This window comes from Coffea arabica, chromosome 5c (assembly GCF_036785885.1).
Source record: "Coffea arabica cultivar ET-39 chromosome 5c, Coffea Arabica ET-39 HiFi, whole genome shotgun sequence".
Classification (NCBI taxonomy): Eukaryota; Viridiplantae; Streptophyta; class Magnoliopsida; order Gentianales; family Rubiaceae; genus Coffea; species Coffea arabica.
Genome location: NC_092319.1, coordinates 43,736,021 through 43,857,419, shown reverse-complemented (window position 1 = coordinate 43,857,419; position 121,399 = coordinate 43,736,021). Strand labels below are relative to the sequence as shown.

The 121,399-nt window shown below is 36.5% G+C and overlaps 20 protein-coding genes and 2 pseudogenes across 34 annotated transcripts; 10 read left to right on the top strand and 12 right to left on the bottom strand.

Annotated features, from left to right (window-relative positions):
• Positions 1-770: 770 nt before the first annotated feature.
• Positions 771-2,829, top strand: LOC113689490 (nifU-like protein 3, chloroplastic). 2 transcript variants are annotated; one of them, XM_027207260.2, is made up of 4 exons: positions 771-1,117; positions 1,247-1,364; positions 1,461-1,759; positions 2,459-2,690. In XM_027207260.2, exons 1-4 carry the CDS (start codon positions 998-1,000, stop codon positions 2,474-2,476), a joined length of 555 nt encoding a protein of 184 aa, XP_027063061.2. In that variant the 5' UTR covers positions 771-997; the 3' UTR covers positions 2,477-2,690. The 2 variants fall into 2 exon arrangements, with proteins under 2 accessions (XP_027063061.2, XP_071907158.1); XM_072051057.1 differs by having other exon boundaries at positions 774-1,117; positions 2,536-2,829.
• Positions 2,830-4,554: 1,725 nt separating this feature from the next.
• LOC113690226 (ATP-dependent zinc metalloprotease FTSH 2, chloroplastic) lies at positions 4,555-9,378 on the top strand. The gene is made up of 5 exons (XM_027208059.2): positions 4,555-4,694; positions 5,840-7,018; positions 7,113-7,426; positions 8,270-8,510; positions 8,901-9,378. Exons 2-5 carry the CDS (start codon positions 5,840-5,842, stop codon positions 9,240-9,242), a joined length of 2,076 nt encoding a protein of 691 aa, XP_027063860.2. The 5' UTR covers positions 4,555-4,694; the 3' UTR covers positions 9,243-9,378.
• Positions 9,379-9,950: 572 nt separating this feature from the next.
• On the top strand, positions 9,951-12,260 carry LOC113690913 (pentatricopeptide repeat-containing protein At2g41080-like). 2 transcript variants are annotated; one of them, XM_072051056.1, is made up of 2 exons: positions 9,951-11,017; positions 11,102-12,260. In XM_072051056.1, exons 1-2 carry the CDS (start codon positions 10,058-10,060, stop codon positions 12,050-12,052), a joined length of 1,911 nt encoding a protein of 636 aa, XP_071907157.1. In that variant the 5' UTR covers positions 9,951-10,057; the 3' UTR covers positions 12,053-12,260. The 2 variants fall into 2 exon arrangements, with proteins under 2 accessions (XP_071907157.1, XP_027064841.1); XM_027209040.2 differs by having other exon boundaries at positions 9,952-12,260.
• Positions 12,261-12,835: 575 nt separating this feature from the next.
• Positions 12,836-20,660, bottom strand: LOC140007780 (probable alpha,alpha-trehalose-phosphate synthase [UDP-forming] 7). 3 transcript variants are annotated; one of them, XM_072051055.1, is made up of 5 exons: positions 20,485-20,660; positions 18,097-20,215; positions 17,031-17,304; positions 15,763-16,087; positions 12,836-14,624 (listed from the first exon to the last, which is right to left on the bottom strand). In XM_072051055.1, exons 2-4 carry the CDS (start codon positions 20,082-20,084, stop codon positions 15,776-15,778), a joined length of 2,574 nt encoding a protein of 857 aa, XP_071907156.1. In that variant the 5' UTR covers positions 20,085-20,215; positions 20,485-20,660; the 3' UTR covers positions 12,836-14,624; positions 15,763-15,775. The 3 variants fall into 3 exon arrangements, with proteins under 3 accessions (XP_071907156.1, XP_071907154.1, XP_071907155.1); XM_072051053.1 differs by lacking the exon at positions 12,836-14,624 and adding an exon at positions 15,075-15,233 and having other exon boundaries at positions 20,485-20,622; XM_072051054.1 differs by lacking the exon at positions 12,836-14,624 and having other exon boundaries at positions 15,563-16,087; positions 18,097-20,195; positions 20,485-20,621.
• LOC140007781 (G-type lectin S-receptor-like serine/threonine-protein kinase SD2-5) lies at positions 13,197-13,868 on the top strand (annotated as a pseudogene).
• A 3,501-nt stretch (positions 20,661-24,161) lies between the features above and the next one.
• On the top strand, positions 24,162-29,068 carry LOC113690853 (ras-related protein YPT3). Its single transcript, XM_027208940.2, has 2 exons — positions 24,162-24,576; positions 28,306-29,068. Exons 1-2 carry the CDS (start codon positions 24,356-24,358, stop codon positions 28,739-28,741), a joined length of 657 nt encoding a protein of 218 aa, XP_027064741.1. The 5' UTR covers positions 24,162-24,355; the 3' UTR covers positions 28,742-29,068.
• Positions 29,069-30,428: 1,360 nt separating this feature from the next.
• LOC113691101 (probable WRKY transcription factor 69) lies at positions 30,429-33,184 on the bottom strand. Its single transcript, XM_027209302.2, has 3 exons — positions 32,774-33,184; positions 32,459-32,602; positions 30,429-31,104 (listed from the first exon to the last, which is right to left on the bottom strand). The coding sequence occupies exons 1-3, from the start codon at positions 32,902-32,904 to the stop codon at positions 30,576-30,578; spliced, it is 804 nt and encodes a 267-aa protein (XP_027065103.1). The 5' UTR covers positions 32,905-33,184; the 3' UTR covers positions 30,429-30,575.
• A 7,333-nt stretch (positions 33,185-40,517) lies between these two features.
• Positions 40,518-41,587, top strand: LOC113689699 (uncharacterized). Its single transcript, XM_027207436.2, has one exon. The coding sequence runs from the start codon at positions 40,523-40,525 to the stop codon at positions 41,330-41,332; it is 810 nt and encodes a 269-aa protein (XP_027063237.1). The 5' UTR covers positions 40,518-40,522; the 3' UTR covers positions 41,333-41,587.
• Positions 41,588-44,604: 3,017 nt separating this feature from the next.
• LOC113691134 (xyloglucan endotransglucosylase protein 1) lies at positions 44,605-46,340 on the bottom strand. Its single transcript, XM_027209348.2, has 3 exons — positions 45,962-46,340; positions 45,626-45,819; positions 44,605-45,269 (listed from the first exon to the last, which is right to left on the bottom strand). The coding sequence occupies exons 1-3, from the start codon at positions 46,238-46,240 to the stop codon at positions 44,861-44,863; spliced, it is 882 nt and encodes a 293-aa protein (XP_027065149.1). The 5' UTR covers positions 46,241-46,340; the 3' UTR covers positions 44,605-44,860.
• Positions 46,341-48,155: 1,815 nt separating this feature from the next.
• LOC113689531 (uncharacterized) lies at positions 48,156-48,854 on the top strand. Its single transcript, XM_027207295.1, has one exon. The coding sequence runs from the start codon at positions 48,156-48,158 to the stop codon at positions 48,852-48,854; it is 699 nt and encodes a 232-aa protein (XP_027063096.1).
• A 1,360-nt stretch (positions 48,855-50,214) lies between these two features.
• On the bottom strand, positions 50,215-56,012 carry LOC113688846 (uncharacterized). The gene is made up of 9 exons (XM_027206652.2): positions 55,501-56,012; positions 54,246-54,374; positions 54,029-54,158; positions 53,246-53,366; positions 52,312-52,393; positions 51,671-51,724; positions 51,140-51,178; positions 50,937-51,036; positions 50,215-50,527 (listed from the first exon to the last, which is right to left on the bottom strand). Exons 1-9 carry the CDS (start codon positions 55,750-55,752, stop codon positions 50,397-50,399), a joined length of 1,038 nt encoding a protein of 345 aa, XP_027062453.1. The 5' UTR covers positions 55,753-56,012; the 3' UTR covers positions 50,215-50,396.
• A 2,659-nt stretch (positions 56,013-58,671) lies between these two features.
• LOC113690969 (large ribosomal subunit protein uL5) lies at positions 58,672-61,020 on the bottom strand. Its single transcript, XM_027209127.2, has 5 exons — positions 60,867-61,020; positions 60,668-60,775; positions 60,476-60,518; positions 59,605-59,800; positions 58,672-59,070 (listed from the first exon to the last, which is right to left on the bottom strand). Exons 1-5 carry the CDS (start codon positions 60,867-60,869, stop codon positions 58,869-58,871), a joined length of 552 nt encoding a protein of 183 aa, XP_027064928.1. The 5' UTR covers positions 60,870-61,020; the 3' UTR covers positions 58,672-58,868.
• A 2,220-nt stretch (positions 61,021-63,240) lies between these two features.
• Positions 63,241-68,503, top strand: LOC113689900 (uncharacterized). Of its 4 annotated transcripts, XR_011815209.1 has the most exons (6): positions 63,241-63,738; positions 64,138-65,975; positions 66,394-66,569; positions 67,162-67,597; positions 67,670-67,876; positions 67,959-68,503. XR_011815209.1 is itself a non-coding variant. In XM_027207704.2 (2 exons), exon 2 carries the CDS (start codon positions 64,173-64,175, stop codon positions 65,544-65,546), a length of 1,374 nt encoding a protein of 457 aa, XP_027063505.1. In that variant the 5' UTR covers positions 63,241-63,738; positions 64,138-64,172; the 3' UTR covers positions 65,547-65,976. The 4 variants fall into 4 exon arrangements, 1 of the variants encoding a protein (XP_027063505.1); XR_003448256.2 differs by having other exon boundaries at positions 67,162-67,876; XR_003448257.2 differs by lacking the exon at positions 64,138-65,975 and having other exon boundaries at positions 63,266-63,738; positions 67,162-67,876.
• Positions 67,612-68,466, bottom strand: LOC140007779 (uncharacterized). The gene is made up of 2 exons (XM_072051052.1): positions 68,051-68,466; positions 67,612-67,952 (listed from the first exon to the last, which is right to left on the bottom strand). Exons 1-2 carry the CDS (start codon positions 68,464-68,466, stop codon positions 67,733-67,735), a joined length of 636 nt encoding a protein of 211 aa, XP_071907153.1. The 3' UTR covers positions 67,612-67,732.
• A 1,224-nt stretch (positions 68,504-69,727) lies between the features above and the next one.
• Positions 69,728-75,062, top strand: LOC113690582 (aspartate aminotransferase, mitochondrial-like). 3 transcript variants are annotated; one of them, XR_011815208.1, is made up of 11 exons: positions 69,728-70,022; positions 70,450-70,535; positions 71,994-72,200; positions 72,349-72,454; positions 72,578-72,682; positions 72,768-72,940; positions 73,484-73,643; positions 74,204-74,299; positions 74,382-74,476; positions 74,574-74,699; positions 74,786-75,062. XR_011815208.1 is itself a non-coding variant. In XM_072051051.1 (10 exons), the coding sequence occupies exons 1-10, from the start codon at positions 69,861-69,863 to the stop codon at positions 74,644-74,646; spliced, it is 1,263 nt and encodes a 420-aa protein (XP_071907152.1). In that variant the 5' UTR covers positions 69,728-69,860; the 3' UTR covers positions 74,647-75,062. The 3 variants fall into 3 exon arrangements, 1 of the variants encoding a protein (XP_071907152.1); XR_011815207.1 differs by having other exon boundaries at positions 74,574-74,706; positions 74,786-75,018; XM_072051051.1 differs by having other exon boundaries at positions 74,574-75,062.
• A 2,368-nt stretch (positions 75,063-77,430) lies between these two features.
• Positions 77,431-83,035, bottom strand: LOC113688908 (shaggy-related protein kinase eta-like). The gene is made up of 12 exons (XM_027206735.2): positions 82,779-83,035; positions 81,604-81,696; positions 81,288-81,347; positions 80,927-81,202; positions 80,753-80,827; positions 80,620-80,676; positions 79,749-79,889; positions 79,586-79,636; positions 79,405-79,500; positions 79,220-79,303; positions 78,923-79,024; positions 77,431-77,944 (listed from the first exon to the last, which is right to left on the bottom strand). The coding sequence occupies exons 1-12, from the start codon at positions 82,950-82,952 to the stop codon at positions 77,849-77,851; spliced, it is 1,305 nt and encodes a 434-aa protein (XP_027062536.1). The 5' UTR covers positions 82,953-83,035; the 3' UTR covers positions 77,431-77,848.
• Positions 83,036-87,046: 4,011 nt separating this feature from the next.
• Positions 87,047-93,053, bottom strand: LOC113689530 (peroxidase 4-like; annotated as a pseudogene).
• A 194-nt stretch (positions 93,054-93,247) lies between these two features.
• LOC140007778 (peroxidase 4-like) lies at positions 93,248-95,821 on the bottom strand. Its single transcript, XM_072051050.1, has 3 exons — positions 95,471-95,821; positions 94,547-94,738; positions 93,248-94,016 (listed from the first exon to the last, which is right to left on the bottom strand). Exons 1-3 carry the CDS (start codon positions 95,675-95,677, stop codon positions 93,465-93,467), a joined length of 951 nt encoding a protein of 316 aa, XP_071907151.1. The 5' UTR covers positions 95,678-95,821; the 3' UTR covers positions 93,248-93,464.
• A 2,281-nt stretch (positions 95,822-98,102) lies between these two features.
• LOC113689747 (probable serine/threonine-protein kinase PBL7) lies at positions 98,103-102,224 on the bottom strand. Of its 2 annotated transcripts, XR_003448220.2 has the most exons (7): positions 101,689-102,224; positions 100,866-101,107; positions 100,392-100,527; positions 99,239-99,497; positions 98,983-99,115; positions 98,430-98,845; positions 98,103-98,239 (listed from the first exon to the last, which is right to left on the bottom strand). XR_003448220.2 is itself a non-coding variant. In XM_027207508.2 (6 exons), exons 1-6 carry the CDS (start codon positions 101,846-101,848, stop codon positions 98,594-98,596), a joined length of 1,182 nt encoding a protein of 393 aa, XP_027063309.2. In that variant the 5' UTR covers positions 101,849-102,224; the 3' UTR covers positions 98,241-98,593. The 2 variants fall into 2 exon arrangements, 1 of the variants encoding a protein (XP_027063309.2); XM_027207508.2 differs by lacking the exon at positions 98,103-98,239 and having other exon boundaries at positions 98,241-98,845.
• Positions 102,225-103,218: 994 nt separating this feature from the next.
• Positions 103,219-107,223, bottom strand: LOC113689702 (uncharacterized). Of its 2 annotated transcripts, XM_027207438.2 has the most exons (10): positions 106,481-107,222; positions 105,780-105,857; positions 105,533-105,574; positions 105,338-105,443; positions 104,800-104,864; positions 104,675-104,716; positions 104,486-104,593; positions 104,272-104,359; positions 103,764-103,810; positions 103,219-103,620 (listed from the first exon to the last, which is right to left on the bottom strand). In XM_027207438.2, exons 1-10 carry the CDS (start codon positions 107,078-107,080, stop codon positions 103,540-103,542), a joined length of 1,257 nt encoding a protein of 418 aa, XP_027063239.1. In that variant the 5' UTR covers positions 107,081-107,222; the 3' UTR covers positions 103,219-103,539. The 2 variants fall into 2 exon arrangements, with proteins under 2 accessions (XP_027063239.1, XP_071907150.1); XM_072051049.1 differs by lacking the exon at positions 105,780-105,857 and having other exon boundaries at positions 106,481-107,223.
• A 342-nt stretch (positions 107,224-107,565) lies between these two features.
• LOC113690409 (sec1 family domain-containing protein MIP3) lies at positions 107,566-114,643 on the bottom strand. Of its 4 annotated transcripts, none has more exons than XR_011815204.1 (8): positions 114,055-114,643; positions 113,276-113,419; positions 112,448-112,597; positions 110,788-111,297; positions 109,023-110,534; positions 108,847-108,915; positions 108,132-108,577; positions 107,566-107,999 (listed from the first exon to the last, which is right to left on the bottom strand). XR_011815204.1 is itself a non-coding variant. In XM_027208297.2 (8 exons), the coding sequence occupies exons 2-8, from the start codon at positions 114,094-114,096 to the stop codon at positions 108,449-108,451; spliced, it is 2,556 nt and encodes an 851-aa protein (XP_027064098.1). In that variant the 5' UTR covers positions 114,097-114,128; positions 114,234-114,643; the 3' UTR covers positions 107,566-108,448. The 4 variants fall into 4 exon arrangements, 3 of the variants coding, with proteins under 3 accessions (XP_027064098.1, XP_027064099.1, XP_027064100.1); XM_027208297.2 differs by having other exon boundaries at positions 107,566-108,577; positions 114,055-114,128; positions 114,234-114,643; XM_027208298.2 differs by having other exon boundaries at positions 107,566-108,577; positions 114,055-114,125; positions 114,234-114,643.
• Positions 114,644-116,714: 2,071 nt separating this feature from the next.
• On the top strand, positions 116,715-118,264 carry LOC113690956 (phospholipase A1-IIdelta-like). The gene has a single exon (XM_027209105.2). It carries the CDS (start codon positions 116,869-116,871, stop codon positions 118,111-118,113), a length of 1,245 nt encoding a protein of 414 aa, XP_027064906.2. The 5' UTR covers positions 116,715-116,868; the 3' UTR covers positions 118,114-118,264.
• Positions 118,265-121,399: the final 3,135 nt, after the last annotated feature.

The window sequence follows — 121,399 nt, the reverse complement described above, 5'->3', positions numbered from 1 at the left end:
ATTTTATAAAGGTTTTTCTTGACAATAAACAAAATATGAAAAATTCCACATCTTTAGTTTTTCTTCCTATTTCAATCATCAATTCCATTATTTATTTCTCCATTACTGCGAGTCACTTCATTTCTTTCTAATTTGACACATAATCTACTCCCTCTACTGATTTTGTAATTTCAATTTTCTAATATCCACAAAATTGAAAACAATAAAAAGAGATTATATTGACTAGAAAAAAGAAGAGTAAAAAATAGACAAGAGATAGGAAAATAGATTTTTTTTGGGATTTTGTAAATATATTAGCTTAAATTTAAAATTATCTACCAAGTGGATGGCATTATAAGTATTTACTATGTCTAGGGAGGTAAGTATAATTTTTTAAACCTAAAGGGAACCGAGTGAAATTGTTAAAAACATCAAGTGAGGTTTCTGAAATTATCCCTTCTTTTTTCTTTTCTATGAGAATGATAAGCACAAGGCAGTGCTTCAAGATCGGGATTTCATGCCAGTCGAAAGCTTGGGGCTGGTGGAAATTGGAATCGGCCCTCTGATCATTTTGAAACCCAAAATTTCCGAAGTTTGTCCATCTCTGTTTTTTCTTTTTGGGCTTTTGTAAATTTCCCTTTTTTTTTTTTTTTCCTTTTTTTGTCTTCTCCTAGATCTGTTTCACGTTTCAGTAAGTAAAATATCGACGTGGCTTTACATCGCCCCTAGATTAAAATCTTGACGTGGCTTCACATCGCCCCTAGATTAAGCTCAGATTCTATCCATACAAACTGGTGTGAGAATCTCGACTCTCAAAACGCTTCCCATCCGAAATTTTCTTCGATCTTTTTCCCTCATCAGCCAATCAAGATGTTCTCAATCACTTAGAAGATTCTTTCCCTAACGCACAAATGCCACTTCCTACTGAACTACTGTCAAAAGGGAGTATTTTGTTCTGTAAATCATCAAACAAACTAAAATGGGAGCTCTCATCTTTGCATTCTGAAAAGGATAGCACATGATGGATGCATTCTCTGGTGCCAACTCCCAAACCAATTTTCTCAAACCAATACCAACCTCATTAATAACACACCATTCATCACAGCATTCCTCTCCTGCCTGTTTATCCCTCCTCAAGGTATAAACTTTACTTCCATAATCAACCGTTTGGAATACGAACATGATCTTGCATATTCAGTTTCCTTGAAGTATCAAATTATGGCTTACTAATGTGATATTTTTCTGTTATTTCTTGGAAATTCTGAAGAATCCCTGCTCGGATAGCTGCTCAATTGCATCAAAACAATCTTCATTTCTAAGAGGGCAATTCAAAACTGGGCACTTGCTTGGTTTCAATTCAAATCAAAGACATAGAAAGCATGCAGGTAAATAAGAGATTCAAAAAATTATATTGTCCTTTGAACAACTTCGGCGAGGATGATCAAACTGTTCTATTAAGTCTTCGTTTACTGATGTTGAAGGGACTGTGGTTTCACCTAGTTGTGTACTGCCACTTACTGAGGAGAATGTTGAGAAGGTATTGGATGAAGTAAGGCCAGGCCTAATGGCTGACGGAGGAAACGTAGCCTTACATGAGATTGATGGTCTTGTGGTTGTATTAAAGCTGCAAGGAGCATGCGGGTCTTGTCCTAGTTCAACAATGACACTGAAGATGGGGATTGAAACTCGGCTTCGTGATAAGATTCCAGAAATACTAGAAGTGGAACAGATTGTTGATACGGAAACTGGCCTTGAATTGAATGGGGAGAACGTTGAGAAGGTAATTGACAATAAGCTAAGATAGAGCAACAAATTCACTGTGTGTTTCAATATTGTTCTGGACCTTCTTGTTTATGGACATCTATCCAATCACCTGCATTTTATATTCCCACCAAACAAAAGAAAAAAATAATTCTGTTGTCATAACTCACAGAAAATTTATTGCTGTTGCTAATGATATTCATATATGTTTGCGGTGGAGACCTGAAAGAATGAATGGATTTCACATCTGTTGGATATAAAGAAAAAATTGGCCTACTTGTAAAATTGTCTTTTTTCTTGTCAAACCAATACTGCAAAACTATGCCTTATTACTTGTCAGCCAATCAAGTTAGCTAGTTGGCTGCATTGCTGATAGTGTGCAGCTCTTTCATTTGAACCATTTCCTTGGTGAGAAATGTGATTTTCGTCTTTTTCCCCCATCATTATTCTCACATAGACAAATCTAAGCCTCCTAGCCTCCACATATGTAGTCTACTGCTCTCTTCTTAGGATTGCATTTGAGTTGATTGGTTGTGATTTTACACGAGTCTTTATGTTACTTTGGAACTGAATTCTGCCTAATCTTCATAGAAGCCGTATGAAATTCATCTGCTTTCAAGTTCCATGCATCTCAGGAACTCTGGAACATCACATATTGTGCAAATAACCTGATTAATGTTCGTTTTGAATGTTTTTATTTCTTTATTCCATCTCTTAGGTACTCTTGCGTCTGTGATTGATTAAAGGAGTCTTTAGTCATTGCTGCTAAGAGAGGTAGGCTTTGGAATTATGCAGGTTCTTTCAGAGATTAGACCCTATCTGGCTGGCACAGGTGGTGGAGAACTGGAGCTCGTTCAGATTAATGACTACGTGGTGAAAGTTCGGTTAAGTGGCCCTGCAGCAGGCGTAATGACAGTCCGAGTAGCTCTAACACAAAAGTTGAGAGAAAAGATACCTGCAATAGCTGCTGTTCAGTTGATAGAATGATTATCTTGTAAAAAAGACTACTAAAAATCAAGAAAACACAGTTTCAAGCACTTTGTTGCATTTTCCACAGTGAATGAGTTTCCGGTGAGTTTTGGGCTGCCATCTGATTTTATGCTTGTGCAACATAATTTTTACTGTATTTTTTGGTGGAAGCAACAGATCAAATTTAACCTCGTGGTGTGCTTTTCTTGGGATGGTGAATCCTATCCGCTTTCTTTCTGGATTGCCTAATGCTTGCGATGTGATTTCTTCCATATTTGCTTGTTTTGTCGAGTTACGATCACTGCACACATGATGAGTGTTCTAAAACTGAAAACTGAAACTAGGCATGCAACACCCCGATATTTCCATTAGGATGGGGATGGCTCTGTAACTATTTTCTTCCAAGGAGCTCTGCCTAGTGCTTCTTGATATAACCAGCCTGCAATAATTTGTCAGTTGAGAAATAATTGGCTATGCTAGAAGCTCCAAAAGATGCAACCAATCAACACTTTAATATTCCATTACAAAAATTAAGCAGTTCACTCTTTCCCATAATCATAGAAATGGTGTCATTTGCATCAGAAATCTGCAGCGGCCTGATGCTAGCTAGGATGCATTTACTTTTCCAGGCAAGACTAGGTAGAACTTGGATTGATTGACTAGAAAAGGATTAATTTCCCCTGTCCATTTTTCCTTGTGCTTCAGATTCTAGTCGAAGCTCTTTTCCAAATTTCTAAGATTCTTTAGTAGTATTTGAGTAGTGTCTCCATTTAGATGAAAATCAATTGAGACATAAGCTCTGCAAATTATACAGTTCAAAGATTGTTCCAGTTGAGTTCCAGAGAGTTGCACGAATCCCCTGGTTCAGAAAGAAAAACAAGCAGCTAGAGACACTTCTATAGCAAGTACCTCATATGTGACAGCATCTGGCCAATCCTTGAATACGATCAATGCAGATAGTTTACCAAAGAGCTAACAGAATTACCAGGACCAATCAGTCAGCAGTCACTGATGTTTCATTGTTTCTGAAAATCCCATCTGGAACAATGTGAAAATGCACTGGATTTTTTCACACATTCACATCTGCGGATCAAGAAATCCGATTCATCTGTCTAACTAACTGGAACTCAATGCTTGCACTTCTCTACATGTCAAAGGAAACAGGGGAGAACAGAAAACTAATTATTGATTGTGTTGCTTTGTTAGTTGGCAGAAAAGAAAAAAGGGATCCATTCACTTCTGGTGCTTAATTAGGATTTCGTAATCCAATCATGAACACACAAAAAAGATAAGCATCCAATTATTTGCTTAAGGTTCTGAAAGAACACTAAAACAACTGATAGTGGCAACTGCATGATACAATAATGTAAATACTAATACAACAAAAATAAACGCTAAAACAACGAATGTAGACATTAAAAAACATAGCAAATTTTTTTACTTGTTAAAATATGTGCCCAAAATTAATACCCACCAGTCAAATTTCAAACTTGTCCACCTCCCACCTTTAATTTTCTCTATAATCCAAATTGTGATAGTGGAGGAAATGGATCCCCGTGTCCAAAACAGGGCCCTGGACCTTAGAATTACCCTTATTTAGATTAATTTTTAAAAAAAAAACACGTCTTTGGTCCCAGATAGCTCTTTTTTCCAGCGTTATATCTTAAACTTCAGGACTGAAATAAAAAAGGGTTTGAACTTTGAAGTCAAGCATGGGGCAGGTATAAAGTCTTGAAGAAAATGCCAAACAAGGAAAAAAAATCTTTGCAAGGTGGAAATTGTAAACAAACTCCTTCAAAAAAAAAAAAAAAGAAAAAGAAATTGTAGACAAATCTATCAGCAACTGAAATAGTGCCACGTCTACGTTTTCCAAACCACATCCATTTCCTTTAAGTCCCTTCTTTAACGATTGCTTCCCTCTCTCGATAGTCAGTTTCTTTCCTCCTCCTACTACTCCGAAGTCCTACAGCCCATTTACCTGACTGGTATTTCAATCTTCTCAGAATTTCTTTGTTTTTATTTCTTGATTTTTTGCGCTTGCGGGTTATTGATTTGTGAAATTTAGCTCTGTTGTTTCTTGTTGGTTGGGATTACTAAAGTTTGAGTCTTGTTTCTTGCATCCTTCGATGTTTGTGCTAGAATTGTTGAGAATTAAGTGAAAGTAAAGAACTTTTCGATTGGTTAGTGGATTAGTGGCTTATTGACGCAGGCAACTCTTTATATAAGTGAGTATAGCACATGTGGATAGGCAAAGGAAATTGCTCTATCTATTGATTTTGCAAAATGGGCTTGTGAAGAAAAAGAGAAATTTTGGATTTAAATGTTGAGTTTTCCTATTTCAATATTTTTGTTTGTTGTCTTTGGGTACGGGAAGGAAAACTTCGTCGGATAATTTAGCATACTGCCGCTAGGATAATTCCGTTGGCTATGGTTTGAGCTTTTTTTTTTTTTTTGGTCAAGCTGGAATGTAGGAAGAACCAATGTAGAGTTCGTCTCTTTTTTTTTTTCAAGTCGCCTTAGTTTCATAAATAATAAGGAGTGAATATGTAAGCTTTTATTTGGTTGGTTAAATTCAGGGCTTTTCCTCAATTTTGGTATCCAGTCAATTGTTAGACTAAAGTTGTGGATATTGAAGATTTAGATGAATGGACTTATTTGGTGTGTGATATTCTAGCTTTTTTTAGTACCTTTTTAATTCAGTTCTGAAGAAAAAAAAAAAAATTTTTGTTTCGTTCCTTTCTAGTAATGTAAGCAATTAAATCGAGTGGCAACTCAACTTCTAAGTATTGCATATAGTACTACTGATGTGAGATTTTTCAATATTGCTAAAGCTTACCAAATGAAATGATACAGTGAGCGGAAGTTGATAATTGTACATGATAAGCTCAAGTATTGCATCGCTTTGCTTTAACGTCAGTAAGATCCATCATCTTGGAATCATAATTATATCAGTTGAACGAGCTTTTAAGGTGCAAATATTTCAATCCTCTAGCTGTAGTAACGGCAAACTGGGTGCCCTGCTGTGGATAATTCTGTTTTAGCAATATTAGTTCCACCTTCTTGTAATTAAATCAGTTTCTGGTGTATATACTTAGTAGTTTCTGTTTTCATTCCTATGCTTCTCTTACAGATGGCATCATCATCAGTATCTGTAGTGGGAAATGGTCTATCTTCCCATTCTGGTTTTAGCAAAGAAATATATGGCAGGCAGCTTTGCTTAGCCTCAAACCTCCCATCACTGAGTAGAAGATCTAAGGTCATCATAGTAAAATCATCCCTTGACCAGAGATCACATGAAGGGAGGAGAGGCTTCCTGAAACTGTTGCTGGGAAATGTAGGATTAGGTGGAGCAGCATTACTTAATGATGGAAAAGCTTATGCCGATGAGCAAGGGGTTTCTAATTCAAGGATGTCTTATTCTAGATTTTTGGAGTATTTGGACAAGGATAGAGTGAATAGAGTAGATCTGTATGAAAATGGAACTATTGCTATTGTTGAGGCAGTCTCCCCTGAGTTGGGTAACCGGGTGCAGAGAGTTCGTGTGCAACTTCCAGGACTTCCACAAGAGCTTCTTCAGAAATTTAGAGAAAAGAACATTGACTTTGCTGCTCACAATGCTCAAGAGGACTCTGGTTCTCTGTTGTTCAACTTGATTGGAAACTTGGCCTTCCCACTGATCTTGATTGGAGGTCTATTCCTACTTTCAAGGCGATCTTCTGGAGGGATGGGTGGTCCTGGTGGGCCCGGTTTTCCATTGGCCTTTGGTCAATCAAAAGCCAAGTTCCAAATGGAACCAAACACTGGTGTGACCTTTGATGATGTTGCAGGGGTGGATGAAGCAAAACAAGATTTTATGGAGGTTGTGGAGTTCTTGAAGAAGCCTGAAAGGTTTACTGCCGTGGGAGCTCGTATCCCTAAGGGGGTCCTTCTTGTTGGTCCTCCAGGTACTGGAAAGACCCTCCTGGCTAAAGCTATTGCTGGTGAAGCGGGTGTTCCATTTTTCTCGATTTCAGGTTCAGAGTTCGTAGAGATGTTTGTTGGTGTTGGTGCCTCTCGTGTCCGTGATCTTTTCAAGAAAGCGAAGGAGAACGCTCCATGCATTGTATTTGTTGATGAAATTGATGCTGTTGGGCGCCAAAGAGGAACTGGCATTGGAGGAGGCAACGATGAAAGAGAACAGACCCTCAACCAGCTTTTGACAGAAATGGATGGTTTTGAAGGAAACACTGGCATTATTGTAATTGCGGCTACTAACCGTGCTGACATTCTTGACTCTGCCCTGTTGAGACCAGGACGTTTTGATAGACAGGTATAGCTCCTTCAGTGATTCTCACTCCTCAAACTGAGGTTTAATGGAAAATACTTGTTTAATGCAATATATTTAATTTCATGCTCTTGCACAGGTAACCGTTGATGTGCCAGATATTCGGGGAAGAACAGAAATTCTGAAAGTTCATGCTAGCAATAAAAAATTTGATTCAGATGTGTCTCTTGAAGTGATAGCCATGAGAACACCTGGTTTTAGTGGAGCAGATCTTGCTAATCTCTTAAATGAGGCTGCTATCTTGGCTGGCCGACGTGGGAAGGCAGCAATCTCATCAAAAGAGATCGACGATTCAATTGATAGAATAGTTGCAGGAATGGAAGGGACAGTTATGACTGATGGCAAGAGCAAAAGTCTGGTTGCATACCATGAAGTTGGGCATGCTGTCTGTGGGTAAGTTTTGAGATTGTCAAGCTTGTCTTAATTAATTCGAGGTGTTTTATCCTGACAAGTCATCTTTGAAAAAAAAATAATAAATAAATAAATTAAGGCGAAAGCTTACATCCTCCCATGGTTATCAAGTCTACAGTCTGGTGGAATACAAACTTTGGCAAGTTGTTTTTTATATTAATTATCACTTTTCACCCTGCTGCCTCTTGTAATCGTTATTCAGCACCTGAACAATTAAGCCTTAAGTCAAACTTTATGGATTCTATGAAGTGAATGATTTTTCATTTTTTCTCATATTACTGGAAATGGGGGGACCTGCGTATGTTATTAGAGATTAAGACATTCCAGTGTTTTGAGCTTGCATCCCTGGTTTGGCACTTTCCTAAGATCTGTCCTTGATACTGAACTTTAGTCACTATTTCTATGTGATGATAGTCATGATAGTATTTATTGGAGCTTGACTTCTTCAGATTTTTGACAATCATTAGCTGATTTTCATGCTCAGTTCTGAATCTATGCATTTTGAGCTCATATCCTTGCTTCACTTCTGATTCACAAAGAAGCACACAAGTTGAACAATATAGGATAAAATTCTTTAGATCTAGTTGGTGGCTTGGTGTTAGTTTTACATGAGATTTCAAGTATGCAAATCAAGTCATTAGACATGAATGGATTAACTTAATGCTGTTGAGAGATGTGTGGATTAAGATCTAAGAAAATTGTGATCTTCCTGATATCTACCTGATTGGAGCCGATTCCTTTTTTTTTTTTTTTGGTAAGATCAAGTAGAATTGTTTATACAGACTCTAGAGTCTAGACTAATGTCTCAAGTTTGTTATTATCCAGAACTCTCACTCCAGGGCATGATGCTGTTCAGAAGGTCACCCTAGTCCCACGTGGTCAGGCTCGGGGTCTGACCTGGTTTATTCCTGCAGATGACCCAACCTTGATCTCCAAGCAGCAACTCTTTGCTAGAATTGTTGGGGGGCTTGGTGGAAGAGCTGCTGAGGAAGTGATCTTTGGCGAGCCTGAGGTGACAACAGGTGCTGCTGGTGATTTGTATCAGATTACTGGTTTGGCCAAACAGGTGTATCAGTCTTTCCTCTTTTCAAACATTTTTCTTTACTTATCATTCTATGGTGGCTAGACTTCTTTGAGGAATTCAACAATCATTTTGAATCCTTTCAAATCAGTCACAATGCTGCAAGTTCTGTAGCCAATTTCTATAATCTTTTAGTTTTGAGGGATTGAAAAGCACAGAGAATGGTCAAAGTCCTCTACCTAAACTTCCAAAGAACTGGATTAGGCAGCTCAAACCGCCTGTTGGAAGGATTTCTCCTAGAATACTTTTAAGTACTTCAGAATGATCTTAGAACAATCAATTGGCCACGTTCCTTTGTAGTTTTACATACATTATTTGTACATTGAACATTTCTACTTCTGTGGAAATAAATTAGGTGTTCAATCTTTTTTGCAGATGGTGGTCACCTTTGGCATGTCAGATATTGGCCCGTGGTCTTTGATGGACTCATCAGCTCAAAGTGGCGACGTCATTATGCGAATGATGGCTAGGAATTCAATGTCCGAGAAGCTTGCTGAAGACATTGATGCTGCTGTCAAGAGAATTTCAGATACTGCGTATGAGGTTGCTTTAATCCACATTAGGAATAACCGCGAAGCAATTGATAAAATTGTTGAAGTCCTCCTTGAGAAAGAGACGTTGACTGGAGATGAATTCCGAGCAATCCTCTCTGAGTTTGTCGAAATTCCAGCTGAGAACAGGGTTCCTCCTGCTGTACCAACACCAGTAGCTGTATAATTGCACCAAGTAGTACATAGTAGTTAAGCTTGATTATACATCTTCAGTTCATTGAGTGTACAATATTCCCAAATTTTGCATAATGTACGTGTAATTTGCTATTAATTGTAAGTAGAATGTGCAGAATTCAGATTCACCTTCCATTGTATGTCACCATCAAGATAGTAGTTTCATCTTCTCCTTGTGGGTATTGGCCTAACATCAATGTGCTGATGGCAAATGGTTAAGCAACATATATATCATACCCTTGTGAAGCATGAATTATGGTCAATACCTCTTCTAAAAGGAAAGTGAAAGCATGCATGTTCTTTGACCTGCTTCTCTGAAAATGATGCATTTAATGTCCAAATATTAACTCATCATCAGGCATGTGGTTCTTGAAAATCTCAGAGTCTATAACTACAAGTTACATAAGTTGAAAACTTCATTCTAGTTGAATTATGTTAAAGCTTCAATCCAATTGTATCTTGTTAAAATTATTCTAGACTCAAAAGTGTTGGATGTAAATTTGCTGGCACTTTCTTAATTGATACCTCGATGTTAAAATTAACGCAAATTTTTTAAAAGTAACGTTTAAAAGATTACTCTGCATTAACAGTAAAGTATAAACATAATTTGATCCAATAGTTTAATAATGTTTAGGAGTTGTCTTGCATGTACACGAAAGTAACCTGCCACAAACAATTAAGTTTTGGATCCAAAAGTAATTTGCTCATTTGCTATGGTAACCAGTTGCTTGTACTAACAAGGGAGAAAAACTTGCATCCAGTGACGCTGCCTCATGCAGCCAGTCTGCTTGGGTGTTGGACAATCCTATGAACCAACACAAATGCATGGGCCTTTTGACTTCAACAATTCGCCTTCCCCTCCATAATTTTACCTCCCATTCTTTCAGCACAAAATCATTAACAGCAGAGTTCAAAAACCTCTGCTCAAGAGGCCACATTGACGAAGCCTTCACCAACTTCACTTCTTTGATATGGTCATATCCGCCTCTCTTTTCTGACCTCCTAAAAGCATGCATCCAAACCCAATCTTTCTCCCTTGCCAAGCAACTCCATTCTCTCATCTTGACGGCTGGCTGCTTCAAGGAAAAGTTTGTAGTCAACCATCTCCTCAATGCGTACTCCAAATTAGGCCGTTTGGACGCCGCAGTCTCACTGTTCGAAAAAATGCCCAACAGAAATACTATGTCGTTTAACATTTTAATTGGAGGGTTCATTCAGCATGGTGATTTGGATAGTGCGTTTAAGCTGTTTGATGAAATGGGTGATAGGAATTTAGCCACTTGGAATGCGATGATCGTTGGTACGGTCCAGTTCGAGTTTAACGAAGATGGGTTGAGTTTGTTTTCCAGAATGCACAAGTTGGGATTTTTACCTGATGTATTCACTCTTGGGAGTGTTTTGAGAGGGTGTGCTGGGTTGAAGGACTTGAATAAGGGAAAGCAAGTTCATGGATATGTGGTTAAGTCAGGTTTCGAGATGAATTTGATTGTTGGAAGTTCGTTAGGTCATATGTATATGAGATCAGGGAGCTTAAAGGAAGGGGAGAAAGTTATTAGATTGATGCCGATGCATAGTGTGGCTGTTCTCAATACACTTATTGCAGGGAGGTCCCAAAATGGGTGTTCAGAGGGTGCCTTGGATATTTACAACATAATGAGAATGTCTGGGTTTAGGCCGGATAAGATCACATTTGTGAGCGTGATCAGTTCATGTTCTGAGCTGGCCACACTTGGGCAGGGCCAGCAGATTCATGCTGATGTCATCAAGGTTGGCGCCCTTTCTGTCGTTCCTGTTATTAGTTCATTAGTTAGCATGTACTCACGAAGTGGTTGTTTGGATGATGCTGTGAAGGTTTTTGAGGAAAGAGAGGGAGCTGATCTTGTTTTGTGGAGTTCTATAATTGCTGCTTATGGATTTCACGGAAGAGGAAAGGAAGCTGTGGAATTGTTTGATAGGATGGAGCACGAAGGTTTGGAGCCGAATGATGTCACTTTCTTGAGTTTACTATATGCTTGTAGTCATTGCGGAATGAAAGAAAAGGGACTTGAGTTATTCAAGGTGATGGTGGAAAAGTATGGACTGGAGCCTCAATTAGAGCATTATACATGTGTTGTGGATCTACTTGGTAGATCAGGCTGTTTAGACGAGGCAGAAGGCTATATTAGATCAATGCCAATCAAGGCAGATGCTGTTATATGGAAGACTTTGTTATCAGCCTGTAAGATTCATAAAGATTCAGATATGGCTAAAAGGATAGGTGAAGAAGTTTTGAAAATTGATCCTCGAGATTCTTCCGCCTATGTTCTCCTTGCAAATATTCAGGCCTCTACCAGAAGATGGAAGGATGTTTCAGAGTTGCGAAAAGCAATGAGAGATCAAAATGTGAAGAAGGAGCCAGGCATAAGCTGGTTGGAGATAAAGAACCAGATTTATCAGTTCATTATGGGTGATAAATCTCATCCGCTGGCACAGGAGATTGAGAATTACTTGAATGAACTGATGGAAGAAATAAGAATAGAAGGTTATGTGCCTGATATTGGCTCAGTGTTGCATGACATGGATGTGGAGGAAAAGGAGTACAACCTAGTGCACCACAGTGAGAAGCTGGCAATTGCTTTTGCTCTGATGAACACTCCAAAGGGCTTTCCGATCAGAGTGATGAAGAATTTGCGTGTATGCAGCGATTGTCATGTTGCTATCAAGTACATATCGAAGGTCAAAAACCGGGAAATTATTGTGCGAGATAATAGTAGGTTTCATCATTTCAAAAATGGATATTGTTCTTGTGGAGATTATTGGTGAGGGGAACAGGTGTAATCTTTATTCATTCTTACTAGTTAGCGGTTACTTCCATCATCATCATTTTTCTTCTCGGACAGTAACCATATTATTACAACTTACATTAGAAAAATCGAAAGTTTTGTGGATTTTAGTTACCATGAAGCCTTTTTTCTTCTCTGAATGTAGCAATATTCCTACAATAAAAAAGTCAACAATCTTAATTCATTCATTTTTGCGGAAAATTCTGTGAATCAACTTTGATCAATGTGGAAGACTTCAGTTCATATATTTCCTTGTGCAGGTAAATGATTGAGATATGAGTGACAAAGCCTCTCATCAATCTCCCCTCATGTCAGATGGGTCCCCTGAATGAACAGCTTTTTCTTAAACCCACAAAAAAATGAAAAAAAAAAAAAAAAGAAAAAAAAAAAGGTCTTCCCTCCCTGAACGAATCCGATGAAAGGCTAAAGAAGACGGATGAATATCCTCTAGAAGTCTGAGCACTTTGCTATTTCATGGTTTCACTAACATCGAAAGACATGACTTCTCCAAGTTCATCTTTACTCTCTCACTAGGTAATCTATTGGTTGCCTCTTGCCACTGACAACGAAATTTCTGAAAATTCCCAATTTCTAGTGTGAACCGGCATTGACTGGAAAATTGCAAATTATTTGTCCTTCAAGATGTAAACTTTTGGTTACAGTTTAGACATGCAATCTGGTCCACAAGGAAGAAGAAATCTTTACTTGCTAGTCGATGTTTGAAGAGTTGCTTGGCTATCAACACAAGGGCATACGTAAGAGAGACACAAAGAGTCAAGGATGACCTCGATTCACTTTGAGTCCAAATGGCAGATAGTTGGAAGCTTTATAGTGTGATAAACAATCACTATTCAGCTATGCATTCTTAGCAAGAACGTATAATTCCCTCTTTCAAGGGAAGACAAATTCTCAGATTTTTGTCAGGCAAAATAGTAAAAATTTCAGTCCTGCTTCTTCTCCCTGTGCCACAAGTTATAACATGCCAGCATCAATTCTACCCTCAGCACTTTCAGCGAAAAAGTTGCTTGTATTGCCTCCCGTTGATATTGGTGTTCTTCATTTCTTGTTGGCAGCTTTGCTGTTGCAGTGATCTTTAGGGGAATCCCTGTTTTAGTTGTAAGTGCATGTACTTTCATTGTTTGCTTGGCACAATCTACATGTTGATCTCAAGAAAGGAAGAAAAAGTAGAAGGCAGTATAAAACCTCCAAGACAGCCAGAAGGAGAGAAAGATAGTAGCGTACAAATGCCAGGGCTGCCAATGTGGTTTTTGTGCGAGGAACTCCGTGTGGCACCAAGCAATTTTGAGGAGAAGCTAGGTGGTGGAGGATTTGGGAGCGTGTTTAAGGGAAGGTTACAGGATGGAACCTCCGTTGCTGTTAAGCATTTGGAGAAACCAAGTCTGGATATGAAGGGATTCTTGGCTGAAGTAAAAACAATTGGAAGCATCCATCATTTCAATCTCGTGAAATTGATAGGACATTGCAAGGACAAATCTCACCAGCTTCTGGTATATGGATATGTGCCTAATGGATCACCGGACAAATGGATTTTCAGCAGAGACCCAAAGCATTAGCTGAATTGGCAGATCCGCAAGAGGATAGCAATTGATGTAGCAAAAGGATTAGCTTATTTACATGAAGAACGTTCCCAGAAAGTCATCCACCTTGATGTAAAACCACAAAAGGTCCTGCTGGATGAAAACTTCAACGGCAAAGTCTCTGATTTCGGGCTGTCTAAGGTCATAGACAGAGACAAGAGCCAAGTTGTCACAACCATCAGAGGAAATCCAGGATAGATTGCTCCAGAATGGCAATTCACGAAGATCACAGAAAAAGTCGATATCTACAGTTTTGGGATTGCCCTCCTTGAAATAATTAAGTGGAAGGAGAAATGTTGATAGTCACTCAGAATCTTGCTCGCATCCGTTGAATCTCTTGCAGTGGAAGTCTAAAGAAAACAAGTTACATGACATTGTGAGAAATTTTGACCAGGACATGAAGAATAATGCAGAGGAAGTGGAGAGGATGATAAGAATCGCAGCTTGGTGCCTGCAAGATGATCATACAAGAAGGCCTTGCATGTCCACAGCAGTGAATGTCTTGGAAGGAGTAATGGAAGTGGAGTTAAAACATCAGCTTCAACTTCATACATGCGTTGGCAGATCATGTTGTGAACATTGATGATGTTTTTGGGTAATGACTAACTTTACAATCACTGCAGAATCAGACACACGTATAACCGAGATGCAGAATATTATATTAGTGATGGTATAAACTCCGAGGATAAACTCTTTGACAGCAAATTGTTTAAACTTCAAAGTCGGAGAGCGAACAGAACAGCGTCCTCATTGCAGCAGATTGAAAATAACAAGATCTAGTCTTGAACAATGACAAAATGTTGGCCGCCAAGGTGTATTATCTTCCTTTTTTGGGTCCCAAAGTAGGCGGTGTGAATCTTCCGACGGGTAAAATGCTGGTGCACAGAAAGATGAAAAGGCGTGGTACGGTATTCGATGTTCAGCAAAATACACAGCATATCAAACATTTTGCCCCTGAGCAAACAGCATTTATGTTAAGCGAAGTAGTACAAAACTCCTCCTGTAACCCGGTACACTAAAACAACCCTTTGATCATACAACAATGAAACTGAAAGACCAACAGAAATAACTAGATATGACAAAACAAACAATCCGATTTATGGAACTGGGATGTTCAACTTCAAGAGGACAACAGCATGCCAGAATATGTACATGTATAAACAATATACCAATGTTTATTTCAAAAAGAATTCAAAAGGGTGACAAGCCAATGCTACAGTTAAGATCCAGGGTGAACTATGTCTGCCAAACAGAATTATTGTCATGATTATTCTAATTCTTGCATCCACATTACTTTCATTAGTACAAATATTGCCATCCAAAAGAACATTGCGGCCTCCTTCTCCAGTCAAGCAGGACAAATGCAGAAATACAAATCCCCTTGATCTAACAATTTAATACTGATTTTCTGGCTTCAGAACTTGGCAGACTTCATTCAGTAGGTAACCCTTCATGCATAGGTAATTTGCTCCTTTGGAGGCCATAAACAATCTCGGGTCTACAACGAGGGCATCAAGCCTCAACTCCCAAATGGTATCACAAGTGCCAAAGGATCCTTTTCATCTACGGCATGTGAAGTTCAAGCAGATAACATGTTATATTCTCAACAAGATGCCAAGGAATATTCAGAAATTCAAAATTATGTTGCTTCCATTAATTAAGAGGAATAGCGCCAAACTTCATCCATGTTAGTTACGACAGCCTCAATCTCTCTGATTACCAGATTCAGTAATGCACAATTATTGTCATTTACCACAAGAACACGCTTAAAATCCTGTCCAGAGTTACGCACTAAAATCTAACCTCACAAAATCACACCTTCCTGTCATTAAATTCATCACAAGATCCTAACTACTTCTAATAGATTCACCCCAAAAAGAATTCCGCACCAAACAAAACTTTGCCTTCTGCTCACTGGATTGGTATCTATCTTGGAAGGCACTGAAGAAATAGAGACAAGAGGTAAATAAATGCAAAGCAGAAAGGGAAGACTACTAGACTTGATTTCCTAAATCTCAAACCTAATGCCCTTCTAAGCATACATGCACCACCAAATCGGGAACTCCATGTGTAGAAGAAATCAATAAGAAACCTGATGATTTGTTTCAGGAAGAATCTTCTGTTTCATCTTCAGAGGTAACTGGAGTATGAGTGGCATCAGCAAGAGAGTCAAGCATGTTTATCACCTCAGATGGGTCATCCAAGTAGTATTTCGCTTTACTCGGTTTTTGTCCAACTGTGCAGGCAAATACTTCAGCTTTGTAAGAAAGAATATTTCTTGATATTGCAGCGCCTATAATTTCAAACATATCCTCATCAGATCTGTCATCACCAATGCAAAGCACAAAATCAGCCTGTTTCCCTTTCTCCACCATGGATGTAAATATTCTTTCTGCAACTGAGCCTTTGCTGACCCCCTGAAAGAACACAAGGATTAGACACTCCCAATTATGATGTTCAAAATTCAAAGCCAAATGTGTAAGTGTTGCACTATACTGCTGGAGACCCACAGTAACCAAGTTGGCTGAATTGTTTATTAGACATTTACTTCTCAAACTATGAGGCAAAATCAATCAGTTGTTTTAGATAACCAGTAGTCTAATTAGGTGTAACATATCCCAACCATTATCAGATTAGAATCACAATGCATATGTTAATGAAAAGCAATGGACACAGAAGAAATGAAAGCAAAAGGAACCCTATTTAATACAATAAAATAATATAAACAATCCATTGCAAAATGATCGAGTAAACATAATCAACTCCAGATTGCTAAATGATGTAGCTGCACTCAAAGGAAAATCATACTCCGCATCTACATGATTCCCAACCTATCAGGTAAATTATGAAGCTAGTATCCACCAATTCCTTCCGCACTCTATGCTCAACGAGATTAACATTCCAAGAAGGTTACAAGGAAAGAGAACCAAATGAAAGTGCAGCAACCAAGTAATCATACTGGGAAACAACACAACAAGAAAATAAATGACCTCACAATACAAAGACAACCCACTAAGGGTGACTACAAATGGTTAAACAGATCTTGATGAGTGTATAGGGCTGCGGATTTCATTTTCATTTATAGATTCATATAGTACATGAAGAATGGGACTGCATAAGCAAAGTTATAAAATTATTAGTAACTCTTATAATGCCAACACTATAAGTGCTGGGGACTTCACTGTCATTTATAAATTCATGAGGACTTCAACATCATTTATTATCATTCATAATTCTGCTGAGCTACAATAAAAATCAGGCCAGTCTGCTTGCAGAAGACAATCAAACAGGTAGACAAAACATAAGAACTAAAAGTAGAATAAAATAGTTAACATGCAAATCAAGAAGCAAACTACATGCCTGTGGCTTGACTTCTACGATATGCTGGCCACTCTTTACAGAAACAGGCTCATTTGCTAAAACGCTCTCAAGATGATCCAACATCTCCTTTGCCTGAGAATACCCAAAGTCTGGGTCTGCATCCCCATACTGCCAGACCAAAGCACTTTCTTTCTTCTCAATGCAAGAACCATCTGTTGCCTCAGTATACGATTTCATTACAGGTTCAGCAATTTGCATCCATCCAAATTCAGAATTCTGACCACAGGTCTCCCAGTCTTTATGTTGTGACCACCTGCCAATTTGCAGAATTAGTAATAGAGCAAAACAACAACAAAGGAAACGTGGTTTTTTTATTGGTTCTTTTTTGTTTTTTTTTTTTTTTTGTGTTGTTTATTGGTTCTGTGTATAGCATTTCCAGTACCAAATTGTCCAATCCCAATTAATTTCTTTCCACAAGAAACCCTTACCCGGAGTGCTCCATTAGCACCCATATCTAGATAATGGGCTCCTAGAAACCACCAAGTATCCTTAACTGCATTCCAACTTAAGCATTAACGTTTACAAAATATCTGGTCAAGAGAGAAAAAGAAATGAAGCTAAAACATTCACTACTCCAGCAAAATGAAGGTCCTCTATAAACTACTTGAGTAGTTACTGGGTATTTAGTTAACCACTGACCCCATCATTAGAGAAGCTGTACAGGTTGCGAATTAATGTGTAGGCTAACTATTTACCTAACCCCATTAAACCCTAAAGACACAAAGCTTAAAACCAGAAGCCCCTCAGAATCAATTTTGACCACATTTCTTCATTAACTTCATAAGTGCCTTCCAATTGGATTCCCAAAGAGAGTGAACAGTAAACCTACTTACCAGGACAAGTATAAAGAACAACAAATCGTCAATCAGAAGAATACTTCTATATATATTATTAGCAAAAATAGACGATAACTATGTGAAGTTTCAGTGTAAAACCATTTCAAGGCATCAAACCGGACACAAGACAGCACCACTGGAACATCTGAAGCCATAAAAGATGTCAATGAAAATTTGAAACCAGAAAAACACGTTCTAGGAAACCAAACCTTAAGAAGTAGCCATGTTCAGCTGCAAGTCCCAGCTGTTTGCAAGGCTCAAACCATCTGCTTAAGCTGTCCCTCCCCCTTCCGCTGACTATGAAGACCACATTATTTGGATCCCCACAGAGTGTGTTCAAGATAGAGAGCACTTCAGGGTTTGGAGTTTTGATGATGGAATTTTGAGGCATTACAGTCCCGTCATAGTCCAACAATATGGCCCTATGCTGAGCCTTAGTGTAAGCTGACACAATATCATCAATTGAAAGCTTTCTAAAGTTAGGATCCAGAGCTACAACTCTGAACCCGAATCCCAAACCTATGCCATAAGATCTCTTCCTAAAATGATCAGCACATGTCCTCTCCAAGTCTTGCAGGAAGCTTCTTGCCCAATATGCCACATCATGCGTACTTACATAACGATAATGCTTCTCATGTCGCAGTTCTTTCTCTTGGTCAGACATTGATATAGCCTCATTCAGTGCCTCAGAAGTTGCTTCAACATTCCATGGGTTGACTCGTATTGCCCCGCTAAGGGAAGGAGAACACCCAATGAATTCTGAAACAACCAGCATGCTCTTTTTGGTTCCACTCAAATCTGAGCCTGCTTCTGCACCAGGTATTCCCTGTCTACAAACAATGTATTCATATGGGGTCAGGTTCATCCCATCCCTTACTGCAGTTACCACAACACACTCAGCAATCCTGTAATAAGCCATTCTCTCTGAGATGGGCACAGGCCTGTCAATTAGAACAACAGGTTGATATCCAGGCTTTCCAAATTTCTCATTGATCCTGTTGCAGCTTTCCTGTATTTCAGCCTGTATTTGCTCCAAGTCCAACCCTCTTCCTCTAACAGGATTTAAAATCTGAAGCAGCACTGCCCTTCCTTGCCATTTCGAATGTTGCTTGAGCATATTCTCCATAGCTAGGATTTTCAAATTGATGCCTTTGAAGATATCCATATCATCGACCCCAAGCAACACGGTTTTCCCTTCAAATTGCTTCTTCAGCTCTTCATACCTCATCTCCTTATCAGCAAGTTTCATCACTGATTCAACATGGCCCATATGTATTCCAACGGGCATGATTTTAATACCAACGGTCCTACCAAAGTAATCCAACCCTATATAACCCCTTTTTGATAAATACTCCAAGCCCATCATGCGACTACAACAAGAGAGGAAGTGCCGGGCATAGTCAAAAGTATGAAAACCAATAAGATCGCAATTAAGTAAAGCCTTAAGAATCTCTTCTCTAACAGGAAGTGTCCTGTATATCTCTGATGAAGGAAATGGACTGTGGAGGAAGAACCCCATCCTCAATCGAGTAAAGCGCCTCCTCAAGAAAGTGGGCAACACCATTAAATGATAATCATGAATCCAAACAAAGTCATCCTCAGGATTTAGCACCTCAATCACTCTCTGCGAAAATATCTTGTTGGCCGACACGTATGCTTCCCACATGGAACGATCAAACCGCCCTCCATTATCAGCAGAAAATGGCAGCATGTAGTGAAAGAGCGGCCACAACTGCTTCTTGCAGAAACCGTTGTAATACTTCTCCACAATATTCGGCGGAAGAAAAGTCGGCACGCATTTAAATTTTTCCAAAAGATAATTGGCAACATCATCTTGTTCAATTGGATCAACATCAACGCACAGTGACCCAACGTATTGCACTTCCATATCTTCTGGCAAACCATCTTTAAGCCTCAGAAGCAATGAATCCTCATTCCAAGTAAAGCTCCATCCTTTATTATCAGGTCTTCGCTTAGCTTTCAATGGCAACTGATTTGACACAACTATCATCCTATCACCAGCTATTGAAGACGGATTATCCGACGCAACACTATGCGCCTGGTCATCATCTAGCTCACATATACTTCCGGGCACGGTCATGACCCTAGGAAACCTTCTCCTTTCCTTCTCTCTACCCATTACCGGAATATTCCCGGATGCCAAATCTAAGAGATTAGTATACGATCTTGACAACATTTTTCCAAGGTTCTGTATTATCTCCCCAAAAAATTCAGAACAAAAGTCGCCAACCTAAACCCCACAACTCAAAATTCTTCTTTTCCCCTCAAATTGATAGTTTTCAATTATCTGCACGAGCCCAAGAACACCTTTTTCACATAAAAGAATCAATTCAGAAACAATCTACACTAAATTACAACTAAAAATTCAACAAATGCAGTAGAAAATGAAGAAAGCAAGACATCAAGCCAATTAAAGAGAAACCCGTTTACTGTAATTGAATAAATTAGTGATCTAAGCAAAGCCCAACTGAGAAAAACGTGAACAAGAGAAAAACCAATTATCAAAAGCCCTAAATTTGCAAAACTCAAATTGAAAAAGGATGAAAGACATCCTGAAATTGAGAAGCGAAACTGACCTCTGTTATTAAATCAGGTGAATCTTTTGAATCTTTTCGGGGAGAAAGCTTTGATCTTTGGAGGTGTATTGGGGTCAAATTTGGGTCTATTTCAAAGAACTATAGAAAATAATTATGGACTTTGCATGAAATGTGTATATATATATATATAATATAAGTGATCTCCAGAAAGAGTGCAAAGTGGCCCTGGAAAATGAAGAATATTTCAGAGTAAAATAATTTATTTCATATTGAATTTTTTTTCTTTTTTGGAACAAAACGTGCAAAGAAATAAAAGAATCTCTGGTATCACACGACAGCACTCAACTAATGTCACAAGCCAATAAATGTGCATTCTGAATACTGATTTTCACGTTGTGAATGCTGTTTTACTGTAAATGTGCACTCTGGAATAAAGTTCATAATTGAAATATTTTGATAAAGATGATTAAAAAAAGTGAACGAAAAATGCATTTATAATACAGATAAATTATTTTTTTTTTTTCAAATGGTCCAAATACACTCTAAAACTTACCATGGGCATGAATTTTTGTCATTCCCATTACTATTTTGTTTGCAGTCATAACGGATTTTATTTTATGATGAAAATCTAATACTTGCATTACTATTAAATAGTTCATTCAATATTTTCCATAATTATTATATGTATCATTAATTTTAAGAGTTAAACTTCACTCTATTGTAATACGACATGTTTACGTGTCAAAAATTAAAGAATCGTTATAAAGTTACTTAATAAATTATTTTTTCAACTTTAATATCATTTATTATCCCCTCGTTCGTCTCATCATACAATATATTAATCAGCTAGGAGATTTTCTTGTTGTGTAGGGTAGAAGAGATTAGAGTATTCAATTACTGAGCCATCAATCTTGAAAATGATGGATGGCTGCTCCAAAAGCCAAAAAAAAAAAAAAAAAAAAGGACGTCCCTATTATATGCAAAAAGATATTATTAAGTTTAGATTAAGAGCTGGTTGGATGAAATCCGGGTGGATATATCACAGCTCCAAAAAGGAGGAGGATAAGGTTTAGCCAGCCGACTTAGAACTTAGAAGTCCGGACCAAAGCGCCAGCTGTGGGGAGCACGCGGTGAATGACCACGTGCGCTGCACGTTTGGGCTGGGCAATATGACACGTTTGGCATTTGATTTAAGTGGACTCGGCGTTTGTTTGTTGGGTCAACCCTCGGCCTGTGAGCGTACGGACGACAGCTTGGAAAGTTTTTTGAAACCACCCCTTGGGATGCGTGTTTTGATTTAACTTTGCCAGCTGGCTGTCCATCTCACCTTGACACGTGGCGCATTTTCAAAGACAGGTTTCCGGACTTGCAGGATCAGCGCCAAGAGAAAATTTAGTACTAGTAGTAGTAGTAGTAATCTTTGACCAAAGATCTTGATAGCCCCATCAGATTCAGAGGGTTCCTGTCTGTTGTGCGGCTCTTCTCATTTGAAATGCAATGAATCTGCCGGTTGTGAAATCATGGCTGTGAATTTTGAAAATTTTGGGCCTGTGAATTCTAAGTAAGAGATCGAACTTTCGAGTCAACCTATTCGAGCCCTATCGAATCGAGCTCGAGCATAAATTGTATATCTTGAACGGACATGGACTCGAATTTGGGTGTCTTCACGGGAGAATCAAGTCGAGCTCGGTGCGACTCGAGTCGACAACACCCCATTTGAAATATATTAAGTGAGACAGACAACTACAGCTGGGCACTGCATGCATGCTGCAGCTAATAATGCAATCAAATTGGGCCAGTGAAAGTGGTGCTTGTTTTGGGCATATTGCACCAGTTTGTCCACGGAGAATTAATGGACTTTAACCTCATCAATGACTTGCATTTAACAACTGGGCTCCGCTTAGCTGCATCAACCTGTTTCGACTTTCGACTCATCTTAAAATGGTGTCTACGCAATTCGATACCAGCAACTGCTTACCCAGGAATTAAGCACTACAAAAAAAAAAACAGAGAGAGAAAGGCACGCATGGCTTGTCTGGCTATCACGCATTTGCCTTTTATCAACCAGAATATGACAAGCAAAGCATCATATTACATTAAAGCAAAACCAGCCAACAACGTTTCCAGCTAGAGTTTGAGACTAATATCCACCACATATCTCTAAAATATACAGCTAAAACAAGACTGATAAACATGAGATCTCTACACACACACACTATAGAGTGAGTTGTTCTACATTATTACAGTTTTGTTGCTACGTAATTATTCTTTCCCAAATGCATACAAGTTACTCTCCATGAGGCTCTACTTTCAATTTTGAGGGACACATAAAAGGAGATTTCTTGAAATACATGGTGTCCTAGGTGATCCTAGTGTTCTTTCAATTTTTTTTTTTTTTTGAATGAGTGATCCTAATGTATTTAGTGGAGAGTAATGATATTAGTGCTTTTTTTTTTTTTGTCATCACAGAGGGTATTTGGGGTCATGAACTGGTAATCCAGTACATCCCAACTAATCCTTATTGTGCGTGGCCAGGAGAGGCTGCCCAACATCACCGACCAAATGTTATCCGGGGATTCGATCCCTGGACGTGGCTCTCACCCAACTGGGCTACAATCACGGAACCGAACCCCGAATGATATCAGTGCTTTTTGTGTCCTGTAATTTTACTAGTACACACAATTACTCCAAATTGCGTTTGACTTTTCCGTTGATCGCCGATGAAGTTCAATGGTTTCATGTACTTAATAAGTCAATGGAATTAGCAAGGAGTCAATTGGCAGAATTGGGAATATGAATTCTTATAAACTTGCAAAAGTATATTTCAAAAGTGTAAAGAAGAAAAAAGTCTTAAAGAATTTAAAGAATACATTAAAAAAAAAAAACTAAGAAGTGATATCTATCAAACTATCGAACTGAACTGAATTAGTTCTGTTGGCCACTAGGGAGAGATAAAAAGTTCTTCCTTGGTATAGGTAACGAATTCAAAATTCATTGCCTACATTTTCCATTCAGGAATTTTCAAATTCTCAATAGTTTGACTGAATCCATCTTCATTCCTCTCCCCTCTTCCCTTAATATACGATCAATTGTAAAAATATTGCAATAAAAAAAATGTTCTTTTTGAAATTTCAATGGTTTAGTTGGGTCTATTTCTTTTCCCCTCTCTTCTTCCTCTAATGTAGGATCAATTGTAAAAATGTTGTATTAAAAAAAAAATCCTTTCGAATTTACAATATCTTAGTTGGATCCATCTCTATCCCCCCCTCTCCTCCTAATGTAGGATCAGTCGTAAAATATTGTATTAAAACAGAAAGAAAGATATCTATCAAACTCAAAAATTCTAATAGTAATTTCTCTTTTTTCTTAAGAAATTTTCTATTAGAAGATTAGTTTTAAGAAAATAAAGGATGCATATATCTGAAATCGTGTACACAAAAAATGTTGGATTTGTTTAAATAATCATTTATTTGATTGCATCATTAATACATTTTTTAATAATTATTTTATTTCACGTACATCATGTCAAACAATTAATACAGTATTTTCTTCGAAAAAAAATTATCCCAAATATCTGTTATCCAAACATATTCATCATTAACAGAGAGAGAGAGAGAGAGAGCCCATGGATTCACTCTTTGTTGAATCATTGAATGTTGAGGATATAAAATTAAAGGGTAAAGATGTAAATTAATATTGGCTGATTTCTTTCAATTCTGGAAGCAGGAATCTAGGCAAATCCCCCGACAACAGTCTACAGCATTTCCTTCCCACTTCGAGCCTCCTTTTTCAAAAAAGACTCAGCTGCCTAACCAACATCCGTCACCACCACTACTAACCAATACTGGTGGAACAGAAATTCACACACACAACACCTACTGAAAGAAAAGGAGAGCCAGATACATCAGATATGGCAGGCTACAGAGCTGAAGATGAGTATGATTACCTGTTCAAGCTAGTGCTAATAGGTGATTCAGGGGTTGGCAAATCCAATCTGCTTTCAAGATTCACCAGGAATGAGTTTAATCTCGAGTCTAAGTCCACTATTGGTGTGGAGTTTGCTACTAGAAGTCTTAACGTAGACTCCAAGGTTATCAAAGCTCAGATTTGGGACACTGCTGGCCAAGAAAGGTTGCCTAATCTTCAACCCCTCTTACTATTTTATTGGGGTTTTATCAAAACTGAATCTTTTTATGCCTTGGGGGTTTATTTCCGTGCTATTAGTAGTTTCATGTGTATAGATGTGGATATGCCTTGGTGAGCATAAAAATAATGCGCTATTAGATGTGTTTGATCGATTTACCTGTGAGTTGTGTGATTTTCTTTCTTTCTGTCTTTCTTTTTCCCTTTTTTTTTTTGATGAATTGAAAGGTTGAGCAACAGTAAGCCAGTTTCTTTTTTTTTTTTTTTTTTTTGATGAATTGGAAAGTTGAGCAACAGTAAGCCAGTTGATTGCATGGGTTTTTTTGATGATTTTCATATTTGTGTTTTGATTTTTGTATTGGAAGATTGAAGATTGGTGCAGCCAATTGTGTAATGATTGTTGCTAATGTCTTCCAGAAACCTTTATTATGGTTTCCATGCACCCCCCTCCCCCCCCCCCCCCCCCCCCCAAAAAAAAAAAAATCTTTGTAGGAGTTTTCTTTTGTTTTTTGGTATTTCCTCGATTATTTTGTAAATGGAAATTGATGGGTTTGTCTTGACTTGGTGATTGTCACTTGTTGCTTTAATCAATATGACTCGTTGCTTGTCAAGGAGGGAAAGTTCTTAGTGGTCTGTGTAGTCTATAAACAAGGTACCAATTATCCATTGCTTGGAAGTGAATAGTACGATGTCCATGCTACTTGTTTGTGATTTAAATTGATCATCAATCCCTTTTATGGTTAATTGTTTTATGATTACCTATCATATGGTCCCTAGGTTACATACCATATGACCTTTAGATTACCTACCATATGGCTCCTAAAGAAAAAGTTATGATTTTAAAAAAGTCATGCCTATTGTCCATTGTGATTATCCTTTAAAGAGTAATTCTCTGCATGTTAAACGTAGCAACAGGATGTACTGTGATGTGTGTCCATTTTAGTGTTAGAAGATAGAGAGTTTTCAATAATTTAACTTGAGATGATTCTTAGCCATGCACTTATTTCTTGCTTCAAAACAGGCCTAGGTTTCTACACACTTTTAACTTGAGCATGGGACAAAGAGCTTAGATTTGTGATATGCCAAACTTCATGCCACGTGTTAATTTAACTGTACTTCTGGGAAGAGTTAAGTTGTGTGAACAACTATTCTTCAAGCTTTTCCTTATTGGTAGGCAGGTTCAGATCACTACGGTCTATATTAAGCCTGGGAAATTCTGTTCTTTTTATTCTCCAAAATCCACATCATAAGAGATACTGCTTGTCGTTGTAATTCTCCTTCTTTGGTACCTTGCTTTATGATTCTAGTTTTACCTAGACTCATAATCCTAGCAGTGTGTTTATACTTGATGCTACTAATCGAAGAACATTTGTTGCCATTGGACAACAAAATCCTTGGGAGAAGTTGCAGTGATCCTCCTATGTCATGGGTTGTATAAATGTGTCCATATATGCTGGTTGTGTTGCGTTTTGATCTGTTACATTGGAATTCTAGAGGTAAAAACATACATGTAGTTTACGTGGCTGGAAAATGACTTAGATGATGAATTTGATAATCTAGATGGATATGAAATGCATCAACAAGGTGTCATTACAATTGTAATATGTGTAGAATTCTGCAAACTGTTCAATTGAAAGTATTTTGAATACTTTTGCGGGTTGTTTGTTTTGTTCATGTAATTATTGATGTTACCTGTCAAATGGGTTAAAGTGAAAAACAATATTTTCGAGAGGTAAATCAATTCCTCTCAATGGTCTGCGTAATCTCTAGATGATGAATTCTTCACTTGGACCACTTTTTTGTCAGTTGAAGGGGTTAGATGTCTTGGACTAAAGTTGGAAGGGGATAATGTAATTAGGCCATATGTGTACATTTGGAAAGAGAATAGTGTAATCTTTCAATTGGCATCTTGTTACATTTTTGTTAATTCATTGGTACTTGGCTGAATTCTTATGATAGAATCAGATGTCTAATCCTCAATGAATGGGTGTTTCACTGAGCAGTTATGCTTAGCATCCTTCATTATGTGTTTTGGGCTCCAATTTATTGTTTTATTTCATCATGTATGTTAATGTTAATTGGTTCTCATTCGGCAATAGCTTGGGATATCATACCCAAATAACAATTTTATCATTACTTGAACTGGTGTAATTGTGATACTGGCTAAACATTGACTCCAATTTTTTTTGGAGTCAAAATCATCTGCACTCAATCCTGAAATTTTTGTACCTGGGTGCTAGTGAAGGAGGAAGCATGAGGTAGTCAAGTTTGTAGAAAGTTAAGCATACTGGGGTTCTGATAAGGAGGAAGCTAAGAGTGATTGTGACTGGATATATAAGGAGGAAGCATTGTATCTGGTTATATATTTGTCTGGTTAGGAATAAATATTTAGTGAACAAGACAGGAAAGTTATGGCTATCTCATATACCTGATTTTGTTTGACAAGGACATAACTCAGGTCTCATGTAACCGGCGTTGTCTATTTCCAAATCTTTGGCGTCACATGAGGTATTGTTTGAGGTGCTTTAACATTCTAATGTGAAAGCAACTATTACAACACTGTGATTGGTAAAGTTATGTAATTAATTGCTCGAAAATGCTAAAGAGGAGTCCCTTATCTGAAGTAAAACATTTTAGAATGCTGCAATTTTTTCCCCCAAGGAGCTCATTTTCATTCGATATGCTAGCCTAAAAGCTTAATTGAATTTGCTCTCTGTGAACAAATTGTGGAGAAATATGAGGGTGCTGAAAGGAGCAAACATTGAGATATATGTAGTCTTACCATTGGTGTGCATGTCCTTGGGCGCTGATTTATTTGCTTATACCTTTTTCCTGTAATTTAATGATTGTTAGGTTTTGAGTTATCATGTACTTGTTTAAAATCTGCACCAGATCTAAACTAGAGTAGTTTATTGTGAATGTTGGAGTAGTGAATCTTGTTTGGGTTATATGCCTCAGAGTGCAACTTCTCAGTGGCAGCATCATATGCTTCCTAGGCCATGGAATATAAATCTTATCCTGACATCTGGTCCATGATGAGATCGAGTTTCATTCTTTTCCAGTTTATTAAAGTGTGTAGTGCTCTCTAGATAAGGAGCTTAAAACTTATGGACGAGAATGTTTAGTCACATTTAAAGTTGTGTTCATCTGCTTGAGAAAACACGTTGAGTTTCCTTATTTTCTTGAACTGTTTCTTTGCCTGCATTACCCTTCATGGACCACCTTGATAGAAGCCTAATGTTGTTTTTTTGTGATTTTATGAGCTTGAAGGTCACAGGTTGGTCTTTGTATGTTTCCATTCCAACGGGTTGTCTCAAGTGCCTTGCTCCTGGACTTTTGCCTCCTGGACTTTTGCCTTACAGATATTACATGCATGTTGTGTGTAATTTTTTTAGCATGCATACTTTCTCTGCACTCTTGTTTAGACCATATCTCCACCAAGAAAATTTTAATCATATTAGCATTTCTTTATAGCATCCTCTAATCACTTTTTCTGTTTGTTCTTATTTCTTGCAAACTTTCATGTTTAAATCTAATTTTTGTGAACTTTTTTTAATGCCGAAGTTAAAGGAGTATTTAGCTCACATGCACTACAGCTGGAATCAAGTACTTGAGCTGTAATTCATTTCTGAATTATGACAAGTAGTTGGAATTGCATACATATAAATTGTAAAGCATTTAACTTCTGCATTCATATGCTTCCTTTGCCCGCTGCAGGTACCGTGCCATTACCAGTGCCTACTACAGAGGAGCTGTTGGTGCTTTACTTGTGTATGATGTCACTAGACGTTCTACCTTTGAGAATGTTGAGAGGTGGCTGAGGGAATTGAGAGATCATACTGACCCTAATGTTGTAGTTATGCTCATTGGCAACAAATCCGATCTTCGGCATCTTGTAGCAGTTTCAACTGAGGATGGTAAAGCTTTAGCAGAGAGGGAGAGCCTCTTTTTCATGGAGACATCTGCACTGGAAGCAACGAATGTGGAAAATGCATTTGCTGAAGTCCTGACACAAATATACCACATTGTGAGTAGGAAGGCAGTCGAGGCCAGTGATGAAGGTGCTACTTCATCTGTTCCTGCTAAAGGCGAGACAATCGATATCAAAGATGAGGGATCTTCTTGGAAGAGATTTGGATGCTGTTCAGGCTAGAGCTTGCGTGGAAACCTTCAACGACAATGGCTCTTGCTGCACAAGTCTTGTACATTACATCGTTCAACCAGCAATATTGTTCATTTGATTGTCCTCTTTGTCTGGGATCATATAAGATGACAGTTACATGGAAATGCTTAAGCAGTATTTTCATGAAATTCTTACTTGGTAGGATCAGGAATGGGTATAGTTACTTGGTTAGTCCTTTCCTTCTAGAATATGGAGAAGAGCCTGCTTCAGTATTTTCTGAAATATTGCTTTGGAAACCTCAACTCTGGATGGTTGTCTAGTGAAAATTGCATATTGATGGCTTTTTTTTTTTTTAAACGCCTTCCTTACTTTCGATTGCCTCTCAACTGTGGGTTAATGTTCTGGATTATGACATTTCCATGACTGCCATAATCCTGGATATTTGGCCTCTAGCTCCACTAGGTTTGTATGTAAAGCTGTTTAGCCTGGCAAGTGACTGCCCACAGAGAGAGGTAACTCTCTCTGGCATGTGGATCATGGTCGATAATTGGAATATTATGTGGGAATCAGGTTTTATATGATTTATATATTTGAACAATTATTGATCCCAGCTCATTATGACTCATCAAATAATTGTACTCAGAATCTGACAAGCAAAATATTGTTGGCCATCAAGACTTTCAAGTGTTATAGGTAGATATTTGTGGCAGCAAGGCACGGACTCGGGGCAGGGACGGTTGCACCTGCAACCGTCCCTGCCAATTTTAGCTCATTTCAACTGCGCGTAACATTGGTTCAACTGCGCGTAACTTTTTTTTCACAGGATGTATTTTCACAACAGATAGTAGTGGGCTCCACACTTGGCGCGAATTTCGAGTTACATGGTGTTATTTCAGCCGCACAAAATTTTGAGGGCCAATTTTCAGCCGCACAAAATTTTAACCGTGCAGGGACGGTCATACTGATGACCGTCCCTGCCCCAAATCCGCAAGGCACCAGCAGTTGGGCTTGAGGAACAAAAGGGGGGAACCAACCAACCAACCTGTGTTCATTAATTGAAATCATTGAGGTAAGTATTAGTGATAAAAAAAAAAAATCATGAAATGTAACTTATTCTGCTGCCCCTTTTGAGTCTTGATAGAGTGTCATAGCCAGAGTCCAATAATCTCTTGATCCAACAAAAACTCCAAAAGTAGCCAGGGAGGATGAAATCATCCATCCAAGAAGAGTAGTAAAAGAAATCACTCATTCCTTATCTTTATACTTCTCTGAAATTGCACAATCAAAATACGCACATTTTTAGATCAGAAAAAGATAAAAAAAAAATGTATCATCTTCACGATCGAGTACTAAATATGATACACTAAAAAAAAATGACAGTAGCACCATTGGTGGTTGACATTTTGTCATTGATCATGACTGAATTTCGTCCAACAGATCCAAAAGAACATCTTCTTCACCTCAAAATTCCCATAATCTTAAGGTAACTAGGATTCGACCATACCTTCGTCCCTTTAGATTCTCATCCTCCCGTAGAGATATAATGTACCCAAAAAAAAATAAATAAATAAATGTAGAGAGCCCACTTGGCAAAATTAATTGCAATGAAGGTGTAAAACAAACTCCCATTTCCCATTTTTCCCTTTTGTCTTTTTCTTTCCTTTTTTTTGATAATTTTTTTTAAACGAAAATAAAAATTTGCGATTGGAGCATGAAATGGGAAGCGGCAAGTTAGCCGTTGGCTTGTGGGGTGGAATTCGCAATCAACGCCGCAACACGTGCACCTACAATTATTTGTATACTCAATAGTCAACAGCGTTATTCGCCGTTGGATCAGTCAACGAGAAAAAAATGTACACCCTTCTTATCCTGAACCCGCGCAGCACGTAGTCCCCTCCAGTCCCCGCCGCCGGAAAACCACCGAACATTCCGGGAGCTCCCCAAGATCGCCAAACAACAGCTGGTCCTCCTCCCCAATGGGCAGCATGAGTGCCACGTCAGCATCCACCCATGCGGGGCCCACTAAGCTGGGGCTGTCCATCATGGTGGACCCCACATTGGAGAACCAACCCAATTCTCCGGCGAGCTCGTTGAAGCTGCTGCCGCTGTTGTCGTCGGATTCCAATCCCGGCCGGTTGGCGAAGACCCCATATTCGTCCTCCGCGGCAGATTTCACGGGAGCGCTGTCGGTGGCGGCGGATGACGTGGAGGTGGAGGTGGAGGTCGTGGTTGCACTCGGCGTGGCGGCGGCAGCAACGGCAGAAGTGGTGGTGGGGATGGGGTGGTTGTGCTCGCAAGAGTAGGTGACGAGGAGCTTGGTGGGGTCGAGGCAGCTCCTCTCTACTTGTTTTCTTGCGGGACAGCCTTTAGAGCTACTGCACCGATAATATCCCCTGGCATGCAACACATGCAAAATATTAGCTCAACTTTTTCTTTCTGCATCAAATATTATGATGACAAAATATATATACATAAAAAGATAAAAAAAAATCACCAAAACGGAGATTCAAGTAACGTTGTCCATACTACTACAAAACATGCACACTTCAAATTTTATACTAAATGACATCTCCAAAAGATAAACGTTATCTAAAGGTTGGGACCCTTTTGCATTAGGGCAACAAAAAAAGAAAGTGCAGAAAAGATGGCCATTCACTAGACTTTGTTTGGATTGCAACTTTTCGTCAGAAAATTACGTTGTTTTCTGTGATCACATCTCCCTATTACCTTTTTCACTAACATACATCCAAATCGCTACAGTAATTTTTTCATGAAAAATCATGGAAAATACAATCCAAACACAACTATTTTTGCCAAATTGATCGTGTGCGAAGACAAATCCTTACCTACCATTATATAAAGATGCAATTAGAGCTGATTTTTTTTGACAGTCCCAAAATCATGTGGTGTATATATATATATATATATATATACACACACACTAATGGAGTAAATAAGTTCTGATTTTGGAACACTTCTTGGCTTCATCTATGTTTGATAGATAGCACTTGAAACTGTCATCTTTGATGACATGATGCAATAATAATGAATCTTTTCATCTTCTTGGACAGGATAACTTTTCAGGAACCAGAAAACCAGAAAGGAAAAAAATGGAAAACATCAAAGAAAAGACAAATCAAGAGAAGCGAAATTAAATGTTTGGAGTGGGCTCCCACTAATCAAAAGTAGGCCCCCCTCTCTAATGCTTCCAAATCCAAATTGCAAATTCTCATCAGAATTTGCTTGCTAGCTCTTAACTCTTAAGGGCGTGTTAGCCACACATTTCTTGAAGAGAGTGGAAAACCAAAGAGATGTAAAGGCAACTCCAACCACTACGTCCATTAATTAATGCACATATTTTAGTCCACAACTCCGAGCCGCCTTTGTATATCTTTTCCAGCATTGATACTAGACTAGAAGACTAGACAAGAAGATTATTTCGTTCCAACTCCAACAAATGCCCGGCCGGCAGCTACAAGATTATCCAAAACTCCATACTAAAATTCGATCAATTTTGCCTAGTTTTATTCAATGGATATTGTTTTATAACACCTATAATCAAAGCATCTCAAGTCTAATTCCAAATTTAATGTATGTATTATGTGCTACCATTGCTAGCTGCAGCATCCCCATGAACAAACAAGCAGAATCTCAAGGCATTTGTCTACCATATAGCTTTCTTGATTTGCTCAAGCAAAGTGCAAAAATCAAGGGTAGTATACAGTATAAAAGGAGAGGATTCTATACCTGGGATATGGTGACCCTTTAATTGGCTTCTGCCCATACTTCCTCCAGGACCAAGAATCAGGGGGTGGGTATACCTCTCCTTTACTTCTTGATCCATCCCCTTCTCCAATTGGCACTGTTATTACCTTCTTCTGGGCGCCCTTCCTATCATTCCAGCAAAAAATACAGCATCAACGCTCGCTCTAAAATCCTTCATGGAAACGGTCTTTCTTGCAAAAAAAAAAAAAAAAAAAACCCACCCCTCCACCTCCGGAGAAGAATCCCAAGAAAAACTGTAAACATGTGAAACATTCGAGAAAAAAAAAAAAAGGGAACCTTTTTTTAGGTGATGGTGCTGTAACTTCATATGCTTCGTCACCAGAGAAGGCAGAGTCATCAGCAACATTCTCTGGGGTGCTTGTGGAATCCTCTTGCTGATCATGATCTAATGGATTCTTCTGAACCATCCCTAAGTAGTAAAAACTATGCTACAGGACAAAATAGTTACGACAGGATACAGTTACTACAGGCTTTCTGGCTTCTGCAGGCTGGAGATTCTAGCAGCGGAATCTACACGGAAAAGGGTACAAATATGACATCTGTTTATACACGTACAAACACGAAAATGGGCCAAATGGGAGAGGAAAAAGTGGTGTTGCCGGAAGGGAAGAGTAGGTGCGGTGCGGTATCAAGTGGGGAAGGTAGTGGAATTTTGAGAGGTTTGGGTTTTAATATGGGAATAGTCACATTGACAGATTGGCACAGGTCTAATTTAATATAGGACGTGGGAGCAATTCACGCAATAATGCGACACAGTCAAGTGTATTTTAGATTTTTTGGCCAAGGGCCCCTACTTATAAATTTGGAGCTGATCTCATGGATAAATATTTATGGTGAAGTTGGCCAGTTTGATATTATGTCATGGGGAGCATTAAAAATTTGTACCAGACGAAAAATGCATCAGCAACTGGCCTATATTGTTAGGGGCTTTTATCTATTGATTTTGGTATTTGGAGTCTATGGTGAAAATGGACCATCTGGTTTTAGAGGTTTGGTTGGAATGGGAGCTTTTGGTTCTTTTTGTTAAGAGGACGGCTATACATCCATCGTGTCCAACTAAATCCATGCAAGAAATGTAGGGAGTAACATCCAAAAAAAAACAGTTTCACAATCATTAGCTCTTTCTGGTTTTCTGAAGTACTATAATATCCTTGCAAGTTTTATACCATAGGTTTTTTTTTTGCCAGTTTTCAGTTAGCAGTAGTAGGCAGGAAAAAGAAGGGAAACGTAAAGAAGTGCAGCACTTGTAAATTCTTTATCTAGTGTGACAACTTGATTATTACTCCTATTGGACAAAAAGTGATAGAATGTGACTGAACCACTACTGTTTGTCTTCCTTGCTAGAGTTCCTAATCCATAACTTGACATGTTCCAAAAAAAACTAGCCCGCCATCAATTACTGAACCCAAGTAACCTAGCTAGCTAGTTGGAATGGATCTTTGAATGTTCTAAGTTTCGGAAGAAATCTTGATGATTTAATGTGGATCCTTATCCAAAGTCAATCCTGTTCACAATAAAATAGTTTTCAGTCTACCTCAGCATGCTCTCGCAGCCATCCATCCAGGGGGATGGCATGGTGCATGGCAATTTCATCGAGTCTTTGATTTCACACATAGTAAAATAATGACTACTGCCTGCGGTCATTGGTTTCATACCTACTAGATCAGATACTAGGCTTTAGAAATTGTAAACTACGCATGCATTTCTTGAATGTGTGCATGGAAAAGTAGCGGGGAAATAGAGAGTCAAGTAATGCATATTCTAAGGCCCCTCGGCCGCAGATTGGCTATGGGATAACCTCGTCAGGTCCCAGACCGTGTGATGGACTCTGGCTCTCCTATCGTCCTATATCTTTGGAGGACGGGTGCACGGCGTAGGAAGATTAGTCTGGTAAAAATTGGAACATTTTCTGTGTTGACAAAAAAAAAAAAAAAAAGTAATGCATGTTTAAAAGAGTATAGAGATTTCCTAGGGAACTTTAAACCAATCGTAAGCTTTACAAATAAAAATGACATAAACCAATTGTAAATTGTAACACTTGAGCATAACTTCTTGGTTAGGATCTAGTCATTGTACATGAATCTTCATTACTAATTTTTTTGACAAATTTTAGTTGCTTAAAATTGTAACAATTGTTAGGCCTTGTTTGATAATTTAACTCAGCACTTAAATTTAATGGGTTCAGATGCATTTGATAATCAAAATTAGAACACTTGAATTCATTAAGTGGCATTGAATTTTCTAGACAAAATTCACTCCAAAAAATAAGCGATAGGTTGTTCACTTATCATTTAATGTAATATACACTCAAATGTATCAAATTTAGTATTTAAGAATTCACTAATTTAATAAATTCAGATTTCAAATTTCAGACTTCAGTTTTATCAAACGTGGCTGCTAAACTAAAGGGAAAGATGCATGTTAGTTTAAATTCTTGGACATCCTTTTTTTTTCTAACCAAGCTTTTATTAGTGATAGTTTTATCTCTTGTCATTCAATACAAGGAACCAAGAAGATTCCGAACTATTGAAAATAATCAAATGTACGACCCTCTAATTGTATTGTATAATCAAAGGTGGCGTGGAAGGGGGAATTGGTGTTGGTTTTATCATTATCTAATTGATTACTTGTCTAAATAAACTTCCTATTTTAATGAATAACAATAATGACAGAGAACAACAGGCTGCAGTCAATTGTGACGTCATAGAACTTGTGGATTTTTTTTTTTTATTTAAGAGGAATGAAATATCAAGATGCCAACTCTGCTCCTATTTTCCAAAACCCAAAAAAACAAAAAGAAAGAAAAAGGTTGCAATTCTATGAAAATCCGTAGTCAATTGTATACCAAACTTTCAGCATATCTCAGACGAAAATAAAAAAGTTCTATTCATGTGCATTAAAGAAAATGATACAAGTGTTCAATGTGGATATACCTATGCATATTAGAGCTGTAGCCATTCACTTTAATCGCATTCAGTTTTCTTCACTCAATTAATTATGCAAATTCCGAAAAACATTTTAGTTTTATTTGTCAAAAACAAAAAGTGGGATAACAACAACATAATCATCATAAACTTCAGAGTAGTAAAATATTGGAGTTAAAAGATACACTAATCTAGTAAAAGGCTTTTCCTATTTTTCTCGAATTTTGTTCTTGAATTAAATTGTTGAAGTGAAAAAAAAAAAAAAAAAAAACCTATCCAGTGAAGGGTTTTATTGTCTTCATCAAATTTTATTCTCAAAATTTTTGGGATATCTCAATTCTTTCTGTGATTCCAATAAATTGCTGATATTCTTGTGTCCTGAGATCATCAGAAAAATAAAAATTACAAAAAAAAAAAAAAAAAAACCAATCCTGGTTGGTTTATTTGGCGACACTGGCTAGATGAACATTATTAACCGACTTATGTTCCTTTTTAGTAGGCAATGCCAGCATTAGCTTAGCCTAGACAACTAATTATTTTTAATGACAATAATTACTCATTATCAGGCAAATAATAAAAAGCATAAAAAAAGGGAATAAATCATCAATTGGGGTGGTTCTGCAACCTGGACTACTATTAAATCAACTATTTCGTAAAAAAAAAAAAAAAAAAAAAGGATACGCATTGGTGGATAGGACTATTCTATCTATTTTGATTAGCAATAATCAGATTGTATAATTAAGTTTGGTTGATAAGGAATACTTCACCATTATCTTACTAATGCCAGCAGCATACTATTCTGATTGGATTGATTATTAAGATAAAGTTAAATAATTGAAAATGAAAAGGTATCTTAATTTGGTTACTGAAATATTAGTAGTACAAGTCTACTTGATTTCTTAATCAGCAACTGATTATTAAAAAAAAAAAAAAAATCTGTAAGGATGTCATGTAAGACCAGTTCTTGCTCCCTTCATTGCCTTAGGAGGGCAAAGGATGCCGTGTTACTATAGGTTCATTATATTCAAAGATGAATAAAAAGTGTATTTTTGTTATCTTGACAGGATAGCAACTTTTTATTCGAGTTGGTTGAAGGAAAGGTTTTAGGGGATGTTTGGAAAATGGGTTTGAAAATCATTAACGGGTATCAAATTTAATGATATTTGTTCTTATTGTTTGATTAATCACTATTAGAATGATACAATGGGTTTGAAAGTAAGGATGATTATTGGTTAGTGAACATCCATACCATTGTGAGGCTTATAATTTTGATTTTGGTTTCCATGTTGAAATGCGAATCAAAAGCTCCATGGTTGTTTAGATGATTATTGAGGTACACCTCCCTTCATAATTCCCTTTTCCTTTTTTTCTTTTTTGGATGAAGTATCTTCTTTCGCAGGGGAATTTGATTAGATAAACTGGTGCAAGAACCAGAAGCCATTTAGACAAATTGTTCTAATTCACGATTCCTCCCACCTTACCATCCAACCTAATCCTCCCTCATTGTGCATGGTACCTTAATGACTCGTAAAGATTCAATATTACAACGATTCTTTTATCAAATTAGGCGTTAATTAACCTACTAGTAAAACATTCCAAATCTCTTAAATAATTAAAACTACATGCTGTTGTGTAATTTAACATAATTTGGGACATTGAGTCTCAACACCATCCAATCTAGCATCTACATGTTTTTTTTTTTTTTGGTTTTTTGGGTTCAAAAAAAGGGTGTTTTAGCACCTAAAAAATTGCCCTTCAAATTAATTGATTAGAGATGGAAATGTCCCATTGGGAAAAATGGGCCATGACTTGACATAAGAAGACTGTCCAGAGTCACTGGTCAGGGCAATTATCCAGACAGCCATAGCATTAGAATTTAACCCCCTTGTGTTCTCAAGGGCCCAGAAGCTTAGTTCTAAAGTGAGGCCAGTCAACACCAAAAGCCTAATCCATCCATCAAGAACAAGAGGGTCAAATCAGACAAAATCATACAATCACCTTTAAGACTTTAGCCCCCATTATCCAGATGCATGCGCACGCTCAGATTATCTTCATTTGACACCGGGTACGGACATGATCTGCTCCATGAACTAACCTTCTAATCTTATAAAGCTCTCTTAGACTTTGGAGTTCTTGAAATGGTTTTCTTTTCCTTCTTTCTTGTGCCTTTATATATATATATATATATATACACACGGTTCTGGCTAACAGATGCTCATTAGATACTCGATGATAAAAGTGGTTTTAAGTGTTAGTTTTTTTAGAAAAGTATAATTAATTCGAGAAAACATTAGAGTTACAATTCAAGTGTTTTGTGTTAAAGACATTTTACACGAGCCACCTTAGATGCATGGTATCGTGTTGCGCATTAGAGACAGTAGATTGTGGAATCTCCCAAGCCGTACAGCGTGATCAAATTGGCAAGTCACCAGCTACAATGTGTGGTGTAAAATTTTATCCTCTCTTGTCTGCTGCGATCGTTGAAGTCTCCAAAAATTTGTTTGCTTCTGATACGAACCTATAGAAACGGAATCGCATGGATTCTTGGCTTAGCTCTGGACAATGCGTGACACGACAAAGAATTCGAAGCATTGAGTATTATTAAGTGAATGAAGTCTGGATTGAAAGGTCGGTAGAACTAAAATAATTAATGTAAAATTGTAATGCATACATGGATTCAAAGTACTAGTAGTGTTTCATGAGCTTGGGATTGAGCATCAATATATAGTTGAGACTGAAATCAAAACTGGAAAAGTTGCATGCTGGCAGTTGCCAAGCCTGGGTTTCGGGCAATTGGACCTGATTTCAGACAGCTTTTAAGGACCTCGTGTGGCTGATCTTCTTGCAATTCTTGATTCTCTTGAGCCTCAGATGGTACCAAGTATTGAAATCTTGGACTTAGTTGATCCATCTGTGCCATTACCTTCTTGGTTTAGTGAAGAAGATGATCTCGACAAACGATAATGACCATGTGTGCTTGGGACAATCCATCCTTTTATACCACATCTTGCATTTCCCTCAGCAAAATTTTTCAGTATGCAGCAAGTGTTGGACGAGGTTCTTTACCTTTATTGAACAATTGAAGCTTATTATTCAAGATCGAAGAATATTCAACAGTTAAGTGATTCAGAAGCCAAAAAACGAAAAAAAATTGATACCAGGGTGCGAAATTGTAGCAAAATGATTTCAGGTATACTTGGAATTTCTTTGTGTTTTCTCCAAAAGGTTGGTTTCTTAATAGAAATGACCATTTGAAGTTTCAATTTGAGAATAAGAATTTTCTAGCTAGGTCCTGGAGACGTCAGCCATCAAGGCCATTCTACTACTGTTGCTCAAATACTTGCCTGATGATCAAAATTTTGCTGGAACAAAGCATAAATATATACAAAGCATCATTCATTTTCTCCTCTCTCTCTCTCTCAAACATGAAACATATATATATGTTTCTTGATCATATCCAGACTTAGTTATAAACCCCTTCATTTTTAGCGCCCCCCCCCCCCCCCCCCCCCCAAAAAAAAAAACAAAAACAAGAAGAAGAAGAAATGATTTCACCTGGGAACTGAACTAAAGTCATCACGGGATTTCCCATCTTCTTATCACATTGTACTTGTGAGTTGAATGAATAATTTCTTGCAGATATGGTGGCTTACGTGCATTCCAAACACTGCTCTGCAGTTTGCACAGAAGATATTAACGTTCCACCTGTAATTCCGGAAGAATAATTAATGCATGCATCATCCAGCCCTTGCACAGAAGATATTAAAAGACGTCAAGAAAAGGAAAGTTTGCCAATCCCACAGCATCATTTCATTAGATTAGACCCTGAGTTGACCAATGAAACTGAAATGCGACCAGATTTGCTCAAATCAATTTTATCATTTTTGACACAGAAATTAAATTGAGAGTTAATTACGTTCAACTCCAACAGCAAATCATACAAAGCTTCTTAAACCTATGTTGTAATTATGACTAATTCTAGTGGTTGGAAAGGAATGTCACAACAACACCCATAAAATAAATGTGAAGGGGCATAGTTTTGCTTTGTCTTTTATATATTTGGGACATGATTAAGATGATATAACAACAATAATGTTTGTTTGTCACATGCCTATGGCCCTTAATTGATATTTCAACTTCAAGTAGGCCATCATTTGCTGTTGTTATTATTGTTTTCTTCTTCTTTATTAATTGGAGGAGTGCATGATCGTGATTTTTTTTTTTTTTTTTTGTTGTCAAACATGCATGATCATGATTTGATTTGTCTATTATCTTGATCCTCTCTTCTTTTTTTTTTGGGTTGGATGTGGGGGCATTGTAGGTTAGAAAGGAAAAGTCTCACCTCTTGCGTGGACCTTAAACAAAGTGGCACAATTGATTCTTCAACTTTACGCATCAAAATGGACCAGACATTTTGGACCCCTTTCACATTATGGGAATCCGAAGAATTGAGTTGATTATTCCATCAAAAATGAATATAGTACAAATATTTGTAATGGAAAAATAAGAATGCAATCTGTTCTGCTCTTATAATTAAGCTATATATATTCATTTCTAGCTTTTGTTTACACTCAAATTTCCTTCCTTTGTGATTCCTTTTTGGCAAAAACATAAAAATTAAAATTAAAAAAGACAACCAATCTCGATAATTCTTAGAATTCCTTTTTTTTTTCTTTACAATAATTTTTCCCCTTAATTAAAAAAAGACATAATTATAGAGAATGATGAAAACAATCGAAAAGTTAAAAGTCAAAGGCATGCAGCGTACGACTTGGTCTTTTTCTTAGTGATTAATATTTGGTGCGTGTAAGATTTATTCTTAAACTAAACCTTGAACGATGAGAACACAGACAAACACAAGTCAAAGCCTCGTACGCACAAACAAATTTTCTTGCTTAATTAAATGCTAATACTGCAAAATACAAATTATTGTTAAGAAATAAATCTCGAACGACAAAAACGTGAATTACTTTAATAGACATCCACGTAAGCCCATCAATAATTTAAAGTTAACAACTCAACCACTGTGTGTGTGTGTGTGAGTGTGTGAAATGGCCTATGGGAACGGGCCAGTGGGGGGATATAAATACATTTCTAGCGTATGACAATGTCCACCATAAATAAAAAAGTTCTTGAATTTTGCCAAAACCCCCTTCTTCATTGCCGACAGATCGAAGAGAAAATGCCAGCTGAAGAAGAGCTAAGAATCTTCGATATTTACTGGTTTGAGCATTGCATCCTTAGGAAAAAACAACCCTCAACCTCAAATCCAGTTCTTGATATTGATGAAGAGGTTGAACCAAAATTAAAGCTTTCTTCCACTCCTTCATTTGTTGTTAGGTCTTTTAGTGAGCAAAATTTGAGCTCCAAAGATAGCCCATCGACTGCTTCTCCTGATCATGGGTCTCCTTCTCCAAAGTCTGTTCTCCTTTTGCCTAAGCCACAAACGATTCTGTCTGGGAAGGAAGTCGGAGAGTTTTCAGAAGTAGAAGAAAATAAAGCTGGTTTTGATGCAGGGAAAAAGAGGAGGAGGAGGAGAGAGAGGAGAAGAAACAATAGCAAGAGTTTGTCTGAGCTTGAGTTTGAGGAGTTAAAAGGGTTTATGGATCTGGGATTTGTGTTTTCTGATGAAGATAAAGATTCAAGCTTGGTTTCCATCATCCCTGGATTGCAAAGATTGGGAAGGAATGTTGACGAAGAAGAAGAAAAGAAGGATTTTGCTGATGAAAAACCTGTTGTTTCAAGGCCATATCTATCTGAAGCATGGGACGTTTTAGACGAAAAGAAGGCTGAGAGAAAGGTAAAGAAGAAATTGATGAATTGGAAAATTAATCCAGGTTTGGGAAATGAAATGGAAATCAAAGATCAACTCAGGTTCTGGGCTCATACTGTTGCATCTACTGTTAGATGACCACTTTTTGTATTGTATATATATATTTTCCCCTTTTGTCCGCTTGCAAGATAGAATCGTTTCATGTTACACTTCATAGTTTCATAATTTTTAGTGTTCCCTAAGAACAAAGTTCAATCCCTATAATCAAACTGCAGATAGCCTGTTGTGAATACTACAAAACAAATAAGATAAATACTGTATTTCAATTTGTAATTTTCATATGGCACAACAATAAAAAAATGCTACATTTGTGATGTAAGGTCATCACTACTATCTTTTTTTGCATTGTATTTTTATTTTTATTTTTTTGGTTAATTTTGGGTGCGATCATCAAAACGGTTTGAAAGATGAAAAACATAGAGAAAGACACAAGGGATAATGGAGCGGTAAAGGATAGTGCTCAACTGTGCCGTTGGGAATTTGAGTTGGAAAGGGTATCCAGCAGTGCAGATCCAAATGAATTGCTTTGCTGGCGCATCTGTCATTCCAAAAAGAAAGTAAGGCCAGTTGTTGCATATGGAATATTAGAACAGTTTGCAGATTCCAAAAATCTGAAAAAAATCATGCACAATATTTCAAATTCCAGATCTAAGTCAGCTATCTATAGGCCAGTTATATTGCATGAAACCTAATTGAAGATAAGGTGTGTTTGGATATCAAGAATTTCAAAAAAAAAAAAAAATTCAGATTTTGTTTTACTTACTCCATCATAGGCACAATTTCCAGCTACCTTTTTATCTCACATGCATCACATCACAAAAAGAGCTACACTGATTATTTCAAATAATCTCCTATCCAACCCCTAGGCTCTGTTTGAATATAAGGAAAATTGTATGGAAAAGTGAAGTGAAGGAGGAAAATGAAAATAAGTTTTTCATACACATTTGGTTACTAATTAAGAAAAACATTGTAAAAATACAAGAAGTTAATGACAAGCTAGTTAATAGCAGTTATGAGAACTTTTGTGTGTAATTAATTATTTTCCTTCAAAATCCTTTGCAGGACACAATATGCATGAAAATGCAAGAAAAAATTTTAATATTTCTGCCAACTAAACATGCATGAAGGGAAAAATAACAAACTTTTCTTCACTTTCCCACACTTTTCCGTGCAAACAAACACTATCCCATTGTTTCATCACGAGAAAATTTAGAACTTTTTTTATTATTGTAGAATAGAAATCTAGATCGCTATGAATATCCATAAAAAAAAAAAAAAAAGCCCTTTTTTAAAGAACCGTTCCTTCGATTTATATCCCTCATATGTATTTCAAACAAACATCATCATGACTAACAAGAAAAATTTAACTCTTATTACTTAAAAATTTCCACTTGTGATCAGAATATGATACAAGCATAAATAACAATAATCATAAATTCAAAAAGATTCTACGGTTCTTTAGGAATTCATTCTCTCAATTTTTATCGCTTAGAGACAATAATTATTTGATTTTTCAAATGATTGAAATGATTACAATTTAAGGTTCCAAAACACTTATATTACCATCCACCTAAATTCATAAGTCGCAACTATTCCTGCAATTTGTGTTTGCTCTTTAACAATAAGCTCGTATTAGCTAGACAATTAGTCGCAACGATCAATGAGTATCATTTCAAAACTGCTTAAAGGAAGAATATGCTAAAAGAATAAAATCCCATCAAAATCGTGGGCAGAATTCAAAAAGAAAAAAAAAAAAAAAAGAAGACGATAAAGAAAAGCATCTCCATCATATCATCACTTGTTGATCTCCTTCGTCGTATTATGGCACTTGGGAATTGATTAAGACTTGCAGCTCCTGTAGGTTTTGCGGTTGGTAAAGCTTCCATATGGCACAATTTTTTGTTGTAACTAACTAAAATTTGTTGGACATCTGAGTATTTTAATTTTCTTGTGTGATAATGACTTTTCTTTGGCAAAAAAAGAAAGAGAATATTACCGTAATAGTAGTTCAACCAAGAGATAGTTCAAAGAGGAATTTTCTTCATCCTTATCAAGTTGCATATTCCTCTTTTGATCATGTTAAAATCAAAAGTTAAAAATGCATTACAATATAAAGAAGAAAAGAAAAATATGTGAGAGTATCCATGTCTCTATTTCTAGATCAATATGCAATACGAAGCAATAAAATTTGTCAAAATTTATTCACAAAACAAAAATGAAAAAGGAAAATACATTATCAAAAAAAAAAAAAAAAACTCACGGCCCCGTAGTTTACAAATATGGGGTCATAATAAATCTCATCAGCGCTTATTACCTTTCTCTAATTTAGAAATGAAAATTACCATTAAAAAAAGAGTAAATCTTATATATACTGATGACGGTGTATACATTATCATGGTTGGATATATGACACATACACAAAATTTGACTTTCAAATTCAAATTCAAATTACGTGTCATATATCTAATGGTAAAAATGTATACGCTGTCAGTGTACAGAAGATCAATCCTTAAAACAATAAGCTCCTAAAAGAGAAGAATGAGAGAATTGATACTTAAAATGGGAAACAAGCAAGAGCCAGCGAGCGAGCGAGTAGCCTGAAATCTAGAAAAAAAAATCCTTATTGCTTTTACACGGGCAAGTCCTTAAATTCGACTCTACTTGCTTGGATGGATATTGAATCCTACTAGTCCTTGTTAAGGAAACTCATAAGTTGTCGAAAAGGACAAATGGAAAAAATAAAAATTGCTTCCGACAACTTTTGATCCGTTCACATTTATTAACAAGAAGCATATCCTGTTTGAAGTGAGGAAAAAAAATAAAAATAATAATAATAAGAGGGGGAATCATTTCTCCAGTTGAGTTGACTATTATGTCTCATTTTATACCACAATGCAGTGGCATTTTTTAATACAAAAGGAACAAATCTCTGCCCATGCCTACTTCTTCTTCAGAATATCAAAATAGCGAGTTGACGCCTACTTTTTCTTTTTTTAATGCAACATGGCCTCAATAAGGGCATTTTCGGCATTAAGGGGGTTTTTGTTAAATGTTTGATCATTCAAAGGGTGAGACCATTATTTAGACAAATTACAGGAATTTATTGGTAATATAGTCAAACCTCAGGGGAGGTAAATGTAATTAACCCATTATTTAATTAATTGGAGCAAGAAATTTCCTGACCCCATATCTACTCGGCCTTATTAGCAAACTTCCAAGTCATAGTCTTGACTGGCATTGCCTAAAAGGGCAATGATATATGCCGGAAGTTTCCTTTTTTTCTTTAGGGAAAAGAAAAATCATTGTAACCGATATATATATACATATATATAGAGAGAGAGAGAGAGAGAGAGAGATAAAGCATAAAGATATTTTATTCATCATGGGATTCCTTTTAAGAATTCCGCTCGACAGCATACAGGATATCAATTAAACTTTACTTAGCCTATTACTGAATTATGAAAAAGATGAAAAAAAAAAAAATTTTCAACAACAATATGTGATGAGCAAAAGGTAAACCAAACAACACACCATTTTATTTTTGATGTTCAAAAAAGAACAAAGAATTAATTTCATCAACTCACAGCAGCCTTTTCCATGATCTCCTCAGAACCTCGGACGCTTGCATTCAACAGGAAGGCCTTGAGGATACCTCTTACGATCAGCACAGTAGTTGTAGATCATGTGCTTCTGTTGAACCCATCGGATTCTATTTCGTCCTTTGCCATCAAGTCCTTGAGTTTCCCATTCTTGAGTGTTCAGAGAATCTGTGGATTTAGAGCCAGAACCACAAGGAGATCCAGGAACACAAACGTCTCCCTTGACGTTGAAGTTTCTGTAGTAAACTGTGAATGGTGCATTTGCCCAATCTGTCTTCACTTGGCCACCTTGTGTTGCCCAGTCATCTGCATTCCAGAAACTGCAATACACCCTCATTGGTTGGTTCTTGGGGAATGGAACTCCAATGGCTTCGTGGTTGTTGTATACTCTTATAGGAATGTTATCAACCAAGAAACTGAAAGTAAATAAAAAATATATATATATATCAACATTTGGTGAAAATGGATGGAAATCAAAATTTAATGGAACTTGAACTAATAATATTTAGTAACTTTTATAGATTAATCTTTCTCATGCTGAGAGGAATACAATAACGGTCAAGAATGCGTGTTCGATGTGTAAGACTTGAAGTTAGTGTAAAAAAAAGAAGTTAGTATAAAATATTGAAGTTATTATTTTTTATGTTTTGACTAGCATGTTAATTGAAAGGACTAAGAATGGATCATCAGGCAGATGGGATCAAAAGATAATTAATGTGCACCATGCATCTATAAATATTATTTTTTTTATGGGCATGGTATAGGGACTTACATTATACGTTGAGAGTTCCACACCATTGTATAGGTATGAAAGAAAGTTGTGGGATCAAACCAAAGCTTAAATTGCTGTTCTTTATCCCCTTTTCCTTGTGAGTAAACATTGGTGTGGAGAGTGTATGGTTGCCCACTAGCATTACCCAAGAACTCAAAATCAATCTCATCATGTCCCTGTCCTACAGATGACAGCTACAGAAGAATATGATTGCCATTAGCCACTTAATTAAACACCACAAATCTAATTAACACATTGGAAAGAGAAACTTTTATTTTTCTTCGGGGGAAAAAAAAAAAGAAGAAGAAGAAGAAGCGCTGATGATCATGAACTTACATAGAATGTGGTGACAGTGCCAGCAGAGTTTCCAGGGACAAGCTTGAGTTGCATGTCAAATCTTCCAAACAAATATTCATTCTTGGATTGAAACCCTGAACCTGATGATTTATCTAGGGACAATGAGAGAAGTCGACCACCCTCGGCTATCTTAACTCGTTGATCGCCAAAAGTTGTGACAGCATCTTGGTAAAAATTACCAGCGGAGGTAGCTAAGAGCAGTGTCATGAACACTGAAAGCTTCAGCCAATTACTGCAAGTGATGGACTTCATTTTCATTGATGATGGAGAAAAACACTGAACAATGGGAACTGTGAAAGGAATTAAAGGGTTTAATTTCTTTTTGGTGGTGGCTAACGTGAGAGGATGAAGACTTTATATAGGATGCTCTGCTCTTTTTGGGCATTCTTTCATGATTGACAGTCATGATTTAGGAAACATCATAGGGGAGAGGAAAGAGCCAGCCAAGGTTGTATTGGATGGCAAAGTTAAGGAGCTGGCAAAATGTTTTCTCATGCATAATTTACGAGACAGAATGGGAGATTCCGCGTTGCCGCGGCGGTGGGGGGGACAAGTTTAATTGGAAAATTGTTCATTATTCAACTTTTGGTATGAACAAATCTGATAATACAAATTATGGGAGCCTAGCCTGGCCTCCAATGGGGAATAATGGTGACAAACTACCAAACAGTCATAGACTCCTTTGATTGATATTATTTTCAAGTGTATACAAACAAGTCCTTCATTTATTTATTTATTTTTTTGAAGTATTTTGAGTGTTCTAGTAGTTAAAGTAACATTAACTATTGCTCTTAAAAAGCTAATTAACATATAACGTAGGTGTGTTAGGATAAGAGATTATTTGAAATAATTTTTTGAAAAAGAAATACCATAACGCCTTGATGTGATACATATATAAAATAAAAATGTGATTAAAATATATGTTATTGATGCGAGCAGATAAATTTACGTAAATAATTTACTATCCAAATTTGTTTTGATTCAAGAGAGACTCCAATGCCACCACCTCCACCTCCACCTCCACCTTCCCTCTCCGTTCCCCGGGCCCCCAAGGCAAAAGACTTGTTAGTGCCTAGACTTCTTATTCTTGGCAATACATAGACCACATGAATTGCATTAGTCGACTAGTATGCATTTATTGTTTGATTTTGAGTTTTGTCACCTACTACCACTAAATCTTCTTGGTCAAGTTCATGCACTACAATAATTATAAAGTTTTGCAGGATTTGGGCACTAATTGACACCACTAAAATTTTCAAACAAAAGAAGAAAATAATGCCTCCCCACCATCCAAAGAATTGAGTAGTTTGATTATGATCTAGTACTGGACTGGCGAAAAATGTAATGTTTTGGTTTAGTATACTTTTATTTTTTTTTTTAATAGCAATGGCAATACTAGAAAGCTCAAGCTTAAGTTGAGTTTGAGCTCGATTTGAGCTTATTTTGCTTTCTCGAGCAAGATCAAACAATTTAATCGAATTGATAACGAGCAAGACTGAGTTCCAGTTCAAATAAATATCTTCAAGTTCAAGTTCGAGGCTTCAGGCTTGATTAACTCGTTGCCACACCTAGTACAAGAAAGTGGATCGCATCATGAGATAATGATCAAAATGTGATAAGGACATATAATTCCTTTCTTTTTTTTTTGGAGGGGGGGGGGGGTGGTGTTTGGATCAAATTTAAAAGTCATCCCTTCCCCACGAGGGAATTTGATCTGGTGCAGAACTTGTTTAAGGTAGATAAGGAGAAATGCTTATGAAACAATTGGAGCTAAACTACATTTCTTAGTGGACAAAAAGGGCAATCCATTTCAGCCTCAAGCTTATTGAAAATTTGATCTCAGTACAAATCTTATCAAACTAATCACAGTCAAACGATAAGCTAGGTTTAATTAGCATTAATTCTAGCACATTCCAATGACTTCACATCCCAACTAACACTGCAATAATTGGAAGAAGTCAGGAGCATACCTTTGCTATTATATTATATGTTAGATGAGACAAACGAGGGCTTACTTTATTATTAACCACTCATGAGATTCTAATAATAGTCCACAAATAATTGAGCAATATGCTGCTATTGTAGCTATATACTTCAAAGCTTGGGAAGAAATACTAAGAAGTTTCCTCTGTCTCCCAGTGTTTTTGGCATTTTATCCACAGAAGAGATCACTATGGCCGCTGAAGAAATTCTGAAGCTCTTTGATTCTTATTGGTTTGAACATGGAATATTTACTAGCAAGCATTGCTTAGCATCTTCAACTAGCAAGCCTATTCATGATCAAGAAGAACATGAGCTTGAAAAATCAAAGCTTGCGAGCATAGTAAACCTTCAAGTTCGTTCTCTAAGTGATCACTGTGTCAGCTATGATACAGGTTTCAGCCCAAATGCTGCATCTCCCAAGTCAGCGATTTCCACACCAACACTGCCAAAGATACTCTCTGGAGTAGAAGTGAGTGATTTCTCTGAAAGGATTGAAGAGCAAGAAAAGATTGAAACCACAACCACGAAAAAATTCAGTAACAGGAGGAGGAGGAGTAGAGGTATTAGCAGAAGCTTATCAGAATTGGAGTATGAGGAGCTTAAAGGGTTCATGGACTTGGGATTTGTGTTCACAGAGGAAGATAAGAGCTCAAGTTTGGCTTCAATCATACCGGGATTGCAGAGATGGGGAAAGCAAGGCAGCAATGAACTAGTCCACGACAAGTATGCAGTGTCAAGGCCTTATCTTTCTGAAGCATGGGGTGTTCTGAATCAGAGGAAGGTAAATAAACTACCAGTACGCTGGAGATTTCCTGATGTGGACAATGAAATCAACATGAAAGACCAACTTAAAGCTTGGGCACAGACTGTTGCATCAACTGTTAGATAAGACATGTTTCTTTGGATCTTTTTCCACTTACATTTGCTCTTGTCCATTGGTTTTTTTCCTGTTTCTAGTTTCACTTCAGCTTCCATGCGCCAACCTGGAGAAACTGTAATTGTAAATAAGGAGATGATAAAAAAGTAAGCCCTTGATGCCAATCCTACTCTGACTTCCTCAAAGACGGCCTTAGAAAATAGCAAAAAGACAATGTTCTTGCGTCATAATAAAGTGCTGAAATGAATCCTTTACACATCTTTGTCCACTACATAGCACATCTCAGCATGCACTGTGCAGAATTAACAGTGAGCTTAACAATGATTGTCTAGTGCTGCAACCAATATAAGAGTCTACTATAATTTGACAAGTTTTCGAAGTGGGATGCCTAGCCAAATGCTAAACAAGAACCAAAATAAACAGGCACCAGAGGAAACCTGCAAGAAATTTTCTTCTTTTGACTGTACATTTTTACACTCTGCTACACTGGACAATGAGTCCTTGATCAGTTTCATCTTAAAAACAAGAGAAGTAATCATTGATGGATGTCCACATTACTAGTATGACGTTTTTGAAGCTGAGCAGAAGAAAACGTCACCAAAAATGAGATAAAATGCAAAAGCAACGCCATACAAAAAGCTCTATATTTACAACGAGGTAGGTGTTCGTGATTACGACAGGTAGATATTAAATTACCAGAGATTAAGCCAGTTCCAGCTGGGAACTGCCTTGTTGTGAGACCTAATTCATTCGCTTTGTTTTTAAGCACACATAACCCATAGAAGATATGACACTCATATTATCCCGTTCTTGAAGGTCTTCAAAAACTGATGATAAGTCCATACTAGCCTCAAAGGCTTTTACAGGAGACAATATACTATATCGAGGCAGGACTGGAAAAACCAGAAAAACAAAGGGCTTGAATCCTTTTGCCTTCCTTATAGACAATATTCTTGTAGTATATTCCGCAGCTTCTAACCAATGTTGCCATGTTGAAATAAACTAACTTGAAAAGAATCAGTTAACCAGTCGAGGCCCACTCATTGGACAGTAGTAACCCATTCCTTCAGAGACGGTGCCCCTTCACACATGCAATAATAAAAGAGTCTCTGAAATCATGAACAAGTCAAGTACCATCTTCCCATAACAAACACAAAAGAAAGAATTACTCCACACCCAAGTTGATGTGAGTCTGTTAAAGTAGTACATGAGAATAGGAGTTGCCTCCACAAGTTTTGGAAGCATTCAGATGAAACTTATGAAGCAAATAGATCTCTTCTGGTAATTTTTTGTACTTTCACTGCAGAAAACATGAATTTCAAAGGAAAACCCACATATTTTGTTGGATGATCATGAGCAGACAGCGACGACATGTAGCGCACAAAATGTGCAAGAATAATGCTTTATTGATTATCTATAAGACAGTTGAACGAGCCAATATCAAGTTTACTATATGCACGGTATCTACTATGAGTTGCATATGCGTCCAACAGATGGAATTTAGAATCAATAATTACATAGAATCGTGAAAGTGAAAGCTATCAAAATTACAGCTTAATTTTCAGTGTTAGAGATTGTTTCTGGAAGTTTAATGGTGGGTGGTTTATCAACACCCCTTCTTGAGTATTCCCTCCATCTTCGAGCAGCCGCCGCAGCTCTACTTGCTCTCTCTTTAACTTCTTCCTCTGTGGCATCATACAAATTCTAGTCATCTTATTAGTCTTAGCATAAACTTCAACTGAATATTCAGGTAGTGATTTCTTTTTTCCTGGAAGGTTGTACAATGTTTATGTAGGATGCAGACACTGAAACATCTATAGGCTACAGAAAGAACATGTCCAATTTACCTTTCCAAATTTTATACATGTTCAAGAGGTACGAGTTTGCTGCTTTGATAAGCTTATAAATAATTAAATCAAGCTCCACTTCAAAAGTGGATCGTTTAGTGATAAACATTGGAGCAGTCTGAGAGAAGACAATCTGATTCGATGATCCTAATTGGCTACAGCTGATTCAAAGAAAGAAGGCTACCAAATTGAAATCTTGCCAAAATGGGTAAACCCAATGTGTTTTGAACAACTTGATCCTCCTTACCTGAATTTCTGTAGCCCTTTGGTTTGCCCCAGAGATTGTTCCAAAATGCTTCATATTTATCAGATTCTTTCTGTTTCATCATCCTCCTTTTTACTTCTTCCTACAACAAATTAATGAGGTTGCATTGTAAGATAGAAGCGGAAAATTGGAAATTAACTAAATTTGAAAGATAATTTTATCCCTACTTCTACGTAAGTATTTACCAAGATCTTGGTTTGTCTCTTTTCCCATGTAGAACTTGCCTGTCAATTGAGTGAAATCAATTAGATGCAAATGACCAACAGCAGTCAGAAAAATGTTCAAAAATCAGATAAAATTCTGAAAGTTCTTTGGATACTTGACAAATGCGTACATTTGTGCCATGGAGAACCTTAGATTTCATGTCAATATTTATCTAGTGATAATGGAAAACTATATCTATATGTAAAACACGACTTAGATTTGAGGTTCAATCATCTAAATGTGCCATTTACTCTAGTTTCTATCAGCTTTGAACTTCAAGACAATTTTCTTTATAGAGAAAACTGCAACCGAATCTTTAGGCTGTCAGCAGTCACATTTCTTGAATCCCAATTTTTTCCTGATGAATTCTATTTTAGTCTTTATAACAGGATCACTATTACTTCTCCTTACCTCCGCTCATCTTTGTCAAATAATCCAACTAAGTGATTCTCACAGGCAGTCTGAGCATTTTGGAGATAACTCAATGTATGGTAGATTAGAAAATGTCTTACCATTCTGAAAACATCTACACCTGCAGAGCCCATTCCTGAAAGCATGAATGCTACCTAATGATCAATAAGAAAAGGGAAAAAGTAAGACACTTTTTGGTGGTCAGGTCACCTGAAGATGAAGACTAAACCAAAGCATCTCTCATATTGAAATGCCCAAAATTAGGCACTTTTGTCACAATACTAGTTCTGAATGATAGAGAGATGAACTAATTTTTCTCAACAACGACAATGTAGATGCATAATTTATCACTAAACTAGAACTCCTTAAAAAGCATGAAAAGAAATAGGTATCAACAAGTTTGATTCTAAAGAACTCCTCTCAGGCCATTGAGAGATGCATCTATGCATCAAAAATCTTATCGGTTTCTCCTCCAGCCTTCTCCCAAGAATGCATCCAATAGTAATAATTACTGCTGCTCCACAAGGCTTGAAATAGCTTGATAATTGAGCAGGCTAATAATGAACAGATCTTTTCCATTCAAAGCTAATAAAAGAAGTTTTTAAACCATGTCTGTCTCCTTGTTTAGCAAGTATTCAACCACAATAATGAGCTAGAGAATATTTTGAAGCCATATACTGCAAAATCTAGTCCTAAAGTTAGGACAGAAATACAGAAAGAGTCCAAGGAGAATATAGCTCACATTTACTCTGTCTACCCTTCGCATTTCATCTTCAAGCAAAGACAGCTGCTGAGCGGAAGTCCAGTGAATGCAGTCAACAGGGCTGAAATGAAGCAGCATTTGTTATATTAGATGCATAAAACAGATTCATTTTGACAACCAAAACCTAAACAAGACAAGTAGGAGACACTTAAAGGACTGTATTCTAATTTGAGCTTTATCAGAAACCAAATATAATAGTGAACCACTTAAAAGTGAAATAGATTCTTGGGGAGTATCCAATTCCTAGCCAGCCTAAGGTCCAGTTGATATCATTCGGTAACCTCTTATATGATATTCTATGATATTCAATTGAAAACCTTTCAACCATATCCTGATTTCAAATCAGACTAAATCAAGTTGAGGTTATCGTGTTATCCATAAGTAGATATCTCAAGTTTAATACCTTCAACTTTTCGGAATTACTGAGTCAACTTACCATTGTCATGGCTGCACAACACACTTATCACATACTTTTCTCTTGATTCCCTATCAAAGTTTCATTAATCCATCTTTTAACTCTTAGTTGTTTCAGGTTCTGGTGATTGTTGAGTTTTATTATTCATTATGCAAGATTGTTAGGTCAAAGTTAACTTTTTCAAGTATTTGCAGTTGCATTTTACTCATAAAGTAAAATTGCATTCTTATTAGGATAAATAAGTGACTTGGAAGTCTTCTGATCCTGTGCTTTTACTGTAAAACTAGTTTAAGGCAGGTTATTCATAGGAAATACTTGAAGAAGGCTAGTTTCAAGGTATAAAGGATTTTGAAAATCCCAAGAAAAGGAAAATCACAAGCCTCCGGGAACCCAACCAATATAAATTACCATGTTTAATTCTATTTCTTTACATATGCTCATGTTCCTGTGTTCCAGTGATATTTATAGCACAGCAAAATCATTATGGCAAAATCATACCAACTATCAATAGCTTGCTGAATTAAATCAGGGTTTCCAGACTGAGTATACGCTCTGGCTCTACCAAAGTCTTCCTCAATGGTGAATACAGCTTTGCAAACATTTGTACAATTTTTACAGCCTGTTAAGGGAGAGGAAGAGAAGATGTTGTTAGTGGCAAATCACAGAATGTAGAAGTAACAACTAACAACCCATAACCTTTCCTATATGTTGGGGACTAGCACAATATCCAATATGACATTAACCCTTCAATTACACCTAAAGGAGTTTCTCTGATTGAATTGCCAGAAAATGTTCCTATGACAACATCAAAGCAGTATCAAATAGTTCCCTGACTTCAGAGAGGTCAGAAACTAGTCTCAAATTTTTATGTTTACGTCTATTATCGCTGGATATGGGTATGCAACTATCTGCACTAGTGAAAATTTGATTTAAAGCCAAATTCTTGTCAATGGGATGACAGTGTTGTAAAACTTCTCATAACAGCACAAGATTAATCAACAAGGTCAACTCAATTTCTGAAGATACTTTCTCAGAAGCTTAAACGATGAATATTCTGAATGCCAATCCTAAATTAAGAGGAATTTCATTTTTGCATGGTGTAGCAAGGGGAGGGCAAAAATTTGGAGGGGAATAATCTCAGGGGAGGGCAAAAATTTGAAGGGCGATGATCTCATGACTGCAGAAATGTAACTGGATGCTTGATTGTTGAGCTACTCCTGGGCTGAAGTTAAAATGGCACTTCACAGTTAAAATGGTAAAACGAGAGTGAAAACAATGCACCTATGCAACTGAACTCGTCGACAAATACATGATCCTTTGGAGCGGAATCATCCAAGAAAGGATTTATTGCAGTCAAAGCATATCCATGAATTTCATCATAAATCATTCGCTGCAGCGGGTCACTGAGAACCTAGACTCCAAGAATATTTTCATCAGACACTACAAACATAAATCAAAAGCTGACTCAATACTTCAGCATTCTATAATTGGAACCTACCGAATAAACCTCATTGATGAACATGCAAAAGTTAGTTGTTTCTGGAGCATCACCACTCAAGTCTGGATGGCAAGCCTTCATGCAATTATAATAAGCTTTCTTGATTTGATCTGGTGTGGCGTCTGGAAGCTAATGACATGGACCAATCAGTAAATGAAGTACCATACGATCCATAGCAAAGTAAGTTACAGTGTTCTCAAAGCGAGATTATTGCATGACATCAAAAATATCAATGACAGAATTGAAACCATAAGTAACAGTCAAATCTATCCTGCATTTTAATGAGGTGTCACGTTATAAATTTCATGATTATTTATACTCTCGACAAATCAATTTCCTGGAGCTTGAGCAATGGTTGTTTGTCTACTTAAGAAATTGAAGAGCTCAACATTGTGGAAGTGCTGACATTGTATTTACAAGCTGTGAAAAAAAAAAAAAAGGAACTAGATCATATGGATATTATATAAAAAATCATCTGCTGATGCATCACTATGGTTTCCAGTTCCTCAACAAAATCGTGTATCCAGCAAGAACCTACTAGCTCAGGAATGAACTTTATCAGTGGGAGCAGTTGCTATATAAGAAATCAGTCGTCCAGCCTTATTTATACGAGGCTTATATAATTAATAGAGTCAAATTGAGAATTTTTATTAAAGGAGAACATATCGTTTACTTGTCAGTCTTACATCCACAGAATTTAACTTGTCACTCCTACAACTCCCCCATTCCCATGGAAACTAATTTCTTGGTCTTTTCATGCTTTAAGAAGTTACAAGTTCAATTGTTTACCTCCAAACCGAAGTTGAAAAGAATTTATCAGTATTATCAATTCATTATGAAACATTATCAATTGCGATCCTTAGTCCTTACAGTTTTGAACGACTGAATACCAGATATCAAGACTTCATAAGAGCTCATCAAAATACAATACTCTTTACACTTCCATGAAGCATTAAACCACTAGTTTACTGTACGAAGAGTTTCAGCCATCTATATCCAGAAGAGTCTGGTTTTGCCAAGTTTTAAATAATCTTACATGTTGCATATGGGTCTACTTCTTCATGATGCTAAAATTCTTCTTACACCTAGTAACCAAAATGTTCTTGACTTCTCTATTTTCTATAGGATCCGTCCTTCACTCTGTTCCCTACTAGCAGTCGCAAACATAACCATAACAAAATGTTTCACATGTTATAATTTTCAAGACTAAAGAACCCCAACAAAAAGGGGAAAAACTGATGTGAATATAAATTACCAATCCAAGAACAGCATAGTAATCATCAGCAAAATCTTCAGACAGTGAAGGGTCTGCTGTGGCAACCCTGAGCCTTCCAACCCCTTTTCTTCTTCTAGCAGCTGGAGTCCAACTCATATAGTATTCAATTTTGGGTAGGTTACTCATATATTTCTTCCCCAAAATGGACCATTGTTTTCTTGAACTAAAACTTGGTGATAGGTTCTGGAATTTCAACGCATCGGTGCAGACTGGAGACAGTAGCTGAGCCATGCAAAGAATTTTGTACAAATAAAATTGACTCGAAAACTGTTCACTTTTGCCGACAGAAATTTATAGGCAAAACAGAAAGATCATAGATAATTTTTTTTATATATACCGAACAAGAAATGATCATAGATAATTATGGTGGGATAATTTGGAATTTTCGAAATTTATGAGGAGGGAAGAAATTGGAATGGAAATGGAGGCTGCTGACTTGGCAGGCTGAGAACCATTTGTTTTGCAAGAATCCAGAGGAACCTGGACTGCAACGAGAATGAATCTAGCTACGCTCGCGACTGTGTATGGACTGGGTGACAGCGGCACGCGTTTGAGTTTGCTTGCACGCTTCTTGGACCCGTCTTTTAAACTCTTTTGCATTTTTCTTCTGTGGACTGTATGGGCCACACAATATTTTTTTTGTGTTGATCTTTTGCATTTTGAGGATATAGAATAGAATAAACGATGCCAATATATGTGCTTTTTTTTTTTTTGGGTGATCTTTTGCCTTTTTAGGATATATATAATAGAGAAAAGGATGCCAATATATGTGCTTTTACTATGCCAATAAACGATGCTATTTCTTTTTTTAAATTTCAAGGAGAACTAATTCATTCAAAGAGAAGGAAAAATAGAAGGTCGAGCTTGAAATCCAAAACTAATATCCTTATTAGGCATATGTTATAGTTTCTAACAATTATAGACTTGTGCATTTGATAATTTTGAAATCTCAAAAATTCAAATTTTAAAATTTGAAATATGAATTCGTTAAATAATTGAATTGTTAAGTACTAAATATGATGCTTTTGAGCATATCCCACGTTAAATGATAAGTAAATAACTTATTTTTGGAGCAAATTTTGTTTAAGAAATTCAGTGCGATTTAATTAATTCAAATGCTCTATTTTTATTATTATCAAACGTGTCTGAACATGTTAAGATCAATCAATTTAAATTTAAGTAATGAATTACGTTATCATCAAACAGAATTTAAGGCTCTATCACAACTTATTTCACGTTTGATGGTACAAGATATCTTGACACTAAGTAACTTTTGTCACAAATCATGGTAAGACTTGACTCAAGAGATGATTTACCCATCCATTTATGCACACATAACAGATTTCTTGAATGGTGTTCTAAATTAGCTCCTGTATTGTTGGATGCAACATTGTAGTAACAAAAAATGTCCTTCCACTCTTACCTCTCATTGTCTCGCACTGAGTTCATCTGACAAGTGCTCCAGCTTTGTAAGCTTTGTGCATGATTCATGAAATTGTTATCGTAAGGAACAAAAAAATTAGCTCCTTGTTTTGTCATTTTCTTTCCTTACTTTTACCCTTTTGATTTGATGACCCCTAATTGAGTTCTACTTTTCATGAGTAGGACAGATGGGCCGGGCATCAAACAATCAGCCAATCGTCAACTGAGCCCAACTCCAATGGGCTCATAGCCCAATTTCCTAGACTAGATACCCTTTGGGATCTATCTAGGAAACATGGGGTAATGTAGCAATTTTTTATTTTTCCTTTTAAAGCTACATACATTTGCATTTACTTATATGTATATTTCATTTAGGAATTGGATGAAGATGTCAATTGAGGCAATTAAGGAGGCAAATGGGCCGACAGGGGACACAGCATTATGTGCTGGCAAGAAGCTTACCATTCCCTAATATATCAATTGAGTTTTCTCAGTTTCTCCAATCTGTCTTCAATTTCAGTTTATGCTGTTATATTACAGCTTGCTAACTTTGGAATGGATCTTTGACGAACCATTCCAGAAAATCTCAGAGAATCATTCCAGAGATGTCTTGTGTGTAGTCAAAGACAAGTAAGCTCCTCCAAGCTAATAATGCTCTTAGAAAGAGCAACGTCTTCTGCATTTTCCCCTTTTTGATAAGTCATTTCCATGCCTTTGTGACTCAGACATAACTTGATGTTCTTTTATATCAAGTTCCCGGCTTTCATATTGGTCGTCCCATATCTGAGGATTGGTACACCAGGGTAGAGTCTGTTTCTCAATTGGCTTCAATTTTTGTAGATATTGATACATGTATCTAATTGGTCAGCTTATATCTCTTCCAATCTGCTTCGGGGCCTTCACCTGTTCATGGTAGCTTTTTGGGGCTAAGCATGAGATGGGGTACAAATCCGAAAGCAATTGCTTCTTAACCCCACCTACCTCTAGCTCTCATCTATGACGACTTTGGCCGATTGGCAAGCACCTGGGACGCAAGCAAGTGCCGTAGGAATGCCTTCCTCTGTCTGTGTCTTGGCCATTCATGAGCTAAAAGTGCCGGTGAAACCATTTAATGCTTGTAACCAAACTAAGAAAGGATTTACAGTAATGGTTTGAGTGACTGGATCTTACTTCTCTTCCCTCTTTTTTAAGCCTTGGAAGTTGCAAACAGCTAAACGAACTGGACGACGTACATTCAAGCATTATTCTATCTTCTAGCATGACCATCCGGGTGAACGTAAAGCTGAGACATCCCCAAAGCTTCCTACTGGTTTTCACTTGTAATCAAAATCCAGTGTTTTATTGTGTAACTACAATCTCAACTTTAGGCCCACTTGGTAATACGCATCCAACAAACTTTGAGGATTCAAGAAGCAGGCGTCAACCCATTTATCACGATAAGCCAGGCAAACATTTACCATGAGAGCTACAACCATCTGATACAATACTATCATCCAATTGCAACGACGCAAGAAGCAGGCATCTCCAGAAAACCCAGAACCAGCACTAAATGGCCAAACCCTTTGGCCCCTGCTACATTCCACCAGCAAAATGCTTCTTAAGCAGAAGCATACACAAACGGCTAATAACAAATTTCAGACCACATAAGAAAGATGCTGCAAGGCCACTTAGAACGAACATTTTTTTTCCAAATCATGCAGATACCGTAGATTCCATATAAGCTAACACTTTGGCAAGAACAATTTAACTTGATAAAATGGTAAAGCTGGAATTCGTTTTGCCAGAAATAAACAGAAGTAACATGTCTTAGTCTTAAAGCATAGCGAACACCTCTTCAAAATTTCCAAACTCAATAGTAAACAGACATGGTCTACAAAAGGCATAAACATAATCTCCTAAGAGTAAAACTGGTAACAACACCCTGTCTAAGCAGTTTGAATATTCTGGGCCTTGTTAAGGATGACACCTTCATATTTGACCTGGAACCACTTCATTGCATCCTCCTTGGTAACTCTTTGATGGATTCCAACACGTGACTTGCACCTACGGCGACGTGCCACCCGGTAGCCAGGACGTTCCAAAACAACATAGAAGTCCATACCATAGATACCAGTTGAAGGGTCATACCTGTGGAACTCAAAAAATACATCATCAGATGAACTAGCACAGCAAGTAAAAAGCAGTAGCAATTAGTTTGCGCTTATCAATATAGGCCAGATCACAACATTGGCAAAAAAACTGCATAACACAAGGATGTATGCTAATCAACTGAGACATAACAAAACTGAATAGGCAAGGTCCTAATCACAACATTGGCAATTAGTTTGCTCCATACTTGCTATAAGGCCTATATTGCAGTTGAATAGAGAATGAAAGCTGATAGGGAAAAGCTACACTTCAACAGACCACAATGCTATTGGAACACATGAGCTGTTTAACACATTCAAACTTTATTAGCTGCAGATCTATAATTCATTCGACAGCCATAAAAGACTGGCTAATACAATTCACAGGTTCATAATGAATTAAAATTGACATACTTAGCCTAAGAAGATATCCTGCAGCAAACTCACTAAATGAGGACCATAGCATAATTTCAGCAAGCGTAGAACACCAGAAACTCATAGGAATAAACTAAATGGTCAGAACAGATCAGCTTACTTAATTCCAAGATCAATGTGCTCTTGAATACCGAAGCCAAAGCAGCCAGTCTCACTAAAGTTTCTCTTGAGAAGCTCATATTCCTTGACCTTCAACCCACTCTCAAGGAGTTGCATTGCCTTGTCACCTCTGACAGTAACATAGCATGCAATCTTCTCATTACGCCTGATGCCAAAGGACCTCACAGTGTATCTAGCTGCCAACCAAGCAAACAACCATATTAGGAAAACAAAACATACACTTCTTCACTCAAGGTATGATAAGCTCCAAATATATTATCCACATAACATATTCAGAATTGAATTTATTGGGAAAAGTGAAACCTAGGATAACCCTGCTACATATGTCAAAGTAACTCAATATTCAGAAGATCCAGAATTTCGAGATCAGTTAACTAGATTGACTCTATTCGTTACTAAAGAAAAAGGATTAACAGTAATGATAACTCCTATATAAAATCAACAAAGACCATATCCAGTGCATGTGTTAATATAGCACCTATGCAATTTTGCCTCTCAAGTACATTACATGGGGATCAGGGGAATCAATTAATCAACAACAAAAGAACAGCACGAATTGTATGTTTAGGCATGTATGACCTCCAAACTTTTAACAATCGAATGAGGCTAAACTCCTCCGGCAAAGCCCATGACATAAAAACCTTAGGCTAAAAGATGAGCCACTTGACCATTACTCAAATCATATTCATCTACAAAATCCATTTCAATCCTAATGAATACTAATATTCCCAACATCTTTTTTTCCCTCTTTTTACTGTTTCATTATCGCACTTCAAAGAACGAGAATTAGAGTTGAGAAAAATGTACAAAAAAAAAAAGATAAGATAATACGAGTTGAGCAGGCAACTCACCCTTGGAGAAAACAGGGGATTGGCCACTGAGTTGCTCCAACACCTATATTGATTAGAAAAAGAAAAGGCTTAAACTTTCTACTCCATTTCAGTACATAACAAGAAATTCGCACCCAAAACAAAAAGTGAACAAAATCACATTAAGCAGGTGACAAGCGAGGTACAGAGAGATTGAGAGTTGCGACTCGGTACCTTAGCAGCTCTGGTGAGACGATCTCCACTCTCGCCCACGGAGATGTTGAGAACCAGCTTCTGAACCTTGATCTCCCTCATGGGGTTGTTCAATTTCTTCTCTGACGCCTAACGATACAAACAGAAAACACACATTAATCACACATACAAACACAAAATCACACACAAGATGAAGAGATGGAGTCAGAGAGAGGCGGACCATGGTGGTGCGGCGAGGGAGGCAGCTGAGGTGTGTAGGGTTTAGAAAAAAATGGGTAAAGCGCTAAGAGAATGAAAGAAACCCTAGTTTATCTCACCGCTATATAACGCAAGACTGAGGCTGTTAATAGGGTCGGGCTAATCCGACCTCGACCCATTAAAACCAAAAAGGGGTCGAGCTTATCACATATTTCTGAGCTAGGCAGAGTTTGGATTTAATAAGCTCGGTCATACTGAAGCCCGGCCAATTATTTTATATACGTGTGTGTGTTTGTGTGCATATATATAACTATAAATGTATTATTTTTAAACATGTAATGTGTAATTGAACCATTAGCAATTAGTCTTGGTTTTGAAGAGACATTGATTTATTAAATAAATATATTTAAAGAGAAAAATCTATTAGTAGTCTATTGACTAATGACTATTACTATTTATAGGTTTTTTCCATGTATTTTAAAAAAAAATTAGACACAATTGTTGTTGGAAAACTTTTGGTTTATGTACTTTTAATGAACTTTTTACTAATTTATGTGTAGTTTTAATATTGTAGATTGCAAATTAACTTTACTACTTAATAGTTATAATAATTATATTAAGAAAAATAATGGGTAATAAATGAGTTTAAGCTATTTGAGATTTTTTTTACTGTAACACTTTTTGTGATGTGATATCTATGAGATAAAAAGGTAACTGAAAAGATAAAAAAATGTATTAAAAATTGTAATGATGATGTAAGCAAATATATTTGGAAAAATAATCAGCTGTCCAAACAAACCCTTCGAATTATACTCAAAGTTGGAATATATTGTGAGTCAAGTATAATTCTCATATACATTAGTTCAAAATTCATAGTCCAAAACTAACTAGATGAGTTGAACCTAAATTTGTTAAAAATTGACCCGATTCGATTGATAGCTCTAAGTAAGACGATTGTAATGACACCTACTTGTGCTTTCCCATTCCTAAGCAAGATGGTTGAGTTGAACTGAGTTTGTGAAACAATAACCTAATTGACAGCCCTAAGTAAGATGGTCGTGAGGGCATGTATTTGCCTTTTCCCCATCTTACCCTCCTTCAGTGTAAATTGACGTACTTATCCTTGAAGCAAGGGTACTGTCTCAGTGGTGTATATTTCAGCTCTAATGTTTGAGTGTTCTTTGTGCATAATTGCATTTCAAAAGTTGTGACAAATTTTCACACCCATGGGGAAACATCAATCCATTTGATTATTTTTTAATAAAGGATGGTCTCAAAAAACGTCTTAGGCTGTATACAAATCTTTTTTCTATTTTCATGCAAAACTAATTATTAAAATATTAAAATAATTTGAATTTTGCAGTGTGTTTATTTGTAATACAATTTAATAATGCTGATCATGTATGAAACAAAAGTTAATGGCAAATAATTGTAAATCAATTATGGTAAACAGTAACCAATCCTCCGTTGCCCACTTAGTTTCTTCCTGGGCATCGGTTAGGGGATTAATCCCTCTGACTACATTTCCTCTCCAAAACTTTTTGATGCACGGTCAAAGGTTATTTAATTCTTTTCGAACTGCTCAATAAATTAGATAGGTTCATTCGCTTCTTCTTTTCTCCTTCCTCTAGTGTAGGATTAATCGTAACAATTCCTTTTCCCCTAACATTGGATCAATTGTAACAAACATTGTATTCAAAAAAAATTTTGTGGTAAACAATTAGATTCATTTATTATTGATCCCTTTTCCTGTAGGGTTGCAAACGAATCAAGTCGCCCGCGAGCCGCTCGAATCAAGCTCGAGTCGAGCTCGAACCGGCTCCAGTCGAAATCGAGCTCGAACTCGAGTTCAAAATATTAAGCTCGTTAGCTCGCGAGCTTGAGTATATATATAATATTTTTTATTTTTTTATTTTAAGTGTATATATATATATTTTTTTTATTTTCTTATTTTAATAGTAAAATTACATATATGTTCTTAATATTTTATTATTTATTAAGAAAAAAATATTATTTTATTTATTTTTTAAAAAATAAAATAATTATTTTTATTTTTTTCGAGCTCGAGCTTTAAATTGCCGGCTCGTCGAGTTTGGTAAAATTTAGTCGAGACTCGGCTCGATTAGTCCAAAACTCGATTCGACTCTGCTTGTTTGCAACCTTTTCCCTTCTACTAGGACTTATCTCATGTTCGATTGATTTTTATTTTTGGGGCATAAAAACAGACTTATAAGTTGGTCGCGTGCAAACAATTCAAAATAAATCTCACGAGGAGAGGTTTGAGTTTAGATGGATTAAAATATAATAAAATTACTTAATTCACACTAAAATATATATGCCCAAGTCCCAACTTTGAGTTTCTGGCACATTTGAATGAGAATGTTAATATGGCTATTGAAATTACTTCATTCCCCAAGTTTACAAATCCAATCTTAAAATGAGTAATTTGGAGGGCTTATTCTTTTTGAATGTGACCGAGTTTACTAATCGAATCGTGGCCCATTACATGACAGAAGAAATGCAAGAAAAAGCCTTTCCACCTCAAATCAGAAGCCCAATTAGCAATCTGCAGGCTTTTGTGGTCAATTCTTGCTGCATTTCTTTCAAAATCTAAAAATCACTGCTTTTGTGTCTTCGAGTACTAGATGACTTCACCATCAACCAAAGCTCGGGTTTTTCTGCCAGCCTGCGAGCCCTTAAATCTTTCCTTAAACCCTTGACCTTAAAGATTATACACAAGAAGTTCCCGAGTCATGGGAACAAGGGAAGAACGAAAAGGGCTCTGTGAATCTGCAATAAAAACCCATTCACGAGATTTGTTTGCTTGTAGATTTTTGGCATATGTGAAAGCTGGTGTTCTTGCAGAAATCTTCAGCTTAGATAACTCATTCTAGGTAAGTAGGAGCTGCTTTCTTAATCATTTATTGATCTATTTGCTTTAGTTTCTCTTGTGGTTTTGGTGCCAGTATGTTTTTGGGATGAATTTTCTAATGACGTGTTGAACATTTCATCTGCTTGAACCAGTGCGTATCCGAAAATTTTTACTGTTCGTTTTTCATTCTGTCAAATCATTTAGTAAATGAGATGTAAAGAAAAAGGGGTTAGGGTGTCTCAAATCCCAAAGATTGCAATTTGCCAATTTTGTTCAAATAAGCAAATTTTTTTCCCGTTAACATCTGAGTTCTGGATTAGCTAAAAGAATGTGCTCCACTATTTGCTTTAGATAAACTGTGTGGTAATATAAAGTTAAGCTCAGGAGTGCTTATAGTAGTGATAAAGCTTGTTCCTTGCAGGCCTCGGGGTTCCTATGATGGATGAGTTGTAAAGAATGTTCAAGATATTATCAACCACGTCATTAAACATATGTATTGCTTCACTTTGTAGAGTTAAAAATTTGAAGAATGCCGAAGCAGTTTTGATAGATGGTATTAGAGTTGGAATACTACCTGATGTGGTTACATACAATACACTGATTGATGGATACTGTCGTCTATTTGGCATTGATTCTGGTTATTCAGTTCTTGGTAGAATGATGGAAGCCGGGATACACCCGAATGTCATTACATACAACACTTTGTTGTCTTGTGCAAGTAGATATAGGTTGTTGTACCAATCTCTTGATATATTTGATGAAATGCTTCAAGTGGGCATTCTTCCTGATGTTTGGAGTTACAATATATTGATGCATTGCTTTTTCAAGGTGGGGAAACCAGATGAGGCTTACAGGGTTTTTAAAGATATATTTTTGAGGAATATTTATCCTTCTCCAGCCACATTTAATATCATGTTCACTGGACTTTGCAAGAATTGGTATACGGATAATGCTCTTATGTTACTTCGGAATTTGCAGCGTAATGGATTTAGGCCTGAGTTGGTAACTTATAACATTCTTATTGATGGGCTATGTAAGTCGGGAAAGTGGAGGACGGTGAAAGGGCTTCTGAAAGAAATATTGGATTATGGCCATATTCCAAATGCTATAACTTACACTACGGTTATGAAATGTTGCTTCAAAAATAAAATGTTCAATGAAGGGCTTGAGATTTTTTCAGAGATGAAGGCGAAAGGATATACATTCGATGGCTTTGCTTACTGCACGGTCGCTGGTGCTTTACTTAGAACTGGTAGAATAGAAGAGGCAAATCAATGCATGGGAAACATGTTTAGAAGTGGTATTGATCTTGACATGGTGTGTTATAATACCCTAATTAATTTGTATTGCAAGGAAGGTAAGTTGGAAGATGCCTTTGGGTTGTTGGATGAGGTAGAAAAGATGGGATTGGAATGTGACATTTACACCCACACTATTTTGATTGATGGGTTGTGCAAAGCAGGTAATATACAGGGTGCCCAGCGACATTTAAAGTACTTGAATAAGGTGGGCTTTGGGACAAATTTGGTTGCTTTTAATAGTTTTATTGATGGATTGTGTAAACTTGGTCAGATTGAGTATGCAATGCAGGTGTTCGAATCCATGAAAGTGAAGGATGAGTTTACTTATTCCTCCATTGTGCAAGGACTTTGCAGTGCTGGAAGATTTCATTTGGCTGCTAGGCTACTCCTATGCTGTGTTAGAAGTGGAGTGAGAATTTTAAGGTCTGATAAAAAGGCTGTTATTCGTGGTCTTCGTTTTACAGGCTTTGGTCCTCAAGCTAAGAAGGTCCAGTCAAATATTCGCTTGGCCAAGTTACTGCACTATTGATGTGTTATGGAGACAAAAATTTTGTATCTGCAAAAGAGATTATTCCTGTGCTGGCTGGAAATTCGGGGTTCATACTTTTTATGAAAGTGAACCAACAGTCCACCTTGTAATTTATTTGAAATGACTACTCTACTTATGAGTTATGACCAGCAGATTGACATTATGGTACAGAGAAGCAATTTCCTTCACCATCCTTATTGCTTAAAGAGAGAAGCAATTTTGTTCACCATGCTAACAAAGTTAAAGGCCTGACGAGAGTTGGAAGCTGGACAACTATTTTCTCTGAAATTGTGGACAACTTGCTCAATGTTGTTGAGCAACTGAAGGCAATTAAAGTTGACTAATTTAGCATCAAAAGACAATATCATGGTTCGGAAATAAAAACAATTGCATTTTGGGATCTGTCACTTTCTGGGAAATTAAAGAAAGGTATTGACCTAACTTCCAACAATTGAGCACACTGATGTTAGTGAAATTTCTGGATGATTTCCTTCTATAGCATGCCTACTGGACATTTTTACAAATTGAAAAATTTTCCTTACTTGAACATGGACTGATATTCTGTTGTCATCTGAGAACTCAGATGAGAAGCCTCAACTATAATTTTCTTCTTGCTGAGAATTAAGACCAGCATTGACATAGACAAGTGCTGAATAGAATAATTTTGGTACTTTGATTATTCTATAAGCTATGTTAGGTGTAATTGGAAGTTGATCATCTTTATGCTTAATGGAAGTTTACAAAATGTTAGTATTATCTGGTGGGTAGGTATAATTGATGGAATTTTCTTCTAGAATATCAATTGCACATAATTTTTCTAACCAATTGTTTATGCTGCCTATTGTAGGAAAACAATTGAAGTAAGCTGGCATTGTTAATACTGGATTTTGTATATCCTTCAGGCTAACACATATGCTGAAAAGGGTGTAACAGCTCAAAACTGTTGTCACATATTTTCTGTCATGGATACTGGTGCCACTCAAAACTTATTGCACTCTTAAGATATGTTCTCCTTTTGGTATGGTAAGTTTCATGTAGCTTCGCAGGGTAGTTACCTCATGTTTCTTGAGATAGCTGCTTCTAATCTAAGAGGATTCAAGAGAATGTAATATGAGAATATTTCAGTGTGTTGCATTGCAAATTCAGATACTGCTGTAGATTATTTTACACTGAATGTTCTTTTAGATAGATTAGTACAGCAGGAAAGGCTTACTACTAGTCTTTGTTGCTGAATTAGTTTTTGGGCACTTATGATATTTCTTATTATGATACAATCCTCTTACCTGATTTTGGTTTGCAATTGATGTTCTGAAACCTTGAAGAGACAATTGGGTTGGGAAATTGATGAAATTTTTTGATCTTCTCAAGTAACTGTCGCCATACTAGAGAAAATGATACTCTTATTTTTTTTTTTTTCAGTTTCAAAAAATTTGAGAGTTCATTTTCTGTTTCTGTTGACCTGCAACTTATGTTTGTTTATAATGTACTTGCTTTCATTCTTTCCTATTCAATTAGACTCTAGATTACCAGATGACACCTTCAAAACTTTCTTTGGATAACTAGTTCATTTTAATTTAGTTCTTTCATGTCTCATATCATCTATTCTTTTTTTTAGGGTTCATATTCTCAAGGGGCTGGCTCTAAACTGAACACGGACTGTTTTAGCGCGGCTCTCCATTTTTGTCACTGAAATCGGGTTCTAGGTTCATTTCTCATATGTGATCTCAGTGGCACAATGCAGTAATGGCCTTGATAATTATCGAAGGTTCAACAAGGAAAAGGATCCGAAGAATGGTTTTAGCCATCAAGGAAGTACTGATGCGTCAATGTTCTGCATCCAAAATGCACATGTCAACATGTAATGATACACAATCTGTGCATATAACATTTGCCTTGCAGTAGAAACTTTGGTAGGGAATCGCAAGTCAGAATGCAAAACTGTACTTGTCCATGAAATTGATGGTTTTTTTGTCCTCTGATTGGGATTATTTCCTAAATGAAACAAAACAAGGAAATCCAGTGTTGCTCGTTATTGAGACAACAAGTGGCAGGTGAACATTCAGCATTTTGTTGGGTGATTTTTGATCAAGCATTGGCCTAAGCTGAGCCCTTAAACTTTACAGATTTTGACAAAGGGTACGAATTCCTTTCTGGAAATTAATGACTCAAACACGAGATATCCATACTTAGAACATTCTGGCTCTCAAGAACGTTGAGATTATGAAGCCAACTACCAAACATGCTAGAAGAAAGTTACAGAACTGTTTACATCTCCTTGGACTCTCTGTTGGGGAATCATATCCAGCGACTGCCATCGGTCTTATTTCATGGTAATCTCTTATGTATATACTGATATCCTTAATTAATCGAACATTCTTTGCTGTGTTGTTACAAATTTCACACAATCTGCAGGACAAGTGAAACACTAGAATGAATCTTTTATTCAAACAGAAGAATATGACGATAGAACTTCAACATGGAAATGATCTGGGACGAAGGCTAACCTGTTTCCTCTCTGCTGAAACCATGTTTCAGCACAAGAACGATGCGAGATCCCAAGTTCTCCTCTACAATGGCAACCCAGCTGAATGAGTTCTGAGCTCCCTGATGATGATTGTTCGTTCCCCAAATGACATATTCTACAAATCTGTTCTGCTCTCAAATGCTCTTCATCAATCTTCACATCATCCGCATGAGAATCACTCTCTTCTTTTGGCCGTTTATCTTCTCGTCCTCCCCCCAATGATGTCCCTTCTGGGCTTCCCGAATCATTTGTACTCAGCATTCTTGAATCATCATTATCATCTTCAACCCTTGGCTCCCCTCCTGCGGTGCTTGCTTCGACTCCAATGTTGACTGAAGATTTTGGAAAGCAGTTCTGTGTACTTTGTGCATGATCAACTAATTCAGGTGGCTCCATTGAAAATTAATTTAAGCGATCCAAATTTTTGTTGTTATTTTGGTGTATACAATGCCACATAGTTTATCAAACAAATAAAACTGAGTTGCGTAGGTAACGCAAAGCCTTACCAGAAAGATCTTTGAAGGATAGGAAAAGAGTCAGAATCTAATCTTTTCTATAATCACACAACATAACAAAACAATATGCTTTACTTGGAATCCTAGTTTTTGTGTGCCGACACGTTAAGGAAACCTTGGAAGTTGTCCTTGAGACTTGGGCCTTGTATTAACACACACACACACAAAATGTGGTCTTTTGGGTAAAAAAACAAAAAAGCCATGTGTGTTAAATTTAATATCCCATAGTTTCAAAACTTATAATATGATACATCATATTTTGAATGAAATTGTAAATATTTTGAATGAAATTGTAAAGGTGATGGAATCCGTTAAAATTAACAGGTGCGGACGAAATGACAAACCCTGATATAACTAAGCAAAAGGCATTTCAACAAAATCATTTGTTTCATTCTTTGGAGAAAGAGAATTGGGGGTTAAGGGGTAGAACAGGTATATTTGTGAAAAATTTAGTTTAAAACATGAGGTGTCGTTTTGTACGTTTTGAAATCATGAGAATTTTTCTGCATATTAAGTTTACCGCAAACCGCCTTTTTGTTTTTTACCTTTTTTTTTTTAATGGTACTAGTGCAACTGGTCCTTGCATTCTCCTGAAACAACTATCCAGAAAATCAGCAAACATTTGTAAATTGGAGTGGTTTAACTGGAAAATCTATAAGCCTGCCCTTAGATTTTATTAGTACAAGTTATTTGCTAGTTACTAATCATCCATTTTCAGAAGTATGTGTTAAAGGTTTTCATTGGCCAATGAGCTCTCGTGTGACATTTACTGCAAACACACTTATCTGTAAAAAATTAAAACCAAAGTCAACCTAATACAGCAACTTTCTTGGACTCTCAACAGGCTAAATTTCTTTTCTTTAAAAAAAAATTACATTTTTTAATTGTACGGAGAAAATGCATTTTTACTCTTTTTTTTTTAATAAGAAGAATGTTTGTGTTTAATCGGATAAATATAATTTGAAATTGACTCTATTTATCCGATTAACCGAAGCAGTTGGCGGTTAGAAAAAAAAAAAAAAAAACAACTTTTGACCACCCAAAAAAAATTCAGATACGTCCACATGGGACAAATCCAGTTACGTCATCTAATTACAGCGTCCACATTTTACGAGGCACCTGCGGACATAAAAAAAAGCGTACTTAGCCAAGTCGTTCACTCCCACTGCGCAGTACACCCTCGAGGAGGTATATATACCAATATTCTGACGCACTTCTCCTCGATTTCTTCACCTTCTCTGTGTGTTTCTGCTTCTCTTGTGCAAAATCTGCGATATGGCGCTCCGGAGGATCATTTTGGGCCAAGTTGGTCGTGTGGGAGAGCGATCGGTGTCGTCGTGGTGGCGAAATGTCCAGCCAGCTGCTAAGGATCCGATTCTCGGAGTAACCGAAGCTTTCCTCGCTGATCCGAGTCCGGATAAAGTCAACGTCGGAGTTGTAAGTTTGCTCCCTGGAAAAAGGAGGAAATGAAGAAAAAAACTCTCCTTTGTCTGAGATATGAGAAGAACGTGACGGCAGTTTCTGCTGTGTTTGTTTCAATTTTATGAATTTCCTTTTTTTTTTTTGTCTGATATCGAACAGTAAATTTTTTTTTTTTAATGATTTGTCTCCCTTTGGTTCAAGTTGGTCCAAGTTCGAAGTTGCTCGGATTTCAGCTGAATTTTGGCCTTTTTATCATTTTTTAAGTTATTCAACATTTTTTTCTTTTGGTTCAATTTTTTGAATTTATTGTAGAATAGTAGTTCTTGTATTTAGCTGCATGTTTTATGTCGATGTTTTCTGAGAATTTCAGCTGAATTTTGACTTTTTTTTTTCTTATCGTTCATGGATTGAAATTTTGATTTTGAATTTTTTGTTGTTGAAGGGAGCTTATCGTGACGATAATGGAAAGCCGGTGGTGTTGGAGTGCGTGCGGGAGGCAGAACGGAGAATTGCGGGTAATCTCAACATGTGAGTAATATAATACTGTAAAATTGTAAGAATAGTGCGTGTTATTTATATCTGGTACAATTTCCGGAGCTTGAAGTAAAATCTGGTAAAAGAGCACTAATTAAGTTAACAGAATTTCTAATCTATTTATATGTAGTTTTGGTAAATATGTTTTCATTTGCTTAATGTGAATGCTAAATCATCTCGGCTGAATATTTTCTTTTTTCTGCAAGTGACAATCTTTGTGATCCTTACAATAATATCGCTATTAGTATTCCAAATAAAAGACTTGATTTTTTTTCCGGTGACAAGGTTATACTCGGTTCCCGTAATGAATTTAAGCAATTGACTTTGAATTAAGTTGGAATAAAAATATCAATATTTGAATAGATAACAACAATGTTATATATATCATGCCTCGACATCATTTTTAATCGTCATTTAAAGCTAACAACTTTTGTTGAATAACTTTCGTACTTTATGAGTTCTATATAGTTACTGTGTCTTGGTAGCTAGTGGTCGAGCATGCTGACATTGGTAGGGTCGTAAATTATTTCTATCTTTCATTTTTAAAGTTGCAACTTTGAATTGGTCCAGTATTTTATGGTGGTCCAAATTCCATAAATCTTTTTATCTTTTTATCCTTGCTGGATCCACTTGCAATATGATTCTCCTGGTTTTTTTTTCAGTGCGTTTTCAGCAAGATATATCCACTTTTCCCTAATTGGAATAGACTCCCTCTTGGAGATTTTTTTATCCAATTACAGTGATGTGAGTTTAGAATCTTGTTCTTGATGGTTGTGTTGGATAGAATGGGTGAAGTTGCAAATGAGAATTGGAAAGAAGGAAGAATATAATTATTTGGTGAAACATCAAAGGGGAAACAAAAAAGGTAAACAAACTTCTATAACAGTCAATTTCAGTTACATGTGAATTACTTTGAGAGAAAATAATCTAGAATCAATGGAAGGATATTTTCCAAATGATTTACATCGCTGGATAGGTTTTTCTTGATGTTCTTATAGTTCTTGATTTCCAAATGATTTGGGGCAATAGACCAAGCATTGGTTGATTGATAAATACATCGGACCGAACAACATATTTAGTGCTTTACAATCTTTTTTCTTAGTTGCCTGGTCTTCCAAGTTAATAGCTTTCCTTCGAAAAAGCTCTCTGGGGCCTTTTTTGACAATATTAAAACTAGAATTATTCAAATGAGCAATCCTCCAATATCTGTATGACATAAACAGGGAATCTGCTAATGAGTAGAATTTCCAACTTCCAACAGTATTTCTATGCTCTATCTATCCACTTATTCTGCTGTATTAATTTATACACTTGTGTAATTAGTGCTGTGAAGTCCTCACAATTCAAGTGTCAAGAATGCTATGAGGCACACAATGAATTTCATCTTAGTCTTGCACAATCATCCTTTAGCCTCATTTGGTTGAAGGGGAAATGACTATTCTAGCTTTTCAGGGAGTATCTTCCAATGGGAGGAAGTGCAAAAATGGTCGAGGAAACACTAAGATTAGCTTACGGGGAGAATTCTGACTTGATTAAGGATAAGAGAATTGCAGCAATACAATCTCTATCTGGGACTGGTGCATGCCGAATTTTTGCAGAGTTTCAAAGGCGTTTTTGTCCAGATTCACAAATTTACATTCCGGTCCCTACCTGGGCCAAGTAAGTGCTGAAGTAGTTGTCCTCTTAACAGATTCATGGCATTTCATTTGTGCTTTATGATTACTCAATTGAATACTTAGGTAGTTATTCAGGATTTTGCTGCTTTTCTTAGTGTTCTTTTCAAGATAATAGTCTGAGGTTTTGGCAGTCATCATAACGTCTGGAGAGACGCCCATGTCCCTCAAAGAACTTTCCACTATTATCATCCAGAGTCAAGGGGATTGGACTTTGCTTCAATGATGGATGACATAAAGGTACTTAGCAAAAGGTTGCCTCTTTCGAGTAGTTTGTGTTATGGATAGATTCTTTGTCATCAAAATGTTGTTCCTATCCTCAGCATGTGGGTATTGTTGTCATACTCTTCTTTTCTTGCACAGAGTGCTCCAAATGGATCATTTTTCCTGCTTCATGCTTGTGCTCATAATCCTACTGGAGTGGATCCATCGGAAGAACAATGGAGGGAGATTTCATACCAGTTCAAGGTCATTGATATGTAACTAATGATTTTTTTTCTTGTCCTTTTATCATCATGTTTCTCTTGTTAAAGAGCCATATATCTGTTTTCAGGTCAAAGGACATTTTCCCTTCTTTGACATGGCATATCAAGGTTTTGCGAGTGGTGATCCAGAGAGGGATGCTAAGTCTATCAGGATCTTTCTTGAGGATGGTCATCTAATTGGATGTGCGCAATCATTTGCAAAAAATATGGGACTTTATGGCCAGAGAGTTGGCTGCCTGAGGTGAATTAGAAATTTAATTTGGCTCTGACTCTTTGATGATTATATTTTCTTTTTCTTTAGCCCTATTGACTGATATGGCTTTATCCTTTCAGTGAAGGGCTTAATTCTTTAATATCTCATGATTTTCTAACCAATTTTAGGAAGGAATTGGGTTATATGATTAGCTTCTCAGATTGGCCATTTTTACAATCAGGAACTGAGTTACAAAACCTTTTACCAGACTTTATTGAAGAAGGTGAAACAAATAGGATTCATTTAAGAAGGATCTGTTTGTACTGCAAAATCTTTTGAAGCATTTGATAGCTTGATTTTCAAGCTTCATGTCACGGTTAGAAAGCATTCTACAATAAAGCAATATTCTGGCATTCTCTTCCGTACCCAGTTTTATGGGCTAACAATGCAAACCTGGAGCATTCTCTCTCCTGTTAAAAATCCAACATTCTTTTATATTTGCTACTGAATGATCTGTCTGGACATGAAAAATATTACAGAAACTCCATTCTTTTTATGATTTTCTGATGCCTGCTTTTCTGTTGACTGCAGTGTGGTTTGTGGGGATGAAAAGGAAGCGGTGGCCGTGAAAAGCCAGTTGCAGCAGCTTGCCAGACCCATGTACAGTAATCCACCTACTCATGGTGCCCTGATTGTTTCTACCGTTCTTGGTGATCCAAACTTGAAGAAGTTGTGGCTTAAGGAAGTAAAGGTAAGTTTCTGCAAAATTTATAATTTTTGCCAAGTGTTGGCTAATGTTGGCATTTTGAATAGAGGATAATCCTATTCAAGTCCAAAAATAAGAAGAAAAAAATAATTTCTTTCTGGAGTACTTTGGATGGGTCAATGAAAAGTCTCATAAGTCAAAAGAATTTGGCTTGAAGCCGAGGAGTGCAAGATCATTCTCATTTTAGGAATTGGAAGAAGACACAATCAATATTTTTTCTCTTTCAAGTTATAATCGTCCTTCTATGTTAGTGGAGGAGGTCGGCAGTTGGTCAAAGGAGTTTAAGTGTTCTAAATATGTGGATATGCAGGTAACTATTGAGGAAATTTAGTGGATTGATAGTTTAAAGACCTGGGAACATAATCTGTAAATATGCCTATTGCATGAAGAAACAGAGCTAATATTGTTGAGCGAGTAATGATTTTAGATCTTCCCTAAGTTGAAAGTTTGATGTATGGTTGATGTGCTTTTCATTTATTGATTGTCAAATTATTTATAGTTGTTGTGACTATGGTGTTGAAATTCAATAAAATGCCGGACTCCAGGGCATGGCTGATCGTATCATTGGAGCGAGAATAGCATTGAGACAAAATCTCGAAAAGTTGGGGTCATCTCTTTCCTGGAAGCACATAACGAACCAGGTTCATTTATTAAAAGACTTTTTCGCTCTTTTATATGTTATAACTCTGTTACTAATTTACCCCCATTCTCGCACAAAAACAGATTGGCATGTTCTGCTATAGTGGGTTGACACCTGAACAAGTTGACCGCTTAACTAATGAATTCCATATTTACATGACTCGTAATGGTCGTATCAGGTAAAATGTCCTCTCCTCTACTGGATCCTCCTGCTCTGATCGTTTCTATTTTCATTGGCAATGTCATGACTTGTTAATTTATGAGCAACATCCGCAGCATGGCGGGAGTTACCACAGGAAACGTTGGTTACCTGGCTAATGCAATTCATGAGGTGTCCAAGTCTGCTTAGGAACTTGATACTGACGCATGTTTCAGCAATAATCCAAACGGAGGCTTTGGAAGGTTACAGGTTCTTTGTACAATTCAAGAGATTTTGGCTTTTAGGAATTTTTTGAGATTTTCTTCCAACTTTGTGATCCTAACACTAGGATGGACAGACAAGTGAGAAGTCCTCCTTGAAGAGTTGAAGGAAAGCACTGAGGACATAAGCAACAGATATTTGATTTTGAATAAATGCCGGTGCATGTATTCATTTTATACCCCCCCAATTCTGGAACTTTTGGCAGCTAGGAATCATTTGACTGTTGTAATTCAGAGGTCGGATCGAAGGTTATGAACTGTAATTTTTCCATTCATAATCAAAGATGTCACCTTCTCAAAACTCAGCAACTGAAATTGGATGGTGACTGCCATTTATTGTGTTTAGCAGGGTAGGGTGATCTCACCCCCTTTCTTTTTTCACTTGGTGTGTGTGAACTATGAAGAACTTCAATAACTGCCAATTAAGTTTTATTGCGTTTTGGATAAGTGGTATAATGAATGGTTTGAGGACATATTCACAAAATCTTGGGCGTGTGATTTGCAAGGGGGGTTCTAACTACTAGCTGACTTGAGCATCTCTGGTAAGAAAGGGATGGCAAAAGCTCCAATTTATCAAATGGATTGACAGAAAATGTACATGGAGAATGCAGTTAACTGACCAACACATAAAAAAGCTTTTGTAATCTTTAGCAACGACAAAGACTCTTTTAATCTTTAACCATGGCAACGACATATTTCAAGCAAACAGAAAATTGTCTTCAGCAATCGGTAGATTTCTAAAATAAAAAAATCCACACTCAAACAAGGTACACAAATTACCTTTATTATATTAATCCGTGGGGGGCTCACGGGGCGGGGGCGGGGGGAATTTTTCCCCCCCGCTTAGAAACAGGGCGGGGGGCGGGGGTATACTCCCCCGCCCCATCCCCCGCCCCGCCACCTGCAAAAATATATATATATATAAATGACTATATATTATATGTAAGTTAATTAGTTATAAACTTATGATAATGATATTATTAGTTAGATGTATTATATAATGTATATTAGTTTATGTAATATAATTGATATTATCAATTATATGAATAATTATACATGTCTACTAATAGAATTTATTAATTAGTTATACTAAATTTACTAATACATTTATACTAAATTTCTAATTACACTTAATAGAATAACACTTTTTTTCTCAAAAAAAAGCACAAACACAATGATGAATTAGTGATTGCATTTGTACTAAAAGTGAAAATTTGACTATTTTAGTTATATTTATTTTATCATATTGGATTGTATTTAAATAACTTCTGTTTGATTATTTTTATGAGTTTCAATTGTAAAATTATAATGAATAATAATTTGGTGATGTGTTGATATTTTAGTACTTGATTATTTATTAAAATTTAATTATAATAAAATTATATAATAACATTTTATTAACCCCGCAGGGGAAGCGGGGCAAGGCGGGGCGGGGGCAGGGCGGGGCGGGGGGAGCGGGAGGCGGGGGACGGGGCAGGGGACGGAGGGAACTAATAGGCAACGGGGCGGGGGACGGGGGAGGGGTCCCCCGCCCCGTTGCCATCCCTAACCATCATTTCTATGCTTGTTGACTGATTCGTTCCGTGGAATTAATTCCAAGTTCGTGAATTTCTTTGTTCTTTAATAGTTGATTCAATATTTTTGTTATTTCTCTGTGTTCCTCACTTTTCTATATGATTTGGATTGATTTCAATTCTTAACATGCCTTTTGCCTTCATTTGGTGTTATCTAGTTTTTTCTTTTAAATTTTGCAAAACTTTTAACACATTTGTTGCACAATAATCAATCACTTGTACTGATAGTAATTAACCAAAAAAAAAAAAAACACTATCCCATTATTAATTATAGAAGTGGCAAAATGGGCGGGATTAGCTTGGATTTAAAATGAAACCAAATCATATGGGTTTTGGGACTAATTTGGACGGGATCACTTTGAGATGGATTTGGATTGATCTCGCTCAATACCCAAATCTATTTTCTATATTTTTTTCCTTTAATTCTTTTTTATTTTTTATATAACTTTAATATTTTTATTTATTAAATTTTTTTTTATCTTATCGTGAATTTATGTTTTCCTTTGATTCTTGTAGACACCAAAATTTTACCATTTCATTTTATTTTTATTGTTATGTATTTTTTTAAGTTGTTTAAATGAAATCGTTTTCACTTAATTGGTTTTCTTTTGTAGGAAAGTGAAGAAAGGAAAAGAAAGAAAATGGAAGTGAAAAAAAAATCAGATTTTTGCAAAAAAAAAAAAAAAAAAATCGGAGATGAATTTTTGGATAAATGAAATTTTTTGGAAAAATATTTGGACCCAATGAATACCCAAATATTTTCCAACATTTCCCATCAAATAATGGATACAATTGGGATGCATCCCATTTTAAACCCAATATCAAATTATAATACCCATTCCGCCCAAAATCCTTTTGGACATGAGTAACCCATTGAGACTCGAGACAAATTACCACCTCTAATTAATTACTATTCTTCATATAACATTACTTGGGGGAGGACCAAAAAAAAAATAGAAGTTTAGTTTGAGCAAACCGGGCACAGTTTTGTTTTTCGTTCAAGTAAAATGACCTATTTTTTACGGATTGAACCATCAAAATGAAAAATGCCCATAAGATGGAAATCTATAGAAAATGACTATAAGCGTGACCCTATCACGATTGAAATCTCTACTCAACAAAAATGAAAGCCTAATACGGAAGAAAATGAAAATTTTCAATAGCACATGCAAATCTTTATAAGAATCAACTAAAACAGCAAGTAAACAGGTTGCAATGAAAACACGACACTACTATAAGCATCTACTCCTCTCCCATTCCTTCTTCAGGGAATCTGCCTAATTGGACACACATAGCATTACCAATTTAGATCCCTACATTTCTCAAATCTCTTGATCAAAACAATGTACAAAAAGGGTGACACGGTTCTTCTTTGGCTAAGAAGGGTAGACACGATCACCAAATTCAAGGTTAACTTGCAGAGAAACTATATGCAAACACCTTTTAGGGGCGTGAAAAAACGCTGCACTGGTCCAAACACCCCACCTAGATAGGTCACGGAATCATGTTTTTCTTCACATCCATCAATGCCAGCAGGTTATTTGCCATTTCATCTGATTATGTCCCAGAAGGATGCGGACAGTGGCCCGTCGTTTGTCTTCTAACATGCTCTGGTATTAACCGGTTGATCAACTCAGGTGAAGCTCCAGATAACTGCAATTAGAGGCATGGTGAAAATGTATTTTGTTGACAGTAGACAAAACAGAAGTACTCCATTTCCAAATCCTTGCAATTACCAATTCAAGAGTCTTTCATAACATATAACGTTGCAGAATATTACCAAACTTCTGGTCATATAAAGAAAAGGTGTTCGCAACTGAAAGATCCCCAATATATAGAATTTTAGCGCCAACTTCAGGTCCCAATTTAAATTATGAACAGTTTTGCAGTATCTGTTATTATGGACTTAAAACAGATTCTCACACTAGTTCAGCATAACCACCAAACGTAAAGCATCTTCTTCCTTCTGTTTATCTTTCCTTCTCTTGTAGGATTATAACAACCTACGAAGCCTGGCAAAGGCTTATAAAGTAGACTCTCTTTGGCCTTTCTAGTCACAATAAACATAATCAAATAGCACTTTTCCCATCTACAGTTCTCAAGTATCCAGAACTTAATAGATTTCCTTCTCATCACCTTCCTCCCATTTTCCTTCTCTAGACGGGTAGCCACATGGATCAGGATGGACACTAATTTCAGACTGAAAATCCATATCTCAGTTTGAACCAAATATTGTTGGCGAATCAAACAACCACCAGAAAAGTACGGTGCCAACACCTTTTATTATTTTATGATACATATCCTTTCCTTTTCTAGAAAGAGCGCAGGAGGAAAAAGAAAGGCAGCAAATGAAAAATGGTGGGGTGAGAATTGAAATTCCCTCTAGGATGAGGAAAGAAGACCCTTAATCTCTAGGTCTTATTTGAGTCTGTTGCTAGCTTTTAGGCTTTCATTGCTTTTGCTTCATCTTTATCGACTCATTAATTTTGCTCATAACTGTTATTCAAATGAATCATAAATAGCTAGGATGCTTATATGAAAAACTACAGAATTCGAACAACCAGAGAAGAGATGCAGTAAAAGAATTCCAGTTAGTAGCATTGTACAGAAAAAGGTGGTTAGGAATCATACTTCCTGTTTAAAGTCGAAAAGTGTTGGCAGAGGCCGATTATTTGGGAGGCGGACATGCGGGTCACGAAGATCATCAAAGAAAGGATGAGCACAGGCTTCTAACTGCAGGAACACAGAAAAATTATTTCATGGATTTGCAGAATAATCCCATGGTCGAGAAAGAGAAACCCCGTGATCGAAAAAGGAAAAGTAAAAGCACCAGTAACATCATTTGTAGTTATATTGCATGGAATGTCCTGCGGTATTACATAACCTTAGCATCTCTAAATTTTACAAGATGAAATCAACTAAACTTACAGCAGTACAGCGGAGACTTGGTGAATATTGAAGGAGCCGAGATGTAAGATCAATTGCTTCAGGAGGCATCCTTTTGTGGAAAACCTGTTCCACGAAAGCTTGTTATCCACTGCAAGACTTTACCTGATTACCCAGATTCTAAGGAGACCAACATTTCACCAGGTCAAAGTACAAAATTGCCATACCTTGTGCCAAGGATGAGCTTTAATTTGAGGAAACCTAAAATCAGTGTAATTTGGATTCATACAACGAATTTCTTCCCGAGTTGGAGTACCAAGGACCTAACAGAGAGTCCAAATTAGCACAACTAATCTTGTAAAAATTTTATCTACACATAAAAAAATGAGCGTAGATGATAGAACATACTTTGATAATCTCTACAAGTTGATCCACAGCATTTTCTCCAGGAAACAATGGCTATAATAGTGGAATATATTTAGTTAGGGGATCGAAATACTAGATGTAATACAAAGCTTTTTGGAAAAGGACAATAACTAACAAAAACTAGAATGATATCCACATAACAGACCTGACCCAAAAGAAGCTCAGCAAGGACACAGCCAGCTGACCAAATATCAATTGACGTTGTATATTCTGTTGCCCCAAATATCAGCTCAGGTGCCCGATAGTACCGAGAGCAAATATAAGATATATTAGCTTCCCCCCTGATCTGGTCACATCAAATTTTGGGCAAATTAATAGAGGTATTGAGAAGAAACTTTGCACAACTAGCAATTCCAAATCAAAGCTCTAATGATCTTGCATCACATGAGATCAGGCTGTAGTCCTTTCTCAAAAGGTGAAAACCCAACTAATGTATGAAAGAGCAAATTGTAAAACAAATACAAAAATGAAATATAGCTCAACATGTCTCGTTTTACCCATTTTTGGAGGTTTTACAACATCACAAAAGAAGCGCCTTGGGGGGGGGGGGGGTCATGAAAGCTGCATCACTAAATAACTCAGCATTGATAGATCATATTTTCCTACAACTAACTAAAAGAATACTCTGCATGAAGAATTAAGGCATGCTCCAAATTATACTGTATTTACTCACATCTAAATCTATTTCTTTCCAGTTCTTTCTTAAATTTGTTAGAGCTACTTCTTCCAGCATGCAGAGTTAAATACTTCCCTGATTAAGCCTTTCCTTCAGTTTCTTCAGTATGTGAGAGAACTATATTTTACTTAAGACTTCTCCAATACATGAAATGATTTCTGTTTACTGGACGGTACATAAGCTGTTCCAGCAAAATAAGATACTGCAAGCCGCCAAACACTTCTGACACTTCAGTAAACATTGCTTTTACAGATTTTTTTTAACCTATGGCTACAGGAAAAACAAAGGACCAAGTAAACCATGATTATTCTGAATTTCAGGCAGGTGACAGTCAACATACCAGAACTTTTGCACTTCCAAAGTCACAAAGCTTGACCTGATGGTTAAGAGGATCAACCTGTACGAAACATGTAATATATGTCGAGAGCCAAGATGCAATTTAATTTACAAATGAGGAAGTGAAAAATGCATACCAAAACGTTCTGAGGCTTCACATCTCTGTGACAAACTCCGGGAACACTATGGATATAAGCTAGCCCCCTGAATATCTGGAAAACATTAATAGCTCCATCAGTCACCATAAAATATAAGTTACAAAATTCAATATATATATACATGTATGTATGTATGTATGTATGTATGTAAACCTGATATGTGTAAAGTTTGACATATATGAGCGGCATCGTTCTTTCATTCGAGTTGCTGTAATGCCGTAAGACCTTGTACAAAGTCTCAGGAACATATTCCATAACCAAGTTGAGAAAGAGTTCATCTCTAGTTGTTGTGGAAAAAAAGCAGTGCTTCAGGGAAATCACATTTGGGTGATTCATCAAACGCATCAATTGCAGCTCACGGTTTTTATACCGTCTATCCTGCAAAACCTTCTTTATTGCCACAGTTTCCCCAGTTTCCAAGCATTTTGCCTGTATTCATCACGTAAGGTCATTAATTTTCGACAGTGATGTCAACACGACAAAATTTAGTAAACAAACCAGGTAAGATGTACACCTGGAAAACTATTCCAAATGATCCAGTTCCTACAACTCGTTCAGCCATGTAACTGATCGTCTGTTAAAGAAACATCAAAAGAAAACAACTAAGCTTTCCTTGAATAGTGCAAAGTATTGGTTACAATTGGTTAAAAATTCATAATCCACCATGATCCAAGAAAAGTATCCAATGAACTAAAATCAAGAAAAAAATCAACAGAAAGTTTAAGTTATGTGAAGACCTCTTAACAGAACCATTATGTGTTTTTTCAATCTAAATTTGCATTAGGTGCAACAACACCAGAAATACACAAGGCTGAAAACCAATTACCCACCCTTTTTGGCTCCCCATTTTTGCCTCCAATTGTAGTTGAAATAATGTGACCAGTGACTGCACCGTTTCCTTCAACAACAGCTGCAGACATTTCCTACAGTGTAATACAAGCAAAGTAATCAATCAGCGAAAATAAAAAGGCATGCAGACCATCTTGCATCAACATCAGTAATCTAACTTGTTACCATAGCCAAAGCAGGTCAACTTAAAGAACAGAGGAATGCTTAGGCAATGTTAATCCAGTAAATCCAAAAGGCAGAGAAAAAAAGAAAGATATCTCTGATATAACATAAAAAAGCTTTGAAGAAAGAATCACACGCCAAGAAAGCTTGTAGCTGCAACAATAGACTGCTCATCATTGAAGGAGAATCGACCCTTGCTAACTACATGAAGCAAAACCACTTTGAGTAGATTGAGCCACAGTTTACCTCGAGACCAAGAAAGGCAGATAGTGCTAGTCACAAAGATCAAGAAAGGTATCTAACTTGGAACTACCTAAGCACGGAAACCTCAAAAAATGCCTTATGTTACACACCAGGAAAGAAAAGTGCAAACACCTGTTTAGAAAGGGGGGGGGGGGGTGATCCCACAAAATTTAAAAGATTTAACAGTATATTTTTCTGAGATCCCCTCAACGGACATTCTTTTCATGTTGTCTAAATGAGCTTATTTAATCAGAAGGCCCTAAAAAGTGAGGAGAAAAAGAACTTGTAAAATCTATGGCATATGAAATTGAACGCCAAGGACCCTAAAGCTCAAGAAACATCAAAATATCAGGCAGAAATTTTGTATTATCACCGATGCAGGAAATAATGCAGTACAGAAAAATGCAGAAACCCAACAAAAATAAAAATAAAAAAGATAAAATAATCAATGTTCTTAATCTCTTGGCAAAATTGAGCTGAAATCTCTGAAAAACGACGGTGGCAACAGCTCGACAACTAAAATGCCTCACAGATCGCGGGAAAATTTTTCCGGCTGCAGCACTTCCGGCGGGAGCCTCTGATCCCAATTTGAGCTAGAAAACCCAGAGATCAAGCCAAAAACCGAGCTAAACAGCTAGATCAACCTCTAAACTAGACAAAACCCACCACAAAAATGACAAAATCTTGAAAAATAACTGCAAAATCAACAGTGTGGGAGAAAAAGTCTTAGTCTTTGCTTGTTCTTATTCACCTTGTCGGAGTCCATGTCGGAACGGCGAGACTGGGAAGCGAGCTTCAAGGCAGCTGCAGCAGCCCCGGCTCCCTGGTCATGATGATGATGGAGGTGGTGGTGGGGGTGGTCCGGTGGTGGTGGTGGATTATGTAGGAGGTGCTGCTGCTGATGCTGCTGAGGCAACGAGGCCATGTGATGTGGGAAAACAACTATCCTTTTTCTCCGTTCTATCTTTCCATCGCATTTATTTGTTATTTTTTTTATTCTCGCTCTTTCTAGTATGTTGATACTTGATAGTAGGTATTAATTATTATACTAGTAGTTGTATGTATGACATTGGTATCTTATCCATGGGCATACACAACCACCACTCTACACTTGTTCTTGCTGTTTTTCATGTCATTACACCTTTTTTCTATTGAAAATAGTGGTATTCTTTTTTCTCCTTTTAACTTTTAGTGGGAGGTGAAAGGTATTGACAAGTATGAGTTGTTTTTTGGTAGAAAAGTTGAATATTTAAAGTACCATTATGTTGTGTGAAAATTTATAAAAAACAATGATTGATATTAAATTTGATATAAATTATTTGCTCGTTAATTGATCTGCTCTGAAAGTAAAACAATTTAATCCCTCTTTGTCTTCTCTTTTCTTATTAGTTAAAAATCACAAACAAGATAAAAGTTGATTATCCTGTCATGTATATTTATAATTTCATGAGAGTCGAGCTAACGAATTTGAGATCATGTTAAAAATACTAATATCAAATAAATATTGAACTGTTCTTGATATATTTGTTATTTCAAATCATCTATTTTTAGCCTAATAAAGGTGAATCACTTGCCAACTTTGTCATGTAATATCAAAAGTTTAGTTTGGAGTTTGTTTTACTAAACCATCTTCCTTTTTGGTAAAGATAAAAAGAAAAAATAACTTAAATAACATCGATTTTGTTGATAATCAGTTTGTCGAGTTATTTGCAAAATGTGACTTTCAAAACTTGTTGAAAATAATATCAGATTTTAATATTATTTTTTTTACTATAAAGATACTTAGGTGATATCATAGATGATCCTATTTGGACAAAATTTAGATATGAAGTACAATATGATGAAAGTTTGTACAATACCATGATGATTGTAAAAGTATAACAACCAATATCAATCTTGACGTCATTTTTTGGTTTTTTGCCCGTAAAATGCTGGTCGTTTGACATTTTTTGCCTCTCTTTCTTGACGTATACGGTAATCGTATGTATGTCAGGGTACGAACCTGCCGTACTTGAGAATACGTATAAATAGAAGTAGCAGATAGGGATAAGGAGACAAAGGTGGGGATGAGCAAGACCCACGCGGCCATGGAGAGAGCGTACGGACGCGCTCCGCAGCATGTGCCATGTCATATGGGAGAAAGAGTTTGTGTCTCCATGTGGGACATTATTATATTGTTTCATATCCAAGATTTTGGAATTTTCATTCCCAATTTGCAAATTTTGGGGTCTGATTACAGGCAAGCAAATCCATTTGTACCACATGAATTTGGTTTTTTTGAGAAAAAAAGGTATGGACTAGAGACAGGGAGATGAACTCAACACAAGTGTCCCTATTCCATAATTGATTGAGCCCTATTAGATCAAACAAATTGGGACAATCCCAACCGATACAAAAACAAAGAAAAAGAGAAAATATATATATAAACAAAGAAAAAAAAAATATATATATATATATATATATATACACATATATATATGAATATGAAGATGTTACACCTACAGCTTGTCATTTTAAATTCATAAATTATATGGGTTTGGACTTTTAATATCACTAGCTCAAGATTGTGTTTTGAAAGATGAGAATTTAAACGGAAGAGTCAAAAAATTTAAATTTAATCGCCGAAAAAGTAAAGGTAATTTAGCCTGAATTTTCTTTGATGTGTTTGGATTGTAATTATTTGAGATAAATTTATTCTAACACTTTTTTTGATATGATATATGTGAGATAAAAAGGTGATTGAAAAATGTGTTGATGATGCAAACAAATCAGTATATGTAAATAAAGTGAAATAATCTTCGATCCAACCACACTACTCAGTTCTCGTTTCTTATATCTCGCCCCTCGCCTGCTTAATTGAAAAAAAAAAAAAAAAGAAAAAAAAAACTTTCCTTGTCTTTTCTTTCTCATTCGTGATCATTTTACTAGTTATTGTTCTCTTAACAGAAATTTCCATTAATTTGTTTGATCAGATCCATTTTAGCATTCTGCAACTTACATATTATTTGGTATTTGACCACATCAATTGCTATAAATGTTGGAGCTTTGTTTAGTGGCAGAAAATTTCAACACGAGAGCTTAAGTATTCGAGTTATATATAATATGATGAAGAAAATCATCACGGATTAGAATAGAAAATTAGTAACGCGTAAGAAGCAGACCACTGAATATGAGATGATATCCTAGACCACAATGCTGGAAGAAGGTCTGAGAGATGGCCAAAGCTGCCTTCTAAGTGAAAGAAAACAAGTTCCTAATTGATTTGCTTTGTCTCATATTTTTGTTCCATCTATATTTGCTTTGCTTTTCCTCACCTGCCTTGTTTACTTCTTCATGGGAATTAATGCATGTTAGAATTTGCAGATCTTCACAATTTAAAATTTGTGGTCAAGGCTACCAGTTAATAGAGGAAAGCTTGTTTTTTTTTTTTTGTGGTGTATATAATGTGAAAAATATTTCAACCTTTTGCGTCACACCACATTATAAAAATATACCAATGAAGTTTTTTCTTGATTGGTATTTTTCCTCTTGATGAAATCACTAATTATAAGTGAGCTTAGACACACTTATTAAGTTCATTTAATTTTTCCAGCAGAAACTATTGAGTTCAATGATTAATTAATTGGGCAATGAACAAAAGTAGTGTTGAAAGCCTTAGCCAAAATAAAAATAAAAAAGAAAGAAAGAAAATTTTTTGAGTATCTTACCAACTTACCATAATGGTCAAACTGCGTCAAATTTACCCAATTAAAGATCAGTTATATTCTGACCCCTGGAAATTTGAGAAAATATGCATAGACCCTCTTAGGTTTGACAAATTGTTAGGTGCAACTTAGGCGGGTTTAACATGGAAACAAATGATGTTTCGGGCATTTCTAAATTAGAATGCCAAACCCTTTTGTCTTCTTTTCATGCTTGGATTGTCCTAATTTTAATATGCATGTCATTTCCAATTTATATGGCTTAAGTTTAAACAAGGCAATTTGTAAAAATTTGATGATTGAGCTTCTAAAACGGGATAATATAAAAAACCTCGACTGAGGTTTATGATTATTTCACTTAACTCTCTGACATTTCAAATATTATATTTACCTCTTCTAGTTTGAGTTTCAACATAACGAAATCAGTTTGTTTATCTAAAAGAATAATATAAAATACTAAAAGCATTTCCTTTTCCAAATTACCCTTGCACATTGATATAAGAATTTAAACTAAAAAAAAGAGCTAGAAAAATGTAATAAAAAGGAGACAAAATTTATCTTACAAAATTATTTATAGCAAATAGATGTGGTAAATCATAACAAGTTATTGAGTGAATTAAGAATGTAGAAGAATTTCATGCTTAGAAATAGTTAAGATAAATGCCAAATTCTGCTGGTCAAATATAGATATTAATTTTCATGTGTTGTTAATTGTCAATAATGTAGCCTACTCTACTAGTGCTAATGGGGGATATTTATCTCACTTCTCCTTTGCAATTGGAAGCCCTTTGTTTAATATATTTTGTAAATTATGGCCTGTTTGGATTGCTTGTTTCCGTCGAAAAATATTGTTGTTTTTCGTGATCACATTTCCCTATCACATTTTTTTCTCACATATATCAAATCACTACAGTATTTTTTCCATAAAAAATGACGGAAAATGCAATTCAAACACAACCTATATTCTTCTGACCATAAAATTTTTTTTAAGCATTAATTTTGATAGATTAATTCTCTAACTCTTTGTACCCTACCACATGTATATTTTCAAGGTAAATTCTCTTTCGTATGTAAATGAACTTTTTGACTTTTTTAGTTAATAAGCCATGGAAAGGTAACTTGGAAATGAAAATGCTTTTTAGCATTTCACATGAAATTTTGTATGAACATTGGTTGACATTGTTACATCAAAACTCAAAACAAGGGAGTTAAGCATAATATTCAAAGCCTCAAGAGAAAGGGAATTGTCAACATCCTGAGATGACGTTTTTGAAATTATTGCTAACTAAATTGATTAGTTCGAATTTATGATGGACAATTACACGAACTCTCTGCAGCTCCTTCTAATGTCTCCATTTGTACCAGTAAGAGGATATTTACCCATTCTGATCATTCCAGCCACAAAATCACCCCTGAAAAGAGCCTCATCATCATTTACTATAAATCGTGACGTGACTAATATTATTGCATCTTGAGAGCCACCATTGACCAGTTCTTGGTCTGAATGAAGCAGCCCACCACGAACCGATAGGTTTCTTGGTGCTGGGTCGATATCTGTATCATTGTAGACATGCGTTCTAAATGAGGTACAACTAGCTAGGCCAATTAATGGTGCGGCCGCCAGAGAGTGCTGTCACGTCTCCGGCGCTTAGGCATTTGGCAGCGAAATTGGAGACTGGAGCTGATGTTGCGCCACTGCTGTTCTTGCATCTCTTCGGCCTCGGACTTAAAGAGTGCTGTCCACGGACTTAAAGACTGCTGTCCAAGTTGGGCCTCCCAGCTACTTAAAAATATGGAAATTGATGGCTTTGATTATGATTTATGACAGCGAAACAAGGACAACAACATATCTGTATTGTAACGAAAGACTATACAAATACAACTGTACGAAGAAAACCATATGGTAGAACATTCTTGTTTTCCATTTGGTACTCGAATAGTGCGCTTTCTCGTATTGAATTTGTAATGGTTAGTAGCAGTATGTCCACTAAACCAATATACTTTTGATTAAAGAGATATGCTTGTTAGGTTTTAGGGACACTATGCAGCGAAAAAATAAAAATTTTTTCCTAAAACTATCCAGAAATCACCCTAAATTTTACGTATGATGCATTAAAAGGAAGGTTATAGGATTACCTTAATCCTTGCGGTGTCTTCCTGTAGTGTTGTTGATGATGGTCAGCCCTTAAGCAGTCCAACCGTCCTACCTCTACTGATATTCACGCTAGAACAACCCTGTGTCGTCTCACGAACTATGTATTGAAGAGCAAGAAAAAGTTGCTAGCCCTTATTGCTCTTATTCGAAGTATGTGACGCTCACAGATTCTCTCTTTTACCCTTTTTGGTTACCTTCACCCTCAAAGCCCCTCATCTATCTCTCCCTAGGAGTTAAAAGGAGAGAGAGAGAGATAATAAGATAGAATGATGAGTTTTGCTATCTGATTCAAAATCAAACGATAAGACTTCTCATCACACAAAACTCTATCTATCAGTTATCTGACAGATAAGAGATAATTGTTCACTCTTATCTACTCAAATAGGCCTGAGATTTATTTTCTTTTAAAATTAAACCCTGATAATTTACATAGTTTTAATCCAGGATTAAATCTCTATTGCGTGTGACCCAATAGGTCCTGAATAAATTGGTAATAATTATGGTTTAATAATTAGATAAAATAAACGACTTTATTTTACCATAACTTATAATAAAACATCAATCCATAATTCTAGACCACGAGCGGTGTCTAGCAACACATCGCGATTGCCCAATTCCTCGAAATTAGTCAAGGGAATTTGACCTAACCTTTCCGTGAAAAATTACCGTGTAATTATTATCATTTCACTAAAGATATCCAATTAGTCAGGAATGAGGAATAAGTGCTGATTCCCTGATGGCTAATTAAGTTTTTCTAGTTCCCGAAATTTACCCTGAATTAGGTTAAATTGAAGACATTCTTCAATTTATCTAATAGTCGACTTTAGGGTTAATTTTCTACTAGTGGCCATCTGGATATCAACTCCTTCTATCAGAGTGGTAAATTCTATCTTGATCACCCATTTTCTTTACGTGCATCACACTATATCCAACTTTTACACTTCAAGGTACTCATGAAGAGTAACAAGTAATTAGAGTCAAAATGTAGTGATTCACATTCAAAATACTATGGTGATCTCAAGTCGTATGATCACTTACACAATTTTTCACTAGAGATACACCATTGGCACTAGATAGATATCCTAATGGGATCTCTAAACGAATCACTCCAATGCATTTGAACTCTTCAAATCATCTACACATTAGCTTAGATATCTTCATACCATGGTTGATGAGAACAACCACTAATTACCTTAATCAGAGGCTAACTGTATACTAGTTTTACCGCACTAAAGATGTCCTATTTTATTAGTACTATAACTAGGGAATTCTAAAAATATTACTATAAATGCGATTGATATCTCATGGTCACCAACTCTTGTGACTACCATCACATCAGTAAATATTCTAAAGACTTTATCGGTTATAACTAACTAGTATTTTAATCCGTGCATAGCACGGGTTATATTTCAAATCAAAATAATATTGTATATATTTATATATTGTGCTACAGAATACTATATATATACTAAAAGTTTTTAAGAAGTGTATGTTTAACATGTTGAAAAAAATTTTAATTTATAAAGTTTACATTATAAAGGAATTGTTAACGCATTTAATGAGAGGGTTAGGTTGGATAGTAAGGTGAGAAGAATTTTCTTAAAAAAATAGTTTATCAATATCCGACAAAATATATTATGTTATACCCATATATCAAAACTTATAATATAAAAAAATAAATTATAACCAATTTATTTTCTTCAATTTTTAGAAAAAAATTCTTTCTCATATCTTATGCCCCTAAAATTATTAACTGCATTTAGATTAGCATGTGTCATAAACTTTAACGTAGATTTTGAAAAAAATCTCTGCAATACGTATTTTTATAGTTTTCAAAATTATTAAAAACACCATTCTTGTGTAGATTTCATATCCCTGCGACCCTTTCATATTTTCTCCTTTCTCCGCCTATCCTTGTAATCCACATTTTTTTCTTCAGCCTTTCATGTCATTTTTCAACTCCTCATCATTCCCTTCCCTCTCCCACCCACCTAACCTCTAGATATATATCTCTGCGACCCAATATATTTAACTTTACCTACCATAATGAAAATATAAAAATAAAAAAGCATTTAAAAATTGAAATGAAAAACTGATAATATCTATAATACCTTCAAGTACTACAATCAATATATATATATATATATATATTAACATAGGGAATACATATTTACATATGAAGACAGCAATAAGACTACATAAATAATTAATGATACCAAAAGATATCCTTAGTGTTTGGGTTTTGCATGCTTATTCAAATGTAATCAGGGTCAAATTTGGCTCAGATATATACAAATTAAGTAGTATCTTAGGGTCGAATGTTTTATATCTTTCTCTTAAACTATAATCTTACTTTTTAAAAATTTTTGGTAGAATTAGTATTGTTATTATCAAAAATGAATCTTTTAAAAAAAATTTTCCACGTGAAAAGGCCAGTAGTATTTTTTTTTATATTTAGTGATTTCATAATTTAGATTTCATGAATGGTACCATTCTTATTTTTTTAAATTCATGACATTATTTCGTTTCATTTTTGTTTTCTATTTAATTTCGCCATTTTACTTAGAATTACTAAGTTACCGTTTGGATTAGTTATTTTTTTGGGGTGTTTTTGAAAAACTTTACTGTACCAGTGTATATGAAAAATTTTTACTATAAATTTTTTTGAAATATTTGATATATTGTATGGATGAGATATTTTTTGAATTATTGTGTATTACTCTAGCATTGTATTTGAAAAACTTGTTTTTGAAAAACAAGCCAATCCAAACGGATTTTTACTAAGTTTGGCAATATTTTCTCTTTATTTACCCTCCCACTAATAAATTTCAAATCAAATTCCTATATAATTGGAGCCACTTCTTACTTATTTAAATTAGAAAGGCACGAAAGCCACTGCTTATTTAGGAAAATGTTATTTGCACTCAATTTTTTTTGTAATTTGCAATTCCACCATTTATTTTATCATATAGTCTAATTAATGAAAATCATATGATCAAAATGATTATGGAAGTGTGAATAACAAAAATGGGAGTGTAAATAATATTTCCCCTTACTTATTATTTAAATTAAGAAGGCATGAAAAGAATGTTATATTTGTTATCTCTTCTTATGATCTTATAGAAGTTTTAATTGGAGTAAAATTGTAAGTAACACATTGCAATTAGGAAATGTGATGAGTTGAAATTTAAGTAGGATAACATACGCATTAACTAACAATTTGAAATGAAATGATTTTAAAAAATAACAAATTATTTCAAATCTGAAGAGTAGATGTGAAGGTGTGTTGCTAAAAACCCCTTCTCAAATTTGGCCAATAATGGTTTCTAGTGAAATTATGTTATTATATCTTATTATTGGATTAGAGGAGTTTTAATTGGAGTGAAATTGTTAATTGGAGGAGTATTAATTGGAGTGGGAAGATGTGTGAAGGATGGAGTGTTAGTTGGAGTAGGATTCTTATTTAATGGAAACTTAGTGTGTTTCAAATGTGAACATGATATATTTTATGAAATAAATTAAATGTAAAATGCTAAAAAATTAGAATTGAGGGTGGGAAGGTGTGTGGAGGATTATTGCTAAAAAACCCTTCTCAAATTTATATAGATATAGATATTTAACAGATAAATAAGAAGTTATTAAAATACAAAACATATAATAAGGAATGCATAAAATAAAACAAATACATTGTTTTAGGGCATACACTCCGACAATGCTTTCCTTTAATTTCAAGAACTGTACGTAAACTTCTCATAATTTGGATGCGTGGCGCAAAGAAATTCGGGTTAATGATAATTAATCAAGCCGACCAAGACCACTCCGTCTCTGGTGGCCAGAGCAAGGAAACCAGCAGAAGATGCTGTGCCATTACAAGCTGCTTCAACTTTAATTTTGATGGTGTTGATAACTTCAAACCCTCTTATGGAGAATTCCTGTCTGGGACTGCAGTTTTTTCCGCCGTGAAAGTCTGCGTCGTCCAGCAGTATACCTCCGTCACAGCCCTAAAGAACCAAACATAAAGTAGCTGGTATTACATTTCTGCCGCTATGGGTTGATGTCGAACAAGGATTTCAATGTTGCAGTGCAAACTCCAGTTTTATGCGTGATGAGATCATCCAGGTATAAAGATCGTGATGGGTTGATCAGTTTGTTTGGATTGTGATTTTTCGCGAAATTTTTTTTTCATTTTTTGTGAATATATTTTTCATCTGACTTTTTATCTTATATACATCAAATCACTATGATATATTTTTTTTATAAAAATCCTTTAAAATGGCAATCTAAATTTGATCGATACATCAAATCGACATAGTATATTTTTCAGCAATCAATCGTATTTTAAAAGTATTTGATCGATCAGACGTGGAACGTAACACACTTGTCAAACGGGTCTATAATCTTCCCTGTCTAAACCCGATCAGCTGAGAACCAAAGAAGGAATAAATTCTTTTCACATCTGATATTTAAAAATTTGCTGACTGAAGTCTGAACACGTACGCATATATTTTCAGGCTTCACTCTGATTGACTGGATATATAACAACATAAAAAAAAAAAAAAAAAGCAAAAATGTGGAAATGAAACCCCGTAACTAAAATGGGAGAGTAGACTTGTGCTTCTGGGGTCTTCCATGGAAGAAAAGTACAGAAAGCGTGTTACAAGACGTCCTCTTTTTCAACAAGACAAGCCTACCAATAGTACTGTGTCGTTAGAAGTGTTTCACTTTCCAATTTGGCCAGACAACAAAAATGATTAATATGGTCGTCAAGAAGAGAGCAATGATTACATCTTACTATTCCCTCCGTCCCACTTTGTTAGTCTTGTTTTCCTTTTTCGTCCGTCCCAAATTATAGTCTACTTTTCCATTAAGAAATGTAGTAATCTTTCAAATTGTCTAAAATACCCTTATTAAATATCTTGTTATTAATATATTGTTATTAAATACTCACCCACTACATTAAATACATTGAGCTTTTCCAATACATTGACTACATTGATTAGCATAAGGGTATTTTAGGAAATTATTAATCTAAATTTATGTTTCCAACCAAATTAATTATACTTTCTTAATCTGTGTGAAAAAAAAAACCAAAACTAATAAAACGGGACGAAGGGAGTACAATATTTTTTCCCACCTAGTAAGCTGGAAATTTGCAGCACACTGCTGCCATCCACTTTTGGGTCAATTATTTCTTGGAATTATGAGTAGGACAATTAACTGCATATGGACCATTATTCAAGATAAGCGTACGTGGAGTTGATTTGGACTGGATTATTTTGTCCACAAAATAAGCCAAACTTTCAGTTTCTATTTAAATTACAGTAGTATAAATAAGTGCTACATAGAGAAACCTTCCCCTGTGAATAAGTCATAAAAACAATAACAATCAAGATTCATTCAATCTGAAGGTACAAGTTGAAGAAACATATCGAGCTTATTTTGGCTCCTTTTTGCTGATTCCACCGCATCTAGAATCACGCTATATATATATATATATATATATATATATGTTGTCCAATACCTCCAAAATAAGACATTAGAGCAAGAAGAAAAAAACAACAGCACAACAAGCATCAGTGAATCAATTAACCACCCTGCAGTTCCTTCTAATCTCTCCTTGGGTGCCAGTAAGAGGGCTAATATTACCCATTTTGATCATTGCAGCCACAAAATCACTCCTGAAAGTAGCCTCACTACTGCTGTAAGTCCTGACTAACGCATCTTGAGAGCCACCATTAAACAGTTCTTGGTCTGAATGAAGTAGCCCACGTCGAACCAAAAGGTTCTTGTAGTAATTGTTTTCAAATTTAGTAGGAGTCTGAAGATCCAAGGGTGCCAAATTGTTGTCACCACCTGATAATGGGCAATTGGCTTTTCTTTTGGCCGCAAAAGCTGGGTCAATATCGGTATCATTGTAGATATGCGGTCGAAATGAGGTACACCTAGCTTGACCGATGGTGTGGCCACCGGAAAGTGCGGTCATATCCCGGGCGCTTAGGCCTTTGGTAGCAAACCTGGAGATTAGGGCTGACAGGGAGGAAGTAGGAGGAGGGATTTGGCTGTTTGCACCACTGAAGCTTGCTGTTCTTGCATCTCTTCTGCCGAGGGGTACTGTCCAACTTGGTCCTCCAAGCTGCACCAAGTATGGATATTAATTGATCCTTTTTTACTATGACAGTGTAATACTAATTAAGGATGAAAACACATATTGTAACAAATAGACTATACAAATACCCTCATACGAAATAATTACATCGTTTTTTTTTATAAAATTTTTTTATCCTTCTCTCATATTACGACTTACGAGGGGAAGGGAATAATAGAAAAAAAAAAAAAAAGAGTTTTGAGAGTCAAAAAAATACTTGTCATATTACGTAATAACAAGTCACAACGTATACTTTCGAACAAAGAGACAAGTTTTTCAAGGTTTAAAGTAAAACTTGATGGTACTACATCTTTAAGTCAATCTTTTACATGCATGATTTCAAATGAGTTGTGCTAAGAAAAACCATGCCATGCCTTCTTCCATAATATCATCAATCTCTCAGCCTACTTCACTGGAGTAAGTGAAGTACTCTAGACGTTGTGGGAAAAAGTATATGGGCAGGTACTTTCAGGTGCAGATAACTATCAAAGGAATCAAGGCTTTATATCAAAACTTACCAAGGCCACTCCATCTCTAGCAGCTAGAGCAAGGATATCAGCACAAGATACCGTCGCCTTACAAGCGGCTTCAACATTGGATTTGATGGTGTCAATCACTTCAAAACGTCTTACCGACCCGTTGTTCGGACGTGCAGTTTTTTCACCTTTGAAAGTTGCTGTGTCGTCCAACAGTATACCTCCGTCACAGCCCTAGAATACCAAAGATAAAAGCTGGCGTGACAGCTGGTCTGCCGACTGCCGACATAAAGTAATGCATGCTCTGGTGTTTACAATCGGTTGTTCATAAAAAGACGTGGGAAATATTGAACAAGGATTTCAAGGATGCAATGATTGTCGAACTCGAGTCTTGAAATCCGAAGTCTAAAGAAATTCCAATTCTAGCCATGAAATGATCCAGGTACGATAGATTTTTGCCTTCGACAAAAACACCAACTGCATAGAATCCTGCAGTCTACATTTTTATTTCAAAGAATAGCTTATTGTAGGGATGAAAAAGAGTGGAACTCGCACAGTGCGAAATTGATTGAGTTAAAATATTTGAACTCAAGTTTAATTTCATTTTAGTTTAATTGAACTTGAAATCAACTCAATCAAGTTCAAGTAATATAAATTAATACTATATATAATAATAGACAAAGAACACAATATACGATTCATATTAGTAAATATAATAAATTATATATATAGACACACACACACAATTTAAAATTCATTTAAACTCGATCAAACTTGATGATGAGCATTCGAGCCTCAGATATAATATAGTGCTTGAATTTGAACTCGTTGTAATAACCGACCCAAAGATAGGGTCCAAGACAAAAGGATAAACAATGGTACATGAATAATAATATATAGTAGTTTCCTAATCATTTTATCAATTGCCTTTGTGCTTGCTTTGATGAAATGCAAAAGGGTTCTTACATTCACGAAGCAATCATGAAAGAATAAGCGTAGGATGGAGGCCCCAGTCCGTTGCTCTTGGTTAACAGCTGCTGTCATGGCCTTTCGCACAATGGCTTGGAGATTTGGGCATGTGGAAGCATAGAAGTTAGCTGAGAGTTGTCCGTTGGCAAAACAAACGAGAGTTGACGTAACCAAAAGAATGACAAAATAGTTTCTGAAGGCCATGATGACTATGCTCTTTTTAGGTAGTATTCTATAGGTTCCAAAACAGGCTTCTTGGGGATAGATGGCTGATTAAAAGTGCATGAACTCCCAACTATTTATAGGCACAAGTAAGCATGCATGCTGCTTACGAGAAATGGAGAACAGGGCAGGAAAAAGCTCTTCTGTTTACATGTAACATTTCAAACTTTGGTTGGTGCACCAAAGTCTAAACGCGTAGATCTTTTATCCTTTCACTCTGGTTAAATGGATGACAACGAAAGTGCCATCCGTAAAGGGGGGAAAAAAGATGGAAACGAAGGTAGGAGACACCATAATTAAAAGGGGAATTGACTAATGCTTCTAGAGTCATCCATGCAACAAAGGGTATTGCAACCTGTCCTCTTAATCTACAAAACGTGCCGACTAATGGCGTAGAACTTAAAGAGGTTTTTCAGTTTTCCAATTTTCTAATGGGGTTGGAACTTAGTGAGGCTTGACTATTATAATCCGTAAGTAATATATAGAGTGATAGTCACATGAAAGGATAATGCAAAGTCATGAAATTGGTTTTCAGCAAATGTCGTGCTCAATTGGCCTTCCTGGATGGAGAGCTCTTCATGTCACCAATTGGCTGGATGGAGTTTTTCTATGAGTCCCTCTTAGATTGTCCAAATGGGCCGATTTCTCGATGCCTTTTGCGTCGTTTAAACGAGTGGTGTGTGAGTGTTTTCTCTGCATTTGTGGAAGAAAAAAACAAATGTCGTGCTCAAGAAGAGATAAACACATCCATTGTACTGTTTACTAGATTTTTCTCTACCTTATAAGCTGAGAAATTGGTTTACGTTGCAATCCACTTGGTAGGACGTCCAATCAACAATCAGTGGAAAATGTGCATCATTTACCAAGACGATGCGTGGAAGAAAAAAAACAATAGTATATACTTTTTAATGTAAACTTTCATGCTTTTATTGATCAGAAAAGGGAGAGCGTACAAAGAAATTAAATCCAAATGCATCATAATTATATATCTGCACGAAGAATTCATCTAAAGCAATTATGAGAAAGTCCAAGTTCCATCACTAAATCCCAGCTCTCTTTTTTGTTTCGTGGGTTTTTCTTCCATCCAGCAATTCACAAGTTTTGTAGCATCTGTAGGAGTTTGTTGGAATATTATTATTAGTCTGGTTCCGTGCTTTCCACAAGCAGTATACTGCAACAGCAAGACCAAGTCTTCGCGCGTAATCAGGAAAAGAGCTGGACTTCCAATGAGAACACACTCATTGCAGCTCTTGTTGCCATGGAAATGGTGCTCTCTGAATCAAGCATAGCTTTAGCAGTTTCTGCCACACTACTCTAGAAACAGGGCACCCAAATATTGGGTATTAGTTGAACATTTTTAGCATGTCAAAAAAATTTTTAGTTTGAGCATGTAAGTTTTTTTCGTCTAGAATGTAGCGCAATTGGGATTATGAATTTGCGTAAAGTAGTGCACTTTTGGATCAATAATAATATTCTCTCGAGTTAGATAATTAAATGAGTTGGTTAGATAAGTAAATGCATATGGACCATTATTCAAGAAAATTATTGGAGTTGATTTGATTTGTGAATGGCGCATCAAGCAAATATTGGTAACTAGTCAGTTCCGCCTTCAAGTAACATGCATGGAATTATTCCTTGTGGAGTGTGCCTTGACAATGATATAGCCGGACTGGCTTTTGCTCCCTGAATTACTTCGTAATCACATACAGCAGTCAACAAGCGCGCTGGCTAAAGATTTCAAACCGCGCGGGAGATATTTTCTTGTATCCAATTAATGCTTGTGGATGGAGAAAGTCTATCTTTTAGCAAAGCAGTCTTTTTTATGCACAAGTCAAGCTAATCTTCTTGAATACCACCTCTTCTTATTTACGGTACTACGTAAAGAAGGCAAAGAAAAATAGTTAGGATTAGACTTTTTTTTTTTTTACCTGGCACAATCCGTGGAGATAATTCTTCATCTGGTACTGTATCATAACAACAGAAACCAACATTCTTGAAATTAACTGCTGAACCATTACTTCTTTCTTCCGTTTTTTTTTTTTTTTTTGTTTGGGTAACTTTTCATTCCAATTAAGATTTTAGGTGGTTTACTTTTCCTTCCAAAAACTTGTCAAAGACAAATTGTATTGCATTGCAGAGTACATTTGACCCCCCACTTCGAGAAGCCAAAAACAGTAGAATGTGGCTGGTCCTAAGCTACCTACTCATTGCAGACCATGGCAAAGGAATGGCATGCTGCGATCCCCATAAAATCAACAGTGAAGCAAGTACTGCTAAGTTGATGCTGTCAAATGAGATGGGCCAATCAGATATAGCCTTAGCCCAAACGTGACTAAAGAGCAAATTTGTACAAGTAGAGGAAAAGGACACTTTACCAAATGACACTGGACATTCAAAGAACGCTGCACCAACTAACAAGGAGCTACTTCTGACTTATTAGGTTAAGATAAGAAGAAGCAATAGGAGCATTCAAAATTGAGAACTGCATGACAAATAGCTCCAGCACCCTTCATCGCACACAGAAACTGCAATCCATGACCAGATCTAGATATGAAATATATTGATTAGAAATCATTATACTGTGGACTTACACCTCACAAGGACTGGACATATTTAATGTTGAACAACTAGTTTGAAACAAGAATTAATACATCCCTGACTCTATCATTTGCAACATCTGTTCAACTAAAGCATAATCATTAAGCATAACTTAGAGAACACACAGGAAGCTTACCATGATAATCTAGTTTCTGTCAAAAGAGATACAGAATGCAGGAGTCTTGAATAACTGATGGAAGTGTTCCCTCCAGTTGTTAGCTTACAAGGATAGAACAATTCAGAACCACAAAGACGAATTTTAGTCCATTATTTTCACCTGCTTGCTTTATCACTGTCCTGCTAAACCTTCGGAGACTGGGGACCATGGAAGCTAGAACAGCTACCAGCCCTTGAGGTTGGACGGTGGTTTTTGACTAATGGGACCAGGGATTGCACAACATCAGCCATCAGCGGTCTGTAGTCAGCCTCAGGCTGTACACACATTGCGGCAATGGCCGCAATTTGGATAACATCCTTCATTGAGTATTGACCGTCCAATCTAGGATCCATAATCTCTAAAACCTTTTCTCTATCTGTGAGTCGTGGCAATGCCTAACAAGGAAACCAGAAGCAACAGACTAAATAACATAGATAATAGCATAAATATTCTGACTCAGATTGCAAAAGGAGAAAAGCAAAATGCTGAGGTCCATGTGGAGCAGTGGCAGGATACTAGTCAAGGAACCTACCCAGGATACAAGAACACCTTCGCCTGGAGGCCTCTTCATATCAACTGGTACTCTGCCCGTCAGCAATTCCAGCAGAACAATACCATAACTATAGACATCTGATTTTGTTGTCAGATGCCCAGTTAATGCATATCTGTAGGGTAGCAACATGTAAATAATTCAATGTCAATTTATCAAAGGATAGGTTGAAATCCAGAAAAGTGCAAGGAAAAGTCAAACATAATCTGACAAAAGATTAACTAGGAAACTTCCTTACTCCGGGGCAACATATCCTTGAGTACCCAAAACCCGGGTCGAAACATGCCCACCAACTTTTTCAGATCCAAGTTTGGCCAACCCAAAGTCAGAAACTTTGGCATGAAAATTTCTATCCAAAAGAATGTTGCTGCTTTTAAAATCTCTGTGAATTACCGGGGGACTAACATGTTCGTGCAGATACTCCAAGCCTTTTGCCGCCTCTAATGCAATACACAACCGAGTATCCCAGTCCAAGCTCGAAGAGACGTTATTAGAACCTAAATTTAAGAGCAAAAAAAAAAAAGGTTAATGGAAATGGGGAAAACCAATTGAAGACAGGAAAGACAACAACATATGAGCCACTCATCACTCAAGTAAACATAACCAATCCTTAACAGATGAAAAAGGCTTTCGCATCTTTACTTCTTCTTTGTCCCCTTTTGCTTGCTTGTGCCCAAGTTATAAAGCTTTGAACTTTCTAATTTAGAAGTGTTTTTCTGCTAATTGTACCAATTAGCTGCAGTGTAAAGTGTCCTGCTCTGCAATTTTATACTGTATTGCAGATTTTCTCCCTCAAATGCAAATAGTGCTTTTCTGGTCCTAGTCCTTTGTAATATGGATTAAGAGACATAATGATGTTCGTACTTGAAATTTTCAACACCAAAGTTTCTCCAGATCATTGTGGTTTCACGTTTCAGGTTCAATATTTTAAGTTGAAGGCCTGGAAGACTTGGTTCAGTTAAAGCTTTCTGTTTATAAGCTTCTACACCAAATTATTTTATTTGTTTCCTTTGATTTAGAATTGCTTTCTCTCATGTGTGTTAACAGGGTGGTGTCACAACAATTGGCATTTATCTTAATGACTAAGAGTATTCTTAGCCAAAAGATGTAATCATGTCTACCGAGGAAGAATAGAGACCCATACTTCTCTTGCTATTCAATCTATTTTAACCATATCAATATTATCATGATTGTCGGATGATGGGGACTAGTCCAAATCTAAAAGGACAGAGGCAGATGAAAGCTACATGACGTATGAAGAAGACCTTGCAAAGTTGCCACAAAAGCGCACGGAACAGGCACCCCGAAAAAGAGAATAAATATGGTCAGTCTATGGTATTGTCATGAATTAAATACAAGAAAACTCTAAGCTCATCGCCCAACCAACTCACCACTGATGGGATACAAATGTTCCTGCAGACCACCGTTTGCCATGAACTCATAGACCAGCAATTTGTGATTGCTTTCTGAGCAGTAGCCAATCAACAACAGCAGATAAGGTGAATGCAGTCGACTTAGAAGTTCCACCTGTATCGATAATCAAAAGGGTAGTCATCAAAAGAAAACTTCAATTTTTTTCATTATTGAATTGGCAATTTACAAACTTGGAATTGTCATAGGACATTAAATTCTAGACAGTCGCTTCTGCAAAAACTAGTATTGGATCATACATTTCATATATTAAGCTCAGAAAGCTATAACTTCCTGCTAACATTTGAAGACAATTCATCTTTGGAAACTTATTCTTAATTGGAGTCTAGAATTCAAACCCCAAGGTTCAATTTTCAGCTATTAATAGCAAGATAAAGTACGAGACAAAACAGATCCTAGTAACTATTTACTTTTACAATTTAAAGAAAATGTACCTCTACTTTGAATTCCTCTTCTCCTTGCTTTCCAGCCGAATCCATTAACTTAATTGCAACCTTCCTCCCATTTTGAAGCACTCCTCTATAGACAGAACCAAATGCACCATGTCCTATTATATTAGACTTCCCAAAACCACCAGTTGCAGAATGCAGCTGCTTGAAGGTGAAAACCTGAAGCCCTTTCTGAGTAGCAACTTGAATATTTGCAAAACTGCTTGCTTTCTCCTCATTAGCAACCGCTTAAATTTATTTACGTAACAATGAAAAGAGAGATAGGAGAACAAGATCAAAAGTCAATCATGGAATTGGCAACTTTAGCTTCAAAAATATCAGAGTAAGATACAAAATTCCTTTTGCGTACTCAATCTGCAGTATCTCCAGGCACTAGATGGGAAATATACATGGCCTTCCTGCTATTACTCTCCCCGTCTTTCTAACCATAATTAGTAAACAACATTTTGTAATGGGTTAGAAAAGATCTTTCCTCTTCACCTTAGCACTCACTTTTACTAACTTAAAGCTTCAACAAACAGAAATGCCATGTTCCCTTGGCATAAAACTCAATATACTCTTAAAGTCCTACAAAATAATTCCAACCTTTGAGCAATATCGCACCAGAAAAATATAAAAATAAAATAAAGTTAAAACCCACAAAATATAAAACTGCATTAAACTCTTTAACTCTTAGTGGTGAAAGAAGAATGGCCTCAAATCAAGAACCTACAAGCCAGAATCTTGATAATGAACTCCCATTTGACGTCCAAAATAGAAATATAGGGTTAACAAAAAAGAGCCAAAGGGGGGGAAAAAGAGTCCTTACTTTTCCTCGCTTTTTCCAAGCGCCTGGAGACTTTGTTCCTAATGTAGCAATAGTAGCTAAAGGCCACCAGCAAAGAAGCAATGGCAAGAGAAGCAAAGACTAGGATTGTCACCAGCACTAAGCGCTCTTTTCTCTTGTACTCATCATTTTCTGCTTCCATTTCAGCTGGAAATGCAAATGAAGTGAAGAAATTGGAGAAAATTTATTGGGTCTTTGTTTTTTGAGTAGCCTTCTTTTTTTTTTTTAAGCTTAAAGGTTTGAACTTTTTTTGTTTTGGGGGAAAGAATTAAAGGTTTGAACGTTGAAGTGACTAAAAGTGGTCAGTTGCATTAATTCCACTTAACAATCCTTTTTGTGTGTTTCCTCTGTTTCCTGTTTTGTCTTCTTCTTCTATGGAGGGGTGGAGCGTTACCCACTTACGGAGTTACAGTACTCTAATATAATAGCAAAGGGGAAATGAAGAAGATAGAATGAACTCGAGAAGAGGACGACAGAATTCTTTCAGACACTGTACAATCAATTTGGTCTAGTTGGCTGCTCAACATTTTGTACAACGTACAAATGGTTTTTTGGTACCGCAAGTTATTTCAACGTACATAGCTGAATGTGAAATGTTCACCAGCAGATGTAGGGTTAGCAGTTTGTACATTTCCATTCACGTTCCAATTACGGGTACTGGTAAAACAAGAAATTATCTTTGAACATTTAAAGTTAACTTCTTGTATATTTGTACCATTAGTCCGCTAGCTAGTAGTAACTTTTCTAGGTAATTTCCAAAAAAAAAAAAAAAAAACTTATCTAGGCTATGCTTTTTTTTTTTTTTTTTTTTTTCACATCCCAAGCTTGCTCCAGGAGAAATGGTGAAGCGCAATAACAAGTTCCTCGAAAAGAGGTTCTCACCTTTTTTTACCGTCAGAAGCGGCTTTCTATAGATTGTAGCATCCGAGGCTTTTGGCCATTTCTGGAGTACAAAAACTAACGATCCGGGGCATTTGGCCATTTCTTCCACTTTTTTGCTTGAAACCTGCACATTGGCCCCCTAGCATCCAGAGGCTCATTGTCGATTCCTTCCATGTTATTGCATGGCATATCAGGGAGAATCTTGTACAAAATTGGCATGACGTCCAGATGTGGGATATATTATTGACTGCTTCAAGAATCCTCAGAAGTTTGGATCACTAGGGGCACAATGTGGCCCATATCATGGACGGTGCAAGTAGCGTCTTTCAAAATCTTTGTGGTCGTTCACCTTACAAAACAATCTATATGCAGCTTTATTGTTTCTTTCTTTTGAGTTCTTTTCTCAAACATCAAAGGTGGATTGAAATTGAAAACCAGACAGGAACCGATGTTTGTTTGTCTTCAAAGGTCTGAATTCGTGAATTTTTGCAGTTGAAATTGCAATTGTATTTAACCAAATTGAATTAAAAATGCAGTTGCAATTAAAAAATTGAAGATAATGCTTTTACCTTTTAAGAGGTTTAGCTGAAAGCTGTGTTCATGGAAGCAAACCTATGGATGGCTCATCCATTAAGGAAACAACCATGGCTCGTCTTGAAATTACAAAATAAAGGATGGTACAGAACTGCTTTGTGATTGTTTAATAACCCTCTACTCGGCCCTTTGAGCTAAACCCTACTCTGTATTCACTACAACCGAATGCAACTTTAAAATAGAGAAGTAGAGACATATTACAAATAAACCTATTCAAAAAACAAAAAAGGAGAACCAGTAACCTAAATGAGGGAAAAACATAAGAGGAACCATGATGCAAAACCATCACAGAGAGATTTCACCAGCAACACATTGCTACTACAAAATCACGAGCTCCACCGATTGAACCTAAGCTAATTATGCCTGCAGTCTCAATTTGTTGTATCGATCAACAGCCATGGACACCGATTGCATTGTTACAGGGACTGATGAACCCATCTGCATTTTCCATGGATCAAACAGTAAGAATGGAACATACGGTACAATTGTATATGAAGGTAAAATGTTCTGATAGCAAACAATAGAAATCAAATGCATTAATCATTAAATGCAAGCAACCAAAAACACGTTCGTGAGCTTACCGTGCTGCAGATGTGAAAAGTACTAACGTACCCAGCATATTTGGAACCTGGATTGAGGTGAAAATGCCATCATCAAGAAAGGAACAACCATCAAAAACCAAGAACCCATGACAAACCAATTTAGTTAATCAGAAAACAAAAACACCCACTGAGACAAGGGACAGTAGTCACTCTAATAATAAACCTGCATAACTATTTAATGCAAGGGGCCTCATGTATCTTAATCAATAAAGCTTTATTAGTATCCTCGTAACTATTTTCTGTCTTATTCTTTCTTTTTTTTTCCTTTTTTTTTGGGACCAGTGAAATATGAAAATCACGCTTAGGGAACACAATTATGGAAAACAAGAGAACAAGATGCATAGGATTCATAACCAATAGAATTATGAAGTAAATCTCACAAAAGGGAAAAATATGCTGTTTCAGTTCACAGCATCAATCAAGTATTTGCCCATTTTATCAATCTCAATGAATAAGAAATCACAAATCCCTAGTGCAAACCACTTACTCTTCTTTAATCCTGCAGGTTTAGCATGCAAGAGGGCATTGACAAAGGCACCTATATTTTCACGTAAGGCTTCTTCTGGATACGTCACCTGCACAAGATTATTGTTCCATTCCAAACAATACATATCAGAACTGGCTCCAAATAATAATTTACATATCCTTTGACTTGATTTAATACAAAACAAGATGAACAAGAAAATTTGAAGTAATCAAACCTTTCCAAGTGGTACATGCACTATTGCAGATTTATCTTTTTGGAACATAATGGTTTGACTTATTGCTTCTCTAACAGCCCTTGAAATGTCATTGGTCACAGTGCCATTCTACATGTATCAGGTAGAAGGGCATTAATAGTCAAACAAGGAAACTGCAAATCATTAAGAAAACATGCTGATGAAACTAACATCAGGATTTGGCATCAACCCTCGCTTCAGGAATTTTGCTATCTGCAGCATGGAAAACATGAGATGCAACAGATGCTAAACTTTATTGACTGGAAAGTTTACAATACAGCTAAAGTCAGAAAAACCTTTGGCACGTAAATCATCATTTCCCGAGTAGCAAAACATCTATCATACCGAAATTTCTCCTCACCTGCAGATAATTGATTTTAATGAGTCGAGCAATTCTATGATAATTTCTTTCCAAATAGGCCAACAAGATTACATAGAGGAAGGAAAATCAGAAGTTACTGTAAAAGTTCACACGCAACCACCATCAACCAAAAGGCATATTTAACCTTTATTACTTGGCTCAATTCAATTTTGAACCGACTAGAAAATTTGGGCTTCTATTAGTCCTCGAATACAGATCGAAGAAGCAAAGAAGGGCGAGACTAGAGACCCAAGAAAATTTTAATTATGATACTTGTCAGCAAAATAATTCCCACCAGTCCTCTGTTTTTGAAACATAGGATTTCATAAGTAACACCCCTAGTTTCTTATCTTATTCTTTTGTTTATGAGGGTGACAGATGGCAGAATCATGTTAACTATACCCTGGTCAACAAGATGACCAATCATGCATTACCAAATCAGAAGAGACCATAAAAGAAAAACAGTTCCTCACCTCTCTTTATTCTATCTACAAGCTCCTTTCCACCAACACAAGCAGCCCCAGCTTCACGAGCCTCCTCCGCAGCATCTCCTTCAGCAAAGACAGCCACCCGAAAATTCTGAGAGTAAATGGTCATCAATCAGTTCAAGGGGAAAAGAAAAGCCAAACTCATTATCAGAGGTAGACCCATCTAAGTACATGTTTTACCTTTCCACAACCATGTGGGAGCAAGACAGAACCACTAAGCTTCTGCACTTGAACAAGAGAAAAGAAAAACTATTATAGTTACAAAATAAGAGGTATCACTACTAGATATGGGTGCATGGTAGACCGCCCTGCTCGTAGGGTAAAACTGCACACTTAGTACTACAACAAAATGGTGGTAACCATGTGATTGGATTTGCTTCTTTTTCTTAGCAAAAATTATCATGGAAAGAAAGGAAAGAACACACACCAGATCAGTTCTACGTAATTCAGGTGTCAGTTTGATGTGTGCTTCAAACGTTTCCTCAAAATTACGCTTGGCATTAGCCTGTACAATCACTAGAAAGAAGACAAACCAAATTACACTAGTTTCCAGAACAAGGCTGCAGAAGTTCAAGAAAAAGAACACGAAGAACTTATTCATGTCATCCAGACTTAGTCTCAGCATACACAGAGGGAACTGCACGTGCTTCCTCTTACATAAACACCTACTGAACCAATTATCCTAAAGACAGCAAATAACCTGCACTCTTCACCAGAGCTTCAACCCTGTCCTAACATGTTAATCACTATTCCAGGTCCTTTCTCAAATAAACATTTGCAACATCAGAAATTTTTTTACTAACACTCTAATTCCTTATGGCACCTAAAGATCATCCATTTAACTAGTTCACGAGTTCCTGTATCGGTCACAACATTTACACCATCAAAATTTCAGCAGATCATTCCCCAAATGTAACTAAATACCAAACAATTTATTAGTTCACAAGCTTCTATACCACTTTAAAGAACATAATTTGTAGAAGAAAATGTATCCACAACTCCATCTGTCTAAATAAGCTTACATAAAATGCATCCTATATTCATTTTCCAAACCAACAAACAACTATTCGATGCTATTATCTTTAAAGAGTACAATCCGAGGGGGAAGAAAAAGGGTAAAAATCCGACCTTTACTAGCTGAATTGCATCTTTAAGATCATAAACAACCTTCCCTTTCTTACTATCATCCGTCCTAATCAAAGTTGGAAAAGGGACCTTTTCCTCCTGAACCCTCAAAACCCTCCTCATCATATTCTGATTTTCAGCCTCAATTCTCCTCCTCTCCGTCTCCAACTCATCATCCTCCTTCACCTCCTCAGCCGCCACCCGGTCCTCAGGCAACGGGGCCACCCGAGCCTGGTACGACACCGGAGAAATAATCGGAGTATCCTTCACATATCGAATTTCCTCTCGGGTCCAAGACGCTCTAACATCCTGGTCCGGCCCACCAGGGTTTTGCTCCGGTGGCGATGATGATTGGCCTGTGGCGGGGCCTTGGGGCTGGGATTCAGTAGCTGCTGGTGGTGGGATTTCCTTGTTTTCGGGATTGGGTTCTTTAACGGCGTAGGAAACCGGTTGGATGGGGATGGGGTTTCTTGGGGATGAATTTGGAGGAGGTTGGTCGGAAAAGGGCCGATTTCTAGTAAGGAGAGAAAGTAGGGATTGGTGGGATTTAGGGAAGGAGTAATGGCGGTGGGCTTGAGAGAGAAGTTGCTTGAATACGGCCATGTTTCAGACCTCCAAAAAGCTCAGAAATGGTGTGAATAGTCACTACTCAAGAGTGAAGACGAAGAAGAAGAGAGCTGGGGTTTTAGCCCTTTAGAGGTTTACGCACGGACCGGCCGGTTCAGGGGGAAAGGTTTTATTATAATTATAATAATTATTATTATTATTTATAAATGAGCACACACAGACACAGGTACCCCTGTCATTTTTGTTTTCCTTATAGAATATTTTGAATCTTAATATTTTGTGCTTTTACTTACATATTGGAAAAATGGGAAGTTTGATTTTCCTTTTTTGTTTTTTTGAGGATTCTCTGTGGTTTTGGGCTGAGGGGTTCAGCCTATTTCATGTTATCATATTCAAGTTGATCATCAGAACTATCATATGCTGTCAAATCCATGGATTGAAAAGGATTGGGAAAAGGGGAAGCAAAAGTCAGGAGGCTGCATACAGGAAGGAATAAAATGAAAATGCAAACAAGCTGCCTGTAGAGCTAACAAAATTGAAATTTTATGTAACCATGTATCAGTATAGTGCCCTGACATCAAGTTCTTGACGGACACCCCAATAAGTAATATAAAATTTTAAGGTTTCCCTTCAAGACTAAAGCTACGAAAGCCAATGCGAGCAAATTAGATAGAGAAACTGTAATGTTGCAACAGAAACTGTGATGACACCAAATCCTACAGTAATTTGGGTAGCTGCTCTGAGGTAGGGAGCTGGAAATCTGGAATTGGCCTTCGCAGCAAGAAGACTGGCTTGGTATGAGTTGAAGAATGCCTTTCCGAGCTCGTGTTTAACTGTTCATCACAAAAAATGCTGAAAAATTCAGGCAATGTAAAACAGTTGGTCACAGTTTCTGCCGGTGCGAGCAACTACGCAGAGAGAATGATGATGTGCATGAGTGAACTCCAAACCAAATCTGCATTTTGAAAAAGTAGTCAAACTATTTCAAAGAAATACATTAGAAGTTACTTTTTGCCCCTTGCTCAGTCAAAAGAACAAATGAAAATGAATAAGGAAAAAAGATGTATCCATAGCTATTCTGTCATACCCTTCTCTATAATGAAGGTTAGGAAGAATGAAAAAGAAAACACTTTACAACTTGAATACTTCTGATCTGCGGTTGGTTTCTTCAACTTCCTGAGTAGAAGGTGTCACAAGGCAGCCTCATATGAAACTGGATTCTCCCAAGAGTAACTCAAACATGTCATCAGGAGTGAGAAAGAAGTATTTGTAGCCACTCTTTCTCAGCTTTGCCTCTAATGGAGGTTAGGAAAAATGAAAAGAAAAACACTCTACAACTTGGATACTTCTGATCTCTGGTTGGTTTCTTTCAACTTCCTCAGTGGAAGGTGTCACAAGGTAGGCTCATATGAAACTAGATTCTCCCAAAAGTAACTCAAACATGTCATCAGGAGTGAGAAGGGTTGTTCCACCAAGAATCAGTTCTTTATCAGGCCTACTACTTTCTGATAATGCCTCATGAGCTTCCCGTACCTTAACCACAAAACAAATAGGTGTGAGCATGTTTCCAGTGTCTAATACATGGCTAAATTTCTTCTCTCTAATTTTTTAAGGATTACATAGACACTATTTATTTTACCATTTCCCGTCTTCCTTTGCTCTATCTCTTTTTTGATTTCCTTTTGGAAGAGAGAAAGTATCTTATAGTCTTCGAGTTCAAACCACTCGATTGGAGATACAAAGATGAGGATATAGCAGTAAGTAAAGCAAAAGTGAACTAGATCAAGTTAAATTATGCACACCTCTACAGTATTGATGCCTCCTATGACAAAAACAAGTATAATATCTTGGTCAGCAAGACTCGGTTTCGCCTGGAAAGTTCAAAAGAAAAGCTCTTCAGTATTAGATAATAAGGATAGATTTCATGCTTTTTTGTCTCAACATAGGGGGAAATATCAAGATGAACTGAACCCAATACCTGTCCAAGACCAAATCTTCCAAATCCACTCTTGAAAAGCCGTCCGACAGTGGAGGAATGGTACTCTAGCCCAGGGACATCATACTTAGCCAACACCCTTGTCAGAACTTTGTACAGCAATCCTTTATTGGAATAAGGATCATCGTTCAACTTTGTTTCCAAAGGCATAATTCTCCTCAAGCTGGATAATTTGTGAAGGAATTTGAAAAGATTATCCACCCTATCTCGTAATTCTAACTTGAGTTGCATGTCTCCATAAGCTTGGTCTTTTGTTTTATCCGTATCCTCGTTTTCGTCACCCCAACTCTCCCACTGATCATCATCAAAATCAACTGTTTCCAATTGACTTGGAGACTCTTCCTTCTTTTCATCTGGATTTCTCCGGCTGAAGTTGGCTTTTAGCTCTTCTGCCAAACCTTGGAGAAATTTCAGTCTTGCTACTGCTGGGTTCTCAAGTATTGCATCCAAAATAGCTTCTTGCATAAAATGTTCCTCTTGCCAAGAAAATGGACCACCAGATCCAGATGTTGGAAAGTTCTCACCTGCCAGTATATACCCAATAACTGTAAGAAGTAGAGCATCTTGAAGGCTAAGCAGACCCTGTGAAGAATGACTCTTATGCTCCTGCAAACCCACTAAAGCACTCTTGTTAATGAGATCACTAATCTGAGAGGCAAGGCTCTGGCTCGTATCTCCTGCATTTACGTTCAATATCTTCTCAGCACTGCTAAATCCATCCCATCTGGTAGAATGTAATTCGTCTAAAGCGGTTACTGTTGCTGCTGCTAACTGAATGATCCCTTTGTTTCTCACTAGCGATGATTGACTTTTTGCTATTGCCTTAATCATTGGTTGAAGCTCTGTGTTGGAAATGGAACGTTGACGAATTTTCATGTTCAGAGTTATATTTTCCTGCCGCAAACTTTCTTGAAGCCATTTCTTAATTAGCACAGCCCCATCTTTTGTTCTTCTGTCCAGTATAGCTTCCAGGTACTTAGTTTCATGAAAATTATCAGTAGAGACAAAGGAACCCCTTATTTGCTCAAACTTGGAATTTTGCAGCGGCTTTTCTCCATTTAGTTTCTTACTCAGATTTGTCAAATCAACAATTTGAGCAGCAGCATTGCTAGAATCCCACCCATGTAAAAATGCCTCAATGCTTTCTAGAAGCTGGAAATTATCTCCTAAAGTTTCTTCCTCAAGTATTTTATCAAGTGGTATCTGAACATCAAGAGGAGGACGTACAACACCATGCTTGAGTTGACTTTGAGATCCTTTCATGTGAGTTAATGAAGTTGTCGGTTCCCTTCGAGGCAAACATGAAAATATCCTATCCACCAGTGAATCTCCATGACAGCATGGAGTAAGAAGATCAAGTGTCCGATCAATAAGAAGCAGCCCTGCAGATCTTTTACGACGACCAACATCATAAAGACTTGACATGTCCATCAAAAGCCTCCCAACAGTTTTTGAGAGATCACCAAGGGAAAATATTTCGAGTTTCAGATCCATCTATTTTGTAGCAAACAATGTAACAACATAAGTACATTTGAATTATGGCACTGGACCAGAAAGATATAATACAATTAGCTGACAAGTATGTTCACTTGTTTTTCTCAATTTTATCACGCAGAAGGAGCAATTGTGGGGTAATGGAGTGTTGAACACAACTTTCTGCTGCGAAGGTAATAGTCAAGTTTAAGTTACCAATTTTGTGGAAAACAAAATGAGATCAGAAAAGAAAGCAACAATATAGCATCATCACCTTTGTAGCCAGATGATAAAGAAACTGAGCTGTAAGAGTTGCCCCAGCAGGCACATCCTCACCATCATCAGGTGTTCCAGTACTTATTGAAGGCAACCCAGGGCTTATTGAGTTCTCATGTTCAACTGACAAGTTTCCTTCCGCAACTGATCCTTCAGAAGGTAAAACAAAAACTCTAGGTGAAAAAGGACATAATATTAATGGGTAGTGATGAACATTAACAACTAGCATTCGGCCTCCATCTGCTGCAGGCACAGGAAAACCATCTTTATATACAACTTTTGCAGTTGAAGTGGGGCCAGAGTTGGAAACGTCATCTCCATCAAAAGCCAGTTGCGACCATCCTTCACCTTCAGGAATTAAACTCTCCCTCGGATTGCTATCATCAGACTCTCTAGATTTCATCTGACCTCCTTTTATGAGTTCCTCATAATCTTGAACTAGTAAAGATTCATATTCACGGAATGCATCAGGTCCCAGAGGTGAATCAGGATATGCTGAGTGGCCTACCTGCAACCATAATATGAGGAAACAAGTCCTTGGGAGAATAAGGCAAACAAATAAAATCCTACCAAACCTAAAGTGTAGAGCAAACGAGTGTCTGGACAAATGTCCCTGCAAAAGGTGCCTTCACTTTTAAGTTTAAGAATGTCTTACAAGCTCCTTGATCCAAGAGCTTCAAACTAGAAGACAAGAAATCCTATCATAAACTCTCATACATAAACAAATGCAGACAGCATATTCTCAAATACGACAGGCAATCTATCATGCAGAGGGTAATACGAGAGGAAGAATTAACTCTAAAACCAGAAGTTGTCGTATATGAAACTCAGAATTACAAGTCAAATGCATGCATACTGTACTTTCAATCTTCAAACTTGACAAAGACCATTATTCCATATACAAACTTATATTACTTCAGAAACTTGAGAACAATATTCACACTTTGGAAGAGCTCAAACATAGCAACCATTCCTTATTGCTATGCAAAAATGCTCAAGAGCAGTCAAACTCATCAATTCAAACCTAACAGCAGAAATCATTGATGGAATTCAGCCAATACCTAGTCCATCATTTCAAGTTCTCATTTACAGCATACATTTGAGGCTGGAGACATAAAAGCTTTCCACATATAAGATCAATTTGAAGGAAAAAAAGGAAAAAAAAATTCAGATACATGCTTACTCATCCATTTAAATAAAACAAGAAAAAACATGAAGCACCAAGCACTAAATGTGCTGTTTGTATTTGCTTCTTGCACGGTTGTAGTTTGTTTACAGAAGGACCAGCATATCACTAATGCATAGAGATACAAACAAAAGCATAAATGAGAAATTTGGATCCTTCAGAGCAAATTAAATAGCAATTACAAATAAAACTTCCATGACTATTAGATTTTACATCTATGGTATCAAGCAGCTTCCATGGAAAAAACTCCAATTGAATCTTTGGATCTTAGAATACAAATCCTTTAGAAATTTTTTGCTACTTGAAGCTTCAAATTAAACAAAAATCCCAACATTAAAAAAAATAATAATAACATTAAGGAAGAAAAAAGCACAAGAAAGACCTGTCCCATCATACATTCTCTATTTGGTCAAGCACTAATAATTAGTAAAAGTGAGTGATGATAAAACAAACAGAAGCACAGAATACGAACCTCTGATATTGGTGTAAAGATTATACAGCGATGGATTCTTTGAAGAGTGCTCAGGCAACGTAAAACATATCGATGTGCATCACTAAGTAGGCGAGAGGTGATGACCACCACTTTCTGTGCCGGTTCAGGATTTGATTGCCAGCTAACCACCTACAAAATTTGTCAACACTTATCATCAAGAAATGAGAAAAGTAACTAAACAGGGAAAGAGAAACTCCAGATGGATTATCAATTGCCAACCAAAAAAAAAATTTAAAGATTCATTATACAAAATAACTTCCCATGAAAGCACAAAAAACACATCAGATCTCGCATATATCACTCTCTGGTTGTCTGCACTAGTTTCAATTCAGTATTGACTTTAAGCTTTTTCATATTAGAGAAAATTGTCATAATAAGTCAGGTATCTTATTCATCAAAGGGGGGGAAAAGAGGGAAAAAATGGTTGGTACGGGAGGAGCAGATGACATGGCTTCCAAGATGAAAAAATGTCTTGCACAATTTCAGCTGGAAGATATACCAGTACACGAGATGATGCCGAAAATGGTGATTTGAACAAAATTACACCTGAAGCATGAGTTGCTGAACAGGTCACTATATCTAAGAATATGTAAGGATTCTCAAAATAGAGCTTCTAAAGTTGAAAATTAAATAATGCGAGCCACAAACTAAGCAAACCTCTTGTTATCTTGAAGAGCAAATATTCGGCAGAAGACAAACTAATGTAGTACGACTACAGTTGAAACGATCAATAAGATTTAATACAAACATGCAACCAAAGTTTCAGAATGGGCTAAACAATCTAGAAGTAAATGGGAATCACCTGACCTCATCAAGAGCAGACGTCTTCTCCAAGCTGCAAACAGCACGAGCACCAAGTTCTAATAATAAAGGAAAGGCTCCAAGAAACTGAAAACTCTCAGTACATCCAGCATCCAAATATACAACGGCATCCTTAATGTCATCTGATATCTGAATAACACGTCAAGGAAAATTCTCTTAGCTTCATCTTCCCATGCAACCCATAGAACAGAACCATATTAACCCTCAGAGCATTATAAAATCGCATCAGCTGCCCTAAATATCCAAATTCACAAATTTTCACCAACTGGCTCCAATGAACTGTGCGTTTCATTTTGATAGCAATCAATTCTCTCTTAACTAATTAACAACACAATTTCCTATAAAAATCAAAATCTGCGCCAGTAATTATTTCCTCTTCATGCTTCCAATTTCTTTTCCACTAAAATGCTCAAGTGGGATTTTTTTGATCCTTACGAAATCTTATTTATTACAAAAAATTCGGGAAAAAGTAATATACAGCTGGAATTAATCATAAGGCAATATAAGAAGCAACAAAGTCCAATCTTTGACTCCATACAGGCATATTTATCAAATGGTTTTCTGGCACTCTAATCTTCCATAAATCCTAATGCGGTTTCAATAATCTACCTCTATACTAAAGCTTACAATTTTCAAAATTCTAGCTTGGGGACTGCAATAATTCGAGCACTTGAATATATATACAAAATGAAACTGTTACAAAATTACTCCCCAAGAAACGAAATAATTCTGAGAATTAGAATGGAAAAAGAGAAGAGAATTACTTGTCGAATTGAATCCAGACAACATTTGATGACATCAACCATGGCCGATGTTTCTCCTGCTCTCTGCTACTCTACTGATTCACAGGAAATATGAAACTTCGATTAAATAGAAAGATGGGCAAAAATTAATTAATTAATTAACATGCGACAACCAAGGGATTAGTGAAGTATATTTTAACTGTTTAATTCTAATTTTTATCAAATCTCGTCGAGTATCTCAGTTGCAGACTGGGAATTTGGGCATCAGGGATGATCTGCATACGACGTCGCTCAAAACCTCTAAACTCTTCCTTGTTCAAGAGGGTAAATCTTCGCGGGTTTAAACACAAAAAAAAAAAATAATAATAATAATAAAACCCCAAAAAAAAAATTTTTTTGTTTGCTACTCGGGTCGGGTTCAACAAGGCAACTTATCGAATCATTTATGATCTAATTGTGCCTGCAAGTAACTTGGCGTGGTTTATTGCCTGCCTCCAAGTCCAAGGCAGCGCCTTTAGACCAAACTATGCGCACCGCAAGGACTTGAAGGCGTCACCGACTCACCCATCACGAGCCGTTGAAAATCAGCGTATTTTTATTGTAGCCAGTTAAAGGCGGTCTTCTGTTGCCTTTAATAGCTTGATCCCTATTGTAGGACATCAAAACCAGTAGTAACCCATGAAGCGTTGAAACTCCAACATCTCCTAATTTCCTAACAAGCAACATTGTAAACAAAAAGGTTGAAACTAAAAGCCATAATTTGTTGAAAAACAAATGTCTAAGTAGCCTTTTTTTTTTTTTTGGTTTCAGTACAAATCAAACATTTTAATGTTCAAGTTTGTTTGATTATTCTAATAAGTATTAAGTTTTGTTTAAATTTAATTTGTTTATTTCTTGACTCGAATTTGAATGAATTTTTATTGAGTCGAACTCGAGTCAAGCTTGATAATTTAAACTTTTTTACATGTAAATTTCACTCATATACTAATTGAGTCGAGCTTGAAAGTTTATCAAACGCAAAATACTATTCAAACTTGATTTAACTAGCTGACAAACCAAATTCCAGTGAGCTCTTACTGGGTTGAGTTCAATTCGAGTATAAAGTAATTTAGTTCGTCTTTTGGGTCTTTCAATCCTATTCTTATTGTTATGTCCTTATGGGAGTCAAATTAAACGTTGAATTCTTGACTTTTTTTTTTTTTTTTTTGTGAACCGGGCTGTTTCATGTCACTTAAAACTCCTCGTATCTCACCAATCACGCCTTCTATTTGCGGTAAATTTCATAATGAAACAGAGCTGTCTGCTACCTTCTCTTTGGAAAAGGAATTGAACATCTGTTGGATTCGCCTTCAGATGCACACAATTATCTCTCCTAGAAATATGTTCACCAAATGCTCCAGTTTACTCTTGAAAACGTTTTTCAAACGTACGAGTCTTCATCAACCGACCCGAGAGCTGCAACTACGTTCCTTGGATCATAGGACACAGATGACGACCATGATACCACCTATTGTCATATGAATTTCGTGAACAGAATATGAGGAAAGAAAAACACAACATCAAGTAATCTAAACCATGCACCATGTTGCTGCTGTGTGGTTATGATCACGAGAACAATGAGAATAATATGCTAATGAAGGATTAGAGCAAATACGGTTGTATTTGTAGAGTTACAAACGATCATTTAACTTATTTTAAAATGCAGTGTATATTTATATGTATGATTGTGTTATTATTGTTTTTTTTTCACGACGCACGAGGTATCCGGACATTCGATCTAATTAATCCCCTGCGGTTCGGGAGAGGGCGCTTCAAGGTTCAACCTATTCCGAATACGATAATTACGAGACTCGAACACTCGTCAATGCCTTAAAGAAGGATTACGTGACCGATCGAGTTATCCCGCGAAGGCTGTATGATTGTATTATTAAATTGAGTTGACATGTATAATAAAATTTGTGTATGTAACAAAGTTACATGAATATATACCGAATTATGTACAATCACCGCAAAAGAATCACAATCTTACCGACCCAATCTGCCAAGAACAACTAGACTCGAGGCATCATCACTTGCAGTACCACTCTGCAGTTGATGCCAAGCCTAAAAGTCAATGGTTACAAGATGGTAAACCTAAAAGTCAATTTATGAGCACTTTCACTTCCACGTATCTTTCTCTCTCCCATGATTCTCCCTTTTATGTCCCAATTATCCCCAACTTAATTAGTAAATTTATGACTTGGGTCTACCGTATGTGCTACTTTCTTTACGTCACCGTTAACAGGCCCCATGGTTTAATGCGGTGTCTGCTGATTTAAACAATAATATTTTTAAACTTGGATCAGAAAGTGAATAGGCGGTTCAATCGATTCAATTCCGATTCAAAGATTTATGTAATTTTTTATTATAGTTTTAAAAATTTTGAATGAAACTAAAATATTTATTTTAGAAAATAAAAATTTAATAAAAATCAATTGAATTTCTCAATTTTTATTGATTTGATCAGTTCGATTAATTTTTTAGATTTTTTATTGAACTGAATCGGAGGCATGATCGATTAGCAACTCAATCGATTGGACCCACCAGTCCGATTGTCTTGAAAAAAAATATATGGAGGCCCCATGGTTTTACATATCCTAGTTGCCTTAAAATATTTAACCGAATTTTCAACATCACAAGTCACATATCCATGGCTTTACATATCCTAAGAGCCTAAAAATAGTTGCCTGTCCAATTTCAACCTCAAATCAGATCTCACATAACCATTCTCAAACTTGAGCCTTTCCCATATTGAAAGTTGAAACTTTCTTCAATTCTTCTTATATTAGTTGCCCCATGGCAACAACAGCAGGAACAGAACCAACATGGCTTGAACTGCTTGGGAGCAACAACTGGGAAGGGCTGTTAGACCCCTTTGACCTGAGCCTCCGGAAACTGATCCTCCGGTGCGGCGACTTCTGCCAAGCAACGTATGATTCCTTCGTCAATGATGCAAACTCCAAGTTTGCAGGCAGCAGCCGCTACGGAAAGAAAACATTCTTCCAAAAAGTCATGCTGGAAAATGCATCAGATTATCAAGTCTACTGCTTCCTCTACGCCACAGCTCAAATCGGCGTCCCAGAAGCCATCCTCCTCCACTCCCGCTCTCGTGAAGCATGGGATCGTGAGTCCAATTGGATTGGTTACATTGCTACTACCACCGATGAAGTTAGCAAATCTTTAGGCCGCCGTGAAATCTACGTTGCCTGGCGGGGCACGTCCAGGGATTATGAATGGATAGACGTTTTCAGTGCTCGGCCTGAATCAGCTGATCAGCTTTTTAAGCCAAAATCTTGGGACAAGAAGGTTGAAGCAAATGAAGACGACAGCGATGAAGATGAGGAGGAGAAAGCGACTAAAGTTATGTATGGTTGGCTAACTATTTATGTTTCTGAAGATCCCAAATCTTCTTTTACAAAAACAAGTGCAAGAAAACAGCTTCTGTCAAAAATGAAAACATTGATTGAGCAGTACAAAGATGAAAAGCTGAGCATAACATTCACTGGGCACAGTCTTGGTGCAGCTTTATCAATTTTATCAGCTTTTGATCTCGTGGAAAATGGGGTGACTGATATTCCGGTATCAGCCATTGTTTTTGGGAGTCCCCAAGTTGGGAATAAGGCTTTCAATGACAGGGTTCTTGAATTCCCAAATCTGAAAATTTTGCATGTTAAAAACAAGATTGATTTGATTCCACTCTACCCCAGTGGCTTGCTTGGCTATGTTAATACAGGGACTCTTTTGGAGATTAATACAAGGAAATCTCCACACTTGAAGGACTCCAAAAACCCAAGTGATTGGCACAATTTGCAGGCAATATTGCATGTTGTAAATGGTTGGAATGGGAGTAAAGGAGAGTTTGAGCTGAAGGTGAAGAGAAGTTTAGCTCTGGTGAACAAGTCCAGCGCATTCTTGAAAGAAGAGTATTTGGCTCCTGAGACATGGTGGGTTGAGAAGAACAAAGGGATGGTAATAGATGAGAATGGAGATTGGATTTTGGCACCACCTGCAGATGAGGACCTACCAGTTCCTGAGGATTAATGGTGATTTTGATGTCTTTTGACACTGTTTATTAATTATCCTATGTTATGGGTTGTAACAGTGCTAGTCATGATTTCCATCTTGTATCTTCTTTTTATCAGAATCTTTAGTTAAATTGCATGAGTAAAGTGGGATTGCTTTCATCTTCCAATTTTTTTTTTTTTTTTAAAAAATCATTTATGTAGTTTTCGCTTTTCCTACCAAATCACAATCTGGAATCTGGATTTGATTGAGAAAAAGGCTTGCAAAAGGATAAGGCCACAAAGGCTATGAAATTGCCGAATTGCTGATACTGGCCCACCTTATTGGAATGTCACCTTCTTCAGGCTTCAACTTTATTATTATTTGGGGGTTTGGTGGTTATTTATTTATTATTATTATTATTTTGCATTTGGGGGTTTGGGCTGGCATGAACACACTTATCTAGACTTTTATGTTGACTGACACTGATCCATTAACTTGTGGATCAAACACTGACCTCTGCTCGAGTAGTTGTTTTCTGTCCTTGGGCTGATCCAGCCCATATTTCTCATGGACATTTACCTCGGTTACGGCCTCTCTTTAAAAAGTTAAAAAAAAAGTCACAGAAAAAATGAGGTAAAAAAAAATAGAGAAAAAGGTAAGCTCATTTTTTAATTAAGGTTTATTAAATCTCGAAATATTTGAAATAAAGGGGTAATTAACAATTATTCATGGAGTGGAGATTACGTCAGTGTAATATTATTATTATTATAGCTATGATGACAGCTTTCTTGCAAAATCCTCAGGTTCCATAACATAAAGTAAGCCAAAATGGATGTTAAAAGAAATAAAGCTACAAGGTACCTGAAAATTATAATTTGTTACAAAGTGAAGATAACTTTTTCCATGCACTTTTCCTTCCTCTTTCTACCATCCCACAACTTACCTACCAATCTTATAATACCAAATATTAGGAGATTCTTACTGTTGCACAAGAAACTCAAATATTACCTGCCATCCCACAAATTCCATGCATTTTTTCTTCCTCTTTCTTTGTTTGGATTGCATTTTTCTAGATTTTTTATAGAAAAAATATTATAACGATTTGATATATGCGAAGTAAAAATGTGGTTGAAAAATGTATTCACAGAAAACAATTTAATTTTTCTTTGCAATCCAAACAATGCTTCGCACCCCACCCGAAATTTAAAAAAAAAAAAAAAAAAAAAAAGGCGAATAGTCTCAAGGGCAAATTGTTTTGGGATGGCGTAAAGGCAATGCACGGGCCAAAGGGTGAAAATGCTGGGCTACAAGTAGAATCAGCTAGGCATTAAGATCAAGATCCAAGTACAACAGTTTGGTGATGGAATGAAAAGATTGAACTCTCTTGTTTCTTGTACTTTGGTCTGTTTAAAAATATGCCCAAAACAAGGATCTAAAACAAATCCCAATCTGGCAAAAAGGTTCGAGGTCAAAGGCACTTGTCAACCATCCTGAGGAAGTCAGTGAATAGCCTATTCCGTTCAGATTGGGATATCAAGCTGTGACAGTGACAAGATTGTGTTAAGCAATGGTGGCTGTCTACCAAATTCATTTTATAGTACAAGTTTTCGAAACTTCTTGAATTCAAATAGATTTTCGCTCGGTTTTCTGTCCTTTCTTTGCTAAAAAAAAAAGGGGGAGAGTTCCGCAATCAATTGTAAACATCCAAATATTCACTTTTATCTTCTCTTAGATTATCCCAGCGAAATTATAAAGAAAGTGTCGCTAAGCAGATGAAAAAATGTCTAGTTATAGAATATGCTTTCTAGCGTAACAATTTTGCTGTCGGGGAAGTAAAAGGAAAAGTAGATCACGCCTTCCTTATCCAGAAGATTGTTTTGACAGTATCAGGGAGGAGTTGATGCGCATTAAGTAAGACATTTAATCAGGCATGAAATAGATAAGAACAGCAGAATTATTGGTAACTCAAGCAGATAATGTCTAACTTTACATACCTTGTAAAGCTACGCTATTAACATTGATGCGTGATTTTTTTTTTTTTTTATATTGCTTATACTTACGCTTTAATTGATAGTGAAATTCAAATTTGAGTATTTTGGGAATCATGATCAAAATACTTGCTAGTTGAGGCACGACATGTTGATGCAACTCATCATCTTTACCATACACTCAAAAATTGTTGTTCCCACATCGGAAAAAAAATTTACTTGTGGTACAAGTGATTAAAACATTTTGTCAATTTATGGTTGTTCGTGAATACTTGCGGTAAGAAACTATTTACATGAACAACTGTATGTATTTAATGGATAGGGTTTTTTTCCCTCTAATTTCTAGTAGTTTTAAGAAATAGGGAGGGAAAAATGGGATTTGAATCTAAAATGTCTAATTCTAAAGAAACAAGATATGTTTTTCTTTAATATTTTATAATACTATAACACGTGTATGGTATAAAAATAGAATTTATTACAATAATTCGACTGCATATATAATTTATAGCCGTTATTCCATATTATCTTATCTACAGAGAAATACAAAATACACATTCAAAAAATACTACATAACAAATATTAAAATAAAAATATCGTATCAAAATTGAAAAAGTATAAAATAGAAAAAAAAAAAAGAAAAATTTGTCAACCACACCAAACACGCCCCCCGCTTCCCCCCCCCCCCCCGGCGGGTCCCACAAAAAACACAACCCTGAACACCAAAAACATATCCTTTAAAGTGTAGAAGCAAAAGATTAACAGTAAGCGTATTATTCCTTTTGAGGGGGTCAAAAATAAATAATAGGGTCAAACCTCTAAAGGGCATATATCTAGGGATGGCAATCATCGGATCGAGACTCGCGTATGATAGAAAATCCGTTGACTCGAACCTCATTCGCCAACCAGAAGCGGGGTCATGATACCTGACCCGAATTCGAAAATTCCAGATTGACGGGTTGGGGGTTGACCCAAAATTTAATTTTAATTTATTAATTTATCACTGTAATTTCTAATAAAACCAATTTTGTACAAGACTAATTACATAATCAAGTAATAAATTTTAAATAAATAATCTCAAACCAAATCTAAAATAAATTAAAAACATCGTAAAAGTATTTTATCTCAAACCAAATATAAAATAAATTAAAACAGTATAAAAGTAAAAAATAATATAATACATTATTTATCCAAATATAATAATTTCAACTTCACACAAGTTAAATAAATTTATTTAGGATTAAGTGATTAATGCCTTTGGAAAAAAAGAATAACTTATTTTAGTTAGATAAAATAAATTTTATGTTTATTAAATTATTTTTAATTCGTAAACGGGT

Coding starts and splice junctions, on each gene's coding strand:
- LOC113689699 (XM_027207436.2), top strand. CDS start 40,523: ATGACAATGTCCACCATAAATAAAAAAGTTCTTGAATTTTGCCAAAAC.
- LOC113691134 (XM_027209348.2), bottom strand. CDS start 46,240: ATGAAAATGAAGTCCATCACTTGCAGTAATTGGCTGAAGCTTTCAGTG. Junction 45,820..45,961: donor GCACTGTCACCACATTCTAT/GTAAGTTCATGA, acceptor ATTCTTCTGTAG/CTGTCATCTGTAGGACAGGG. Junction 45,270..45,625: donor TGGAACTCTCAACGTATAAT/GTAAGTCCCTAT, acceptor ATTTACTTTCAG/TTTCTTGGTTGATAACATTC.
- LOC113689490 (XM_072051057.1), top strand. CDS start 998: ATGATGGATGCATTCTCTGGTGCCAACTCCCAAACCAATTTTCTCAAA. Junction 1,365..1,460: donor AAGACATAGAAAGCATGCAG/GTAAATAAGAGA, acceptor CTGATGTTGAAG/GGACTGTGGTTTCACCTAGT. Junction 1,760..2,535: donor ATGGGGAGAACGTTGAGAAG/GTAATTGACAAT, acceptor GGAATTATGCAG/GTTCTTTCAGAGATTAGACC.
- LOC113690969 (XM_027209127.2), bottom strand. Junction 60,519..60,667: donor GTCTCACCAGAGCTGCTAAG/GTACCGAGTCGC, acceptor TAATCAATATAG/GTGTTGGAGCAACTCAGTGG. Junction 59,801..60,475: donor ATCCCCTGTTTTCTCCAAGG/GTGAGTTGCCTG, acceptor CTTGGTTGGCAG/CTAGATACACTGTGAGGTCC.
- LOC113690226 (XM_027208059.2), top strand. CDS start 5,840: ATGGCATCATCATCAGTATCTGTAGTGGGAAATGGTCTATCTTCCCAT. Junction 7,019..7,112: donor CAGGACGTTTTGATAGACAG/GTATAGCTCCTT, acceptor GCTCTTGCACAG/GTAACCGTTGATGTGCCAGA. Junction 7,427..8,269: donor GTTGGGCATGCTGTCTGTGG/GTAAGTTTTGAG, acceptor GTTATTATCCAG/AACTCTCACTCCAGGGCATG.
- LOC113690582 (XM_072051051.1), top strand. CDS start 69,861: ATGGCGCTCCGGAGGATCATTTTGGGCCAAGTTGGTCGTGTGGGAGAG. Junction 72,455..72,577: donor CAATGATGGATGACATAAAG/GTACTTAGCAAA, acceptor TTTCTTGCACAG/AGTGCTCCAAATGGATCATT. Junction 74,477..74,573: donor ACTCGTAATGGTCGTATCAG/GTAAAATGTCCT, acceptor CAACATCCGCAG/CATGGCGGGAGTTACCACAG.
- LOC113690409 (XM_027208297.2), bottom strand. CDS start 114,096: ATGGTTGATGTCATCAAATGTTGTCTGGATTCAATTCGACAA. Junction 111,298..112,447: donor TCTTTACACCAATATCAGAG/GTTCGTATTCTG, acceptor TTATGGTTGCAG/GTAGGCCACTCAGCATATCC. Junction 108,916..109,022: donor GAAGATTTGGTCTTGGACAG/GTATTGGGTTCA, acceptor TGAACTTTCCAG/GCGAAACCGAGTCTTGCTGA.
- LOC140007778 (XM_072051050.1), bottom strand. CDS start 95,677: ATGGCCTTCAGAAACTATTTTGTCATTCTTTTGGTTACGTCAACTCTC. Junction 94,739..95,470: donor TTCATGATTGCTTCGTGAAT/GTAAGAACCCTT, acceptor TTGGTATTCTAG/GGCTGTGACGGAGGTATACT. Junction 94,017..94,546: donor CTAGAGATGGAGTGGCCTTG/GTAAGTTTTGAT, acceptor TACTTGGTGCAG/CTTGGAGGACCAAGTTGGAC.
- LOC113690913 (XM_027209040.2), top strand. CDS start 10,058: ATGAACCAACACAAATGCATGGGCCTTTTGACTTCAACAATTCGCCTT.
- LOC113688908 (XM_027206735.2), bottom strand. CDS start 82,952: ATGGCCTCGTTGCCTCAGCAGCATCAGCAGCAGCACCTCCTACATAAT. Junction 79,304..79,404: donor AAGCTCATCCTTGGCACAAG/GTATGGCAATTT, acceptor TTCGTGGAACAG/GTTTTCCACAAAAGGATGCC. Junction 79,025..79,219: donor CAAGTCTCCGCTGTACTGCT/GTAAGTTTAGTT, acceptor GTGTTCCTGCAG/TTAGAAGCCTGTGCTCATCC.
- LOC140007780 (XM_072051055.1), bottom strand. CDS start 20,084: ATGTTGTCAAGATCGTATACTAATCTCTTAGATTTGGCATCCGGGAAT. Junction 17,305..18,096: donor GAACATGGCTACTTCTTAAG/GTTTGGTTTCCT, acceptor GCAAATTGGCAG/GTGGTCACAACATAAAGACT. Junction 16,088..17,030: donor TCGTAGAAGTCAAGCCACAG/GCATGTAGTTTG, acceptor GTGTTCTTTCAG/GGGGTCAGCAAAGGCTCAGT.
- LOC113689702 (XM_027207438.2), bottom strand. CDS start 107,080: ATGGCCGTATTCAAGCAACTTCTCTCTCAAGCCCACCGCCATTACTCC. Junction 104,717..104,799: donor TGATGATTTACGTGCCAAAG/GTTTTTCTGACT, acceptor TCCATGCTGCAG/ATAGCAAAATTCCTGAAGCG. Junction 103,811..104,271: donor ACCTGCAGGATTAAAGAAGA/GTAAGTGGTTTG, acceptor ACCTCAATCCAG/GTTCCAAATATGCTGGGTAC.
- LOC113689900 (XM_027207704.2), top strand. CDS start 64,173: ATGTTCAAGATATTATCAACCACGTCATTAAACATATGTATTGCTTCA.
- LOC113689747 (XM_027207508.2), bottom strand. CDS start 101,848: ATGGAAGCAGAAAATGATGAGTACAAGAGAAAAGAGCGCTTAGTGCTG. Junction 101,108..101,688: donor CTTGGAAAAAGCGAGGAAAA/GTAAGGACTCTT, acceptor AATAAATTTAAG/CGGTTGCTAATGAGGAGAAA. Junction 100,528..100,865: donor AAGAGGAATTCAAAGTAGAG/GTACATTTTCTT, acceptor TTATCGATACAG/GTGGAACTTCTAAGTCGACT.
- LOC113689531 (XM_027207295.1), top strand. CDS start 48,156: ATGGCCGCTGAAGAAATTCTGAAGCTCTTTGATTCTTATTGGTTTGAA.
- LOC140007779 (XM_072051052.1), bottom strand. CDS start 68,466: ATGGAGCCACCTGAATTAGTTGATCATGCACAAAGTACACAGAACTGC. Junction 67,953..68,050: donor TTTCAGCAGAGAGGAAACAG/GTTAGCCTTCGT, acceptor CTTGTCCTGCAG/ATTGTGTGAAATTTGTAACA.
- LOC113691101 (XM_027209302.2), bottom strand. CDS start 32,904: ATGGTTCAGAAGAATCCATTAGATCATGATCAGCAAGAGGATTCCACA. Junction 32,603..32,773: donor GCACCATCACCTAAAAAAAG/GTTCCCTTTTTT, acceptor CTGGAATGATAG/GAAGGGCGCCCAGAAGAAGG. Junction 31,105..32,458: donor AAAGGGTCACCATATCCCAG/GTATAGAATCCT, acceptor GTTGCATGCCAG/GGGATATTATCGGTGCAGTA.
- LOC113690956 (XM_027209105.2), top strand. CDS start 116,869: ATGGCAACAACAGCAGGAACAGAACCAACATGGCTTGAACTGCTTGGG.
- LOC113688846 (XM_027206652.2), bottom strand. CDS start 55,752: ATGGCTCAGCTACTGTCTCCAGTCTGCACCGATGCGTTGAAATTCCAG. Junction 54,375..55,500: donor ACTATGCTGTTCTTGGATTG/GTAATTTATATT, acceptor CCATGTCATTAG/CTTCCAGACGCCACACCAGA. Junction 54,159..54,245: donor TCATCAATGAGGTTTATTCG/GTAGGTTCCAAT, acceptor CTTGGAGTCTAG/GTTCTCAGTGACCCGCTGCA.
- LOC113690853 (XM_027208940.2), top strand. CDS start 24,356: ATGGCAGGCTACAGAGCTGAAGATGAGTATGATTACCTGTTCAAGCTA. Junction 24,577..28,305: donor GACACTGCTGGCCAAGAAAG/GTTGCCTAATCT, acceptor TGCCCGCTGCAG/GTACCGTGCCATTACCAGTG.